Here is a 144179-nt window from a genome sequence, read left to right as displayed (position 1 = left end):
GGTGTTGGGCCAACTACTAACCTTTGGAGCAGCCCAAAATGTCCCTCTCACTTTCATGGGGCTCAGCCTCCATACCTACAGATTTCTGCTGCTTTTATTTTGCTACTTTCTTTCACATTTGAAAGTTATCAAAAGCACCCGTGTGGCAAATGCTGCAGGCATTTCTGTACTGCTAACACAGCTCCCTGAAGGCACCAGCACTGGCCTGATGCTGCACTTCTGCTCATGTGCTCAGGTGTTGTTGCCTTCCCTGGCAACTGTGCAGGACCCATGCCAGAGCAAAAAATTAAACGCTGTGTTTGGGTGCATTTTGTTTTTGCCAGGTTATGATGCTTTGAATGTGGATAGTATCACATTACAGAATAGTGTCTGATCTAGATAATCTGAAGCAGAGCAGTGCCAATCTTGCAGCGATCCATGTCAACATGCTTATTCATGTCTGCTGGGTTAGGGAATGAGGCACTTTCCCTTCAGCCTGAGGCTGGACCAAAAATACCAAAGGGGTGCAGGCAGAAACTGCAGTTATAAATGAAGACATCACAAAACCAGCCCTGCATAAAACCAAGATCATGCTCCAGGCTCGAGCTGGCTGCTGCATTTAGAATTACTGAAGTACAAAATTTACCAATTTATCACTGGGAGATATTAGCCCTGCCACAAGTCATTATACAAAGCTATCAAGTGTTACAGTATGTGGAGGACCATGACACAGTTAAAAAAAAAAAAAAAAAAAAAAAAAAAAAAACACCAAGCCAAAACACAGAAAACCTCAACAACTCATACACACCCAGGATTTTTTACTGAAAGGAATTTAAAACTTGGTTTTATCAATTGTCTGGAACAGGATAGGAAGTTTTCAGCCCACATGAAAATTCACTTTTTTTAATTTTAGCTATGAACTACATAACATTTAAACACTGATATAAAAAGTGAATCATCTCAGATATTTTTCTTCCTTCAGACTAAGTATATATTTTGGAGAAGGGCCACTGGCTATCCAGTAAACAGTGTACTTCACTAAATGGCCCATTTCCTCAGCTAGACCATTTAGAGGAGATATTCATTTGCTTCCTGTAAGGAACACTTGTGGAAGAATTTTCCACTGTGAAGCAGGTCAAGAGCCAGCAAACAGCCCTGAAGCTCTGGGTAAAAACCCACAGGGCAGAGCAAGTTAGAGAATGCTGACACTGAAGCAGCAGAAGTGGGAAAGGCTGGAATGGCAGAGCCTGCCCAGCACTGGCTGGATACGTTTTCCTTGACAGGAGGCAGTAGGAGAAGTGTAACAGAAAGGTGTTGGGAGAATCCTGTTTTTTTCCCCAAAGCTCAGAGGCAGCAGCCTGTACCACTGCAGAGGTCCTGCTTTGTGGCCTGGCTCAGAGACAGGCAGTGTCTGCTCTTACACCAGGACAGTCCTGTCCCTGCTGTGGTCTGCTCCCAGCAGCAGCCCACGTCTGCTCACTCCCTGGGGCCCTTTGCACCCTTCAGTTCCTGCAAGGGTAGGTTCACCTTGAACTGAAAAACAACAAAAAGCCAACCTCAAATCCTCCCAGCTCTCAGGTGTTGCAATGCTAACGAGCAAGGAGTCCCAGCACAAGAGCAAAAGCCACAATCTTCACAAAACTCTAAGAACCACCACTGTGGATCAGCAGCTAAAGTACCCCAGCCCTGCTCCTGACACGGGCCAGTACAGGAGAGCAAGGACAGGGCAGGAGGAGAGGGTGAAGTCAGGGGGGATTCAGCAGCACGTTTCTTCATTGCCTTGGAGATGCTGGAGAAGACCAGGACTGCACAGATGAAGGTGCCCAGCAGACTCTCTCTGCTGACACGTCAAATCCTCCATCTCCCCTTTGCCTATATCCAATGTTCTCTTTGCCACAGACAGCAAGGCACCTGCAGCTCCCTGTCCTTGTCCCCCGAAACACTGAGACCCTGGTGAGCCCTCACACATCCTGGATTTCCAGACTTCCCAGATTCTCAACAAAGGTGCAAAATGTGCAGCTTCCCCCTGGATAAGACCTGCAGGTGGAAGAAAGGACACATTCAGAAGGAGGTCTCCTACCTAGAGCGGGATGGAATCTTGCTGTTAGACCTGACTGAAAAATGCCCAGCAGACACTGAACAGTATCACCTCAGAGCACATTTATGGAAAAGTTTTCACAAAATGATGATATAACACAAGACTTCAAGCCAATCTGAGGTATAGGGAAAAGTGACAAGTGGGTGCTATTGTGAGAAGGCTTAGGAACACCGTGAAATTCAATAGTACTCATAAATTGCAGATGAAATTGGACAATTACAGCTTTCTGCTTTCAACCAAGGACCCCATAGACTCTTCAGAGTGCTTTCTTCTGTCCCCAAAAATGCTCTTTGACTGCCTTGGGCTCTGGTTTTTCTCCATAAGCTGATCTCACACAAGCTGTAACCTCACAGGGGTGGTGATGTGGTTAAACATAACGAAAAACAGCCACAGAAGTCTCTCACTGTGATTCTACTGGCATTTGGGTGAAGATGTCCATGCCAGTTCAGCTAGTGACTGCTGGGGATGCTAAAAAGTAATAGCTTCTAGAGTCTTTGGTATGAGAAAGAGCTGGTAGGTACCTTTACAATATTTTGAAGGGATATATATATTAAATTCAAACTTTTAAAAAGAGCAATAACATAAAAAAATAGATAAGCAGTCATTAATGGCAACCCCCACAGCAAGGAGTTGGAACTAGATGATCACTAAGGTGCCTTTACAACCCAAACCCTTTTATGATCTTATGAAAATAAACTAGAAGGAAAAACTACTTGTTTTAAATACTACTTGTTTTTAAAAACTACTTGTATTCCACTGTAGTTATTGTTGACCACCAGAATCCTTTCACAGCTTTGTTGTCTCAGACCCAGTGAAGTAAATGTTATGCTGTGCTACGTTTGTTCTTTGGGACATTATACTTTCTTTTAAAGATACAATCTTGAATCCTTATGAGGTGCTACTTACTTAAGAGGAGAAAGCACACATAGTAGAGGCAGTCATGTGTTACAAATAATAAATAAAGGAAATAGAGCTGAAGTGTTAGCAAAGACTTTCAGTACTACAAGAAAAAGAGCTTAAATATTGAAGTAATTTTTGAAAGTCTTCTAGAAGTGTGCATATGGACAGATCATTCAGGAATCTTCTTCTCTGACTAGAATAAGATTTGGCTTCTTCAGATTTGGCTCCTAATCTCCTCTTTACTGCCTTTTCCAGGTATATTTCCTACATAAGGGTCTTTCTGAGCAGCCTCCTTCTCTATTTCTTTAAAAATGAACTTCAGGTAACCATTCAAAGCCTCTGAAAGATCTATGATTTGGAGATAATCCAGCTTTTTTGATCATCACAGGAGCAGTAACAGTGAAAAGAAAACAAAAACAGAGCCTACCAATGTCTGGTTGAAGTAAGATCCAGGCTCACATTCACTGCACAGATGAGTTTTATCACTCTTTTATGTAGACCATTGTTGCTTAGTTTATTCACTCCTATGGCCTTCTGGAAGAAGACTAATGTGGAATATTTTTACAAAAATGCAGTGTTTACATAAAGCTTCCTGCCACGGTCTTTGAAGGCAGAGGGTTCAGCTGGGAGTGTGCTGTGTGTGACATTTGCCATCCGTGGTTTGAGAGCCCCACATCAGTAACAGGAACCTGCAGCTCCCAGCATCTCGCGTGGCCTTGGCTGAGCTGGAGGGCTCTGTCAGCTGGCAGGGCTTCAAAGCACTGCTCGAGCAACTTTATAGCAAAACTAGCTAATTACCACGGTCTGCAGCCAAGATGGCCTCTCATATATTATTATACTGTCAAGTAAGGAACTGTGGCATCCCTAAAGATCTGAAGAAATCCCCAAACTAATCACTGTTGTATATACCCAGTTACATAGCAGAACATTAAAACACTATGATATTTCAAAGCTGGGGAAAAAAAAAAAAAGAATTTAAAAAAAGAAAGCCACTAAATACCTGCTATCACAAAAATTCATTATAATGGATCAAAAGCAGCTTTCAATTTGACACCACTTCACTGTCCTTCACACACCCACCAAGCAGGAGCAGCCCCTCCACTGCCAGCCATTGCTCCAGACCCCATCCACCATTTCCAAGTGCCTTTGTCCCGTGGCCAAGGCTTTGCTGAGGGAACACACTGCTATGGGGAATAGCATTTACCCCAAGGTAATTCCCTTTAGGGCAGTTATTCACTGCAGCATGTGAGAACAGCTCTGGGGGAAGGCATTCTCATTTCAGCCCTGACCATCCACAAGCCAGACCCAAACTTGAGCTGGCAGTTTGGGTGATGACACAGCTCTGTGAAAGCACAGAGCACACACAACACACACATCAACAGGACCCAACAAATCCTTCCCACCAACGTGCCCCGGTTTTATGTGGTGATGTCTGTTAGGGTACTACCAGTTCTGACAACCTTCTCACTGGGCAGTGCCATCCAGCCCACCAGGGATTCTCAGGAACCACAGCAAAAACAGTCCCAGCATTAACAGAAGGAAGCAGCGATAACAGAAACTCAATTTAGATAAAGTGATGCAACAATTGACACCAAACAGGGCCAACACCTTTGTGTCTTGGTTCCTTGGTAAATACTTTTAAGCCAACATGTTCCTTCCTAATTTCCATCCCTCTGAAAATATTATTGTTGCTTTCAAATCAACTTTCATGTGAGATTTTGAAGCTCTTGGCAATAATTCCTGATGAAATTAACTTAATATGGTGCAAATCCTGAAGTATGCACCAGGATACAGAATGATATATCTGCCAGTATCTGAAAGCACGTAGCTCAGCACAACTTAAAATTGGGCACGTGCAGCTGGGCAGACAGCACACAGCTGAGTGAGAACTGCTGTACAGCCAGCCTTAGAGGAGTGCAGAGCTGAAGGCATGTAGCCAGCTCCTCCTGGAGAGGATGGAGAGGAAAACACTGCCCAGACCTGATGACCCAGGACTGCCTGGGAGAAGGCTGGTGGTGCTACAGACACACGGGTTTCTTCTTGCTTTTTCAAATTTCATTCCCAAGGCAAAGGACGCTTGGTACTCCTATTTATTCGGAATGTTGTCCAATTGCTCCCTACTGAAGTGGTGAAACATTATTCTGTGAACCCAAATTAATCATTCTTAGGGAGAAGCTGGAACAAGTTTCTTACGTAAGGCACTTGCATTGCTACTCTCATTTGATGTAAAATGGGGCAAATTTATTTCTGCTTTTACAAAGAAACAGGAAATGCCCCACAGCCCCAGGCTAAAAGCAAAGCAATACCAAATTGAAAAATTTGCAGATCAGGGAGTCCCCATAAATTATTCTTCTGGTGAACAGAATCATGGATTTGCATAGAGATACAGGAAAGTCACAGAGCTAGGAAGAAATACTCCCTCTTTCACTGGAACAAATACCAGCTACTGGTGCATATCTGTGAGTATATCTGAGATTAAATGAGTCCTGAAGGACTGTGGGTCCATATTCAAGGTACCCTGTGGAGGAAGTGACTTGCAGCAGCATTTGCTCCTCTGGGGAGAAGAACAACTGACAGTACAACCATGTAATAACAGTTATTTCTTCAAGTTTCCTTCAAAAGAAATCCAATCCCCCACCAGGCTCAGACCTGCAGTGAAGAGGCTCTGATCTCACCTGTGCATGCCAGAGCAGGCTGGGACACAGACAGGGCACCAACTGGTTACAGCACAGTACCTTGGTGGGGTAAAGCTTCTGCTGGGAGGAACTCTGAATGCTCCAGCTGCTTTCACATGGCAGATACAACACCAAGCCCAAGGACAATGGGATATTAATTTACATCCTGACATGTAAGCAGCCAAGCAAGAAGGGCACTGAAAGCAGGCAGAAGGAAGAGTTGCTCAAAGGTGACTTGGAGATGACTTGAAAGTCCAGAGAGAGCCTCACCACTGAGTGGCCATTCCCATCGACAGGGAACCAGAGGAGAGACAAACCCTGGGAGTTAACAGGGTACTGGGGTAAGGCAGAGAGCTGAAACAAGCTGCCTGCAGCAGAAACCAGTCCACCCAATTAAAGCCCAGATGAAGCTAAGTCTTGGTTTTAAAATAAGACTTACACTGCTTTTTCTCCCGTGCTTCTCAGCCTACAGAAATCTTACCCTATTTCGTGTTATTTCTTTACAAAGTGATTAATACAGCTCAGCTTGCCTGAAAGTAGGGAGGAGGACCAATCTAGTCAGTTCAGAAAATGATAAAGTCTTGTATGAGCCCACATCACATCAGCATTTCTCCCTTCAATTCTCTCCTGAAACACTGGAAAGCTGCATTGACTTTAACAGCCCTGGACATTTATCTTGGCCACAGCTGTATCAGGTTGCTAAGGCCACAGGAGAGTGAGGGGGAAGGCAACGTGATGCCTGGTGTCACATTGTGCTGCAGTTCAAAGGAAATCAACTTCTGTGCAGGAGAAAGCAATTAGCTGGGAACAATGTGGATATCTGTAATGGCAGTGTGGAGTAGGAGCCTTGGGCTGCATCCAGTTGTGGCTGGGAGGGCTGACTGAGCAGGCTCTTGCTTGGCTAGCTAGGACAGGGAAAACAAACTGCCTCATTTTGTACTTTTACCTCTCACAGAGTCTAAATGACATGTCTGCTCATCTAAGTTTTCCACTTAAACACAGTTAAAATAAGAAGAAAAAAAAAAAAGTAAAACAGCTACCAGAAAAAAAAACCCCACAGTGAATGAATCAGAGTTGTTATAGAATATTTTCAGGCACCAATTTAACTGGATGCAAAGACAAGTGCAAAAGCAGCAATCTCAAAATAGCAGTGTTTTACAGGTCATGATGCAGTCGAGCTCACTTACACGGCTGTCACCTCTCAGTGAAGCACAGCTGCTGGGGTTCCAGCAGAAATTCACCTGCAGCAACACGAGGTCTTACCATGGGCTGTGTGTGTTCATTTATCCAGCTCCTGTGGGCTGTGTTGCCCTGATGAACTGGCTGCTGTCCTACCTGCACTAACCAGCACAGAGCTGGCTGAGGTATGCCCAACATACCTACCTGCCAGGCTCTACATCTGCTGGCTTCCAGAATACCAGTCCTTTTATTTCTTTTGCCTGCTCAGACATGTTTTAAGCAACCTGCTGCATTTTGTACCACTTCAGATGGGTCTATAACAGCAGAAGGAGGAACTTGAGTAATACCTAGGAGCAAAGACTACTCTGTAATCTCAGTGCAAAACTCCTTGCCTCATGTATTATCTAAAAAGATGGTTCACAATGGAGGAGTCAGAGATGAAGTGATTTTCTGTTTCTTTCAATTTTTCTGAAGAGCTTCATGTGACTCCAGCCCACAATGACAGTCTGTGCTCGCTGCTGCCTCGGAGCACGTCATTCTCCTCAGACAGATCCAGTGTGACAGCGAGGGAGGCATCACAAACCATATTTTAGAGAAAGGGAAACCAGAACGTGGAGTCATAAGGTCTCTTCCCCAAGGCCATCTACTGAAAGCAGTGACTGCTCTCCTGGCAGGAGTGGGGCTCCCAGCACACGCTGAGTCCCAAAGACAACACAGGAAAAGCCATGCTGACAGTCCTCCTCTCTGCCTGGACAACTCCCTCAAGCAGTGTTTTGTCAGAAAGCCTCACCCCTCTGCATTGTCCCTGAGGATGCTCCCCTGCAGATGCTGCAGCAGGGAGCTGGGTGCCAGTGACTCCTGAGCAGCACCAGCAGGGCTCAGGGCACAAGGCTGGCTTTGAACAGCGGGTCAAACACAAGCTCCGATTGTTCCTGCGGCACTGAACAGGAAACCTCACTCCAGCAGCCAGAAACAAGGCATTAAAGCACAGATTACAAAACCTGTTGCCACAGGAGAGGTCTCCAACATGTGGCCCTCGAAGCTGTGATATGATTAGGGGGCTGTGAAACACTTGTCAAGGGCTGGTCTTTGTTCGAAAAGCTTGCAAGCAACATTTATAGCAAAACAGCTGCTTTGAGCTTTGTGAGTCCAGCTGCACACAGAAGTTATAGGTATAAAGATATAAACAGTAGCTCCAAAACCGATTCATTTTGGCTGGAGGAGGTTGTGCAGCTGCAGTAGCGCATCTGAGGGAGCCTCTGGAAAAGCAGATTGTTCTGCTATGAAGGCAGGAGCTGGAAGAAGGCATTTGCCCAAGCCCCTCCCAGGACTAGCCAAACACAAGTATACCAGTTCTCAATAGATGAGCAGTAGAGAGGATTGGTGCTCTATTTATTGGTTTACAACCACTTCTTCGGCTACACTGGTGCAAAGCTGTTTGCAGCTCAAGCCTCAGATTCAATATTCCTAAAGTGCAATTTCACCAGGAGAGCCAGAAAACTGGCATTAACGCACTGCTCTCACTTGGAAGGTGGTACTCCTAATCTCTAAATCTCTGCTGCTTTATTTCTGTTATCAAGAGGTGCCAAGCAGCCCTTGGGGTACAGCCTGCAACTCCTCCACAGCAGCTCCCCCAAAGGCAGCCAGGGCTGTGGGACACCTGTGCATGGCTCCTGCCCTGCAGCTCAGGTGCACCCCAGAGGGTGAAGAGGTCTCTGCAGGTGTGCCCTGCTCTCCCAGGCAGCTCCCTGGGGAGGGTGAGCTCATCCAGACTCTGTCTGCCTCCACTGCCGGCATTTCTTCTCGTCTCAAACATCTGTGTCAAGCACATATGTGCAAGACAATCAACAACACAAGCAGTTGTTGCCATGCCAAGGTCATCCGAAGCCACTCGATTTACATCTGTTAGCCAGAAAGCCTGCAGGTCATGTTTGCCTGGGGGGAAAAAAGAGGCAAGAATGAGGATGCACTGTGGGAAGGATTGCTGACCTGGCAGAGAAGAAAGGGCAGTTCAGCACTAAAAATAATGGTAACACAAGGAGATCTTTGGAAAGGTTCTCTTGTTATTCCAGTGGGCACTGGAGGGGTGTCAAGAGAAGGATACCTACAGGAGCAAAGCATGCCAGCACATCATAGAAATTGATCCTATGGGCACAAACACATCTACTAAATGCAAAACGTTTGCAAAACTACAAGCTGTGGCCCACAGGCTGACCTACCCAGGGTGTCACACAGTCACCGGGCTCACAGAGTGGCTTTGTGCTGACAGCCTCAGCAGGGAGGTGACAGGTTAAGGACACCACCCCACCTGATGTGCTTTTGGAGAGCATTTCCCTGAAGTATCTCCTCAAACACTGAGAAATCTACAGCTGCAACACACACCTCTGTGGGCTTCTGCTGAGTGTGGAGGAGGCTGAGGAGAGGAACTTCAGTGGAAAGATGTAACTTTCTGTGATTTATAGCACTCTTAGTCCAAAAGCAAGAATAAACCTGGACTGGAATATCCTCTTGGACTACCATCTATCACAGCAGCTCTCTGCACTATTCTGTTCTCCAGGTCCCAATTGATCACCTGAATTTACACCTTTAATTTTCTGAGTCATTTTTTACCCTATACATAACTCAGCACCAACTCCAGTGGCTCCTTGCTCTGAGGGAGAAGGCCTTTCCTTTTGTAAGACTCTGCACAACGTTTTCAAGGGCTCAAATAGGTCAGTGTTTTTCCTAAGCTCTAAACAGAAATGAAAACATAGACAAACTGCTATTTGACCAGCTATGCAAAACAAAACCTCCTTCAGCAGGGTACCATTTGTGGATTAAAGGTTTTTCCCTTGAGCTCAATGCAACCCAAAAATCTCTTCCGGCAGCTTATCACAATTTAGCTAATTCCAATCCTTAAAAGACTCCTCTATCTCCGCACACCAAGGAAGGTCTTTGTCAGGGACTTTCCAAGAGCCCTTGGCAAACCTGCTGCACACAGGGCACAGTGCAGGCTACTGAGCTTCACAGAACGCCTGAGATGCCAGAGTGAGAACTCAGGGGGTTGATGTCAGGAACAGAACAAGCCTGGGCATTATTTCACTTTGAAACCTTTTGACTGTCATCTGGAAACTCAGTGTGTTGTTCCAGAGGCATGGAAAACAGGGAGCTTCAGCTGGCGCATGCTGCTCCTCACATCCAGGCTTTGGAGAGGTGGCAGCAGCCCCTTGGGTAGACTGGAACTGGTCAGTGAAACAAAATGACAGGAAACAACTTATAAGCATGATTTCCATCTGCTTCTTCACAGGCTACACTTCTTTTACTCTCCAAGACATGCATAGACACGAGACTAAAATGTGTGCTGTGAATTTGTTGGGAGAAAACAGACTGAGCCTGCAGTAATAAAAGACAGACATTGCTATTAAACACTGTCACAGGCTTTTTTGGTAATTTTTGTCCATTCATAATAGTTCCATTTCATAGCCCTCTTAAAACCCAGAAAATATTATCCTGGTGTAATCTTGCCAGTTTCACAAACAGGAATGAAAATGCCTGCAAGTCTGAATAGGCAAACAAAGTATTGTCATTATAATTAATCTAAAGAACAAGATAAACTCCACAACCAGCAGAAAACACATTCACATTAACTTATTTGCAGTGGAGCTACATATTGTTGAACAACCCAGAATTAGGAGCTCAAGTTCTATGAAAACATGCCTATGGCTCCTTGAAAAAGAAGAATATCACATAAAAGCACACATAGCGCACACAGAGTTAACCTTTGTGTGCTGCCCTCTCAAACAGAACTGGTTTTGAGATGTATTTGTTTAAACAAGTTAAGAGAAATGTCAGAGGCCATTTCACCAACAGCACATGACGACAGCCTCCTTCCTCCTCTATCAGCAGAGAACAATCACACACTGGACACCGAGGGCTTACTAATGTTGAGTCAGAGCAGGAAAATCCATCCAGAAAATACATGCAAATCAAGGAAAAAAAAGTCAGGCTTTGTATTCTGTTTTCCCCCTCTTCCTCCTCTCTTCCCTCAAACAGTGTGAGCCAAGCAGAGACTGCCTGTCCTACTCCTGTTGGAAGAGGCCCATGGAAGAATTTGGCACATCAACAGCCTCCTCAGTTCCCACAGCTCCCATGTGGGTACTACTGGTAAATCGGATGTGTGGACAAATCCTAGTGAAAGTTAACGGCTTCTGGTTATCTCAGGGCAGAAAACTGTTTTCCAGGAGTGGCAGGAAATTGTGTTCCAGGAGCATCAGGAAACAGCACACCATTCCAAGGACGGGCTTGTGCATAAAGCACAAGGGCTCTTACATCTACTCCAACACGAGGTTTCCTATGACCACATGGACAAAGAATTCTGGTGTTTCCCTCCAGCCACAGGGGACATGGGAGGCTGCCTTCCTTCAGCTCACAAGGCTTCTTAGGTATGGAGCCTGATAAGGGCCTGCAGAGAATTCCATTTTTTTTTTCCCCACTACTGAAACTTATGCTGCCAGTGGCTTTGCTGTGCCATCCTTTTACAGATGGATCTATTGCCTGTCACAGGGGCTCTGCAGCACCTCTCCAGACTGCAAATGGACAAACCACTCTAAGAACACCACCAGCCTCCTAACTCTCTCTAGTTTTTAAGAGCAACGCTTGCTCAAAACAAACGAACAAAAGAAACACTACTTTTGAAATTTCTGATTACACGGTTAACTTTTTATTTTCAGGACAGGATAAATACCAGGTGAGATGCAATGAGTTATTCTGATGCAGTACCATTTAATTTCTTACAAAAGACTTAGCCATAAATAACTGAATCCTCCCACCTCTTCCAGGAACACCAGCATGGCTCCAGACTCAAGAAAAGATGTCATGGGCAGGTCACTGCTAGAGTCAGGAGAGCTCACTTGTTCTCATTAGGGAGAGTAAAGGCTTCTATTGAGTCAGTAGTGGTAATCAGAGAAGCCTATTAAAACATCTTTTTTCTCCCTGCTGCTGCTGCACTATTATCTCCTGTTAGTGTTTTCAAAAAGTCTACCTCTCTTTCACATGTATTTTTTTTAAAACTTGCTCTCCTAAAATTATCACAGTCGCTGTTCTTTATGTACAGCTTGTACTCCAGAAGGAAACCAGAGGCTGAGCAAGCTGTACCCCATCTGTACCACGAAATGAGCCAGGACACTTTTCTCAGAACTGTGACCCCACCAAGATCCCTGGAATCCTGAGCTGCTTTTCCCTGGTGTGAGCACCAACCACCTTGCAGCTGAAGCCCACTGAATTAGTGTCAGGGCAAGCAAGGGGAAATTTATTAACAAATGAATTCCTGCTATTACAAACCACTTCCAGCGCACTACCAGGGCTTTTAAGGGCTCATGGCAGGATAAGCCATCTCCATTCCCAAGAGTGCAGTTGAAGGCTGGATTTTCACGATTGCTGAGTTGTAACTGCAGCTCCCATTAGCTGCAGCAGAAGCTGTGAGTGTTCAGCTCCCCCAGCACAGCAGTTCGATGAAGGGAAGCAGGGTCCACACCCTGGCTCTGGCAGGAGGCTCCAGATGAGCTTCAAACTCCCCATGTGAGGGACAAGTGCAAGTAAATGCTCAGGGAAACCTGTCCCAGAGTGTGGCCATGGGCCCTGAGCAGGGGCAGGAACAGGCTGCAGCTGCCAAGAAGGGTTTCATCCCAGTTCTTGCCCTGGTCCCTGCAGCTCAGGGCAGCCAGGAGTGGGCAGAACATGCCAGGCTGGGTGATGGGGGACATGTCTGATCAGAGCCTGAGCCTGCACCACAACACAACTGCAGCAACAAGCTGATGTGCTTGTGAGGGCTGGACCTCCTCAAACTCTACAGAAGCAGAAATTTCTGACCTAAATTTAATTGGCAAGAGGAAGATTTGATAGACATCTGCTTTCAGTTAGAAAGTGCTTTAGAGAGAGAGAACAAATACTTCAAAGTAACTCTTCTGCATCACCTACAGTTCCTCCTCTTATCTAAATGCAATATCAGCAACCTGATATTGATGCTCCACAGGGGTTTAATTATTTGCAAGAAATAACTGTTTGCTGCAGCCAGCAGCCAGAGCTTGGTAAGGTCCTCTGGGATCAGACTCCAGGCTGCTTTATGGCTTGACATCAGAAGGAAATCACCTGAAAATAAGTCTTCTTGTACATGATCAGATAAATGCATTTGTCAAGCACAAAGCTGAAAGCTCTTCAGTGAAGAAGAAGCGGTGTTATGTTTTTTTTTTTTCAAATGCTGATACAAATTATGAAGTCGAACTCATGAAACACTTTTCGAGCTCTAGTGTCTGCCAGACTCATACAGACTTCTGTGGGAGGTCTGTTTTGAACAAAGCTATTTTCAGCTATCCACCTGGGGAAAGAAACCTCAACCAACCAACCAATCAAAAAAAAAAAAAAAAAAAAAAAAAAAAAAAAAAAAAAAAAAAAAAAGGATTTTGTCTCAGTATAATCTAGTTCTACCATGTGATGCTGACTGATGTGTGATAAAATTTCCAGAGCTCAGCAGGTGTTTGGGGAGTGACTGCAGCCACCCATTCCATGTAACAATACACTACCACAAGAGAAAGATCTGAAACAGCAGTCAAGGGAACAAGCGTGTGGGAAGGTAGGTGTGAAGATGAATGATGACAATAGATGAAACTTGTGCCAAACATGATTTACAGTAGAGAAACTGAATTCTCTTCCAGGGTGAGACCTGTTAGAAGTTCTCCTCCATCACGCTGACAGTGACACACACTGAGATACCCTGGGACAAGTGGCTGACCCCAGGGACCCCCGGCCAGAACACGCCTTACAGCACTTTGTCCACTTACTTCTTGCACATCGTTGCTACCACATTTGGCAAAGGAAAGGGATTTTACTCCTTCTCTTTCAGAGTTCCTACTGTCACAGAGAAGCTGAAAATCAGCATCGAAGTGATGACATAAATTCAAGCAGAACCAAATCTTTGCTGGTTGCATAGCCCAAACACTGATGACACAGGAGAAAGTTCCAGCTCACTCTTGGTACTCAAACACCCAAGCACTCACAGCCCAGACCTTCTGACTGTTAGATGTTTCAGAACCATGTGTTAAATATAGTCATGACCCTAAATATACCCCATGCACTGTCTGCAGAGAGTGGAGCACTCTGTGTGCATCAGCCAGACACATCTATGATAGTAATGGTGTCATGTGCAGGATAACTTAGAACTTTGCCTATCCCAAACTGCTGCAATCCTGCCCAGGCTGCTGTGCTGCACAAACCCCATTTCAGAGCTAACTACAGAGCAACAGGACTTAGAGCAGCACGGCTGCTTAGAGCTAACAAATACAAAGGAAATGACATTAAGGAGATATCCTGGGATCGAGTTACCGGCAGAAAAAAGGATGGATACAGAGTCCCTGCACGTAGGCTGGCTTCCCCCTCGGAAAAGAAGGCAAGCACCATTTCACACAGCTCCCTGCTGGATCTCCTGGAGCCACTTCCCAACACACAAGCAAAAAGGCTGCTGCAGCCCTGGGCAGGAGGCACAGCCCCACATTCCCAGCACAGGGAGCCAGCCTCTCCTCCTCTGTGGGGGGATCTCAGACCAAATAAAACACTAAACATTTCCCAGCAAGTCTTGCATGTACCAGGAACTTTATGGTCCAAGGAGCAGCACACCAACCTCAAAGTCTCTCCCACAAAAGCCGGGTTTATGGAAGCTTGGTCCTTTCACTTTCTGTGCAAGCTGGTTTTACTTCTTGCAAACTCTACCCACTGTATTACTGAAATTGGAGCAGCCTGGTCCAGGAGAAGCACAAGCTCAGCAGCACCAAGTCTTGCTCCTATAAAGGGAATGAGCAAAACCAAACCGAACTCCTCTACTACAGAAAGTCGCACTTTATATAGTTGCACTTTTATATCTGTCTATAGATATTAAATATTTTGGAGTACGTCTCTTGGTATGGTGTGGGAAACTGGCAGTTGAAAAATACAATCATAATTTTATTTTTCTGAATCCTCAAATCTTGTGCTCTGCTCTATTTTCTAATACAAGGCAATAAGAAACTAGAAAGACTCCACCACAAGTAACCCAAAAGATCTGATGGGCGAGGCTCCTCCAAAGAAATCTGCAGCAAAATGGTCTGACCAGCCTGTGCAGGGGCTGCCCTAGTTGCTGCCATGACTTGCACATGCAAGGACTTTAGACCTGATTGCTACTGTAATGACAGATCATTGCCTAACTGAGGAGGCCTTGCAAACCAAGTATCGTTGGCAAAGGGATCACCCTCTACTGGTTTTTCAGTTCCCGGCTAATTTTTTCACTGATGCAACTCCAGTCCCCAGAGAAGGACCAGAAACACCCCAAGGTAATGACCCAGCTAAACACCACTGTATTTATAGCACTATTATTTCCCCTTTAGTACATTTCAGAGTACAGAGAGAGCAATCAGACCCCTCGAGGATTATATTCCAACATTCGTACTATAAATATTTATCTGACTGACTTAATTTTAGCTTTACCTAGGTCTTTCAGGGACACAGAGTGGGCCTTAGCTTGGGAAAGCAGAGAGGCAGCAAACATGACCTTCTCATGTTGCAGGCAGTTTCCCCTGGCTCCAGCTGGGTCCTGTTACCTGTGCACGGCCCCGCAGCGTCACCGCTTTTCCCAGAACCGATCCCAGGGCTCCCAGTCCCTGGGGAATGCTGCATTTACTGCTCAGCTCCATGACAAGAGAAGGTGGCATATTCCATCTTACTTCAGACCCTTTGCCATGACATTGGGAACCTGGCACTGCCCAGGCTGGTAGCCCTCCAAAGAGGTAACTCCTTTCTGCCTAGTGCAGAATATTCTCGGGAGGGAAAAATGTTCCTTCAGCTACTAAAATAATAGAAAAGATAAAATCCTGGTCCCAGTCACATCTTGGTAGCAAATTGCAAGTCAGAATAACACCATACCTTCTGGAGCATGACTTGAATGTCCGCAGTGGTGCCTGCCTGGGTGCCTCACACCTTGTGCTGTAACCCACAGACTCACAAGCAGCTCCCTTCTCCAGAGTGGTTTCTCACCAGGTGCCAGATCCCCCTCAGGAGCCCCCAGCCCAGCTTACCTGGCACACCTGTGCAGCAGGAAGGCTCGTGGGAAGGTGGCCCAGGTTTCTAGAACCATCTTTCTGCCAACAGGGTCAGCAGCTGCCCTACCCAAATATGGCACACTGAGCGTTGGCAGTGTGTGCTTCTGCACTCCGTGCCTCCTGCTCTGTCCCCAGCCTTTGCCTTCAGGCAGCCCTTAGGGCTGGCAGAGACACCCTGATTAAAGGCTGTTGTGAGCAGCCAGTGCAACCAGAGAATCCCTGCAGTGCCCACTGCCCTTGCTCCACACACACTGCCAGCTGCAGAGAGGGAGCCCCGGCACTGCAGGCTGGGACAAGGGATCACTGCACAGGGGAAAGTCAGCAGCAGGTCCAAAACAGCCCCTGAGGAAGCAAGGCATCAGCTCCAGCCCTGGTGAGCCACCATGGGGCTCAGCTAAGCCCACCTGCCTCAGTCGTCACTCCCAAGGGTGGCCCAGTATCACAGCTGGCTTTTGGATGGGTTTTCCCTACTGCAGTGTCCCAGCTCAGTTAGGACCACTGCCCTGAGGATGCTGGGGCAGTTCAGCATGGTCTCCTCGGCTGCTAACAACAACTTTACCCTGACAATGAACTCGTGACATGTATTTACACACAGCTTCGCTGCCAGGAGGAGAGATCAAAGAGAGTGTGATAAACTGAAAAAGTAAGACATATTTAAACAGCATCAGATCTGCATCCCCATGCAGTACTGCAAATCTGCCATGAGGCTGGATGAGGAAAAGAGCACCAAATTAACTGAATCATTCATATTTGGTCATTACAAGCAATTCATCTCAGCAGAAAATGTAAATACACAAAGTAACCTGTGCCAAAAATACAGTTACTCCTCTCCTCCCCCTGGTTTCAGGGTGGAGACAGATTCCTCAGGCACACTTGCAAGGCCAGTGCTTCCTCTACTGCTTTACAATGTTATGAGGGACTGTGCAGCTCTTGAATGAAGGAGCTTAGTTCAGGAACGAATTTTCCTTTGTTGAAAGAGTTTTTGTTTTTTTAACTTGACTCTGACTATTTCAATACTCCCACTTACACTGTGGACCCACAGGTAGGTCAGTGACAAGAGGAAAAACCCAGGCTGCTGGAGCAGGAACAGTTTTGTCTTTTGTCAAGTGTCTTTGGCTTGTTTTGTCAGAAGGTTTTATTGCTAAAGAAAACATGGCACTGAGCTGCACCTTGAGTCACGTTTTGGTACACGAAATACTCCCACAGGCTGCAGTTCCCACTTGCTCTCCCTGCACAGGCCAATGATGAAGAGCTGGCTGACTCCCACTGCCCCAGAGCACGTGAGGGGTGGTGACTGCAGGCTCTGAGGTAAGGTCAGGAGACATTTGGCTCTTGACTTGTGACTTTAAAATCCTCCCTTCTCCAGAGGATTTGCTGAATTCTCGGAGCTCAAGGTGGCGTGAGCCACACAAATTGCCACAGAAGCACTTACTGTGAGTTCCCCTACCCTAGGGATGCTCATTCTCCAAGAAGGTAAAGTCCTTCCTGGTTCTGCAGCCAGGTGTGGTGAACCCCACCTGGGCAGGAGAAGTGGCTGGCACCTTCTCACCTCACAACTGGCTGCTCCTTGAGCTTTCACTGACTTTTTGTGGGGCTTCACTAACTCAGGAACAGATCTATGCCTTAAAATTAGTTAACATTAAAAGCAAGTAACATAGAATCATCTTTGTGTTTCCTTTAAACACAGAGCTGCAGAATCCCAACGTGCAGTTGTGTCACCACAAGGGGATGTTCACTCAGTTCCAGAGCCCAGGATGAGAAGCCAGGGGTGGAGGGGAGGATATTGTCTCCACAGCACCCACACCATGGGACTACAGCCACACCAACCCACTGCCAGAACAATCTGTCCCACTCCCACAGGCTCTGAGGAACTCTGTGGCAGCAGCACTGAGCTTCTTCACACCTCAGCCCGGCCCCCAGAGCCCTCCCAGGCAGGGCGGTGAAGCAGAGCCTTCAGCACATCCCAGACCCCTTCCAGGGAAGGCTCCTCTCTCTTCCCTGCTCCTCCATGTGGCACAGGGGGCCATGGCAATGAGCAGCATCACGGGAGGAGATGCTGTTGATGGTGGCCCTGATCTCCCTACACTGACACTGTCCTGCAGCACAGCCAGGATCACAGCTCCACAGGCTGCTGGCCACAGCCTGCATGGAGCTGAGGAGACAAACATATCCTTAAGGGCTGTTTCAAATGGGACGCAAGAGTGGATTGATCTAAAATACCAGAGAAAACAACATTTCCACCAGGCACTGTGTGAGGCATCTCAGCACTGAGGGAAGGCACTGGGCTGGCAGGGCAGGGGTTAATTGGCTGCTTTGGCCACTCACCCCAACAAACCCTGGGTTGAAATACTGCAGAGCTGCTGGGGAGACAAGGTAGAGGCCAACAGACAAGGATTGGGTGTGGGATGCCTGGGCAGAGCAGCCTGCCTTCCAGCCCATCGCTTGTGTGGAAACCACATCTGCAATGCAAACTGACCGTGCACGGGCAAGTTACAGTCCCAGACAGGCTGGCAGGCCTGATCTTCTCTCACTTCTGAAAGGGAAACCCGGGTTCTCACCACTGATGTTCATACTGTAAATGCACTGCCAGCAGCCCACTGGTAGAGGAGGGATCAGCCAACTATTTTAAATGCAATTAAAACAGTAAAATAAAAATTTAAAAAAAATCCATAGTCTTGGGTGTGCCTCTGTCACTCTCAGCCTGTCAACAACATAAGAAGATGTTTTGACATTGCATATCCACAGTAAGTAGATTCTAGCCCTGTGGATGGGAAAAGTCTGCTCCTGTGGAGAGACCCAGTCAAATCAGGCAGGTGACAGGGACAACCACAGGTGGAAGATAACAAAGGAACTTTCTTAGATGCAGTTTTCGACAGTGCCCTCAGGTTTTGATGCCTAAACCACTTATGTGTGTCTTGGAAGGTTTATACTTGTGCAATGAACCTAAGCATTAAGTGACAGATACACCTGGTCCAGAAAACAAAAAAAAAAAAAAAAAAAAATAACCAAACCCCACAAGGCCTGATACAAATATAGACATGTCACATCAGACAGCAACCAAACTTTCTGTAGAAAAACATGCGACACACAATCTCTCCAACCAAACAAAAAGACATAAAGGCTGTTTGCTGCTGGCAGCCCTGTGCAGAGCCCACTCACTGAGTGACCTGCTGGCTTCTGCTGCAGGTTACCTGCCACTGCCCTGGCCCCATCAGCCCCAGAGGTTGTGCAAGCCCAGCTTTGGGCACACACAGCTGGCCTGCCTGAGGTCACCACCCAAGGCATGTCCAATTAATTATCTGTTTTACTGAAATAACTGTGGCAGCGTCGAACTCTGGGGCAAAAATGAAGGGTAACATCCTTAATACACAGAGTTAGAAGCCCTCAGAGGCTGTATCTGGCCTCGCTCCAACTGGGAATTGTTTAAAGATTTCAAGCCCTTACCAGACCTTCCAGGCTCTCACCTCCCCTCTTGTATCACCCACAAAGAGCACGGCAAACCTTTGTACCTGCACCAGAGGTGAGCGAAGCAGAAAAGCCCCCTCGGCAGGCTTGTGCTGAGCACACCAACCTCCGAGTGGTCAAACACATTATGCGATAAGAAACACCAACAGCCCCTGAATAATTTATGTGATAAACTATTTTTGGAGCATTTGATCAGCTCTATTGGCTACCATTACTTTTGCTGAATCAACAGCCCCCATCAGAGCATATGCTGCAGTGAAAACAAGCGCTGTGACAGGTTAGGAGAGACATTTACTAAATGAAAGGCTCGCTCCACTGAGCCATAACGCGGCGCATCCATGGAAATGCAGGCAGCCCAACGCTTCCTCAGGCACTGTCTGAGCACACACCGTCTGTCCCTGCAAGCCTTGCCATTAGCATAACCACGTGTGCAGCCATAAATCAAAATGAGGGAGAGCAGAGCAGGCTGGCAGAAGAGCAGCAGAGAGAAAATACATTGCGGGCCATTTTGCAAAAGGTGGTGATTAACCACTGTGAGCTAAAAGCAGCCGCAGAGGGAAGAGCTCTGCTCCTCGGCGGCCTGGGGCAGTGGGAGGAGGCTGGGGGGAAACAAGGGGTTCAGCTGCTCTTGAAAATGGAAACAAACATGACAACACGATTTTTTTAAATTACTAAAACCTTTGGTTTTTTGCTAAATACATGCTTCATGTCAGAATTCACAAGCAGCATGAAGCTACCAGTGCTGAGTCCTGTAGAGGAGTCAGAGGCCCCAAAGCAATGGGGGAAATGCAGTCGGGAAGCACAGGAAGGGCCCTGGGGAGAGGCCACTGCACACCTGCCCTGGAACCTCCCCGAGGCCACTCAAAGAGCTGCTGTGGCTCAAGGACTGCCCACATCCACACAGGGTGGAATTTCCATGAGCCACCCCTCCACTTCAGACAGCAGTGCCTGGGATGTGCTAAGGGAAAAATGATCAGGTTTTACTACAAACATTCCCCAAGGACACCCCCTACTCCTCCAAAACCTGAAATCCTTTCCTGCCACCACCTTTCTGTAAATGGGCAGCTGGGAACCACACTCCTGGTTGTACAGATTTGTCAGATTTTTAGAAAAAGAAAGAAAACCAGCCATGAAGTGCTGCTGTTGGACAGGTGACAACCTGATCAGCACTGGGATTGGAAACTCCTCTTGCAAGTGAAAGGGCACGGAGGGCACATGAGTCCCTGTGCTTGTACCCAACTCCATGGAAGCACCTGTGGGATCGCCTTGGTAGATCTGGGAAGAAAACAGCCACCGCTTGTTTCCCCAAAGGCGCGTGGCTTTGGAGAAGAGTAATCCTAGCGTGTGCTGGGACCTACGGCTCAGAATGTGAATCCCCTTCATATTTGGTGTTAACAAAGACCAGCACTGCAGGAGGGAGTCTCAGAGTCTCCCCTGGATCACGCTGAGGCTCACGGGGCTCACAGGAACACCCTGGCCCAGCAGGTTATTTTGGGGCGGTGAATCAGCCCCGAGCCTGCCAGCGCGCATGACGAGGCAGGAGAGCTGCCAGCTGCCCTTCAGCTGCTGGAGCAGCTCCTCTCTGCACAAACACACTGCCACAACACCCACTCTCTATCTGGCATCAGTAGATTTGACACTGCTGTTAAGTACAGGAATCGTTCTAGAGCACAACAACAAAGTCACACGCAACAGGTTTAACCAAAGCTGCGTATTTCCCTGCTATGGAAACTAGTCACAAGGACCAAAAAGCTGCCCAGTGACAAGAATTTTGTGTGCTGCTTTCTCCTAATCTGTCCTGTTCCCTTCTGAAACCCTAAAACTGATGAACAGCAACATGAACTAGTTACAGCTGGCCCACGGCAGCAATCTCAGCTTTTCACATCTAAGCTCTGCCAATACGTTTTCAAGGTCACGCTAAAGCAAAAGGATATTTCATCTCCCACCTCCAAACGACCTCATGCAATGTGCAGCCTTGCTTCATCTTCACAAAACAGACTCCCCACATACAGACAGACAATAGACCTTTCAGTTGTAAGGCCTAAAGGCAACTTTTTTCCCCCAGAAGCAGGAATAATCCAGGGGTCTGAGCAAATGGGAGCTGACAAGTGCTTGGTGGTCCAGAGCTGAATGAGAGAGACACCACAGTTTAGGAAAATGCTCAAAAAGCGGCTATGTAAATTGCAGCCCTTCCTTGTTTACAAAACGTAGAAAATGTAGGGACTGAAGCTATAGCAAAAGGTGAGCTGAGACGCAGAGAACCTCTGGGAAATTGGAGCCAAGCAGCACAATCAGCACTGTGAAATCACAGGTTAAAATCTGCCAGAAAAGCTTACATCAAGTTTATCCTGTCTCAGAGGACAGAGATCCATTTCAAACCTATTTTTCTATGGACTTAAATCCACTGGTGTTTCATGCCAAGCAGTTCGATGACCAAGGCAATCAGAACTCTGTACTGCAGAGTTGTGGCTTTAGAGATTTGCTACTCTCCACATCTCAGCAAGCAGTTTCCTGCTTTCTAAACCTTTAAAGGGTTTGTAAGGCCAGCTGCCATGTAACACCAGTCCTGCCATGCCACACCAGGGCCCCAAACTCACTGCCTGAGCCCCTGAGAGCCTTCACACACAGCTGCTGCGGGTTGAGCGTCCACTAGAAATATATACCAGCAAATGTGTGCAAAACCAGCACAACAGGCTAAACCCCAGCACTGTCCACAGCTCACAGGACCCTTCCCACAAACTGTCTAGGAGCAGAATAAAATGACACCTTGCCTGAGAAGCACTGTAACTCAGGCCACAGCCAAACACTTCAGACCAGAGATGCAGCCCAGGCTGGCAGGAGCAGCAGCACAGGCGAGCACACAGCCTCGGGTGGAAGGATGGAGCAGTGAGTAATGGGAGGCAGGCACGTGTTGGAGCGGCACGGGCCGGGCCCAGGAGATGCTGACCCACGCCGGGCTCCAGCAGCAGCAGCCCCGGGCTGCACCGCTCCCTCCCGAGCTGCCAGGGCACGGCACCGGGGCTGTGCAGGCAGGCAGCTACCTCCTGCCTTCCTTGCTGAGTACAGATAAATTTTTTTTCATCCTAAATTGCATTAGTATGTATTCTTTCTTTTATTTTCTTTCTTTTTTAATTTTTTTTTAAAAATTATATATATATATATATATATATAAAATAATTTATTTTTTTTAATGCAAGTTTCCAGTTTATTTTACAGTCTCCTTTGTCACCAGTTTTAAAACACATATATTTAATATGGCTTGGAAAGAACCATCTGGAATAACGATTTGAAAAACACATCTTTCTGGCAGACAGCTTGTGTACTTCTGAATAATTAGGGTGTTTATTAAAAGCTGGGGCATTCCTGTTTGTTTGTGGCTTTTTTTTTTTAATATAATTTGTGAGCCCACTCTTCATTAATTGCCACATTTCCCGAAGAGCAAGAAATAACGTTCTGCCCCTCTGAGCCTTGGCTGCAGCAGCCCGCGGTGTGAGAGGCCAGGATCTGACACACACACTCCAAAGGCAGGTTCTCCCAGCCCTCCTGCACCTCTCAGGCTCTGCCCCAGGGCAGGTGGCTCCTGCAGGAGGCACATTCAGACAGACCCAGCTTCACCCAACAGAGCCCCTCTGTGAGGTTAAACTCCTGCTGGGAGTTCTGCCCCTTCCCTGCTTCCAAAACAACACTTTCTCCCCTCTATTTAACTTCAGATTTCCTAAATCTTAAAGCTTTTCAGGTTTTGGAAACAACATGGTGTAAGAAAAACCTAAAAACTGGATGTGTTCAAGATCAAAGCCCTTCGAAAAGCCAATCTACCTAAAATCTCTAATAACTTTGGAAAGGCTATGTACTCTTTTAAAATTTTACAGTCACAGTCTGCTGGGGGAAAATAAAAAGCTTGCCCAGAGTTCAGCCCCACAGCATGCACACCAGTCCTAAACCTTCATACAGCTCAAATGTGACACCTTAACTGTGTCAAAGCTGGAGATCTCATTTCTGGATCCCTGGCAATAGAGCTGATCTACCAGCACGCCTTGGATAATGTTGTGTAACAACAGAAACCTGTTTGGCCCAGGAAAGTCTGAAGAGATTTAATAAATTGTGAAAGGAAGGCAAGAAGAAAAACAAAACCAGGGGTAAAGAGAGGCTCAAAAGGAGTCCACGACACTCAAAATAATTTCTTCCTCTAAACAACCTTCCTTCAGCTTATCTGAGAGTTGTATTTCTGTGCAGGAAAGTGAGTGTCAGATGAAAACTACTGTCATATACAATGCTATATCCAAACTGTAAACTGTCCCAAGCATCCAGGTCAGCATTCTCAACCTTTTCCAACTCACAGCCTCAATTCTTAACAGTAGCATGAGCTCATCTGCATTTCCAGCAGAAGCCTCTTCCGAGCCATCCAGCTCCTCTTAGTTACATGGTGTGGATCTCTGGCAAGTAACTTCAGAGACAGAAATCAGACTTAAAAATGCTGCTCCACACAGTGTGATTTATGCAGAGGTGTAAGTATTTGTAAGGAGCACACTGCAATCACAATGCTTTGCACATTTATGTAATTCCCATCATGTAAATCCAGAATGCCCTTAATAAATGTCATTGCGCATGTATTAAGGACATTTAAATGGCTTGAAAAATCTCAGATAATCCAGTTTACTCAAAAATTTTGCTGGCTAGCTGAAGTGAAAGTTGTCCCAAGAAAAACCAGGAGCAGAGGTAAATAGCTGAGGAACACAGTGGCCCTGAAGTCCAGCAAAGTGCCAAATTACAAAGTGACTCAAGCCTTCAAACTGGCAGTGCAGCTTTCAGAAATTTATTTTCCCCAGTATCTAGCAATGTTGTGCTGTGGCAGGACTAAATCTTAGACAGACAACCACATAGATGGTGCTGCCTGCTACATGCCAGCAGCTACTCAAGTTTAGTGTTTGAGAAAGTCTGAGAGCCAGAATAATCCTATTTATTTCTGAGAGATCAAACAGGATTTGCAAAAGGGTAACATATCCACAGATTAGTGAAATGTTTTAAGTTTAAATGTGGTCACTTTGCAATCATGTCCATAAGTATTTTCATCTGTAGATTTAAAGGACATTTTTGACCATGAGAGACATGAGAAGTGGAAAATACACATTCATATATATGGATATATGTGAGAAAAACCTGGGAGTGGTATTCATAAAGCATCAATCCCTCCTTATCTACCCCTCATGCATTTTGTTTCACTCGTACAGGAAGGTTCTTCTGCTATGAGCAGATGGAACACACCAACAGCTCACCAGCATCTCCTTAGCACAGAAAGAATCAACATTCTCTGGTAATTGACCTTTCTAAACAAGGTTTTCTTTGGGAGAAGGAACTTCAGGACACTGTCAAAGCAGCAGTTGTTTAGAAAGATAGAGTCCAAGTTGGTATTATCTACAATTCATTCATAATGAATCTAAAATGATGCCCAGATGCAAGTGCCCCAGAGCCAGCAGAGCCGTGGAGGGGAGCACCTCTCCATCTGCCTCCAGGGGCAGAGGGGCTGATCTCTGGGGAGAGCCACACACACGAGGAAATGGAGGAACCTGTGTCAGGGAAGCTCAGCTTGGACTTCAGGAAAAGGTTCTTCACCCAGAGGATGGCTGGGCACTGGAACAGGCTCCCCAGGGAAGTGGTCAGGGCACCAGGCCTGACAGAGCTCAAAGTGTTTGAATGCTCCTAGTCCTATGGTTTAGTTTTAAGCAGCCCTGTGAGGAGCAGCGAGCTGGGCTCACCAATCCTTTTGGTCCCTTCCAGGCTGAGATACCCTGACTCCATGTACCGAACCACACCTGCAGCTACAGCAGCTCCCTGTTCTGAAGAGCTTCCCAGGGCTCACTGTCCACAAGGGTCTTAACAAGGGCTTAGGTGTGAAACTTCCCTGCCTTTGCTGTTAATTCTTTGTGCACTGACACTTCTGTGAGAACAGCAGTATCAATCACTCAGCTCACAACAGAAGAGCCTTCACCCAACTCTGAACCCACTGCTCCCAAAAGAAAATGCAGCTCCCTTAGATGATGAGAAAACACAGCTCAGTTTACAGCATCAAACCCCTGGTGAGCTGAAAGGCAGCAAGGAACCCTTCTGAAGGAGCTCTGTAGAGCACTCTTCTAAAAACAAAAACCAGCCATTTGCAAGTGGAGATCCTGGGGAAACATTACCTAACCAGTCACAGCAGACACAACCTTAATTATCAACCAGACAAGCACCATAAATAACCTAAATAGATGCACAGATGTTACCTCTGTGATAAGAACAGGGGCAGTTCTGCAGTTCATTCAGTCACTACAGGACAGCTCCTGAATATTCATTCCCCTGCCCCATATTTTTTTCATCCTACTGGAATTAAGGATATTTAAAATCAGATGTGGCTATTTCAATAGCCATCAAACATGGGTATTAAAATTTTATTCACAGCAACATCCTATCCAGCATGTCTACAGTAAGGGCAGCCAGATCAAATTAGCTGGCTGTCAAGATAAAAGTCAATATATTCCCTGTGTATTTCCAGTATCCATGACTGCAAGAGAAGGAAGTGCCCTTGGGTTTATCTGAAGATGTAATTCCATAATGGAATACTTTGGCTCAGTGAGTAGCGATGCCTTCAGGGTGCTGTGCTCAGCTGGGCTGCTCTGCCCTGACCTGAAGGCCACACAAACTTCCAGAACATCCCGGTGCCAGGGCTCGCTCCCTGTGGCATTCCCTGGGCTCTGACAGCCCCTACTCAGACCTGCCCTGAGGCAGCTGTCTTGCTGCTTCCTGGCTTGTTTGGGAAACTTTTGGAAAGGTTTCAGTCCAGACCTGAAACGAACACGGACAGTGACAAGGCACAGCCTGTAACTGCACGCTGCACTGAGTGCTGAAATAAAGACCATTTTGTCCTGATAACTTCAGAGTACATCTAGTAATAAATCCCTGTACTTTCCGCTGGAGATACTTGCCTTTCTTCTCAAGAAAGCTTCATTTGCACATCCTACTTCGGAAGGAGAAAACTTATTTCCTCAGGGAATCTGCCCCTCCTCCTACCTGAGTAGGAGTATTTTGCTTTCACAGCAGTGCCCACAGGCAGTGAGAGGTCAGGGCTGAGCTCTCTTGACACCGTGCAAACACACCTGAATCTTTTACCAACCTGCCATAAGTACTCAGCAGGCACTAGAACAGGCTTCCTGCACCCTCATTCCATCAGCAGACACACACTGGAAGGCTGGGAACAGGGAGAGCAAAAATTGTCTTCGAGTTAAATAATACCATACATTAGACACACAGCTAAAAAAATACTGGGGATAAGGCTAAGTTCATTCAAGTGACTTTAATTACAAGATGACTGTTAAACCAATTTAAACTGAGAAAACACTTTCTAAAAGTCCACATTTAAATAAGACTTTAAAAGAGCAATTTACAAAAGACGACAGTGTAAAAATTACTTCTTTTCATCTTCGTAATCCACAGAAAGCCTCTCATTTTTGGAAGCTAAAGTGGACCACTTACTTAGTAAAGGCTTAGTCAGCATCAAACTTGCGAAAGTGATTAAAACATTTTCACTCTTAGGAGTGTAGTAAAAATAAAAATAGCCAATTTTCCATTAAACTGATATAAAAGTAAACACATTACCAGTGAAATGGTGCTGTGTTTCCATATGCCAAATCTGTTGTTTTAAGAGGTATCTGGGAGGCTTTTATGTGAAAGTACAGCATGTTACATCCATATAAAATGAGTCCCTTCCTAAACAGCTGGCTTCTTCCTGAGAAAGTTACCAATGGAGAGCAGGTAAGCTCATGTAAGGAACCAGTCTCTCAGCAGAGGTCTAAACTAAGAGGATTACAGGGTCAAAATTCCAGCAGCTGGAGGACTTTATCTGCACATTAAAGAGGCACAAAACCTCTCAGATAACTATTTAAGTATAAGAAAAAAGAGTTTCTCAGGCACTCAGATGTCCAAGCTGAAATTTTTCACTTATCCTTACTGCAGTCAGCTGCTCAGCAGAATATATTAGCACATGCAGAGCTCTTTGCTCTGCAGCCAGAACGCTCCTGTGCCTTCCAGACAAGAGGAGGTAGAGCATTGTGGCAAACAACTATCCTAACTAAAGATGACAAAAGCAAGATGTCCAGGTTGAAAGCTCTAACTCAAAGAGTCAGGGAATGTCACAAGCAAAATGCTCACTATGAGGCACTTTCTCACTTCTGTTATAGGAAAAAGCCAAATTCAGTTTGGCAGGAAGGAGATGGGGACCAGTCCCTCTTCAGTAACTACCAGCTACTTTATTTCAGCTTATGTAACACAAATCCACATCATAAACTTTGCACAGCATCACTCAGTGGCTTTGTTTATAGGGAGTTCAGGTACTTCTGCTTTCTCAAGTCACATTCAAGGCTGTGCAGGACTGTGTGAGAAGAAAAGACTGTGTCAGCTAAAAAAGCAGCACAGATAACATATGAATGCTCTCTCACCAGTGAGAAAAACTGCACATGGGTATTTCATCTCTGAAAGAAAGAGTGGAAAAGTTCAGTTATTTCTTTTACTGCTTTACAGCTGGTATTGCATCATCAACAAAGGTTTTACAAGAAGTGTAAATGCAGTGATGGTTCTGTCCAGAATATTCTCCTCCAGCGATGTCCCAGCTGAACAAAAGCATTTTTAAAACCTACCAGAAACAAGGGGAAATGGCACCATAAGAATTACATGAGATTGAGACACTACTGTCATGTTGCATTTTTTGATTTGTGATTCATTTCACCTTTTAAAGGAGACTTTCAGCTCTGAAATAGCAGCTTTGTTGAAGGAACTGCTTTTACTCTGACATTTACATCACTAGCACATGACTATTATTTTTATTGTTATTGTTATTATTATTATTATTATTACTACTGCTGAGGCAAGATGCAGATACTCATTCTGATCTTCAATGCATGAAAAATAAATGTCTTCTGTGATCAGTTAACTGTGAAGTTCATGCAGTTAAAATGACTTACTCCAACATGGCAAGAAATGTTTTTAGTCAGCAAATTATACCAGCACAGCAATGTACTGTCCAGTAAACAGGAAATAAGGAATATCTAGGGAAGAAACAGAATTGTACTGTACCACTGTATGTTCTTAGCAAGCTCTATCATCATACCCTTGTCAGGGTAACTTCTCATTTAAGCATTCCACAGATATTAGCACAGCTTCTCCTAATGAACTCACCAAATTACTGACCAATTCACTTGGTAACCAGCTACTACAGTTCTCAAAACTGAAATACACTGTGCAAGGTAAAAACAGCACTATGATGATCCCTGGTGCAATATTTGCTGCAATGAGACAAAACTCTTAGAGTCAAAGGAAGTCAAAAAAACTTTATTCACACCAGAAACGCAGACTTAGGAATTTTCCTTTATCAAAATAAGCCCCTTATGGTTACTTACATCTGTGCTCTAACAGAACTGTACAATATATATAAACATATATATAGAAAAAAAAACCAACAAAAAAAATCAACTGCTGCGCTTCCTTAATCATCATCTTCTTCCTCTTCATCACTGATCACGTATTTCTTAGGCTTCTTACTTGCTTTGTCATCATCATCTGCTTTTCTCTTTCCAGAAGGTTCACCTTCCTAAAGGCAAAAAACGGACAAAAATAAACCACCATATTTCCAGCTAAAATAGAAAAAACAGAGAACAACAAAAGGACCTCAAAGTCTTTCTTGTCAGAAAAGCAAAATTACTAGTTCTAGTTTTTCCATTCTATGCTACTGTGGGGCAGGGCTGGTCCTACACGGCTGGTTCTGTGCCAGTCCTTACCCTCAGCACTGAGTGGCTGCTCCCAGTGTCACACCCCAGCCCAGGAGGGTCCAGGAAGCTGCAGCTCTGTCCCCTTGCTGGCCCAGCATGCACACCTGCTCTGCCTGAGCATGGCAGGCACAGAATCTCTGCATTATCTGCATTACAGCATGTGCAGGGGCACTCTCAGCAGGGCTCATCAGCACGGACACCTCCTCGAATTTGCAGTGAATTTCCCAGCATACAGATACATTCCCTTCAGGCAGCCCCTGCAGCTTTGCTAAGTTCTGCAACAATTTATACCTGTATGGCCTGAATCAGAGCTGCTGAAGCAAAGAAGAAATTCAGGAAGTGGGCAGGCATTTTGTCCATTAGGAAGACAAAACTAAACTAACTACTCTCTGGCATAAAGAAAAAAAAATTAGGAGGAATCACTGGCACTCAGGATCAACACCAGTTTACAGTCCAAGAAACATAACAGTTTATGAGGCTTCAAAGTGCTGGTTAAAGGAACTCTAATCACTGAGTTTACCACCTGCTTACGAGCAGTACCATAAAGAGTTTTATAAGACTGATGTTCAGTTTTTAGTTCATGGAGTCAACAGGTTGATTTTTGCTCCATGTACAGCCTCATCAGTTCAGTTTGTCCAAACAACATTTTAAATCACGAGTTGTTCATGCAAAACTCATCAATTGTGACATGAGGAACAACTGGTAACTCAAATGTTGTGGAAAATGAAGAGTATCTTTTAAAATACTTTCAGGTCTAAGTAGCCTCATCCCTTTTTCCATTTGTTGGATTTGGAAGTGTGGGTTTGGTTTTTTAATTTTATTTTTTTTTAAAGTAACTTGCTTGGATTTTAAGGCGGAAAGATTGAGTTCTAGAACTTTAGAGTTTCAGAACTCTAAGGAATAATTATTTATCCAAAAGCATTTGATTCTATATTAAGTAAGTACCAAGAGAATTGCAGTTACAAAGGAATTTTAAGCATGGAAGACAGAAATTAACAGGGGTGGGAATCTCAATGACAGCTTCTTCCTCACAACAAACATTTTCTTGTAATCTAGCTGGGCTATTGTTCAGTGAGTCATCTTCCTGTTCAGCAGATTATCCCCATTAACTGCAGCAACAGTGAAACTACTTGCTGTGTGGTGATAAAGTGTATTATTAATACCAGACTGACACTTGCAGTAACGGCAACAAACTGTTATCAGCACAAAGATTTGTGCTGTGCTGTTGACTAACAGCAGGTGAAAGTGAGTGTACAAGGAAGGCAGAGTTCCACATGTGAGTATGCACTGAACACTCCCCCTGTGGGGACTGAGCACAACAACTCGAGCGCCACTGGGGTTTTCTGTGACACTGCAGCACCACTCCCAGGCCCCAGAGGAGCATTACCTTCCACTCTTTAAAATGGAGGCTGCTGCTCCTCAAGCAGCAGGGAAATGCTGCTGATTAGACCTCTCCTACTGAGAGAATGGAACTGCCAAGTCCTTACATTGCTGTATCATGAACTAACACATTAACTCAGAGTCTTAAAAATAAACAATTCAATTTCTACTAACAAACGCTCACAAAAATTACAGTTTTGTCTACGTGAGTCACTGTGGCTGTTACATTTTCTGAAATACTAAATTTTCCTGATGTATAATAGAAAGCCAGAATGTATGTTTTTAGAAGACAAAATTAATTTTTACTTCCACTTCACATTACAATGCCTGTTAGTGCAAATAACTCAGCTCACTCTGTAGGAGCACTAAGAACCTGCATTCAGCACACAGAAAACACCCAAGGGGCTGGGGAGTGAGGCCTCCCAGGGACTTTACAGGAAACACAGTACAGAAATGAAAATGAGAGCAGCTTACTCCTTGTGTAACACTGCAGTGCTATATCAGCAGTGACAGGACTTGAGCTAAACCTCAAATGCAATGCTCACAAAGACTCATTTAATAATACTCAACAGATATAAATTACAAGTCAATAAAACACCATTTTAGATTAGGAAACAGCACTGCTGTAGCAAACATTTAATTTGATCAGGACCCAATGGTTCACATGATACTGGGGTGATGGAAAATGTATGTTTAGCAATGGACAGCAAACCTTTTTACATCTTTTATTAGAGGGTTTTTTACCTCTTTTATTTAAAAAGAGCAGAAATACCATGTGAAAATGCTTCCATTATTTCCATAATAAACAGGAGAGGACCATGTAACTTAGGTAACACCGCACTAGGATTTCAGTATTAAGTCTTCTTACTTCTTGCATAATTTTGGTAAAGTCATTTTACATAACTCTGCATAAATTTTTCCATCTTTAAATCAGCAATAACAATAGTGTCCTCCTTTGGGAATCACTCAGGTCTGTGAACTAATGCAGTGCATAAGAAATTGGTGATTAATTACCATGGAAAGCATGCCAAGTCAAATAACACATTCATCAGGGCGTAAATGAAACCACAGAAGTCCCAAGTTTAAACAGTAGATTTAGCGAAGGAAATGTTCCTCATTAAAAATGAGCAGCTTAGGAATAAATAAACTCCTTCTCTTACCTCATCACTATTAAGTTTCTTTGCCTTGAGTAGTCTTTGGGTTTTATCTTCATCTGAGCCTTCGTCACTGTCAGAAGAGTAGATTCTAGCACGTTCCTCTGCACGTTCCAGGAAAAAATAAAAGGACAAATATATTAATCTGAAACTGGTGAGGAAGAAAGAATATTAAAAATGTCTTACATTTAATGCCACAAAATGTTTGCAGAAGCTAAATCCAGAGTGAACGAAATAACCTTAAACAAACTGAATTAACGTCTCTTCACATATCAAATGAACTGGCAAAATCCTGTCTAACCAGGGCTCCCCAGTGTAGTTAGGCTATGTGAATCACACAGGCCATGGTGCCACGCTGTTAAGGTTGCTGATTACCTCTGATGCCCCCCTTGTATCTGTTTTTGATGGCTGCCAGGCTGATGGCATCGTCGCCCTCGTCCTCCTCGTCGTAGCGGTCGGGCTCCAGGTAACTGGCGCTCAGCCCCCGCTGGTGCTGCTTCTCCCGCATCCGCCGCTGCTGCGACTCCCTGCGGATGGACGCCCTCAGCCTCTCCTCCTCTTTCTGCCCAAACAAACAACGCACTGAGCCATGAAAAACATCTCTCAGGAGCACCTCGTGCTCTACTGCAGCTTCTGAAATTATCTCACAGCAGTGTCAAGGCTGAAAATGTTCTCCTTGTTTTGTCGTCTGCAAGGTTAATCAAGCCACGCCCATGGCTTGTAGCTCTTGCTTAAAACTCAAAAACATTATTGTTTTTCATTAATCACACCATATTAAAAAATGTCCAGCTGTATTACAGTTGTGATAATTTAGATTAAACCAGCAGACCAGAGAGTTCCATGCCACAATACCTTGATCATTTCTGTGCGCTGAGACTCTGGATCACGGCCTGCCATTGGCAAAATACGAATTTTCTGGGTCTTTGAACATCTGTCTGCCAGAGACAGAGTCATCTTCCTGTGAGTGGCACTGTCTGTAGAGTGTGGCCTGGTAAAAAATTGCTACGGGTTAAAAAGTTCTTTAAGGAACATACCCATTTTCAAAAGACAATTGTAGGGCCAGCATACTTGAGAATTCAGAGATTCATCTGCACAAAAGTAAAAGCACCAACCCTTTTATAAAAGTATTTATGTGCACTGTAACAGCTACTGCAGACAGCAAGTCTTCTCTCATAAAATCACCAGTCCAGCCATTAACAGTTGGACTCAAAGACCTCTAAGGCCTTTTTTTACCCTTAATGATGCTACAATCCTACAACCTTTGACCCTTATCAGCCTAGACATCTGTCCTCGCAGTTCACATCAATATCTCAAGAGGCAGTTGCCATCTTGATAGCAACTGTACCTCAGCAAAAAGAATAATTTCAGGAAGTAGTAATATTTTTTCTGACTCAAAGGAGGACTTGCATGTAAAAATGCAAATTAAAACATTTTAAAAAAAACCCTATATGTAGCTTAAATAATGCAGGAAATGGCACATTAACATTCCTAACTTAGACACCTAATGTAGGACAAATCTTACTGAAAAACTGAGTTTGGAAAATAGCACATCGTTACTAACCCGTGAAGCTCTGAAGCTTTACAATCTGGTATATCTAATCTTCATATACGAGTTACAACACTTATTTGCAGAAACAGTATCAACATTTGATATAGAACAGCAATTTACCTGAAGGTTAACTTGGTCTTGAACACGGCCTGTCCTTGCAGGCCTGTCCCTTGTCTGATGAACAAGTGATTGTGATCTCCTTGTAGCGGCGCCTTGTAGACGTCAAAGACCTCATTGCCCAAGTGGAGGGACATGCTTAAAAGAGATTCCCACATCAGTTACTTGATACAGCCACTGCAGTCTATTTTTTTGCCTCATTTATAAATGCAGAAAGCCTTCATGGTTCCTTTTTATATCTAGCCAATAATTATATTTCAATCTAAACTGAGCAGAACATTAACCTTCCAAAGCACTGAGACTAAAACAATTTGTATCGTGCAGAACTGATGTCAAAGTTTGCTGACCTTCCAATTTTGAATGCCACTGCAAGAACTGCATTACTTCAGTAACAAAGAGTGCAAACTAACCTTCCATCGGACCATTTAACTATCCGTGCATTACTTTCTCTGATCTCATTCCCTTCCTCGTCTCGTCGCATCCGCCATCGTATCGTGTTTTCTACCTGTAGGGGAAAAAAACAAAACAGTTTTTCTAGCTTGTAAGGAATACTGCAGTAAAATACACTCTGAATAGGTCAAGAATTGCAGTTAGAAAGACTTGATAGTTTGTGGTATAATGCAAAGAAATAAAGGTGGAAAGTATTGCTTTTATAGGCGAAATGCAGCTGTCAAGCTTTTAAAAAAATTCTGACTAAAACAGATCAACTTTTCTCAGTGCCCAAACTTTCATAATCTGAAAACACGAAACACCATTCCAAAAGATCTGAAATAGACTTTGAAGGAAAGTTCCTAGGTGAGTGTAAAAGACAAAAGGAAAATCAATATTATACCTTGAGTTTTAACCTAGTTCTACCCTCTTCATCAAGCATCTCCTCATCTTCAAATTCATCTTCATAATACTGAGGATCAAAAGGTCTGCAACAAATTTTACAACACATTCTTTATTCTTCTAAGGAAATTAATCCAGATTATTGCAGAGTTGTGCAAGTTAACAGTGCTTGAGATGTTTATTCCCTGCCAACAACAGCAGGCCCTGCAGTGTGGAACAGCCCTTTCTGCAGCCAGGAAATTCACTGTGCTAATTCCCAGCCTGGGGGCCCGACCCAAGTGTCCTCTCTACCATCAGCTACAGGGTAACATTCACACCCTTGGAATAGTTCCAGCTGAAGAAGACTAGTCTGCCTCAGAAAATTTTGTTTCCTTATATCACCATAATAAGGTCAGGGTTAAGCATAGAACAACAAATATATGAGATCGTAGAGAGAAAATAAAATGAAAGAAATATCTCATAAATGAGGTGAATTGGGGATTTTCTAAGAGCACAGTCTGTTGGTTTTTTCTTTTTGTTTATTTCGATCTCAAAACCAACCAAAGAGAAAGGAAGATGAAGTTTTTCCTTCCTTCCATCAAAAAATCTGATGACTGTGCTGGGAGTGAGTGGGAGGAACCCTTTCCCTAACCTCCTTCCTAATAGTTATCAGGCAAGGGGAAAGCGATAAAAGGACTCTGCTACTGTACAATTCTATGTTCAGTCCTGTCCGACCTCCAGAGATCACAGGACTTCTCACACTGGTAGCAGTCACTACCCAGGTTTTGAGAAGTTCTCCCCTGAAAGAGCTTGGAGCCCCAGGCCAGAATAACCGAGCTGAGGTGTGACACCAACAGTGCTGAGCTGTGCAGCTAAAACTGCACCTGGGGAACAGGCCAAGAAAGCTGCCCAACAAAAGACTCAGATTCAACAGCATTGTGCTGCAAGTGCTGAAGGAGGCCTTTAGGGAAAACCTAATGTCACAAACAACTCTAATAATGGATTTTGCTGCTCCTTATGCATTTCAGTAAATGTCTTCAGTTGTGGTTAGGTGAATAGGAAAACACGTAACCAGCCTTTCCATAAACAGTACATGTAACATACACAAATAAAAAAGGCCTTATTCTAAAATTAAAAATTATGTTTTTAATCACTGCAAAGTGCATAAAGATCGTGTGCATTTGCCTCTCACATCTCTGAGCACCTAAACTTACGCTTTCAATTCAGCTGATAGCACGTGCTTTCAATTAAACCACATTTTTGTCGGGTTTTTACAGACAATAAGTTACTCAATCAAGCTGAAACGCAACTTAATAATAAAATTACCTGATTAGAAAACAACAGTCATTACTATTGACTAATCACAACCCAAAACATGCATCTTAATGTCAACAACTTTAAATAGGGCAAACTCATTTAACTAAATTATTAAACAGAAGCAATTTAAGGAAACACAAGAAGACTTTATCAATCCTGTATTTAACGTATGATTACCTGGGCTCCACGCTGAGAAAGTTGGGCAGCTTCACAAAATACAAATCATTACCCAAGTCTGTGTTTACTTTTGGTATTTCTACCTCTATTCTGGTCTCTGGAATAGGCTCTTCTTCCTGCTGTTCTTGACTCAGTCCATTCTCATCCTCATGAAAAAAAAGAACAGGAGCATAAGTGAGAAAAATCTATCTGGCTCCTGCTGCTCTAATAATTACATTTTACTTAAAGAAAAGTCATTCATAAGCACAGAGAGATCAGGAAGATTTGGATAAAAGAATTCAGGCATTTTCACTGAAAGGAATTCAATTCAGCATTGTCATGTGGCACTTTATGTGACTTCAAGCACCAGTGTAAACTCAAGAGACCAAAGACAACACAGAACAGCAAAGAAGCCAACAGAGTTTCCACCTGAGCACAGGGGGCCACCTACATGACTGAAGAAGATATTTTTATCTATTATCAACAAAAGATGAAAAATTATCATAAAAATAATTTTTTTTTCTCAAATAGCTGCAATAAGGTACCAAATACAGCCATGGCTTTGTATTTAACTTGGTAGCAATCAAACTATTCTTTATATTTTTTATGTACAAAAAGTGGAGCAGGGATGGGGGAAGGCAGATAAATCTGATATTTTTATATATATAAAATTGTAATAATTCTTTCAACGGGGACAAAATTAACTGTAATGCTACTTAATGTCACTGTTCTTTTTTTTCCCTAGAATATTACCCAACTCAACTTGTGTTCTGCATTTCAAAGTGGAACGGTATGTTAATTATCTCAAAAGTCAAGTCCACTCACAATAGGCTGTCCTGGGGTTGGTGGTTTATCTTCTCCATCACTTCCTGAGGAAATGTCATCAGCACCTCCAAACAGATCCATGACATCTGCGTGCTCTTTAGCAGAAAAATTAAAATTTTAAATCACACACATATATATCTACACACATAGCCCTAATGCAAGATTTATCAAATAAGGAAATCAAGTTGAAAAATGGCAACAGAAGAGTGTAAGATAATACTTATGCAAGTAAACGAAGAGAAGTAAAGAAATTTCATTACTCATTTTGGAGGTTTTACATCTCAGAAAATAAACGCCTCTTCCTCAGCCAGCTAAACCATGACAAAACACATAACAAGTTCCCTGGGCTGCTCTGATTAAATAAACCCTTTTTCAGCATCTTATTTCAGTAAAAAAGCATGAAAGAACATTTGCAGAAAAGAAGACTTGACAGAGCTAACTGGAGAGGATCAGCGTGTGCCTCCCACAGAGAATTCCTGATGTCTGTTTTGTTATTTCCATGGCACCATGCAGCAAGCGCTACCAATTCTATCTGTGGCTGATGAATCCTCCACTCTCAAGAGGAAGATTAAAGGACCCCAAACCCCACAAACCCCTCCACCATTTACCTTTCTGCCCTTCTGTGTCACTCTCTGCTTCTGAATCTGATGCAATTGGTTTCTTCCGCTTCATTCGCAGAACTTCGTCCTCGCTGTCGCTGCCCCTTGCAGACTCTCCTAAGGAGTATAATTATTCTCAGCAAATTAAAACTTTTGGTCCACAGATTTTAAAATTCCTCGCTATTAATAAGAGGCATAAAAATAAAACGAAACATTATTTATTAAAAAATGATAATCATAAAAAAGGGGCATAATAATAAGGGCATAAAAATTTGCAAAGATGACTACAGTTACAAGCTAATTAATTAGTGTAATTAATGCCTTTACACTGATGTTTCAATCTTTTCAGGGCACTGTAAGCAAAACAATAAAGAGAGACCAAACCAGCAGCAAAACATATATGTATTCGGTCCTACCAGATTTGTGCTCTTGCTCCTCCTCATCAGAGTGCTGGGCCCTTTCCTCATCATCGGAGTTCTGCATCTTCTCCTCATCAGACCGCTGGGCCCTTTCATCATCGTCAGAGTTCTGCATCTTCTCCTCATCCGAGGCCTGTGGCCTTTCCTCATCATCAGAGTTCTGCATTTTCTCTTCATCTGAGTTCTGGAGTCTTTCCTCATCATCAGACACCTGTGGCCTTTCATCTTCATCTGAGTTCTGCGCTTTCTCCTCATCATCAGAGTTCTGCTGTCTCTCCTCGTCGTCAGAGTTCTGCTGCCTCTCCTCATCATCTGACTGATCACTCTTGTCCTCCTTGCCCCATTTCTCATCCTCTGAGTGGGCTTTCTCAGAGCCATCTCCCTCTGAGTGATGGCTGCCCTCCTCTGAGCCGTGCTCGCGCTCATCCTCATCGTCGTCGTGCGCAGCCTCGGACGCGCTGTGCTGGTCCCCATCCGACTGCTCGTTGTCCTCGTGCTCAGAGTGCCCCGAGGCCTCAGAGCGGTTGTAGGACCTCTCAGAGTGGTTGTCACTCCCTGAGTGATGGGATGCCCCTTCATCCTCGCTGTCATCTCCAAATAACTCCTTGTTACTGGGTTTTATTGCCTCCCTGTCGTCGTCCTGGTCGCTGTCGCTGCCAGAGGCATTGCTCCCAGAGCCAGCATTCTCCTGGTCAGAATCTGAGTCAGAGCCAGAATCCGAATCTGCAGAACAAACATCGCCCTTTCAAGAGTCAGGATGCCCCTCTGAGGATGCACGAGATGATGCGCATTGCTTTAACAAAAACCCTGAAAACACAACCCAACCGCCAGAGAGAACCTACAGAGAACTATAAGCAAGACCAACAAAGTTACCAAGAACAGTAAAATAAAATGTCTGCTAATAAAGGCACAGCCAAAGAAAGGCAAAATGAAAAATTAGGGATATCCTAATAAGGCTCGAATCACAAGCTGTGATCTAAGATTCTAAAACCGTAGAAGGAATAAAGAATTACACAAACGAAGATAACAACTGGAATAGCGAGGGCTTGAACAAATAACTGTATAGACGCGGCTTATAAAATCCTACAAATCCAAAACTATCACTCTGTATTTAACCCAAGTCATCTACCCAGGGAGGATTACGACAATGGGGCTACTCCTCAGAGCCGAGGCTGGTAAATGCGCTTTCCTACAGGAAAATAAAAGAACACCTGCCTTGAAAAGTAATTTACAGGAACGAGCACAAAAATTTTCAAAACGTCAGGGACTTAAACCAGGTGTTCCATGGTTTCCAGAACTCGGCGGCGGGCGAACAACCTCCCCTGCAGGAACCGAACCCCCGGCCCACGGCTCCGCGCCGCTCGCCCCGATTCCTCCCTCCCTGCCGCCCTCACTCGGGGGCCGAGGCACGGGCGCGGCGGGGCGGGCGCACCCCGGGCGGAGGGACGGGGAGAGAGAGAGAAAGAAGCGCCCCAGACCTTTGTGCTCGGGCTCCGAGTCCGCGTCGCTGCCGAACAGATCCGCCATGTCGGCCATGGCAGCAGCGCGCCCCGCCGGCGCCGCGCAGTGACGTCACACGGAGCGCCCCTCGCGCGAGCCGCCCGCAGCTCGGCGGGGGCCGCTCCTAGAGGGGGCGCCTCCTCTTAAAGGGGCCGCGCCCGCGGCCGTGAGGCGGCATGGCCCGGCCGGGGAGAGGCACCGCGGGGACGGGGACGGGGCCGGGGCCAGGGCTGCGGGTCCCGGCTGCGCCTCCGCACCCTCCCGGCGTGGCTGCAGCGCTCCCGCCCCGGCGCCGCTCGGCCGGCCCCAGCAGGTGCCGCTGTGGCGGAGCCGCTCCCGCGCCGTGACGGCCCCGCCCCGTGCTGAGGGAAGCCCGGCCCCCGAGCGCCTCCCCTGCTGCAGACCGAAAGGTGCTGCGACAAACACAAAGGGTTTCAAGTCACTACAAACAAAATCCCGAAGCCACAATGAGAATACAGTACTTTAATCATCCAAAAATAAGTAACTGTTTTACAATCTGACAGCATATAGTGCTGATATGCTAAAATACTCAATACCTGCTTCCCCAATGGAAATTTAAATTGAACACTTGCTCGTTTGTAGCTAACAAACGCAGAATTACTCAAGCTGTGGAGAGAATGAGGCTATTTCTTTAAAATAAAAGTGTAAATAGGTAATTGCTCTGAAATATTGGTTATGTTTCCATGCTTAGCTTGGAACCAACAGAATCAACATACGCGGTCATTTGATTTCTGCATTAAGCCGGAAAAATCATCAGTAAGAAAACAGTATCTCTTTTGGAAGAAAGCCCTTGTGTTTTACGGTAACTGGTAATCAAAGTAATACCACTCCTGCACTCAAAATCAGTGAAGTCGTATGCAGGATCTCACCACACTCGATGGCATTACATCACTGTTTGTTGAGACTGCTGAAGATTCCTGGCTACAGATTGAATTTGTTCATTTATTCCAAAAAGGATACACACTGCAGGCACAAAAAGTGATTGCTGTTAGCTGTTCCATGCACCATGCCAAAGGTCTTCCAATTGCATGATTAAACTCTTTTGGTTGAAAAAAATTTGTTTTCCATGCCCAGCCTGCCAGGTATCTGTCCTGAAAGTCACAAGCAGTCAAATTTTTAGCTGCTGTCTACAGAGCTAAGCCATTTTTTAGGGTCCAATACTATAATTTGTGACAGGACACCTAAGAGCTGCAACTTAAATGGCCCTGCCTTTGATTGGATTATAAATAATTAAACAGCCAAACTTGATTTAGTAAAAACAAGAAAGGGATTTGGGCTATTATTTCCATAATACAGCCTTTCAGTTTTCTCCTTCATTTTCAAGTAGGAGATAATTGCCTAATCTTTTTAGGTAGTGATAAAATAACTCATGATAGAATCCCAATACAACAACAGATTCTGAGAACATGCAGCCCTTCAACAAATGAAGGAAAACATTACAGTCTGTTTTTTGACACAAAATTATTATGGTGCCTAGCAAATAAAAAAAGTACAGCTTTAGGCAACTCAGCACATAACATGCTTTGGCCATGTTTATACAGCAGTGTCTGTCTGTAAAAAGACACTTAACTTGTGACTGTAGGCATATTGTATTACAACTATTCCAAAATTTATTTCAAAATCTAAAAAGTTCTTGAGAATTTACAAAAGTCCAAACCAAAAGAAGCCCTTTTTGTTACTCATCAGAACACTTCTGATGTTGTTGTGAGGTTACAGTAAGTGTAGTCTTTGGTTTTAACTGAATTAATCCTAATTTGGTTTTCAGAGCACTTATTTATTTGTAATTCTAATAAAAGGCTGATTTAGAAATCGGGGAAAAAAGGTTCTTCCACAAGTATACACCAGTTATATACATCCTCACTGAAGGCACTAGAGTTCAAAATTCTCTGTACAGTTGCAGTAAAATTTGAAGCCACCTCCAGAATAAAGTCTGTCTTTAAAGATACAAACCAGTATTTGCAGCAAATTACAACGTGGGTAGAGTGTCAGAGACTTGCTCTGTTTTTATAGTATACACAACCTGATGCAAAAAATCTCAGTCCAGTATGTTTCCTACACAAAAATTCATCTTTGGATGAAAACAGTTGTCAGTTGAATTCTCTGTTGCTGTTAATACAGCTAAGCTGTCCTGTAGAACATTTCTGTGATCTCAAGGCAAACTAATACAAGACAGTCCAAACAGACCTACACCAGAAAGCTTCTAGATTTTCACATTTCAAAGTGTACTGTGATTATGTACAGAAGTTGAAGTGATTCTTGTTGCCTTATTAGTTTGCTCATAGAACTTTAAACACTTTAATAATGACTATGCCCTAGAGATTTGACACTACATATTGGTTAGTTTTTGCATGTCTTAGGTAGTGTTTCAACATCAAGACAGATATAGAATAGAAAAACCCTTTCTTAAAAGCGTTACTTCCTTATAAAAAACTGTTAGATCTGTATGAAATACAAATAGCTTAACGTAATACAACTTAGGTCAGTGGTCTTACAGTTAAGGCTGCTTTTCCTGTACAGTTATGCAGTATTTTAATGATGAATGTCCACTACTTCTAGAGAAATTGATACTTATGAATGTAGATAACAATTTTTAAACAAAGAATATAAACTAAATAACAGCGATGAACACATGAAATCAGTCTAAAAACATATCCAATGTAGATACAGAGAAAGACACAGTTACAGGGTCTTTTACAAAAGACTTTAAAGATTTAGGTGTAACAGAAAAACCCTCATTTTGCAAGGCTATTTTTCCTATTTTTTTCTTTTTCTGCAAGGTTTCCACTTTGGTATTAGTCCCTCTAATCTCTTGGGAGGAGTCCTTAGCCAATTTATTTTTGTTTGGCTTAAAAGGATCTCTTTGAACTGGATCACAGTATCAAGAACTGGTAAAAAACAAAACAGTAGAATTACAAATAACATTGCTATGAAAGATTTCTCTTCAGTGCATATGAACAAAGCTGAACAGCTCTACAGGAGTCCAGCTGCTGGGTGAAGAATTCCTTCTCACTAATGCATTGTTGTCAGGAATAAACACACCCCTCCACGGAAATACACACCCCCAGATTTTCTTACAAACACTTCAGCTGGGTCAGTACCTGCCCAATGATCTTAAAGGTCCCATCCTTTGACTACAGACAATTATACCATTGATTTGCAATTACATTTTTGAATTTTTATGTTTAGAAAGCACAGCCAAAGTCTTGAAATACAACAACAACAAAAAGTTCTTAAAAAAACCCCAATTAAAACCTATGGTACAGAGACTGGCATAGTTACTGTGTCTCCATCCATCCCCAAACCATGCTGCATACCAGCAGATGATTCTATTGCTTTGCTTTAAAAGGAATGGGGTTTCCAGTCTTTTCCCTTCTAACCCAGGTCAATGTAGTCCAAGATTGCCAAAGCCCACGGTGCTGCCCGTGCTGACTCCACAGTTCTGGCATCAGCTTTGCTAATTGTCTCCTTCAACCCTTCTCTTCCGAACTGCAACAAGAGAGAGAAAAAAGAGAAGCTTTGCTATGTTAGCATTTTAACTACTTTTTGTGTTTCTATAACATGAACAGTTACTTTGTCACATGAAGTACCACAAATTAAGGTAGCTACCACATAGCATTAGACAGCATTTTAAACAAATAAACCCAGCTTATCACCTTATTCACAAACAGTTGCAAATACTTCCAAGGAAGTACTTGTGGGAAACATTAATCATCTTATGTCTGATAAGTAGATTTAGCCAGAATTCTTTTTTTACAGTTTTTGCAGTTTTTTAGAGGTGAATTTAATTTACATGGCTTCAAAAGAAACACTGCAAGAGTTTCACAGTATATCTAAGACAATTTATGCACACATAGAGGTTACAATCAACACCCTGAAATCTTCCATTTATTAATAAAAACATTCAGTTGTCAAAAAATGCAAAAGCAATAAAAAGTTGTGAATAAAATAACTAAAAGCTCACATGCCATTAAGATTTGAGAATATGCAATGTGGACTGAATGACTAGAGTTTTCCTCAACATTTGTATTACTTTTGATGTTTTCTTTTCACACTATCAAATTATGTTTTCCTTTTCTGTGCAGACAAAGCAAATGGCACTAAAGGTCTGATAGTACACATAAAGGGCAAAATATAAAGGATTTTGTTTAGAAAAGTTAAGCAAGCACACCTATATAAGAAAGTGAATCTGTTCTCAAATCCACTCAATGGAAGGTAGGTGGCAGAAGTTATTCATATCTGCTTCCATCAAACTGCAAGAACAGATGAAAAGAATTTCCAGCCCTAGACTTCTCCAATCATGCAGTTAAAAGTCACAAACAAAGAACAGGGAAGTCGTACAACACAGTGTGAGCAAGGAAGAAGAAGAAGGTGCAGATTTTTTTTTTGGAAGTAACGTACAAAGATGGAAATGAGAGACTTCGACCATCTCAGTTAGAGTGCTCAATACCCAAGTGGGTATTCAGAGTAACCTTCTCTGTAGCTTCAGGGCTGGAGAGATGAAAAGGTATTTGCAGAAACTTTAACCCGCATACTCCAGACTAAGAAAGCAAAGGAAAATAGGCAAGATGTCAATAGAAGCATAGATTTTGACCAGTCAAGCACTAATAACAGAACTAGTGAGAGGGGAAACCTTAGAAAGCTGTGAGACACCTGAAGCATTATGATAAAAAACCCAACTGGTTTAGAATCTATTTTGAGAAACAGATATGCAGTGTCTGAGTGCCTTTCTTATCTCTCTATGCTCTATTCTAGTTATTCATCCATGTCTTTCAGAGCTGTTCTCCTCTACTTAACCTTTATTCAGAAGGGAAACAGATCTTTAAACTAAATTCCAATTTCCTGTGTCATTCCCTCTAATATATTCCTTAACTACTGCTACTACTGAAATGCCTGGCACCCTTTCACACTGATGGGAGGTCACCATAAAGCACCTAAAACCAAAAAATTTAATTAAATAGAGTTTTAAAATGTAGTTCTATTTGCATAGATGGACATTATTTTGTAGTTGAGTGCTTCAAGTATTTGACATTATTATACAAATGATTTCCGTTCATGTGCTATGTTATTAACCAATTTTCTGTTGATCCATTTAATTAGGATTCTAGATCATGTGCTCCAACAAACCTGACAGCAGCAAATAAAGATGCCACTGCTATCAGCTACTTGTGCATGAACAGAAGCACCAAAGGAGACACTACCCAGTCACAGCCTCTGTACATGACAGTGTGCTCAGTTTCCTTGCTCAAGCAATCCCAGTGACATTGGGATACTGGCACTGAACAGGGCCTCCTACGCTGTTAATTTCAAGTACTGCTTTTAAAGAAGAAATGAATCTTATCTGAATACAACTGAGTGATAAAAACTATTGTTTTCACTCTCTTTGCCATAACTCACATGAAATTTGAATGCTCTTGTTCTAGACTATGTTAAAAATCCTTCGCTCATGTACCTGAACACCCTGCAACAAAACAGAAAATGCCAAGCAACAACAAAAACGTAGGAGTAAAGCACAGGAGAAACCTGAAACTGATCTACTAATCTTGTGCTATCCTGGTTTTGTCAACGGAGAAGGAGAATAACCAGACACTTTAAAGCCTGTGCCACACATCCATTTAGTCAATAATGACAGGTCTTACCCAAATCATTGTTTTTTGTGATAGCTGCAGCTGCCCTGGCTCGAGGTCCCTGTTGTGTGAAATGGTATCCAAATTTGAGGATCTTGTTGTTTTCTTCAAGCATCTTGGCAATTTCTACTTCTGCAGCTGTGCCCAGCTGCTGCCTCTGTTAAAATAAAAGGTACACAAAGACAACAGAGCTTACGTGTGTTCATCCTGAAAGAGATCAAAATACTTTCCCCGTATCAGTCAATAAACACTCAGCTTCATTCTAGTAAATCAAATAGGCAGAAGGTTCTAAAATATGTTTGCACACGTTAAAGCACAAGGAAGCACAGAAATGACCAGGAATAACCTCAGCTGGATGCTTCTCACAATCTTAAGGGCAATTGTTGATGGTGTTAAGATAATTAAACATAAAATATTTGAAGAGTTTATCACAAGCTGTCTTCTAAAAGTATTCAGTCAATTAGGGTTGGCTAGGTTTAGCTATGGTATCACCACTACGACCAGTTGATAATCACTTACCTGATTATCAATTTTGATCTCTGTCAACGTTTCATTGTCTTTCAGTGCATCAACCAACGCCAGAATTCCAACTCCAGTGATGAAGTTTGATTCTATGTTCAAACTTCTTAATTTTGTGTTTACTCTCAGCATATCTGCAAGAGCCTTTGAATATAAGAAAGCATCATTTAACTTCTGAATTTTGCTGCAATGCCTCATGGGACACAGCAATATCCACTTCCATTAATTAGTTCCATGGAAGCAGCAAGTTCTGAGATGCAAGGTGTAACTTTGCAAGCTTTCACTTACTGAGACTGAGATGAGTCTTCAGCCAGGCATTATCTACACTCCCTTTTTAAACAGCATTCAGTCAAGAGAAGGCCTGTCTTTCTCTTGTTACAAACTAAAGAGCTACACAGAATATAAATGGTCTCAAATTAGCATATTGGACCAATTCCATTTTGTAAGCCTTCACAGCACACAATGAGCAATGCAGGCTGCTAAGCAAAGGCCAAAGAAAGGGCATTAGTCAACTGAGAGGAGAATTAGATATGGTTAATTTGTAAACAAGCACCTGACTTTCAAAATGCTTTTGTCTACAGATTTGGTAGGAAGAGGTAAAATTCAAAGCTCTAAGCACAGTACCAGCCTGTAGCTAAAGGCACTTTTATACCTGATGTTACTTCTTAGAAAGAAAGGAAGAAAACTGGGATGGCTAACTGCTGAGTTTACTGTCAGAAAATCTGTACGCTTTGTATTTTTTTTCTACCAAGTCCCTATACCAAAAAAACCCAACAAAACCACACCTGAGAAAAGAAGCCATTATAAATTTTTATTACATGTTTTAGTCCTGCTGAGAAGAAATTTTTTAATTGACCAAAATCCAAAGCTTTCAAATGTTCATTTTTTTCATTTAATGAAGTCTTTCAAACTAGTTTCTTCTTTTCTAATTTGAATTTAAAACAAATGCAAAGGATTGTCCTGGCAAAACAATTAGTTTTGTTTTCTTATCTCTTTATTTGTAATTAAACAAAGTACTGCTTTAATTCAGCATAGAAAAAAAAACAATCTGGCAATAAATTATATTTAAGTTTCAACTGTATCAAGCTAGATACTTCAACTAATATTATGCTTTATATACCATATTTTAAGCCACTCTTTGGTAGCAGGGAGATAGAGAAACAGGTATTTTATAAAACCCTAGTTAATTAAAAAATATTATGGGTGTTTTAAAGTCCTCAAATGTGCTTCTTGTAAACTAATTGTTACTAAACTATTGGCTACTGGAATGAACAGAAGGAACTAAACAAGTAGGAAAGAAAGAAAGAAAGAAAAAAGTGAAGGAGGTTAGCAAAATGAAAAATCAGGGAAAGGGACTGGGAAAAAGAATTCTCCCTCACACATCTGAGGCATTGCTGCATATTAAGTTACTAGTAATCATTTACCAACTTAGATACAAAAAAGGTTTGTTAAGAAAACATACTTTACAGTGCAGCAGAATGGACACATTTTCATACCCGAATATTTAAACTGGATTAAATTCAATCCCTTGCCACTTCCTTTCCATCCTACCTTCCCTTGCACCCCACTTAAAGCTGTTCTCATGAGTACTTACAACAGCAACAGGGTCATTGCTTCGGGTGGCTGCCAGGCTGAAATTCTTCACATGTGTGTTGGTTTCTAAGGCTTTTGCAAATTCTTTCAGCGTTGGAATTGGTATGTTCTTAAATTAAAAATAGCATTTCAGTCTCTTGGGATAGACAAGCTTATCCCCTCACCCCAACTTCTCCCGCTATCTTATTCTCTTTACAGAAAAATGCCCAACAATATTAACAGCCACTGGCCTCCAGCAGTCTCACAGTGAAGACTTACCCTAAGATGCAATGGCTGTAAGAGTCACCAACTCTATAAAGCAATCATTTTTACAGTATAGTAGCAACCAAGCTTAAAAGGAATAATTTTAAGAAATTAATTAGGGTAGCAAATGTCTCAGATTATTGTGTCAGAAACTTTGATCTGTTGCCTTTTTAGGCAGTTATTTTGGCTAGCATTTACCTGTCACACAGTATTCTTAAACCATGGATTTTATTTCCCCCTTTAGTAAGGGGAACAAGCAGCCCTGGCTGCTGGCAAGACTGTCCCTGATTCCTACACTGCAAGTCAGGGGTGCTGCAGTTCTGGTTTCTTTCAAGCAAATATACAAAAGCTTGTCACGTGTAAAAACACAACTGTTACACCTAGGAGCAGAAGGTGCTCTAACTTCCACCAGCCCTTTTGTACAAGAATCAGAAGGATGTCAGGCACAAATATCCCTTTGCTTGCAATACAAACTGAGAGCACATTGCTTCATCAAGGACAAAGGATTCAACAAAGCAGTTAACTCCATGATAATGAACTGCTGGAACTGCTGCCAGCTTGGCAGCAACAGAAATCTGAGCTGGCAGTGAGAAAGTCTAAGACTTTTTAAATACACATTTGGCAAAAGAAACCATGATGGCTTATTGGTTTAGCTGCAGGTTCTGAGCTTATACACACTACAACATTCAGCAGAAAGATTACTGTGCTTAGAATAAGCCTATCATGCTCTCTTAGAGAGTTTTGCGGGTTCAAGTGTCTTCTACTGAGAAAAAGCAGCATATTTACTGCAGCCTTCAGGTAATTACCTTAATGTTATTTAGATTAACTTCAACAAGACGAGAATCATTATCTTTAATCCTCTGCAGTGTCTCCTCCACGTTTGTGGGGTTTGGTGGTTCATCAAAAACAGGCAACATTTTTTCACCTTTTACTATATCTGAAAAGTAAGCCATTTAAATGCAATCAAACGGGTTGCACACATGCATTGTGAATAAATGATACACATACTAAATATTTACTGTACTTAAAGATCATTTCATCAGTCTACATCTCTTCCCCATCAAAGTTAAGTTAAATAAAGTTAAATTCTTTTTCAGAAGTCCTCACAGCCTTTCTGTGTTTTTTCAGAAAGCACATAGGAGTTGAATTACAAACACAAATATAAAACCTAAGAACCAACACACACAATGCATACTTATGCCTGCTTCTTTCACCAAAAAGTGACTTAAATGCAGAGGATACTTTAGTGTACATATATTTTAATTCCACTCTTGCCAGAACTCGATTAGCAACATTATAAGCATACACATTTCCAGACTAAGACTTCTGAGTCTAAAAGGATGTTGGTGCAACAGCAAAACAAGTGAATGCTATAGTAACTGTGTGCAGTACAGAGAATTGATTTTTCTAGCACTTGCGTACACACTTACTTGAGAAGCTGTCTTTGTCAATCCCATTACTGCTTCCTACTACATCACAGAACTGATTGTTTGTTATCAAGTTGGACATTCCCAATATTGCTGAAAAAGAAAAAAATAGTTTTTACCCTTCCTGATGAATTCAGCTCAGATGTAGAGTTCCTTTAAATAACAAAACCTGATATTTGTACAATAGTACAAAAAGCCATTCAATATCTTAATATTTTGAAAAATGTAGGGAAAAAAATTATTTATAGACATTTTAGTTGACTTTCACATCTTAGAAAGTTCTGACCTCACCAGGTTCAAGCACCAACTTTAAAAAGTGCAACTCAATCACAGAATGAAGATTTAGGAATACAGGCACATTCAAACATATTGATATGCATAAGAAAAAGCAGTCACATACACATCAAAAGCCAGCCAGTCAGAGGAATGGATTAAAGGTTTTGAGTTTGAAAATCAGGTATCTTTTGCCAGCCAAAATAATTAACTTCTTCACAAATCATCACAAATCAACAAAGGTGAAATGCTTCAAGCAAACTGGCAAACAACATTATCTAGTTTCTATCACAACTACAACATCCTGTAGTCAAATCAATACACCACCACATTAATTATACATCTTTCTAGCCTAAATATGTACCAGCCCATTCATCCTTCAAAAAAGCCTCACCTGCAAGGTCACCTAATTCTGTGTCTGTGGCACTGGTCAAGGCTTCCTCCAGTTCTGGATCAAGAGAGAATTTTTCTTCTGTGAAAGACTGTACAGGCTTTTGCTTGGGGATAAATATTTTCCCTGGAGTAAACAAAATGGAAAGTTGTTACTTTGTATTATATGTTACTTTGTATTATATAGCTACTTATCTTTCAAATACTATGTACTTAAAGAATACATATTACATTTAATGAATACAAAGAGAACCACAGACAACATAAAAGGTTCTTCTGTTGTTGCAAGCCAGAGATGAGAAAAGAGCATAAACAGGAATAAATTTTCAAGAGTCCAGATCATTATTCCAACTTATTTGTTTCTCCTAAGGATTAGAAAGTAAAATATAAACCTCCATTATACGTTTTGAACAGTGTAGAAAGACTGTGAGAAAGATTTAGTATCACTAAAGAATGCTGAGTTTCCTCTCAGGGGAAAAAGGGAGCCAGGCAGAACTGTAACGTGAATGTGCCAGAGAAAGAATATCACAAAGTTATCTGAAATCACACACCTGACTATTCACTGGAATTTTTACACCATACATGATATTTCTGATTTCAGATGTTAATCTCAGTTCTGAAGCAAGAAACCAAAGGTGCTTGGGGAAACCATGGTTTGTGAACAGCACAAAACATGGTAATGGATTTCTCGGCCAGTGACACTGTTTTCTAAAATGATACTTAGAAAGGTCATCGAAGATTCAATGGCAAAAGAACCAAGAGTAATATTACATTAGGCACCAACTTTTTAGTTATTACAGGCAGGTAATGGGAAAACTTATTTTAGAAGACATGAATTAGGTAGAGGTCTGTGTAAATACCATAACTCCTTGCATACACCTTTACCTGGAAAGTTAGGGTAGGAAATCGGAATATGAGACAGCCTTTCTAACAGTTCAGCTGTGAATGGTTTAGAACTGGTCCTTCAAACAAAGAAGTCTTCCACTGGGTAAGAGCCAGGACAGGTAAGGAGTGCTTAGGTTCAGGACAAATTAACATGGCAAACAAAAGCTCTCATACTGATGCAATTGAGAGAAACCGCTTGCAATGACACAACTGTGAATCAAATCTTAGCAGCTATTTAAAGTTCAAGTTTTTCAAACTTTCCAAGCTGCCTGAGCTATCAGTAGAAAGAGCAATGGGAAAGGAGTTCCAACTTCCTTTTGTTATTTCCTGGTGTAGGAAGTGGTGTTGATAATCATCCTATGAAATGTCAGTCCTAATTCTGGAGCCCACTCTCTGCCATATCCATAGCTATAAAAAGTATTTTCACAGAGGAATCATTTTCACCCCAAAGTCCCAGTTACTGTGATAGTAGGTGGAGTTTAGCATCACTAAACACAAACTCATGTATTCCAGATCTTCTCTAGATTACAGTAGTTTGTGTCATTTTCCTTTAAAAGGAAGTTAGTGCATTCCCACTAGTACAGAGAAGCACATCAGGTTTTTCTCTGACAACACAGTCTGATGACCAAGAGCTGTTGCTAGCAACATGGTATTTTTGTTCCTGGGTTGCTATCTCTTTGGAAACTTGTATAAATGGTCATTATCCATATTTAGAAGCAGAAAATAATCCTCCTTACATAACTGTATTGATTCCAAACAGTAATTAAGTGCAGCTGACATGCATTACCACCCATACCTCAGCTTTGATGGACAGCGCAAAACAAACTGCAGGTGATTCAGGATTAAAAGAAAACCTTCAGAAACTGAAGGCTTATGTAGCAATTGTTTCAAGTTGTTTTGATATAAATGATGGAATACATTTCTATCATTTTATTCTACCAGCATCACCTACTGGGGAAAGATTAACTTTTAACTTAAACTGTAATTTATAGAAGAGACCCAAGAATGTTTGATAAGCTTTTCATTAATCCGTGAAACACTCTGAGCAGCCCACACATGATGTGAAACCTTTCAGCAGCTAGGTTTGTGTTACTTTCCCTCAGTAATACGGGCTGGTAAAAAGGTGAGAATTTTGGAGTACAAGGAAGGAGGACAGTGGGATTCAAGCAACCAAGCCTTTGTTCAGCCATCCTATTTGAAGCATCAGTGGGGCAGGAATAGACCAAGAAAAAGTAATTGATTGCAATTAAAAGCAATTTGGCAAAAAATTAACCTAGTTCAGCCTTCGGTCTAGTTCATCCCACAGTGCTCACAAAAAAGAACTACTTTTCCTGATGCTGCTTTTCAGGAATTCTTAAATTTATTGGTTAGAGATGTCTGGTTCAAATATCTGCTTCCTAAGAGTAATACTAAACTTATCCATACAAGCCTGACTCTTCAGAAAAGCTAGAGAGAGTGAGAAGTATAATCAGTTTTTAATACAGCAAAAATGTTAAAAGCCACTGCCCTCCAGAAATGTTTGCTGTAGCCAACTCTGGTCACGTGAGCTGGGTCAGGAGCAGTATTTGTTACAGAACAAGTCACACCCTTGTGTACATAATTTCTCATTCACTGGCTTCATCTCACCCGAGACTAGAAATCAGAGGTCTACAATGCACATACAAAAGTAGGTCCTTCCCCACTCCTAGCAAGGAATTTACTTCCAGAAGGGTAAGACCCCTATGTCTCTGGGGACAGTGATCTCACTCAAGGCCTGCTGCCAATACAGTTCAGCAAGTCCCTTCCCCTTTCCTAATGCAAGCTTTAAATAAAACCAAAAACCACTACACATCTGCACGGTTTGCCTGGCCCCCAAGTGGAACATTTCCAAATAGCAGGGATTTGATTACATGAAGGAACATGACAGCTCCTATTCAGCCAGCCAAGATACTGCAAAGATTCGGCAATATAACATGAAGAGGCAAATTTCAGGGATATTCACATCATTTTTGTAATAATTATATAGGCAGGTGTTCCATGCCTTTAAGCTAACATGTTAGATGATGCACATCCAGGATTAAGTCACAGGCCTCTGCCACAGAATGAACTTTCAGTTCCAAGTTCCACACAATGGTATTGCTCTATAGGCAGTTACATTGGATGGTGTTTATTGAAGTGTCCTGGGCATTTCCCACACAGATTCACAGTACTTTAGGTGGGACTCAGCAGCTTGCAGAAATCAGGTCTGTTCAGTGGGGCCATGCCCTGGACATTGCTCGTACTATTCTCACACACCCCACACTAACAGGCAGCAGGCAGCCACACCTTGCACACCAGAAGAAAGTCTAAAATCCACTTTGGGGTAGTCCATTTGGGGAAACAAATCAAGTGCTACCTGAGAACAACTGAATACAAGCTTTTCTCATCACTGACTACATGAAGAAAAGCAAGAAACATCTGATGTACTCCTCACATCTTATGTTCCCTAACCTTTCCTTAGTTCAGAAATTTATATAATCCACACTTCATCAATCACCAGTTCTTACCATGTAACAGACTTAGGTTTATCAATTCACTTGTAAGCACAATTTTATTCTAATGTTTTTAATTCAACTTACAAGCAAGTTCCTCAATGTCTTAGTGCAGAAGCAGAGCTGTTATCTGCTATCTGATTACAGGCCACATAGCAGTGAATCAGAAAACTGTTTTACATTAAGGCTGGAGTATCACATGTTATTTTGTTCTAGTACTCTTGTATGGAGAATATCAATTTGACAAGCTGTTTCTGCAAAGCTCCTACAGGATATTAGCTTCACTTCACAACATGTAACACACTTCCTTTAAAGACTTTAAAGGGATTCAATGGCAAACAGAGAACACAGCATCCCAAATCCTGCTGCAACAGAAGGCAATGGTGATCCTGAGCAACAACTGAGCAGGGTGCCAACAAAAGAGCTTTAGCCAGGTGGCTACAGTTTCAGTCTGTTTTCTGGGTGACAGAGAAGGGGAGAGACCAAATGAAGCCTAAAGCAGAAGTTACATGAAAATCTACTCAGAACAAACACACCCCAGCAGAAAGGCAAAGGGAAGAGAAAGCCACAGTTCAGTTAGGAGAGTGCAAAGGCTAGAAATGCAAAGCTTAGTTTACATAATACTTTGCTTGCACTATACAGCACAAAGTACGTTACTATCTCAGATACGTTTTTATCTCAGCTGCAATAATTCTCTTCTTCTGCTGTTCCAAGAGAAGGGAGAAGGAGGAGGAGCACTGGTCAGATTTGGCCAGATGAGTGAACACACTTGAGGGCAACAGCCTTTAGTGCTGAAGCCTTGCTTTACTGTTTGGATGAGAGCTCCTTTCCCTTGCAGTACACCCTGTAAAATCTTTATGACACACTTACGTACACACATGGAGACAAAGCTGGTTTTGTTGCAATTATTACCACACTGGTCTCATGAATCTCTTGAACAATGGTTTACTGTATGGTTCAACACTTAATTGGAACAGAATGTGACTTAAATCACATTTTAAAACTAAGTTAAGTTTTTAAGGATGCTTTTAGAAACAATATCAAGGCACTGGGAAAATGGAATAGAGTATAATTTAGGGATTAAACTTCAAAATTCTTTAACACTGTTCATTTCACCAGAGCAGGACACTTTACATTATTTGAGATCTTCCACATGCCATAGCACAAAACAAAAGAGGTTGCAAAGACCTGGAGAAATCACACCATCTATCACTGAAAGAGAAGCAGCATTATTTTAATAACATGTTACCCCCAAGTCAGGTATTTGTGCCATCTGGAAGACAATATTTTCCTTCACACTCTAGCAGGAAAACAAGGTTACCAGAATCAGTAGCAAGACAGGATATTTAAAATTAACCTAGGGTAAGCTTCTTTGATAAATCGGCAGACCAAATCACCATGCAGGACATCAGTTCTACTAAAATAGAAAAAGGAGAGAGAAAGGTAGATTTTACTCTTCTTGCTCCATGAAATTAATAATTGGAACAAGTTAGAGCAACAAGACCAGCCAGGGACACAAATATTTTAGCAAATTCTGACCCAAAACCACCAACTGCAGCTCCGATCCATCTCTCTCCTCTTAAAAAACCTCTAGAACTGAAGGTTATATTTGTCACCTTTCTCCTAAATTAACAGGAGAATTAAGGAAGATTTTCACCTACCCTTATGCCACAACTTGCTAGAATTTCTCCATAACATGTATTTCTAGATGAAGTGAAAAATTATAACCCAGCTTAGTTGTCTGTTGGTCTATTTTAATATTAACAAAAATCATCTTAGGATACAAGCCCCCTATAGAAAAATAACAGCCTACAAGTATTAAGTTGTGCCCTATGCCCTTTCCAAGTTCTCCATCTGGATAAATACAATGATTTCTTGATTTAAAAGATGAGGCTATTTACATTTGCCATTTTTGTACAGAATGGCAACAAATGTGGCAGCAAGTCAAAGTTGAACCATAATACTTTCATGAGGGGAAAGAAAAGGTTATCCCTCACCTACTACAACATGAGCTTGAACTTCTTGCCTCCTGCCCACTCAACAGTGCATCAATTTGGATACTAAACAATTATTTACACATTTTTAATTTTAATGAAAGTAATATAAATTTCATTTTTCATATTATTTTCTCTTCTCCTACAGCACTAAAAAAATGACAGAAGTTACTAAATGTCAACTTATTTTACGAGATACAGGAAATTTTACAAACTACACTGGTATGACTCATTGCAACATGCAGACAGACGCTTTAGTAATACTTTACTACATAAAGGAAATGACATTTGATCTTTCTTAACCAAGCTCTGCGTTACAGCTGGACCCTTCTGTTTCTCTACAAGATTCTCACAGATTTTATCTACCCAAGCAAATATTTTATGTGAGCATTAGAGTAAGCTGACTTTAGAGAGCCATCTATGTGAAAGAAGCACATAGCAGATGATGTGGTATTAGAGGACATCCTCCTTGCCCAGCTCACTCCCTGAGGGAGCAGTGCACAGGATACAAGGGATTCCCTGTCACCAGTGAGCCCCAAATATACCAAACTCAATCACACTTAACCATCAGTCTGTCTCCAAAACAGACTGGTAAATGGGCCAGGAGAGCAGCAGAAGCCAAGTGCAGCCAAACACAACATGAACAGGTACTTGGCAGCAGCAGATGTATCCATGAAGGCACTGCTGCTATGGGTGCCTCTGCCTTCTACAGTCAATACATTGCGTTGTCCTGACCTGGAACTCCTACAGGTTCAGCCACCAAACCCTGTTCTCCTGCCAGCAAAGGAGTGTCACAGTTACCTCTCAACACAAAGGGAGTTAACTACAAAACATAGCACGAGGCACTCCACGAAGGAAGTCCATCATACACAGTGCAGCACTCTGTAAAGTCACAATCTCTCTTTTACTTTATGAAAGGAAAAGGAGGCACCAGCATTGCCTGGTAAAGCCATCTGGCACAGGCAGAGAAAATGCAAATACCCCCATCAAAATTTTCACCAAACGTACTTCACAATTATACACACAAACTCAGCGGACTCAATTCTGAAACAGCAGTGATTCACACCAGATAGTTAGATAGAATTAAAGGGTTTCAAACCCATAAGAAAAGAAAGGCCTGGTCATCCTGAGCAGCTGGAATACAACTGAGGAAACAATTTACTGAAGTATTAGTGCAGCAGATCTGTCCTGCTGCAGGGGAAGGTTGACATGAGCCAGGACTCACGAACAGAGCTCAAACACTGTGGTGACAGCTAAAAGCCTGCTCCTACACATATGTGCCCTCCACAGGTGTAGGAGTGTCTGTGCCTACCAACAGTGCTTTGTGAGACACAATGAATTTGGCAACTTCTGTTCTGGGTGGGAAAAAGAAAACATAAGCTGTTCTTACAATATTTAAGAAGCACACTCTTTTTCAATTTTCTTCTGAAAACGAAAATGCTTCCCATCAAGTCAATGAAAATACCAGACCCCCCAAAAAATTTAAAATCCCAGGCTCTAATAACATGTCCATGGTTTTCAGACCACAAACCACTGCCAGGTTGCAAAACTTGTGATGATAACTATATAATTAGTTAGGAGTAACTGCAATCTTATTAAATCTTTCAGTAAGGATGCTAGAAAAACACCATGACTGCATACACCACTTGTCTGGCCTTGTCAGCCTACATCATCTTGGAACATTACTGTCTACCACAACATCATTCAGCTGCTATTTCTCTAACCCAACACAGTGTTACAAAGGTTGCTGTCTGCATTCAGCACACGGCATAAGCCACAGGCACAATGACAGCATTTGTTATTATTTACATAAATCAGAGTTAGCTCTTACTTTGAGGATACCATGCCCATCAGAACTTCGTAATCTATGATAAAATCTCTTGAGTCTTATTTCCTTCCTGTGCTACACACAGAAAGCACACCAGTGGCACAAACGTCTGAACAGGAAGCCTCCTGGCCCTGCACAGCAGCAGCCATTTGGAAATGCTGCGAGTTAAAAGCATTACAGCTGCCAGTGCTTCAATCAAGTTTGGTTCACGGTAGTTCTGGCTCATCCACTTCAGAGGTTTCACAAGCACTTACACGGGAGAGGGTGGTGTTACCTTTCTTTTCCCTGGTAAAAGGCACATAGTCCTCCCTGTCCTTGTACTCCAGCGCCTGCTTCTCCAGGTAGGCCAGGAGCCGTTCCCTGTCGAAGGGGCCCGAGGCCTTCTTGGCAGTCTGGTCCTTCTGCCGGAAGCCTGCAGGCAGCAGCGCGTTCTGCAAAGCAAATGGAGCACAGAACAGCTCAGAAAAGCCGGAGGAGCACCTGCTTAGCTTCGTTTTCCTCTTCCTTCTCCCCCTCTGCAAGGTTCAGCCTTGATACATGATCTTCTGTAGACAATCTTTGATCCCCTGCCAACTTCCTTTTTTTGGGGCAGAGAAGGACACGAGGTAATAATGAAAACACAGCACACTGCACTTTCAGAACCAATTCCTTAACTACAATAACTCCCAGCACTCAACTTGCCAGTTACTTTGCATTTCTTTGCTAGAATCAGCACTGTTTAAATGAGCAGCGCTAAATGAAACTCATCTCTTTGCAGTTTAGACATTTAGCAAGAGACTATTTCCTCTGTCACTTACATCCATGTTAAATAAGACAACTGACTCTAATATTATTTTAACACAGAGTATTTCTGGTTTTGACCTAACTCAAGGTGGGATGTTTGTTTAACAACATCAACATATTTCAACTAAAGAGAGAAAAATAAGGACATCAGTACAGAATGACCAGAGTTTTGCCTGCCATAAAAGACAACCAGTCCCTTTTGCCAGTTCTCCTCTGTTAAAATATCCATAAAGTCAAAGGCATTTAAAATATCAGTAATATCTTGCAGTGCAACTAAACAGGTAATCATAATATTCTGAACCAATCCCTGAACATCAAGATTAAACTAATCCTGGTTTTACTAAAGAACCTGAGGTGAAAACACAAGCCTTGGAGTCTAACATTAGCTCCAATATCTGTAGAGGACAACGCAGCTCTTTGTAGCAGAAAGCTGTAATATTCTTTATTCAATACCCCATGCTGACATAATCATTCAGGAGCTTAGCAATCATTTGCCTTCTCTTCACAAAGTCATCATAAGGACAGGAACAGATATAAGCTACCAGATACAGGACCAGGAGTCATTAGGAGAGGTTGGCACCCTCCCACTCCTGTCAAACTCCACAGCAGAAATAATAAAACAAACATGCATGCAAAAGGGTTGTTTACCAGACAGCACTGGAAACAGAAAGTTAAACAGGCCTTTCTAAATAAACTTTCTTTTCAAGAACATGAACAACAGCAATTCTTATTTATAAATAAATGCCAGAAAGCTCCTCCCAATATCCTTTCTTATGTTCTCCTTTACTGCAGTTGTGTCCACCTTGCAAACAAGAAATAAGCATTATATACACATATGTATCTGTGAGATCTTCAGCAGGCTACAAAAAAAATCTCTGCCCAAAAGTATATTGTGCAAAGCCTCAATTTATTTTAGACCAGAAATGGAACAAATGAAAAAAAGAAAACTTCTCTTGACCAATACCTACCTCGGGGTCAAGATCATCCAAAACAGTTTCCAGTTGTTTCAGTTCTTCTTCCGAAAGTTTGCCAAGAATTTCATCCTCATCGAGATCTTTGTACTTGTCCAAATCCTTTCGAAATGGGAGCGTCATGACTTGGGCAGTAGCAAGTTGCTCAAACACTCCAAAACCCAAGTCTTAACTCTTATCCAAATCTATGAAAAACTTTCAAAAAGAAATAAGCAGAGTTAAGGCAAATATCCCAATCACAAAGCATCCTTAGCCTCTGTGTACATCTGTGAAAGGAAAGCTTTGTCACCCAGTATTGATATCTGTTATTCTACAGCTGACAAGGAGCACCTGGAAGCTGTTTCTTCACTGTCCCATCATGCCCTTGTCCATCAGTAATTAAGCTATATGTAATTAAGCTATATCTATTTTCATACCAAAGTCAGTACCCAGTCCTCTTGACAAGAACTCCAAAGCCATATTTCCCACAAAGCAGGGCAGGTTCTAGGGCAGGACGGAAGAGATCCTACTATTGATGAGTTCAGTTAAATGCCTTAGTTTTTTACACATAATGAAGCCAAAAGAAGAGTTAAGATTCTCCACATTTATTGTTGCTACAGCAGTTCAAGGCCACTTAAGGATAACTTCACTATAAACAAGGTAATTGGTTATTACTGACTCATATCCCTGCATATTACCTACAGAGGAAACAAAGGAAGTTTGCCTCCGAGTTAATTATAGCACTACCATCGAAGCAACATTCTGTTCTGTCCAAGGAAAATTACAATAGCTTGATGAAAAGCATAGGAAATACAGCTCCTAAATGACAGCAATCCAGTCAATCCTACTATCATAAAAATTTAAAATTAAAAATAAAGAATAAACTGTGTGACTGATCATTAAATATTATATTTAGAGGAAACCATGGTCTTTCAAAGTATACAGTCTATATAGCACTTCTCACAGAAAAGGAGAGTACAGGGAATGTTTTTTCTAACACCCACAATTTTTGAGCATTTGTCTTGGAAAAAACCAGTTAATCACAGCAGTGTTCAAGCAGACAAGTTGTTTCCTCTCATTTTTCTGAAAGAAGTTCTAGGACTCTTATTCAGCCAAATTCTTGCTTTACCACACAGACAAAAAATAGGTAATTGTGATGACTTTGTAAGTAAGTAAAAGTCCATAACCTGTTTGGGAATCAAAAGCTAAATATATACATTCCTTTTCATTAGTCTCCTTAAACCCTTTTCTTGGCTCTATAGAAATACTCAACACAGACCAGACACACAGTGTGTGTCTTTTTCTCCAGTAGCCCCTATTCAATGACAGATGCTCACACCATAAATACAACTGCATTACTTCAAATTCACACTTACACTGTCCTTCAAAACCAGATCAATTTAGTCACTACCTCTTAAGCAGCAGGAAAAGGCAGGCTGTATATACATACATGCTATACCATGCACACAGGATTCCTCCACCTCAGTTGTTTACATGCAGAAAGGTCTCCCTGGCTGCCAGAGTTATATATGGTGACATTTTAATTCAGAGACACTGAACAGACATGAGCACACAGAGGTCCACACCATTCAGCCAAGTGTACCTATAAAATTATTCCAGTTTTAACAATTGCCTTTGCAAGAACGGTGAATTTCCAGGTCCCATCAACATCTACACCTGAATAAGGAATATATTCCACTATTTTCAGGATGTCTGCTTTTAAAAAAGTATTGCTGATATAAATACCAGAGCTTTACTGTGAACTACAGTTGATGCTGATGGGACTGAAGCTGACCCTTGCAAAGTTCTCTCAAACAAGGAGGAATTCTCATTTTTGTGGTAAATTACATTGAAAGAACTCTGCCTTCCTCTGAACTAAACCAAATCATGCTGGAAGAGGCCCAGCCTTTTGCAAGAGGCTACAGAGCTAAGGACATCCAAGTTATTGGCTGCAGAAAATGCAGAGGGTAGCACACCTATGTTTTCCTAAGTTCCAAAAGTAATTAAAGGAGTGCCTCTGCAGCCTAGAGAGCCGACTCCTACAGTTTTCATAGTCTGGTAGTATTTGTTTCTCCAGGTGCAAGCAGCTGATGGACAATTAGCTGATGCCACACAATCTGCATGTGAACTTCTCATTACTGGAGCCTTAATGCTCTGCCCTTCCTTACAGTTCAAGCCATTACACAGGATCACAGGAGAAAAACATTTCCTGCAGCTGATTACACATTGCTCTTTGTGACCAGGCCGCGCCATCCGAGCCCTACATCAAGACACTGGTATTTACCACATTTCTGCATGTCCATTTGCATTCAAATATTAAAAGGTGTCGTTTTAACAGATAATTATAAGGAGCAGAATGGTTAGCAAGCTGCAAAATAATGCTGCCCTTACTCTGAAAGAGAGCAGTACTGCATAACCATACATTATCTTCACGTAGGCTATATTTCCTCTCCATTAATTGTCACATAAAGCTGTCATCCAGAATTAATTACTTTTTATTTACTGCATTGGGATGTTTCATATTGGAAAACTACTCATCCTTTGTAATACATTAATTAATTTTCAGGTCACAGCCCTTAGTTTTACTTATTTGTATATGACCAAAGAAGTCATGTCAAATCCTCAGGTATAGTGTTTACACACACACACACACACACACACACAAAAGTGAAAAATAAAGCAGCGGAATAAAAAAAGCCTCAGTTTCTACAACTGAGGCTTCACTTCAGCAAGAACAGAATCACAGGTGGCCTGCCAAATACAAATTTAAAGAGTTTTGGACATACTTTCTAATTCCTATCAGGGCCTTTTTTTTAAATCTAATATGAAAGCATCCTTAATGTGAGACACCTTTAAAATGCATGATGGTAGCACTGGCTGGCACATCACACCGAGATTGCCTGGCAACGACTCTCAGAAACATTCCCTACAAAACAAAACACAGCATATACTACACTTGCATACAACATGCTAAAAATCAGGTTTTAAAACATAGTGTCAGGAATTCTCATTGCCTAAAAAGGGCATAAAGGCCAGCTGAAGGCCTAATCTAATCAAACAAGCCTTTCACCTCCCATTAAACACACTGACTGCTCTATTTGCTTTCCATCACTCGCTGCAGCAGTTCAGCATAGAGACACATGCATAACAAACTACAAGCTTTTAGAAGGAGCAGTTATTTGGCCTGTGAATATTTGTGGTATATTTTATGTATATATATATGTGTGTGTATGCGTGTATATGTGTGATCTTACTGCAAAGTCATGAGCTAAACTGTAACCATCAATTTTGGCTTTGCAAATACTTTGCTCTTTTTTCATGAGCAGAGCTAGTTTACTTCCAAGTATCCTTCTTAGCTTTATCATGAAAACACTGCATAAAAGTCCAAAGAGCTAATCTTCTTTTTCACATATATAACTGTAACATAAAGTTCTTCACTCCAGCAACTTTCAGTCACATAAGAAACCTTTAGAGAAATGGAAAGAAAGCCATCACTTCCAGTCCATCCAATGTCAATTCTCTGTTAAGCAGAAGAGAAGCTGAAAAATCAGAAATGAAGAAATTCTGCTGGACATCACAGAGAAAAAAAAGTCCTATCATTATTCCCTCTATCTGGGAAATCAATGAAGAACTAAAATGAGAAAACAGCAGTAACTTTACTTTATGCCATTTTATAATTACCTGAATAATCACTTGAAAGACTGTCAAGCAGCTTTCACACACCTCTTATCCACAAGTCAAAATATTTTTCTCCCCTTCTCTCTGAAAGTATATTTTTAAATATCAAAAGATTCTAAAAATAGCAAGCTACCAATTATCTTTCAAAAACTCCACCCCTTACCCCCCCTGAAATTGTTATATTCAAGAACACAATTTCTTGGGACCCAAACAGGAGAAACTCTTTAGATATAACTGCCCACAGGAAACGACAGTGCTGTTAAAGTCCACTGTAAATGGCTTCCGTGACTCGGATTTTAAAATAGCAGCAACATCATGAAAAACAAACTCAGCTGGCTTTGGCCAGCACATTCAGAGAGTTCACTTTAATCTCGTTTGCTCCTTGCCAGCCTCCTTCCCCCCAGCCTCTGGGTGAACCCTGTGGAGCAGGGGGGTCTGCAGGGCTGTCAGCATTCCTGCTCCACTCAGGGCCCAGACCCTCCCAGCTGCTTGGAGGAGCCTAAAATGAGCATTTCCCCAGGGAACCCCTAGGATGGCAACAATTCTATTTTCCAGTGTGCGAGATCATACAGAACTGTTTATGAAGAATGTGCTGCACTTGAAAGAGCTATCTTTACTTACCAAAGCAAGGAGAAAAATGAGTAAATATAAATATTACCATAATCCCAGCAGGTTCCTAAGGATATTTTTGTAATGCCTTATAAGTCTGCTGAACAGCCCGATGCTGCCTTTCTTAGCAGAAAGCTTTTAGAAACCTACCTGAGGCTTCCAAACCCCCAACCTGGGGTAGGGCACAGGATCCGGGCTGTCCTGCCCCGAGAACGAGCAGACATCCCCCAGCCCAGAGGCTCATGGAGCCAGCAGGTGGCAGCTCGTCTTTGCCTACACTTCTCATCAGGGTAAACTGTGTTTTCCAGGCAGGAAGACACAACTATTCTGGGCGGTTTTCCTAGAAAAGCAAGCCCAAGGCTTCATTCTGTTCAAAGAGACAGACACTAAGCTTTATACATAGCAAACTGAGCTTCTCTAACTTCACATTTGTCCACACAGTGACCCAGGGAGTGGAGGGGGACAGGTGATTACTGCAGAGTAACTACGCAGACCATGAAGATGCTCCCATAATGAAGGAAATGTGAACACATCTGTGTTTCCAGTTCCTGCAAGTTCCTCCTCTGCAATCAGAGGGCACCTGCAACCAAAGCCCACTTTGCTCTTCCATATATCCTGTGTACAATGACACAGAACTGGGACACAGCTTTCTTGGAGACAGGGTGCTCCCAATGATGGCTAAGCTGCCAAGTTAGCATTGTCCCATAAAAACTTAGTCCTGTGTGTTTGTCCCTGAAAACTGGTCACTCACATGGCAGTGCTAGATGGACACACCCAGTCAGGCATTGGCAGGGGTGACAGGCCAGGAACCCCAAAGCCAGGGCTTGGCAAGCTGCACAGGGAATGCCAGTGGCAGCAGCTCAGCACACCCATGACACTTCCAGGCATGCTCACCAAACTTGCTGCAGGGCACGTGTTACGATCTCAAATAAATACAAGGCTGGGATAAGATAAAAATCCCAGGTGCCCTGAGAAGTTCTTCTGTCAGGAGTCTGCAGTCCAGCTGTCCGTTCTCTCTCCCAACCTGCATGAAGTTACAGACTGGCCAGGATGAGGGATGTTTAGGCATAATTTTTTTCAGACAATACCTGGATGTTTTTCGCTAAAAACCTGTTGCCAATTAATATACAGTATCTGCTCCTGGAGGAACTGCCTGCTGGTGTTTTAGTCAAAAAGAAACATCGGATGTAAGCTACCTGAACGTTTATTGAAACATTCAGTTATCTTTTATCCATTGCAGAAAAGTGGCAAAATTTACAAGCCTGGAACGGAACAGCAGAAGAAATTTAATTCATTCCATTATTTCAGGAAAACTTCTGAGTACAAGTCCGTTTCAAGTCCACCCCTACATCACTGGCTGCCTTTCAAGCTCTCTACACCTGACACCGCAGCCAAGCTTTAGTTATGAGGATTGATCCAATACATTACAGCAAATTTACAGCACACGGCAACCTCCCTAAAACGCCACTTATTTCAACACACCTTGCGCCTACCCGCAGAGCGCCAGGCTCTCGGAACGGGCCCCCGGAAGCTCCGTGCGCAGCTCCCGGGACAAGCCCCGTGCAGGGGCGAACGGGAGGCTCCGGGAGCTGCCGGGCCCGCTGTCGGTGCACGGAGCGCACCCCGCCCCGGAAAGGCATCCCTCCGTCACCGACTGCGGGGACCCGAGCGCTCCGTGAGCCGCGGAAAACACATGCAGGAAACTGAAAGAATTGCGGGCACCGACTTGGCTCTACAGGCGAAGTTTCCGAAGTCTCCGTTCCGGGGATTCGCAGCAGAGCGGGGCGCGAACACCCAACCCTGCCCCGCCGCTGGGCGCGCTCCGCAGCCCGCGGCCCCTCAGCCCCTCAGCCCCTCAGCCCCGCCGCACGGCAGGCTGCCCAGGCAGGGGCCCGCTGTCGGGCCCACCGCCGCCCCGGCCCGACCTCCCCGCCGCCCAGCACCAGCGGGGCTCCGGGCCCCCCGTGAGCCGCCGGGGTCCGGCCGGGTGGGCGTCAACCCAGCCCCGTCCTCCTCCTCCCGCCGGGCTCCCGCCGAGCCATGGCGGGGGGTGGGAGGCTGTGCCCGCCCGGGCCCGGCCCGGCTCCGCCCGGCCCCCCACTCCCGTCCCGGCGCGCCGCAGCCGCTCCCCTCACCCGGGCGACCGCCGGTCCCCGCTCGCCCAGCCCGACCAGCAGCGCCGCGCCTGCGCATGCGCCCCGCGCACGCCGGGAGCCACGGACCCGCCCGGGCGCAGGCGCCGACGAGGGCGGGGCCCGGGGAGCGGCGGGGCCTGGGGCGGGCTGGTTCCGCTCCCTGTGCTGATCCCTGTCCTGGTCTCTGTCCTGGTCTCTGTCCTGGTCCCTGTCCCTGCCCCCGTCCCGGTCCGAGTCCCGGCCCAGGTCCTGGCCATGGAGGTGCTGAAGGCCAGGTTGGATGGGGCTATGAGCAGCCTGGGCTGTGCAAGGTGCCCCTGTCCGGCAGGGCGTTGATGGAGGTGATCTGCAGGGTCCCTTCTGCGCCAAGCCGTGCCTGTGGTGTGTGTGGCAGCCGCTCCCCAGGGCACACCGCCTGTGTGCTGCCAGCGGGGGAAAGCCCCGCGGCCGCCCAGCTCAGGGCTGTTTTCGGCGCTCCACGGCCTTCTAGATCTCTTGTAGATTCTTTCTTCCTTTGGCCCATTCAGGCTCCTCGTCTTCACCTCTGCCCACATTCCGTTTCTTCTCTGTTCCAAACGTGCAGCTTCCCCCTCTGGGCTGTCAGACGGGTCACCGCGCTGAGGAGTGCAGTGCCCTGTCACTCCCTGGCACACAAAGGGAGCAATTACGGGGACACAGCGGCTGCTCCTGGGAAGCTCCGGGCCACAGCTCCTTCAGCGCTTCTGCTAACACACAGCAGGTGGAATCCAAGCTCCAACGTGCCCTATGTGCTGGTGTGTGCTTAATCAACAGGATTTTGTGGACCTTTCAGCTACCTACTAAACACCGCGTGTTAGTAAACAATATTCTGTATACTATTTTTTTAAGGTTTATAATGTAACTAGAAGACCTGGACAACAGTGGAAGTTCCGCTGGTGCTGAAACAATGTGTATGCACAGCAAGAGCAGATGCAGCACGGAGCTCCTCACTGCTGGTCACTGAGCTGAGCACAGCAGGGAAAAAAGCCTCTGACATAATCCTAAACTGATTAAAACATAATATATTGACTCTCCACAATGCTGATGTAGTAAAAATGAAGAATATGGGTTCAAAGTATATGGCTTGAGACAGAAATAACTTCCTGCCTAGGGAATTCACATGGGATGTAGACAGGAAGGATATTGTCAATAAAGTAGATGATAACAAAAAGTGATGCCTGAACTTCTGTCCTATATATCTTTTCTTAAAATGAGTGGCCAAACTCAGATTGAAACAAATTATGAGTGAGGAAATCATATTTCTTCCAGTAGCAGCAAAGCAGCGTCGTTCAGTCCTGGTTCTCTTCATACACAACTCTAACACTTTGAGAACTTTATGTTCTGATGCAAAGGGTTAAGCACATTCCCCTGAGCTGACATAGCATTTGGTAGGAGGCCACTAACTACATGTGTGTGGAAATTTTTCCCTTTTCTTGTGGATGTTGCCTTGTGGCCAGCCGGGGCCCACCTGCTGAGGCACATCTGGGGACAAGCTCAAGCACCAACCATCAGACTCACAGCACCATCAGGCCCATCTGCAGGAGCACACACTGTGTGACACGTTCTGCCCAGCATCTGGGACCACCCCTCACAGGGCTTTGTCCCTCAAGTACACTATTAAGACAGTTTAGACATATCACAAATGATGCAATTCCCTGGGGACTGACTGTACAAAAGAGAAAAGTGGTACAAGAAACATGCCCAGTGTATACTGGTCAGCTCCAGAAGGCCTTTGCCTGACCTTGGACCTCTGATTCTTTAGATAAAAAGAGAAATTCAGTGCTGAAGAAGTTGTCCTGCAGATCCATTCATCGAGAAGGAAGAGGAACCTAAAGGTCTTCACCATTTGCAGACCCTGTAAAGAGGGGAGCCCACTATCTATCTCTTGGTTACTGCTCCTATCTGAGGTGCAAACTACTTTCAATGAGGCTATGTAAAAAAGGTGGGGATTTGGCCAAAATCTCCTCGTTCTCATCCCAGAACAGACAGCAGAGTTGGGGTGGGTGGAGGAGAACCAGATCTCTGTGTATGGAGCAGAGTCATATTGCCTTCACTCCAGGGCAGTGTGAACCAACCTAAGGCACTTCTGAGCAGGCTGCCTGGAGCAGAGCGGGGATGCAGAGCTCTGTAAGGGGGAACAGAAGATGGGGAGGTGCTGGGGTCTGGCCCCAGGCTCAGTGCTGGTCATTTTGTGTCCTGTGGGCAATCATTTCCACCTTTCAGCCTGTTCCTGTTCCCAGTGGCATGCCCGCCAGGTGGGCCCCAGATTCAGATAACTATCTGTTCTGTGTCTCACTTTCCACACCTGCAAAATGAAAATTGTGGTTCAACTGGATATCTACTGCAAATTAACTGGCACAGATAAGATATTTATTATTAGTGTTACTACCATGGCAAATGTAGTGTCTAAATCAAAATGCATTTATTTGGGATTTATAGTGCTAAGGATGTAGAAGGGTTCACAGGAAGGAAGTTTGAGTGAAATAACAAAGACTTGATGTTAGTGTTATTTAATGTATTATTGTACCTTGCCTTATAAAACAGTCCAAGAAAATCCTATTATCTGTCAAAGCAATGCAACTAAAAAATTCCAATCTAAAGCTGGGGATTGACCAGCTGAAATGCTACTGGCTAACATTTTAAGGCCTGAACCATCAAGGTATTGATGAACTGAGGTTTCTTACATAGACTGGTTTTCTTTCAGGGCCATTTCAGAAGTATCTCCACAATTCAGTAATTCTACATGTGAGCAAGAGTAAATTTTTTTCTCTACCTTAAGTCTGAAATTTGCTGATCAGGAATTGAATCCGGGGGGTTTTATTTATAGGTCACTGAATTTGATCAACAGCTGGTCTTTAAGGGAAGAGATCAAAACATGCACAATGCAGTAATCAAGTCCAGATGTTGTCTAGAAGACAAGCTCCAGTTCTAGCAGGAATTAATTAAGCAAAATCTTACAGGCCATGTCATAAGGAAACCAGATGAAAATAACTGCCCCTGGGAGTTTTTTTATTTAAAAAATGCAACAAACATTTTGAAACAACTGACCACATTTTGGCTACAAATTGTTCAGTGAAATAAAACTTGCTTTTGGGTGCCCCAGTTAATGATTTACTGGTACAACCTGCTGGCAGTAAGCCCAGTTTAGACAGTGTTGGAAAAATGCCAAAGCTCTACACTGAATTCACCATAGAGCCTGTGAAACAAACTGTCACTGGGTGTAGGGAAATCTGAGCCAGGAAATGCATTGTTTTGGGATCCACAGGATCCCAGCTCTCAAAGGCATCCCCCAGAGTGGAGTACATTTTTTTCTAGGGTAGTTGTCCCCTTATATGTTACATCCTTAGGGTCTTTACTCTGCCACTGCACTTCTTTCAACAGGTCAAATACATAAATTAAAAGGCTAGGTAGGCAAATGTTTTGCAAAGGTTCTGCCAGGGAAGGAAGGACTGCTTGAGAGCCTTACCCTGCCCTCTCAGATGTGCCAGCCTCAAAATCCCACACATGGGAAATATGGTCAATGTAGGTGGCCACAGTAATTTGATGTAAATGTATCACAGGAGGCACAGCCCATAAATGGGATTTCCTGTAGCCCAGACATGGGATAGAGCTCAGATTCGTGCATTGTATTGAATACATTTGTCTTTTAATGTTGCAGTTTGGGAAGAATGAAAGATTATCTAGTACATCTGCATTTAATCATACTGCGTATGTCTTTGTTGGTATGCCTCATGAATAAAGGTGACCTGAACCTTTTCTTAAACAGAAACTGATCATATTTCTAATTTTTTGATTGCAAATTCCATGCATGACGTATAAGGAAGAAAGAAACATGAAGCCACAGCCAAAGAAGAGGAGAATTTTGACTTCAGCCAAACTCTATACTCCTTGCAGAGGATTGTTACTTTTTTAACAGAAAGTACTATATAGTAAATTTATCATCAGATATATGGCATGCAGATGGGAAAGTCAACATGGGAGGATTTATTTTCCTTCATATCAACTGAGGAAGAGTTTCAACTTAATAAATACATTTTAAGGCGTGATGGGAAAATCTGAGTGAAAGAACTTGTAGGAGTTTATCAAAAAACAAACACCCCAATGTTAACTTTCGCTCTGTGTAGATAGCATACATTTCCCTTTCCCAGTATTTGTATGATTATGAGTGACTCATTCAAGTCCTGATCCTACAGACCAAGATTAAATCCCAAAAGAGGTTTTAATCCATGTCAATAATTAAATCCACATTTCTGTCTCATGGCTGAATGAGACCCGTTTGCAGGGAAGCTTCAACCCCACCACCAAACCAAGATATTGCTCTTCAGCCTGAGCCATAAAGCCACCAGAACAAATTTCAAAGCAATTTGGTTCAGCTTCCTTGATGCTTCTGGGGCTGAACAAACAAAACCACAGATGCAAACTCTGTTTTCTTTGAATGCTTCAAGGCAGGGAAGGAGAGAGAAAGACTGTGGAATAAATGGATCTGATTATTTTCCATTTCTGTTGATCTGATAACATTTTAGATGTTTGGCAAAAAAGTTGTTAACTAATGGCTGGATATCTCATTTCATGAGAAGTTTGAGGCAAGGACATTCCAAGCCGGTAACTGCAGCTTTAGAGGATTTTTCTACACTCTACACATTATTGTGGATACAGGTGCTTTCCTTAGCAGCAATGGCAAAGCACCCATGGTAACCCTTCAGCCCCTTGTATTAGCCTGAATTTCCTGCTCTAAGTCTTGCTACAGATGCCTGAGGTATTTGGCAGGGTTTGGAGTTTCCTAGTTGTACTTTTTTTTCCATAGGAAAATTCAACTCTAGTGCAACATCTGCTTCTTAACAAGGCAATGTCTTCTTTTCCTGCCAATGTGAAAAGAAACTTAAAGATATCCCAATCACTGGAACAGCTTTTCTGTTGCTTGTGACTCATCATTTAGTGCTCAGAACCAAGGGCCTCTATTCAACTGAATCACAACACCCAGTGAAAGCATTCCGATAAATGAAATTATGGATATGCCTAATTAAAAGGAGTTCACCCGAATAGTACTACATACAGTTTCAGCCAATGGTTAACCTTACTATGGAATAATAGAATAAATATAAATTGAATTGGCAACACTAGCTAACAGAAGAAAGGAAAAACATCAAAATGGTCTCAGAGGCCAGCACCCTCTGCTCCAAAATTGGCTCCCTGGGGTGACACATCTTGGTTCAGGGTGAGGGCCAGCAGGTTGCTGCTGCAGGACCTGTTTGGCTGGCTCAGTTTGCAGCGGGCGTTGAGAGGAGCAAGCCATGTTCTTTGGGACCAGCTGCCGACACGTGTGCCCAGAGCTGACCAACACGGCTGCGGAGGAGCCCGGGCACCAGACACGAGGAGTGCGGGCAGAGCTGCGCTTGGGGCAGGGGCGGCGGCCGCGGCCGGCAGAGCAGCCAAACCACAGCGCGGTCTGTTTTCATGCACAGGTGAGGGGGAAGGCTCAGGCTGCATCACCCCGAGCCAAAGGCGACGGGGAATACGTGCTTAGGTGGGACCTCACCTGCAGGCTTGGGGCAGGCAGAAGCAGAGGGCTGAGGGGGGCAGGGGGACCAGGAGGGTGGCCTGGCCGGGGGCGGGAGGGCCGCTGCCGCTGCAGCCGCCGCTGTCGGGCCGGTGCCGGTGCCGGTGGCCGCTGGCGGCTGCCGGACTACGAGTCCCAGCGTGCCCGGCAGGGCCGGGGCCGCGCTGCGCAGCCGCCGCGCCGGGCACCCACCTGCAGCCGCCGGCGCTGGGCTCGGGGCGCGGAGGGGCGCGCAGGCGGCGCCGGGCTCGGGCGCGGAGCGGCGCGCAGGCGGCGGCGGCCAGGCCCGGCCCCGCGGCGGGGTAAGGCGGCGGCCGGGCCGGGCGGGACGCGGGGCGGCATCGCCCGCGGGGGCTCCGCGGGGCTCCGCGCGCTGCGGGGCGGGCGGTGCGGGGCTGCGGCGGCCGCGGCGGAGCATCCCCGTGCGGGGCGCGGATGCGGGCCGGCCCCGAGCCCAGCCCGGCCGCGCCCCGGGGTCGCCGCGGGAGCCGTGCGGGGCTCGGCGGGCTCGGCCGGGCGGCCCCGCCACGCCCGGGCTCGGCGGAGAACGCAGCCACTGCCCCGGCCGCCTCCGGCGCCGCCGCGGCTTTGACAGGCGAGTGCGCGCCTGTTTATTGCGGAGCGCTCGCATCCTCCGGGCCACGCGTGGGAGGGCAGAAATTAGATGGGGCAGTTTAATAAAATACGTAAAGAAGGTGTTTGTGTCGGTGATGATGAGCTGCCCCTCCCTGGAGATCTGCCTTTTGTATGTCACAGATGCAGCAGGAGCGGCGGAGGGTGGTTCCGCTCCGCCGCCGGGCCGCGGGTCAGAACGAACGAACCAATGACAGGTTCAGGAGTAGAACGCTGATTTAGGAAGTTTGGGAACGTTTCCAAGGTCCTGAGTAGCAAAGTGTACCCTCAAAACCTGCACATTGGCATATCACATACTGTCTGTCCTATCATCTTCTAATTAAAAATTATCAAGGTGCCCTAATTCAAGGGGATTTGCTGTAATGGAAACTTCGAGGGAAATTCTTCTGCCAGTGTGAAAATCCTCAGCTGATCAATAAGAAACAAGGAAAGATAACTGAGGACTATAAACACCAAAAATTAAATGACAACTGGTTAGATTAACATAACCATCCTGAGCTTAGCATTGACATAAACTTCTGAAAGTAATTCTAACGTTATTACAAATGAGACAAATTCAGAAATTTATCAATATCAAATATAAATTTAAAAATAATTGGAAGAAATAATTATATTTTTATATTGTGTGTAGATCTATGCTTTTGAAAATGTTTAGTAGAGGAAATCTTCATCAAGTTACTGAGTTGCTTATTTATAGAAAGTAGGTACAATCTTTCAATTTCTTATCATTTGAAAGCTTTTCTTTACCTGATTATTCTCAGAAATGGTCCTTGAACTTCCTCTGTTCTGCCCTTCAGTCTTGGAGAGAGGAACATGTAATGGGAAAGAAACACTTGGGATCAGCTGGCCTAGTACTGTAGGCATCACATCCTCTAATTCTTTGCATGGGACACAGTTAGTAGGAAACTGAACTCAAGCTCAGGGATGCACGGTGATGTCCCACTGAATTATACTGACAATATCACAGTCCTTTCCATGTCACTCTGCATTCATTTGCCTTTCCACTGGTGCTCTACACTGTGCACATCTTAACTGGTTTCCACTACTGAAACTTTTACCACTGGGTAAGACAAATGAAGACTTATGTGACTCATGTTAGTAACTTCACCAACCCAAATTCCTAATGTGTCTTTTTTCCCATTTATCCAGCTTGGTTGTATGTCTGAACTTAGCCCGTACCCTCTCTCATCTTGATAATCTAAATAATTTTGTTCAAAGGGGTGTGTTTTGCTTTCTGATTGCATACCTTTTCTTCCTTCCCTCCCCAAATTAATATTGTTTCCAGTATTTTACAACTTCTGGCAAGCAATGTTTATGCATTTCTGCTGTTAGTAATCTGTTCTAGGGGTTTTTTGGTAGCATCCCTATATTATTGAACCTCCTAGTTTGATGGCTTCCTGTAATTGAGTGTCCTTTTGGCTGAGGCTGAGGTGGCTGTGCAGGGTTTTGCACTGAGAGGCCCCAGGTAGCATCCTGTAGCCACAGGTATTTGCACAGGGGGTTAATTGTGGGGTGAATGACTATGCTCTGCTTACTGACCACAGCAGACAAGTGTAGTGGTGGCTTCTGTTCAACAGAGGGGTTTGATCATCATTATTTGGTGCCCCAGAAATCTGTAAATTTAGTTTTTAAATCCTTCTTTGAAAGAGCAGCTGGGACTGAGTGTCCAGCTGCTATGCTAAAATAGGGAAATCTGAGAACAGTGGTGACAAAAAGGTAGCACTTGGTTTGTTATCTGTTGGCAGCACAGGTGGAACAATGCTGGAGTTTATGTTACTCAGTGTCCTTTTTTCCTATTGATGTTTCCAACATGTGGGAAACAAACACTGGTGTTGTGGTTTCCAGGGCTGGTCTGATCTATTTCGTTGTAAAAATAAAAAGTTAATTTCCAGGTAATTCCTTCTCCTGTTTGTTGTTTCAGCTGTTGGGATGTGCACATCCTGTGTGGTTTCTGGCTTTGGTTTACAGATAAAATGCAAAAAATGTTGGTAGTTATGCTGTCTCTGTACATTGTAAGGAGAAAAAAGCAGCTTAGGCAAGATGCAAAAAGAGGTTTATTTAGGAGGTACCTAGCAGGGGTCACTATTCAGGATCTCAGTTCTTCTTACAGTCGTTAGTACATTAGTACATTACTTTTGTACACACAGTACGAGTACATTAGTACTCTCACCCAGCCTTTGGGTCTATCTGCTGTGTTTTCACTTGGCATATGCTGTTCATTTAAATGTACAAGGCGTCCATGGAAGAAGAGACCCACAGCCAAAGAAAAAGCTGTCCAGTGCTTGACACTTGGAAGATGATTCAATTCCTTATCTTGCCACAGACTTCCCATTTGACCTCCTTCAATGAGGATACCGGAACCTGGCCTTTGGTTTGCCTTTCCAAGTTTGCCTCTGTGAAAAGCTGCAGGTGCTTCCTACCCCAGTGTGTGGGGGATTGCATTCATGGTAGATGTGCTGATTATTACAAGGACTACAGTTCTTTACCCAGCACAAAAGCTGGGGCTCTGAACTGGATGAAGACACTGCTTTGTAAACATCACAGCTGTTCCTGTAATGTGTATGATCCATGTTTCCCTGGGGACCACAGAGCCATGGGCTGCTGTGTCACAGGACTGGGAGATGTCAGCTCTGGGGTAGTGCTGACCAGGGGGTACAGATATTTACCTGGTCCAAGTAAATCAGCACCTGTCTGCTGAAAACGTGCAGAGTCTGGTAGTTGTTGAAGGAAGTTAAAACATCATTGGTGCCTCACAGAAGATAATGAGGCCATTTTCTTCTCCTTGCTGTCAAATGGGCACTTATCCATCAGTCAGGCACTGCTGGTACAGCTCAGCAGTAGGGTGTTTCTGGTCACGTCAGAGTGAAGCATACAGATGACAAATTGTGGGTGGAGCTGCCACTTCATCGTCTATTTTGCCTGTATAAAAAGACTGTCTTCAACGATTCTCAGCCATGCACTTCACACCACCCTCAGCTTCAGACAGTGACTCTTAGGTTTTTATCTTAGAAGAGCTAATTAACATTGCACAGATTTTCAAACCATCACTCAAGTTCTATAAAGGGAAGAACCCTACCTTCCAGTTCTACAAAGTTACCAGCTGCAATAAGCAGAAAGATTGTTTCATTAGTTTATAACTAAACTTTACCCCTGTAGAAACAAAGGGGAGTGTTCATCTGCAAGAGACAGGACAGACAAACAGGTGTAGGTTTTTTTCCTGTACTTGGTGCATCACTGAAATGTCAGACCATACACAATCCCACCGATGTCTGCAAGGCTTACATTTGTTCTGTCATCCCCTTCTTGGAGGTAGGAATTGAGTGATTTAAAGGTTGGATTTCTTTAAGTAAGACTTAAATCATCCTTTGGTCACTGTATAATTAGTCATCATATGTTTGTCTGGAAACAATTCTAGTGCTTATGATCTAAAAATATCATGATACCCAGAAACAAGCTATAAATTCATCAGGCATTGTAAAGAAATACTTCCTTTCCAGGACTCAATTTCATGTTTTGAATGGTTATGAGTAATACCACTAATGTTATTTAAGAAACAATCGGAAATTGGTCATTATGTAACATTCTGTATCAGTGGGAGAAGCAACGTTTCATCTTTAATTTTAATCACCAGGGAAAAACCTTTCATGTTATCTGAATCAGAGGGAGTACATCCCTTTATGTCTTCTATAAATAATGGTGCTTTCATATGGATAATTTTGCAATATTTGTGGTGGTTATTTTTTATAAAGGGCATGACTGAAGTCCCATTACAGTGAATTAATGTCTCACATTTTATTTGCATGGAAGTTATCAATCCCCATTTGAGCAGCCAACTGTGATGTAAACTATAGAGCAGTATAAACATTACCAAGGTTCAGAATGCCACATCCAATTACCAAGTGGAGTTTTTCATCACTGAACGATTATCCTAAAATTTCAGGCCTAGTCTAATATTAGGACAACATAATTGTTAATTATCTACTGCTTTATGTACAGGACTAAACCAGTTGCTGGGACCAGACCATGAAGTAACCCTACATTAGCTCTGGAGAAAAACAGCATTTTAAATATACAGGAAGGGATTTTGAGGGATTCCTTGCTGCAGTGTGACCAAGGATGGCAGCTAGGCTGGGAACAGAAGAGGTTTGGCCACACTGTGACTGTCCCAGAGCCAGCCCTGGGGCAGTGCCAAGGGCAGCTGAGCTCTCCCCCCTGCCAGCCCCAGAGACAGCCTCTGAAGGACCCAGTTCTACAGTCTTCAAACAGGGGATTTGCTCTGATCCACAAAGTGACCATGCTATGTCATGAATGTGAAAGGGTTGGAAAAGGTGACTAAACTGGAGCAGTTCAGTACTCCTTATGTTCTGAAGTTCTTCTGAAGTTCTTTTTGGGAAACAGACAGAAAGTCAGGAGATTCTAGAAGAGGCAATACTTTTCTACAGATCTCTCTTCCATTTTCTACCTCTGTGGATTTCTTTGACATATCTACTGTATCTACATCAGGACCTGTAGCTAATACTATTCTCATCATGCACACACAAAGCCCAGTTTTGTAATGCTGTGTTCCTACCGCACTTGTGTTCTGTGCTGGCCCTAATGCATTCCTTCTAACTTTTCTTAGATTTATGAACCTCCTACTGCAAAATGTGATCTCTCAGTATACATCCCCCATATGTTCATGGTTAGAAAGTACATTGGTATGTTTATCTTGCCTTTTGAGTATAAAAATTTAAAAGGAATCTTATTTATATGTCAGATAATGGAGTATTTCTATTTTTTTAAGAGTTTTAGCTTTTAGCAGCTCAGCCTTATTTTTCATAGACATTCCCAGACAGCAGTGATGTTCCCTGTCTGGCACTGGTTTCAGGGTGTTGGTGAGGGCACTCCCTTGCCTGGACAGCATGGGACAATCATCTTCCTTCTACTGAGCATCTGCTTGTGTTGCACAAATGCGGCTCCTAATCATAATGGCCCCAATCCTATTTATTTGGTCCAGTATCAATTTAACTTGGGATTAATTCCACCTGGTTTTTATTTTCATGTTTAACTACAGGATTCTATTTAAAGAAAGGGGAAACTTTTCCCCACATTTACAGATCAGTATCACAATCATTTTTCAAAACACAAATATCCACCACTGTGGATACAGAGATAGTTTAAATAGGTCATACATCAGGATTTGCTTTTTAAAGTTGCCATGTTTCCTTTCATCGGTTGCCATGGTTTGTAACAATGAGAACAATTTCTCAAACCTGATTATAATGAATATTTTTTTTCCAATCAGAATGCAAAAAACTCTATTAATAGATTATTTCACGTTCATCTCTCTACACTTCACAATGCACATTGTCATGCAGCTTTGTTCTTAGCTTGTACACACTATCAAACCTGGAAATTCACATCCTCTGTGTCACAGTATTCTCCTCTCTGCAGGACCCCAGAGACAGATGTTTCTCTAAGTGTGTAGTCTGTGTTTTAGATAGCAGGAGTGACCTGAAGTGCATTTGTAGCTGCTGCTCCATAGGAGATTCTACAGTTCTTGTTCCAACACTTCCTAAGGGATCCCAGCAAATGCAAGTGGGAACCCTGTGACATTCAACATTTATTCAGCAGAAGAGTGATTCACTCTCAGAAAGAAACATCTGTATCAGCAGTAGAAGATTACAACAGTGTTATGGTATCAGCAGAAACCACAGCTTGGCTCCTCTAGAAAGCCCTTTCAGAAGTGTATAAGCATAACAAAAAAGTACTTATGGAACATGGCAAGGTGCAGAGGGGTTATAGCACAGCAGGTGTTAACTACACTGAGCAATAATGATTTTATGTAGGCTGACTAATGACACCCTTTTTCTCTTTGAAAACGTGGTTTGAATCCTGATGTTGACAGGAGTAGGTGAAAAGCTGCCCCAAATAAAACTGTATGTATTTCTTTCTTTAGAAGGAATCAGAAATACAACTATAGCAAGGAGTTCTTTGAAACTCACTGTGAAACCTCTGTGCTCCACAAAGATTTAAAAGTAGCTCGTGGGTAGCAGAAATGCCTCTTTACAGTTCTGCCCCATCCAGAACCAGCACAGATCTCACCTGTTGGGCTTTGCTGTTTAACAGTGGGGCTTAGGCCTGTGAGAAACTGAGATGCTCCATACTGAAACTCAGTGGAGAAAAATATATGGGATATGTGCCCCCCTGTTCCTTCATCTCTTTCACTCTTGCCAGTAAGTTTAAAGGGAAACTGCTCAGTGTTATCCGTGGTCCCTCATCCTGCTTCCCTCAGTGCCCCTAATGCAGTGTGACATTCAAGAGTGTGTTGCCTCTGTGGTTAGTCTGAACATCTCCCTTCTGCTGTGTGACACCTGATCTGCTTTTATATGCTCAAAATAACAGCATCAGGGAGCTCTGGGTTAGAACTGCTTTTTTAATGAAAGTTTTCATACAGTAATCATAGCAAAGCAAATCCAGTGGATGTAGTGTGCAAGAAGTAAATAGTTGTGCACACTCAGGCCACAGTAAGGAGCTGCACAGACAGCATATGGGTGTTTACATACACAAAATTAACAGTATCAAATCCAATTAGGAAGGTGGAGATCGTTATCATCACATTAGACAGCAGTTTCCAGAGTGTGTGAATCAAGAGCTCAGCATTTCCTTCCCAGTCTGACTGATGCTGAATTGTTGGACTTGTTCCCTTGATTTCTGATACTGTGCCTCTGGTGAAAGGTCAGTAGCATAAACCCAGGACGTGAGCCATGGGTGTTCCAGCCCAGCCTGCAGCAGCCTGTGCAGCAGAGTGAAAGCTCCAGCAAAGCTTTACTGCTGTCAGGGATTGTGGACAAAGGAATTCCCTAAGCACTGTCTTCTGGTTTTGTTCAGTCACAAAAGAGTAGGATTCTGTTGTGAAAGGGAAAGTATCAAGGGAATTTCTGATGCAAATGTGTACAGGCAAGAAAAGCATGATTCCAGGCTCTTCCATGCACTACCAATCTAATAAGGGTTATTCAACACAGTACTTTGTGCCATGAGAGAAGTTAGGCTGATACAACTGTAATACCTGGGTTTAAATTTCCCTTTGGGGTATCCCTGCTGGACATGGTCAAACACCTTCTCTTCTTAATAATTAGAAGTCACAATATTGAGAGCTGTCACCTGTTCAAAGTGTCTCCTGGCACATCTTCTCTTTATGGCTGAGCACTTGGGCAATTCATTTGGGAGTGTCTGATGCACACAATCATATCCTACCCTGCAGTGTCTCCCCCGAGTACCTGGGCTCAGCTTTGCAGACCTCACAGAACCTCTCAGATCCATGGCCTTGCTGATCCCAGTGACACAATTCCTTGTTGTAATCCTGCAGTGCTGCACACCCGAGGGAGAGGTCCTGGTACCAGGTGTCCTGCACAATTGGACTGCTGACCCTCAGCCAGGGAAACTCTCTTGGACTCTTACAAATTGCTTTTTCCTACAATATTTAATTACCCTAACCTTGGGATTACATTTCTGTCTTTTCCAGGAATGTGATTAAACTCTAATAAAATAACCATTTAAACTTAAAGGGTTTTAAAAAGCTGTAATCCCCTCAAAGAAATTTTTTAGCTCAGTTAATGACTGCTAGCTGAAATGCTATGTTTGTAATGAGTTTATCCAAAGGAACTTAGAGAAGGCACCTGATGCCTTAGTGCAGAATGTTGTACTGCAGCTCAATTTGATTTTACATTTTAGACAAATAAATTTACCATTTTTAAATAAAATGCTTTCATTATTTAAGAACTAATTCTGATAAAAAATTGCATTGATCAAGCACATATCAAACTAGTGTTCTTCTTAATCACAAAGTACACAAAGACATTAGCTCTTTTGTACTGTTTTTGGCCAAAATATTCCCCACACTCATCACATATGATAGAATTTCAGTATTATAAGAAAATTTCACAACAGTTGTAACTTTGTGAAACATCAGATGTTGACTACCTCCCTAAAACAAACTTTCAATTTAAAGAATGGTTGAATTCTATCATGACATTTGGAATAGCTTGATGATGATGCGTCAGGAAAACAGCAGCCACAAACAGAGCAGGAATAAGGAAAAAAAGGAAGTGTAGGTAAAATAATGATTTTTCTTGGAATAGGATATTTAAGTGTTTCATGTCAAGGCTTAATGTGCCTTGCAGTAGTCATAGAATTCCAGATATTTCAAAATTTTAAATCCACTGATTTTCCCCTTCCCTTTCAATAGGTTGCTGATTTCTAGTCTTTTTGACAAATACAAAATTGAGATGTGTTTTAATATTTAGTATTGAAATAATGAAACTCTTAAGTGAATGAAATCTTTTCATTTGGATTTGGAATAAAAGAAAAACAAAAATTAGGCTTCCAGCTCATATGACAAGCAACAGAACCCACATGGATTTTATCAGCTTATGACAACTAAAAACCTGGCCAAAGGAAATTAGGTTTGGGGTTGATACATAAGTCAGTGGTAGATGCCAGTTGGCTGGTTTCCCTATCAACCATAACTCTGAAATTTGTGAATGCAAAAACTCAGCTGTGAAACTGCACAGCTAACATTTAGACAGTGCTGGGGCTGCTGTGGGAACCTGGGCACACTTGGGAGGGCCTGGAGCACACTGAAAGTCCCCAGTTAAGGCTGTTTCTGATCAGAAGTTAATTCTCTTTCACTCGATCCCTTTACAGGCTGATTCTGGTTCTAGAATTCGCTCTGGACAAGAAAAAAAAGAGCAAGACAAAGAGTCCTTTGTCATATTGTCATATGACAGATAATATGACAATGACTGTTGTGGTCATGCAAATGAGATCTTCTTGTTCCTGGTCAGTTGGGATCATCTGACAAGGAATCATATTCATATTTTAGAACTAAAAGAGCTTGTGAAATACTAAGTCCATATTCTTTTCATGACTGTACTGAGCTTCTGCAGGTCCCCCATGTATCAGACAATTATACATAATATTTTGAATTATAACTAGCATCTCCTCACTCCAAGAATTTTGATAAGTACTATCACTTGTATCCAAACATGTTGTAGTAAGACTAACTACCAGTGTAACTGAAAGATGCTTAGGTAACCAGAATGTGCCAAAAAAGTCAGCCAAGATGATGTGGGTTAGCTCTTAGCCCCCAGCAAAGCTGGGATAAGATGGAATACCTCAAGGCATAACATTCTGGTTTTTGTTTGTCAGTGTTGGACTGGCGTCTGTGACTCTAGCACTTTCTTTTGCTTCTGGCCAAAAGAGCAAACAGATGAAACAAAATGAAACCAAACAAATGACACAAACCAGCTGTATTTCTATGAAAAAGGAAAAGTTGCTAACATTTTCCTTATCTATGTCTCGAAGCTGCTTTTTGCTGCTGCCCCCAAGTATTCTGCACCCGTCCTTGCCATCCTTGGCTACTGCCCCCCGGGACGTCCCACACCCCCTGTGCTGTGCCAGGACATCTTGCTGCTTTGTTTTCATTAATAAGTGTCAGTGTGACCCTCAGCACGTGGGCTTTCCAGGACTCTCAGCTAAATGGAGATCCTCACAACGCTTTATTGTTGGCAGAGAGCGAGGCAGAGGAGCTCAGTGCCCCTGGATGGTTGAGATCCTGAGCAGCAGCAGCAGCAGTGGAGCAGTGCAGCAGGAGCCATGTCTCTGCCCTTCAGGAAGGAGCTGGAGAAGTACAAGAATATCAACGAAGATGAAATACTCAGCAAGCTCTCAGAGGATGAACTGAAGCAGCTAGAGCATGTTCTGGATGACCTTGATCCTGAGGTTAGTGATGGTAATTGCAATGCTGCCTGTTAGAAATGCACCATTTTTAATTTGTCTTCTGTTACCGTAGGGACAGTGTACCCTAAGGTATGAGCAGCTCAGCTACAGATATTTCAGTTGTATTCCTGCTGTGATGTGCTACTTTTCTAAAAGTCACTGTGCTCTTGGTCTGTCCCATGTCTATTTAGACAGTCTAAATCTTTAATCATGTTGGCACACTGCAACACAACGAGAAGCTTTTTATGGCTGCTATTTCTGAGCCCAGCAATAAACAAACATAACCTGTGTTTATGGAGATCAGGTCTTTTGAACTTCTGAAATCTGTTGACCATGTAGTTCAGCACGTATATTTTTAGCTGAAGAGTACATATTTGGGCATGATCAAGAAGAATAGGATTCAGCTACACAACTGTCATTTCCCAGAGAGTAGGAATTGTTGGGATATTTGAAGACATTCTCACAAAGAATTTAAAGATCTCTGGTCTGAGAACCACTTGATCCTACAATAATGATGTTATAGCCACAAGTGTGCAGGGAATTGTGACTGGACCTACCCAAAACTATTCAGACTGATGTAGGAGTTTGAAAACAGGCAGGTAAAATGTTCTGCCTGGAGGCAAAATGAATCTGGAGAAACACAATAGATTTATAGCTTCTACTTCTTTAGCACCAATTTGCCTGGAAATTAAGGCAAAATTACTGTTCTCTCCCTCCATGTTGCCACTTCCACACTACTACCACTTCTACATTTTCTGGTATTTTCAAGCAACTGGGATCTCAAATGTAGACACAGAAAACCATTAAAAAAGTAACACTGACCAACCAAATAAATCAGGCCATGGTGCATTTGTAGTTAATTCTGCATATGTGCAGTGAATTTGGAGCACTCTGGGCACATTTGTGCATGCACAGATAAAATGACTGGTGACTTTAGTTCAGTGGATGTGTTCAGAATTTCCAGGGTATTTGCCATGGATCAGATTTACTTACATGCTCTGGCCAGTGAGGAAATGTTTCTGAAGTACTCTGAGACATGTCAGTTTTGCTGCATGTGCACTGCAAGGTCCACCTACCTGTATTTTTCTCTGGGATTTCCTGGTTTGAAACATGGGGGCCTTATGCATGTTCCTGTGTTACGGGATGCAGATGAAATCACAGGATTCCACAGCTACATGTTGAAAGTGGGAATTACCTTGCTGACTTCCTCATACTCTGAATAGCTGAAGTCTATCTTATTCACCAGTCTCTTTAGTGCATGCCATTCATTTCTGAAGTCTGAGAGACATCTGCTTTAGAATGAAAGGAATTTTTTTTTTTTTAGCGAGAGAAAAATGGCGAGGAAAAAGAGGAAAGGAAATGTTCAGAAAATGTATCCTGGTCTATATACCTCGACTGCAAACTCTGGTTATAATATGTGAAACAAAGGATTCTGACCTTACTTAGTTCTTTGGTGCTCTGAGTGTGAGCATGGTTAATACAAATATTAATGGGTAGTAAATCAAGAAGACTGAATGATATACTGGGTTTTGTGGTTACATTTAGGTAATGTGTGTTACTGTTGTCACCCAAGAGCATTTATGCAAAGAATGATTTCACTTAAAAAGCAACAACACTGAGATGAGATTTGGAGCACATGCCTCCTCTCCTTTGCATGCCTCTCTCTCACAGAATGCCCTGTCCCTCTCTCACAGAATTCCCTGTCTCTCTCTCACAGAATTCCCTGTCTCTCTCTCACAGAATGCCCTGTCCCTCTCTCACAGAATGCCCTGTCCCTCTCTCACAGAATTCCCTGTCTCTCTCTCACAGAATGCTCTGCTTCCAGCGGGATTTCGGCAGAAGGACCAGACCACTAAACCTGCCACGGGCCCCTTCGACAGAGAGCGCCTGCTCTCCTACCTGGAGAAGCAAGCCCTGGAGCACAAGGATAGAGAGGACTTTGTGCCCTTTACAGGGGAAAAGAAAGGTACTGTCCACCCTGGTGCTGGCACTGGTACCAGGCTGCCTGGCTGCTCTGTGGGATGTGCTGGGACACAACAACGAGGGCTGGTACAGGGCAGGGCGAGGGGCAGGGCTCAGATCTACAGCTGCTGGAGCAGAAGGTGAAGGGGGGTTTATCTGCTGCTGGTGTCTGTCTCTGCTCTGGAGTGCCAGTGGCAGCTCCAGGGCCTGTCCCAGTGGCAGCTCCATGGCCTGTGGCAGGTTAATGGCCTCTGGAGGGGACAGGAGCACAGCAGCACCAGTCCAGCAAAGGGCTCAGCAGCAGCTCCCTGGTCAGCCAGTGCCTCTGGGTGCACTCAAGCACAAAGGTGCCCTCACCAACCCCACAGGGACTGTCCCCTGTTAGCCATTAGGCCCAGGCAGGGGGATTGCAGTGGGGGAGGTGTTCAGGAGGAAACAATTAAATGCCTTTCTGAGTGATTCTTGCCTACAGCTGCTCTAAGTAACAGCTCAGGGAGTACAGTTACAAAAAAATAAGTATTTTTCCATTTGTTTACTAGCACATCTGTTCATGTGCTGTTCATGCAGACACTTTCCCTGCTACCCTTGTCCTACAGCTACAGATAAAAAAGGGGGAAACAGGAAAACCTAATTCAAGTAACTTAAACACTGGTAGGATAACCTCAGGGCAGGAACAGTCATAATTTAAACAAACAATATTCCTTTAGCACCAATAGCTCCTTTTCCTTGTTTATAAAAAGTGGACAAAAATGCTGGCCTCAGGCAACCCCTTCATTCAAGAAGAAACTTCCTATGTCTGGGTCCATTTCTGGCTATGGAATGGATTTGCCATTATTTCAATGGGATCTGCTTAAGGGAAAGCAGATACATGAAGAAAGTCAAGGGCAGCATTTTCAGCATTATGAACCATTACCAAAGATGTAAAATGTTATTTATATAACATTTTATAGGCCAGGAGTTGTTACTATCACTACACTGTGTTCTCAGTCTTTGAAACAGTGATTTCAGAAAAATGAGATATTTTTCAGCTAGATCTGATCAATGCATTTTACCATGCAGCACATTCTTTACCCTACTTTTTCCCCCATCAAAACACCTACAATACTGCTCTTCACAGGGCTGATTGTGAGCCCACTGACACGCAGGGCAGGGCAGTGGTCAAGCACACACTGTGCAGGAAGGAAAGCACTTTACTCTAGTATGGATTTATTACCTATTGTTTCCAGTCTCCTGCACTCTGCTGTGTCAGAGCAGTACAAGTCTCTGCTTGCAGGCCCCTGGATATTTATACCAACACCTTCAGTCACGTCTCACCTTACTGATATTTACAGACTTAAGATTAAGATTTTGCATTTTTCACTGTAATTATACCTGAGATCTCTAAATCAGCCTGAAACATCAGTGCACAAAACCCAGCAGTGTGTGGAATTGTGTATAGACATAGGACTGGCCCTTGGTCTGGACAAAATGAGGCCCTGTATTGTCCCTGACAGTGGTACTGTATGGGCTGGGCTGTTTAACGCATTTCAGTTTTCTTTTGATGAAGCTAAAGCAATATTATTCCTACATTTGCTTCCACATGCCCTTAAAGTGCTTATTAGTGCTGCTTATTAGTTCCTGGTGTCTCTGGTGTAGAAATACCACTGCTTTGCAAACACAACCAACCACACATTTCACTTCCCCCTGAGCACAGGGTGAATGCAGCCCTCCTAGCATTTAAAGCTGTTCTTAATTTGGCTTTTGATTCACTGTGTTCATTTACTTCAAAATTACAATTTTGAGAATTATTACAATTATGAGGTAATGACAGCATTTTAGGCTAAAAGAATTATTCCCTTAATTTCCTCTCTTCTTTGTACAATACAAATTCATGACAAAATCCTCAGTATCAGCTTTAGCAGATTAAGGCAAATGAAAACAACCACGTGTTCTGTGATTTCTGCTGTCATTTTTCAGTTATAGTCTAAACACACAGAATTGTACTACATTTTCTTTGAAGTCAGAGGCCAAATGCTATGAAAATACCCTTTGTTTCTTTGTCGGTTAGAAATAACTGAATTAATCCCAGATCTGATGAGGTCCAGTACCTTGACTATTGAGAACTGATGGGCTGCACAGTGTCATTTTTGTGCTTTGAGAACAAAGTTGTTTATTTTGAGCTTGGCATATCCTGAATTGGTACTGGAGTGTGAGTCCTGCTGCCCCTCTGTGGCTTGGCAGGAGATGTCCTACAGAAACACCACCAGACTCCCAGCAGTGCAGAAGCTGAGCCTTATAAAACATATAACTGAAATCTCCTTCTGCCAAAGGCACTGAAATCCTCCCATGGATTGTATTTTAATCCTGCTAATTGGTTGAATCTGGTGAAATGTGATGAAAGTTGTACAAAGTCCATGTGTGGCTATTCCTGGATCTTAGAATCCATGCTTGTAACTGCAATGTTACTTATTTTAACACTCTCAATTGAAAAAACATAACAACAGGATAGCTGTATTAAAATATAAATTACTTGATTAACATTTGTAAGAAGCTATTTCCCATGCAAGGAAACAAAGCAATCCTGAATGACATTTTCAAGATCTGATACTACATGCTAGATTTAAAGTCACTTTAATTAGAGAATAATTAGTATTCTTCTAAAGCTCACTAATTAGTTCAGGAAAAAGAATTGAAATTCTGGAATGTGTCCTCAGAAGAGTTTTAAAGAAGGATATCTCTTGAGGAAACTCATTTCCCCCCTTCTGCATGTTGATGGTCTCTAAGGTATATTTACAGATTGGTAAATATTTAAATGATTATATTATATAGGTTTCTGTTAAATTATTTCATTACACACTAGAAGCATTGTAATTCAGCCGTTCTGTAAATAACCCCAAATTAATTTGATACTATTTCTGCTAGTTAAAAACTAAATTTCTGAGCAGCTCTAAAACGCATCCACTTGTGTATATTTGGGAGATATTGATGCCAATTTGCCATTTGGTATTTATGACCAAAGAATATTTGTGTGTCAGTAGGATTAGAGTATGTCAAGTGTTGTTTAAACATTTGTCAGTGTTTCATCCTATGATATTTGTCTGCCACTGGGAAAGCATTTATTTTTTCAAGTTTAGGAAGTGGGTGCTTCTGCTAAGTGTAAAGTGACATTTCTACCAGTTCCTACAGTTATCATACAAAGCTAAAACTTGGAAATTCATAAGCTGAAAAGATGGTGGCATTTAACATATCTTCCTTCCAGACTAGTCTGTGATACATTGTGATTTTTCATCTACTGTGACGGCCTCTCTTTTTTGTTGTTGTTGATATTTTATTAGAGAGTTCTTGACCAAGAAGCAATACCAAGCAGCTGCTGAAGGACAAAACTCAGTTGCCTATGTTGGTCTCTATATGCTGAGCAACCATAAGGTTTTGATTGTCCTAGAAAACAAGCCAAAACAAATTCCAGAGCTGACAGGGATATCCAGAATGGTTGGAAGACAGGAAGTGTTAAATATGAGCCCAAGACAGGGGAGCTGATTATGCAGAGAATTGCCTTGTTTTTGATTGTAATTGTGGTTTCAAGAGGTTGGAGATGTTTGGCAAAAACAATCAAACGTATGGAATGCATTAGGGTTTTGGCCCTCTGCCACATTGCAGCTTGGTAATGTTCTTCATTAATTGCTGTACAAAAAGGATTTAAGCCTGTATGGGACAGAGCTCAGATTTCAATGGACACCCGAGGTTTGCCCGAACTGGGGCTGAAATGATCACAGGCACACACCCAAAGCTGGCCGCTGAGAATGCTTTCAGACTGCTTTAGTCACATCCTCCCTAATGCAAGCCAGGGCTGGGTACTTCATTTGAATGCCCCATTGTGTGGTTTGAAATGATCTGGTGGCTTTCAGGAACTCTTGTGCAACACAGATATCTGTTAGTAATGAGCAGTGGAGGTGAAGGGAAAGGGCTGGTAACTGGGGCCATGGTGATGGGCAGTTTTTAAGTGTTTATTTTGTGTATTTTGGATTTGTTCCTGCTTAGGATAGATGTTCTAGAAATCCTTACATAGAACCTGATGGTCTGTGGAATTACTTAAACTGACCCACTGCACTTAACACGTACAGCTTGGGACAGGTGGTTATCAGACTTTCATCACTCCCACGTGAAGTATCATTTGCAAGTTCATGAATGACCCAGGAATAAAAAGACAAGGTGGCAGTGCAGGCACAAAGTATTGCAGAACTCTGTCAGTGCTGTGTTTTCTCTGCAGTCTGTATGTCTGACCTCAGTTAAGAGCTGAGTCCTGCTGTGATACAGACATAAATTGGTAACAGCATTTCTGCTTCTGCTTTGTTGCAGGAGTTCTCTGAACTGTATGGTACTAAGGAAACATAATTTTTAAAAGTTCTTCTGTAGTGAAATGTCATTAGCTGTGAAAGGTTGCTTTAAGGATTGCTGTTTCATTCCTTCACCACTGTCCCTGTTTTCTACAAGGTCTTCTTCTCCTTGCCAAACCATTTCATTTTGGATCCAATCCAGTTCTCATCAAAGTCATGGAAAAACTCCAGTGGATTGGGCTATTATTATTTGTGGCTGGAAGGGGAACATGATTGTATGCGATTAAATACTAACATTTTCAGCTGATTGATAAAAGGAAAAGGGAAGAAAGTACCGGAGAACTTTTGGCCAAACCTGTGTTTTCAGTTGCTCTGGCAGAGACTTCGTTGGATGTGGTGCTGGGCCAAGCAGAGTATCAATGCACAGCACCAGTAATAAGGACAGTCATTTTCAGAAGGTCAGAGAATTGGAGTAGATGCTAATGAGTTCCAATTCCACTGTGTCTAACAGGCTGCTTTGGAAAGTTAGTATAGAGACACAGTATCTGTCTTGGATTGACATGGCAGTCATTTCACCCATAATGCTTAAATGGTTTGTTTAAATTTTTGCCACCTTTTTCCTATTCTTTAGGGCTTGTATTTAGAACTGATGTTTGTCTCTTAAGACATTGAAAGTGTTTCAGTTGCTGACAGTAATGCCTCTAGCTAGTGCCTCTCACTGCTTGCTTTTCTAGGACTCTCTTTTAGTTGCTCATGACTTTGCCAAACTTGCACAGTTCACAGTGAAATTTCCCATGCTGAGAGGCTGCCTCGAGTTGAATTTTTGGAAAGTGTCAGCAAAAAGGACTTAGCTGCTTCCAAGAACAAGATTAGGAGAAAACACATTGTTTTAACCATCTAGAGTAAATTTTTCCAGCTGTTTTTTTATGACCTGCAGTGCCTCCATGCTTTGAAGGGAGGACTTGAAATGCATGCCCTTTGGAATCCCCAGGGAAATATACTCAAGTCTGGCATCCTCAAAATATTGTGCTTTCTTGTACATCCAGTTTGTTCTAGCGTTCTCCACATATTCCCCCTGCTGTGAGTGCTGGTCAGAGCTCCTGCCTGCCTGTGCAGGGAGCACAGCAGTGCCCAGAGGGACCTGGCATGGCTGGGCTCTCGGGATATTCTGCAAATTCCTCCTCTGAGAGGCCCCTGTCACACCAGGACCAAGGGCAGGGAGACTCCCTCCTGCTCTGACAGAGCTCCCATCCCTTTGTAAGGGCACTGCAAAGGAGAAAAAAGAGTTAAGAGCCAGCAGAGAGGCTGGGGCAGAGAGGGGAGAGGGGGTTTGAGGAGTTGTGGGAATATTCCAGGATGAAGGACTAGATGTGGCAGCTCTGGGGAAAAGAGCTGCAGAGAAAAGGAGTGGTAAGGAAGGGAGGGCAGAAGAAAGGGAGGTGATGGAAGGGTCAGGACTCAAAGATTTTCAAAAGCAGGAGGCACAGGGGATGGGGAAGGCACAGGGGGCAATGAGGGAGGGAAAAGACAAGAAGAATGTGTTGGGTGGAAGAAAAGAGGCCAGAAAGGAACATAACCAGTGTGGTATTCAGCCCTGCCCACATTTCAAGGGTCTTAGATGTCCAGGTGGACCTGAAGTGCAGTGGCACTGTTTGAGTTTCTTGCTCCTCTACCACCCTTCCACATCAGACATAAGAGTTTCTGCTGTCTTGGTGGAGTGGGTAATCCAGGAGGTAACCCAGGAGGTAATCCAGAGGACTGCCCTAACTGTGGGCAGCTAGGATCCAGAGGCTGCATCCTAACTTGTGATAATCCATGCAAGGGTCTGAAGAAATTCTGGGCTTCCTTTTGATTAAAAAAAATACAAGTTGGCTTTTGTTTATTTTTGTTTGAGCAAGCATAATTTCCAGGAGGGTTCTTTGAAGGGTATTGCTGCAGTGGCAGAATCACAGCATGCTGATCAAAGTCAAGGATACTGGTGCAACTTAGGCTCACTTTTTGTGTTTATGCACAATAGATTTAATAACTTTGGAACGCTTATCTTTGCAGTCTTCCTATTCCATTGTCATAATTTTTAAGGCGTAGAATATGCTGACACTAATCCAAGAGCAACAGAACAGCAACAATTACGATTCTGCATTTTTATTACTCCTGGCGTTGAGCTTCACGCTTACTTGAACTTGGCCTGTTTTCTCCTTCATAAGACAAATTTATTCTCGGTAAGAACTAATTTAGCTCCATTTTTATAGAATATTTGCAGGGAGGGGTTTAAGAAAGCCTCAACAGAAAAGAATAGTGTAAAATGGAAAAAGTGAATCAGGTGCCTGTGATTTATGCAAGGCAGATTTCCAGGATTATTGAATTTCACTCCCAAGGTCAGTGTAGCATTCTGTAATTGAGAACAAACAGGCACTCACTGTAGTCAGTGGTTCATTGAGAAGTCAGAAGTAGTAAGTGTAACCGGTACTTTCTTGAAAGTACAATAATCTGAGCTACATACACTTTGTAGGAAAAGAAAGTACATTATTGTTTCACAATTATGGCAAAAAATGCATTTGTATTAAAAATTAAGTAAATGTCCTTAAAAAATTATATGTTAAATAAAAGGAGATTTTTTACAGCTAATATGAATGGGCTTATTTCCCATTGCTCTATGTTTTATTGAGTTTTAGCTTGTATGGTTTTGACTTGTACGAGATGGGAACAAATACCAAATATATACTAAATATAAATAAATACTAAAATAAAAAATGCGGCAATTTATATTTATTCATAAAAGTCAAATGGTATGAGAAGGAAGGAATAGAGGAGACCTACCAGAAATGCTGCTCCAAATGCTGCAAACCATAAACAAGGGTAAAATCCTCAAAATGTTTTTAGATTGGACTTGCTACTAGAATCCTACCTACCTGCTAAAATCCAAATTCCTTTTTCTCCTCCTCCTTATATAAGAATAAATAAAGAACTCACTTCAGGAAAATACACTTGAAGCAGTTGCCTGCTCAGTTAATAAATCCTCCTATAGATGTGAATATTGCAGTTAATTATTACTGTATAAGAAGGTGGGGATCTCATTTTCTTGCTTTACTCTGACACTTCTTAAATGGGGGCATTTGCACAATGCAGGATAAGAGACCTGGCTGATCCAAGTGGCAAAATGACATCTATGGTTTCATGACTGTTCCCAGTGAATTTCTTTTTTCATAGAGAATTTGCTTTCCTTTTATCTTGGTCTACGTTTCTGTGTCTCTCTGTAGTGCCTTCCTCTGAGTCCTTCTTCCCTCTGGTTGTCAATGGATTTTGTTTCCCCTAGCCTCTTTTGAGGAAAACATGAACCGTATCTTATTTCAGCTTCAATAGAAGTCTTGTTTTCCCAGTGAGTGGAAAGGAGTAGGTCTGCTGTTAAACTGAGCCAAGTCAAAAATCTGCTCACTGCACTCACACTCACAAAGTCCCTGTTTGTAACAAGCTGCCTCAGTCATCAGCCAGGTCACCCCAGACACTCTGCCCAGCTTGGCCAAAAGAAGGTCAGAATTGCAGTGGTGCACACTTAAAATTTCACACAGAAAGAAAGCACTTGGGATTCCATCCACACACTCTGGGTTTCTATGCTGGTGTAAAAATAAAATTATATTATACTGCAATTGAATTTTGGTTTGCAGTTAAACAAAAAGTATATTATTTTTATACAGAAGTGAGATTGTTTTTGTTTTGTTAACCACAAAGCAGCCCAAGTTATGTATAAACTTTTGTCACCATGTTTTCATTGGTAGAAAGTTAAGCTATTACTATTAAGACTTAGCACAGAACATTAGCATATTCTGGAGACAAAAGATAACACAGCCAACATTAATTGTACCACACAGAATAAAGTAATAATAAAGTACCTTCTAAAACACAGTGTGAATATAAAGAACACCAAGAGCAGCAGCCTTTCTTCATAAATCTCACTTTATAATAATAAAATGTCACTATTCCTCCAAGGCTTCTTCCAAATAATAAATTTTAAGTTGGACCATTGAATCAAGGAAGCCACAATCCATATTTTATTTTGACAGTGACTTCATGATGCACTGGATAATGAATTTACAACGTACAGATGTGGGACTAGGAGACACCTCCTGAATCTTTAAACTCTGTTCTTCATTAAAGGAGGAAAACTGGTTGACAGCTGTCTATAAACAGACACATGGTTTTGCAGTTGGTGGACAGGTAATAAATGTTTAATAACATGCTAAATAAAGAAGTGTTTCTTACCTCCATCTGCTGTGCTACAGCATCTCTTCACAGTGGAATGTTCTTATCTAGATAGCAGTAACAAGAATATTTTTAAAACACCACTGGATGCCAGCAAGGCCCACATACATTAACGATATATATTACTATCTTTGACATGACCTTGCCCCTTTAAATATTTCATATAACCAATAATAGAATTTTTTTTTCTAAAACATTTGCCAAGAATGTGTTAAATGAAACTATCACTGGGAATTATATGCACATTTAACGAGATTCGGGCTGTTATCCAAGAATTACATATGCCTGAAACAAATGTTTAAAATTGTATTCCTATATATGTCAACTGGACAGAAAAGGTATGAGCCCCTACAGGTTTCCATTACCCCTTGATTTCTTGCTATGCAAGATACTTGACCTTCACATATCCAAAGTCCTTAGAGAAAGACCAACTACACCACATATCCAGTTTAGTCCAAACTCAAGGTCCTGTATCCCCTTACAATGTTATGTGTCAAAGTTCAGACTTGGGTCAGTGTTTGTTAAAAGTGTGACTCGGGTTTGGGCCTGTGAAGAATCACTTACTGCCTGATGGAGATGCTTTGTCTCCATGAGCTGTGGCCCTGTGGAGTTTGCTGCTACAGAGCAGTGTTATCAGTCAGGATAAAGATCTGCAAGATTCCCTCAATATCTCAAACAATCTACTGAATACTTGAAACTCATGTGGAACCACCAGTAATCTGAAAGGAAAACACTTTATGGACAGTATTCCCCACTATTGATTGTTTACTCGGATGTTCTGACTGATTTTGGTTTTCTAGCTTCCAGCACAGTAATGATTTTTTTTCCTTATGTCAAGCTGCCATCAAGTTAAGTCTTGGTCAGTGGTGTCTGGAAGCTGCCATCCCACACTTCAGATGAGGTGGTAGCACAGAGAGCGTCTGAAGTGTGACCACTTGTGCTGCTATTAAATCTGGAGAGCATGACCGACCTGTCCTTGCAGAGTGTTTCTTACCCCAGATTTCAACTTGCTTTTTGTTTGATGCTGCTGGGGTGGCTGTCCCCTTAGCTGCTGTGACCCAGTGCAGTCACAGTTAAAACAGTTCTTACTTTTCACCTACCAAAGGCTTTTATCTTCTTGAAGCCTTTTCTGAAAAGATTACTTACCTAAAGTATCACATGAAAGATAAGTCATAACATGATACTACTATGACTTTCTACATAACTTTCTGTCCAGTTGTGTACTCAGAAGTGGTTTAGCCTTGACAGGAATATCTTTAAGGTAAATAATTTAAATTGTTTATCAATAAACCTTGCCACTTTCAGAAATTTCCATTGAATTTTTTTTCTGAGCTTATTCAGTGACTTGAGTCATGGAAGCTGAGATCATAAAAATGGCTGTAGACAAACTTGTAAAAGAGATATAAATGAATTGGAAATTACTACATGAGGGAAAAATGAAGCCACAAAAGGATGACAGTATTGAAAAAACAGAGGCAAAACATTTGTAATTCAATACTAAATATCAGAATTACATTTATGAATGGTAACAATATGACTAATACAATTAAACTATTTTAGAGACATTTCAGAAAGCCACAGGACTAGATGTAATGCTTCAGGCATTACATCTAGAGTGTGAAAAGCTGCACAAAAAGCAAATTTAAAGCTGACAGTGGGTGAAAGCTGCCTGCACCAAAGATCATCACAGCTTCATTACAATGGGATTAATTAAAGCCTGCTTGAGAAGTAGTTGTTAGGGCCAAGGTATGGGGAACTATTTCACAGTGGACAGTAGACCATGGGAATTCACTCAATTATTGGAGGAATATTGATGCCTGTGCATCATCTAGTGTAGCACTGACTGTAGGGCTGGGTCAGGAAAGCCGAGTGGGAGAAAAGCCCAGCAGTGTGGTGACTTCAGTGCAGCTTGAGCTGTGATTTAAAGGGCCTCACTCCAAGCATTTGCAGTTACATCATCACAGTACTGAGGTTAACCATCATAGCAGCCTGAAGGAGTAGTGGAACTTGTTGTGTTGTTCCTGGATTTATCCTGCAGTTCCCTCATTTCAGCAGACAGGCCAATGACCTCAGTCTTGGGGGAATACTGCATGGAAACACACATCTGCTAACCCAAAGGTATCAGCAGGATACAGAGAGAGACAGATACGTCAGGAGTCTTTCTTGGGCAACATGTGGCTCAGTTCAGACTTTTCAGGCCTGCACAAATGAGCAGGACAAGGATATTTATGTAAGTGATCATTAGGAGACACAGAGGGAAAATACTTTGGAGGGGGTGGGAATTTAACTGAGATACTGGAAGAGTCCAAGTTTGCTGAGCTTTCAGGATCATGTATGGAAATTCATGAACTGAAAGATTCTTGCAGTTGAACAGTTTTAACTGCTCCTAGTGCCTCATTTAAATATAAGGATGAAATTTCTGCAAGCTTTTTGTGTAGACCCAATTCTGCCTATTTAAGGACACAGGACCTTAAAGAAAAATCCCAGCTGGGACTCCTCCTGAGCAAATTTCCTAAAATAACAATCACCAACACAGAGCAGTAATCTTCACCTTTTATTTTTAGACTTATTAAGATCCTGGTGTGTAGGATAACATCAAGTAAGAAAGAGAAAAACATGCATGTGATAATATTTCCAAGCAGTTCCACTGTCCCAGACCTATTCCTCTGATGCCAGGAGGCAAAGAAATTGTTGCAACAATTCATTACTCACTCTGGCTTCTTTTCTTATCTTAGGAAAAATATTTATCCCTAAAGAAAAGCCCGTAGAAACCCGCACAGAAGAGAAAGTGACCCTGGATCCAGAACTAGAAGAGGCCCTGGCCAGTGCTTCAGACACTGAGCTCTATGACCTTGCAGGTTAGAAAACAGATATGATCCTCTACATGTCCAGCTCTTCTCTGGCCAAACCTGCCACCAGGAATGTCTCATGGTGACCCCTCAAACACCTGGTGCTTGTCTGACAGGCGGCCAAGCCGTGGGCCACACGTTGCCCAGGATGATTGAAGCTGCTGCATTTCAGACTTCCCTATTAAAATTGATGTGTCAGGCCAGGGGGAAGGATGAACCAGCTCATGTGATTTGGGGAAGGGAAGGGTGGGCAGTGGGCTGCAGGCTGGGCTGCTGGCGCTGGAATGGAAGTGACTGATCCTAGTGTATCACATTGTAGCATCTGCTACCTCCTCTCAACTCTGACATCCCAAATAGCCAGATTGTCACAGCATGCAGTGGATAAAGATCCTGAATCCATGAGGAAATTTGGAATCTAACCCCTTGAATAAGAAAATTGGTTGCCAGGTGATTAAACCTAGGTGTCTTCACCACTTCTGATTATTTTCCAAGCATGTTAATATTGCTGTGCTTCCATAAGAAACCCTGGTGGGAATGCCAGTGCATTAAGCTCATCACATGCACAGTGAAATTCTCAGATACACCAAACAATATAACATAAGAGTAATAACAAGTTCAAGTTGTATATTAGGGAAGAAAAGGAATCGGGAGTGTAGCATTGAAACAATTTACCCAAAGAAGTCGTGGTATTTCCATCCCTGGGTGTTTTCAGACTCCAGTTAGACAAAGCCACGGCTGACCTCGTTAATGCTGGCAATGCTCCTGCCCGAGGGAGAGGCTGGACAAGATGACCCACAGTGGTTCCTTCCAGCTGGCCCTTCTGGCATATGCATTCTACATTGACTCAATTGTTCAAAAATCTATACTGAAAGTGTCTGTATCTCCGGAATTTGGGGCCCAAAAGACTTTCCCTACAAGCAGGCATGACGTACACAGTTAACATTTTATAAAGGGGGTTTTGTTTGGGGAACTAAACTACAGTTTGTAGCAGATACTTTCCTGCAGTCTGTGTTCCTGCCATTAACATTGTATCCTCTTGCTGGTGTTTACACATTTCAGCTGTTCTTGGAGTGCACAACATGGTCAACAACCCAAAATTTGATGAAGCGGGAGCCCGTGGTAAAGATGGAAAAGGAATTGTGAGAAGTAAGCAAGCAGATTTCTCTTGTGGGCTGCATGTCATCTTTAGGGGCTCCTACACTCTAGGTGGGGTTTGTTGGTCTAATTCAGTGTATTGTAACTGGACCTAACTTTGATTGATCTAATTAATCATGAAAGGTGAGTTTTTAAAAGTAAATATAATCTTAAAATTCATTAGAATAACAACAGTAGTATACAAACAGATCATTCCTAAGGAAATTTGTTTTCCTAGAGTGCAGATCTGGCTCTGCAGAGGTGTTTGAAAGAATAGGAGTATTTAAGAGGCCAAGACATAAATTCCCATTCCATTTCAGTTTAGGCAGCAGTCAGAAAACACAGTGAGCTGTAGCTAAGAGTTGGCCACAGTTGAGGCCAGGCCATCTTGCCCCAAGTACCTACATTTCCACACCTGAAAAATTACTTGTAACCACGGGGGTCAAATGTGGCAGAATCCCTGACCAGAGTCACTTCGAGCTGCATTCACAGGGAGGCAAAGACTGCATGGATGTGCTGCTGCCCCAGGGACTCCCTCTGATCTCCCACCTCCACCTGGCTCCTGTGGCAGTGTGTGCACACAGTGCTTGTTCTGGGGTTCTCTAGGGACACAGGAAATGGAATAATTCTGGAAATCCCCCAGGAGAAACAGCTGTAGTTATTAAAAACTAATCCAGAAATGTTTGCGCCAAATAAACAGACCTTTGGTGAATCAGATCTTAGCTCAGCTCCTCCCACAGGAGGCTAGATGGAGGGAGAAATGGGTGCATCTGAATTCCAAGCTTTTCTTGAGAGCTGCCAAGCCTTGGTCCACATCTTGTCACCTCCAGGCCCTGGAATATCAAGTGGGCTAAACTTGACTTTTTAAAACAAAACTGTTGAATGCTCTTTCCTAGGGAAACAGTACTAAAACAATGGGGTTTTTTCCTAAGGCCATGAGAACAGCAGCTACCTTTACCAAGGACTTTCCTTTCCACCTTCAATTACTAAAGGGGAGGTGGGAAAGTAGACAGGACACCGTGTCACTTCACTTTTCTCAGGATAAAGCTTCTCTGCAAGCCTCCCCAGTGGGGAGCTGCCATCTATCTCATAACAGGCAGCTGCATGCACTACTAATCCTCATAGATTTCAGAATATTTTTGTTGTACAGAGTCAAAAAGTCAGCTATGTGAGTCAGCTAAACTATGCTCCAATCACAGACCTACGGACCAGAAAATCGCCATCCCATCACTGTATTCTTTGGTCCAAAAGCAATACCTTTCCTCAGCCAAGTGAAATGCTTCAGTAAAAATTTTCTCCTCAATGTGGCAAAGCAGCATCATGATTAAAGAAACAAGAAAAGCTCATGGAAAGCAACAAGAAGTAGAAAATGAAATTTCCTCCTAACTCTAGACTGAGTACACTGTGATGTCTAACCTGAGGACAGGGTGCTTGTGTCTCCTCTGCTCCCAGTGTGACAGGGTGTTTCCACCCTGCAAAGAATGCTTTGCTTTTTTTGTTTACTTTCTATCCTTGCATCCAAGGTGAATTCTCTAAATGCAGTTTTCAATTCCCAGCTCCCTAGGAAGGCTGAAGTGTTATTCAGGGGTATGTGAGGTCTCTCAGGGAATTAGTAAAACAAATGGTTTGGCATCAAAGGGAACAGAGTGAAAACCAGCTCAAGATTTGTCTTGACCATCTCTACTATGAGTATGAGTTCTAAAAAAAGATGTGGCTTTCTTTTGGCCCATGATATGGCATGAACTTTTACCCATTGCAATGAACAGGAATGTGCAGTACACTGAGATTTTGAGCAGAAGTCTTCAAAATCTCTCCCTGTCTGCAGCACAAAATAAAAGGATTCAAACATACTTGTGGCCAGCAACATACTCCATTATTGCTTCTAGTGGCTTGGGTGGTCAGGGTTAATTAATTAATCTCCATGACTCTATGTGTGGGAATTAGAAGTACTAATTGTGTTCTAAGCTATGATTTTTGTGCATCTCTGAGAATATTTATAGCTCATAGCTTCCAGCACTAAATACCATAGTTCTTTGGAACATGACTACTCAAAGATCTCATAAATCTTGGTGCTGGCAGACAGACTTACTTTTCATGCTTTGATAGTTTTATTATTTAGAAAGTGCAGATGTTGCAATTTTATAAGAGCTAATTGAATTTATAGTAAGGCTGATAGTATCAGCTAGAGGAGGAAACTGAGGGGCCTCCTGCTCATGTTACTTTATGTGGCACAGTCTATTCACAGGTAGTGAGGCATTTTCTCACTAATATAATGGGCAAGTTCTGAGCACACCTTTCTTTACAGATATAAGACAAAGTGGAAAGCAGCCTTTGCAGTATATCACATTCCAAACAATAGCCTTCAAAGCTGCTTTGGCTCCAATTAATTGTACAGGGATTTTGTATATAAAGGAGGAATTTGCCCATGATGATGCAGCCTCCGTGATCACAGCCTCCAGTGACAGCTCTGGGTGCACAGGGGGTCCAAAAGGCATGGCAGGCATAACAGGGATAATACTCCTGCTTGCAGGTTTTGTGGTGTTCATAAACCCTTCCTGGATTGCTGCAGTGCAAAGCTAAATGGGAATGGAACAGCCAGAGTGATGATGCCTGTTCCTTGCTTGACATTTCATGAGATCTTGTGTTGCAGATGTGGTGAAAGGTGAAAAGGTCAAGCCCATCTTTGAGGAGCCACCTAATCCGACCAATGTGGAAGCAAGTTTACAAAGGATAAAAGCAAATGATCCTGGTCTCACAGAAATTAATCTCAACAACATAAAGGTAGATGCTGTGGTTTCATTTTTGTCATCATAGGAGGATTTATTCAAATATTTCCAGAGCCTGCACCTTTTATCTTCAAATTTTGTCTCTCTTTACTGTTCAGAAAAAGCAGGATACTCAGGGAAGGGGAGAGGACTTTTATAGAGGCTCCAAGGTCATCAATTCCTGATACTGAAATAAATGCCAAATAAAAGCCCAAGGGTTGACTCCCTTTGGCTGCCTTTCTCAGCAGATTGTAAAGGAAGGTATCTCATGGGTGCTATGTAATCATCACTGGCCAAATTCAATTAGCCCACACAGGCAACTGGAGGAGGAGCTGGCACGTGGAGGCTGCACAGCTGGCAGAGGAATAGGAAAGCAGCTCAGCCATGGTCACGTGCTGGCTTTGGCCTGACCCAGTTCCAGGCAGGGCTGACATCACAGCCCAGCACAGGCACCACGAGCCCCTGGGGCTACTGTGCCCAGAGCACTGGCCTTTGGGGCCTCTGTGCCCAGAGCACTGGCCTTTGGGGCCACTGTGCCCAGAGCATTGGCCACTGTGCCCAGAGCATGCTCTGGCCATGCTGACATGCTCCTAAAGCATCAGGGATGTTCCCCTTACATAGACTGTGGCTGTTTATCAATCAGCTTCATAATAATTAAAATCAGCAGTGTGACGGGCTTTCCTAATTACTGGATTTGTCTTCTTACCCTAGAATATTCCTATCCCAACACTGAAAGAATTTGCAAAAGCTCTGGAAACCAACACACATGTGAAGACATTCAGCCTTGCAGCTACTCGAAGCAATGACCCCGTAGCTATTGTAAGTTTTAACATTACTGGGAAGAAAAAAAATCAAAACACCACAACAAACTTTAAGTAGGTCCATGTCTGCTTTAGGATACATTCTTTATTTTCCCTTGCAGGAATTCCCTATGGCTATGCAAAGCAGAAATATAATCTCTTCTGATCTACCTCTATGTTCTTCTAAGCATATTTATGTTTTATTTCTTGTTGGTACTAAGCTGTGTTTTGCAGATTCCCTGTTATTCCCTGAAACTTTCAAGATGTTATCTCACGTTCCCTCTTTTTGGCCCTCCAGGCATTTGCAGATATGTTGAAAGTGAACAAAACACTGAAGAGTCTGAATGTAGAATCCAACTTCATCACTGGGACAGGGATTTTGGCACTGATTGATGCACTGAAAAAGAATGAATCCCTAACAGAGATTAAAATTGACAACCAGGTAAAGAGAGGCCACTGGGGAAGTTCACTTTTGTCTCTCTCTTGTATGGATTCCCAGAGGGTTCTACTCGGGGACTCTGGCAGAGTCAAGACAGCCCCTGTGGCTCAGTCATTCTGCAGCTCATGGCCCCAGTCATTGCAACCAAAGAGTGGAAAATTTTTCAATAAAACTACTCAAAGCCAAATACAAAACCCAGGGCAAAATCTCCAGGGATGGGATTCTCTTTGTAGTTTGCAGCCCAGTACTTAGACACAAGCACTTATTTCTCTCTCATATGAAAACATTTCCTTTTCTTTTGGGGACACTTCATCACCAACAGAGGCAGCAGCTTGGGACAGCTGTAGAGATGGAGATTGCCAAGATGCTGGAGGAGAACTCCAGGATTCTCAAGTTTGGATACCAGTTCACAAAACAAGGTCCAAGAACCAGGGTAGCAGCAGCTATCACTAAAAACAATGATCTGGGTAAGATGCCATTATATTTACTCATCATTTCTTTGTGTGAGCCAAGCCCTGTCTTCCCAGGCACAACTTTCCCTGTCTGTACATTCAGATGAAATTTTGTCTACAGCATTCAAGCTGCTGTGTGTGAGGGGAGATGCAAAGCTTCCTCAGGCTCTAGGGTAGACAACAGTAAAGATCTTACTCTGATTAGGAGCCACTATTTTTCTCCTGCTCCTTGTAGGGAGGGGAGTTATTTCAGCCTTTTCCATGGAGTGTCCTAAATTTCTCACTGCTCTATCAGCTGTTCTGGCCAGTAAATGAGGAGTCAAACCCATCCTGTTTTTTCAGAGGACACAGAAGTCTTGGCTTTGTTGTCCAACGCCTGATGGACCAGGCCTGCCCAGCCAAGGGAACAAACCAGTCCCTCCTGTCTGTGTGACCAAGTACAGGCAAGGACAATAAAACCCTGCAAGTGTCACCTGGGTGTGACATGCTCTGCCCTTTGTGCTCAGTACTCAGAATACAAAGGAGATGACTGGGCAGAAGTTGAGAGTGAGAAGGGAAAAAAAAGAAATTAAACTTTGTATTTTTAATCACTTCTGCTTCAGATTAGGGTATCAAATCATGATGTCTTCGTGGGTTTCAGCTTGGGTTTCTATCTGTGGGAACTAAGATAAAAGTTGAACTAAAACCTCTTTCTTTCATGCATACTTTTGGGGTTTTAAAATTTTAATTTTTAACAATACTTAAGCATTCCAACTATATATGATTTTTCCTAAAACTATCAGTGTCCCAGAAGGGTATTTAAAATATCCCATCTACAAAGAGAGAAAAACTTTTTTTCCATTATTTTACCACTTGCCATTAGACTTATGTCCTAATTTTCATTTTCCTGTGTTTGTGTTGTCTGGTTTTCTTCAAGATTTTGTAGGACAGACTTCCTAAAGGAATTCAATAAAATAAAATAAATGAAGGAACAAATGACTGATGCTACCCTGCAGGCTTTGGAATAATGGTCTGTTTGCCAAAAAGGCACAGTGATAAAAACTTCCTCTTAGTAGAGTAATGGGATGTTTAGCAATATAGTGTTGTTGTTGACTTTCTGTAGTGAAAAGCATTCATTCATCAAGTTCTACTGCTTTGTTCTGTGCTTCAGCTATTCAATATCAGAAACAGGACATGACATTTTGACATAACACTAAATTTTGTATCACACAAACAGGAAAACCTTATAAATCTTATCTGGCCAGGTCAGAAAAGCCTCAATGCATTTCACAGAACTAAACCTGCTCTATACCAGGTATAATGTACCTTAAGTGCAGCAAAAATTCACATGGCGCTGCTTGTCAAAATAATCGTGCCCATAACACAAGGTTTACCACTCTGCTTTGCTAAATGGCAGCTTCAACCCATGTGGTTTCCAGTGAAAAACCAGAGTTAATTAAGTGACTATCAGACAGTTGATGCAGTCAGAGCATGTGATGTTTAAACAGGTAATTGAAGGTCCAGTATGATATTATTTTGCCAATAGTAACTGATATAGGTATTTAAGAGTACTTCAAATGATTTTCTAAAAAAATATGATTATTGCTTACATACAGTATACACTGTGCAATTACAGAAGTTATTAATTTTTGATGCCTAAAGCTTAAATAATCCAGAGCCATGCAAACTAGAGCGGACCAGTATCAATTTGGCTGGAACACAGTGGCTTTTAAAAGAACAATAAAACTGTAATAAAAATCTAAATGGAATCACTGGAAGTGTTTGGATCCTACATGAAAGTGCAAGATTTCTTTATCATCTAAAACCTTTAGCTCAGAATGTGATTTTTGTGGAAAATGCATTGATATAACACTTGGTGAAATTCTACAGTCTGTGATACAAAAAAATGCAGTTTAGGTACAATTGTTGTGTTGAGCATTATGATTTATTAATTATGGCATTTGCGGGTATAATTGTTGTGGTTTCATGTTACTGGGAAGGGGGTGTGTCTGTGAGAGAAGCGCTGGTGTCTCAGGAGGGCAGTGATGACTCTGTCCTTGCTCTGCAGTTCGGAAGAAGCGGGTGGAAGGGGAGCGGCAGTAGCCACAGCACCGAGGACACCAGGCACCACTGGAGGCCACCACCAGCCGCAGCCTCAGAGTGCTCACTGCTCAGAAGGGAAGGCACTGGAAAACTATTACAATGGGAGTTGCTGATTTCTGTTCATGTCTCCTTCTCACTTTGAAAACAGAGCCTGTTCATTTTCACTTTTCGTGGTTAATTTCATTCTTATGAGAAAGGTTCATAGTTGGTTTGATTTCAATGAAGAAAATGGTTTGCGGTATCTGAAGCCAATATGCAGCATCTTAACTGTGTTACTGAGCATAACATATAGTGACTCTGACCCTTATTTTAGACACTTTTTGATATATAAAAATATGACCTTGTATATGGTTAAGGGGTTCTCTGCTGAAAATAGAAGTTTTAGGGCCAAGTTCTGCAATGCCTTATGTTTGTGAATAATCCTTACTTATGTGTAATGTCCTGCTGAACTGAATCCTGCAATGGGCTGCTCCCAGGAGTAGAACTAGTGATGCCAGTACAGGTTTGCAGGTTCACACCCTTGAGCCTCTCTCCTGCAGTGGGATGTGGGCAGCTGGAATCACCCTGGAATGGCACCTGCCATCCTTGTTGATTCTCCACCCGTCCAGCTCCCAGTGCAGGATCACGCCTAGACGTATGAACATTGTCAAAGCGTATTTGTTTACATAAGCTTAGGTTAGGTGGATCATTTTGCAATGTTACACTGATGTTTTTTATTCTTACTCCACATTGTAAAGTAATATTAGTGCTGCCAATCCTATAGACATTGAATGTTTTGGGTTTTTTTTTCTCTAGGCCAACAAGTTTTTGTTTGCTACTAGAATGCACAGTTTACAGCTAGTGATCTTAACCTAAACAAGTATTCTGAGCAATATTTGTTTTGCTTTGAGCCATGAGTTTGATTTTATTTTTAGTTCTGGTATTTATGTACATTTGTTAGCATTATAGGACTGTTCTCAGGACCTTTTAGATGAAGATTAATTAAATACTTAATCCAGGAGAGCCACTGTGCTACCAGGAAAAGACATTAAAGGGGTAGTTTTGACAGCTACACAACTGACATTTATATGCTGCAGTTGAGGTTTGTCCCTGTATCACAAGGCACGTGGGTATTCGTGCCAGTGTTTATCTGAATAAGGGCAGATTTAAGCACATGCACAAATGCTTTGCTAAATCATGGCCTTAACTTACGTGCTGGACATTATCCTAACCCAGTGGAAAACACTCACGAAGCCGCAGCTAACCCCAATGCTCAACAGTGTCGAAATTTCAGTAAGAATTCAGTCTGATGTTTCATTTTGTGTATTTTACCTTCCAAAACTTCTTTCTACCACAGTTGTACCACTGCCAACAGCTGACTAACAGCCAGAGGTTCATTTTGGTTGCACATGTGCATGCTGAGAGAGTGAAGGGACGCTCAGGTCAGGTGTGTCACACACCCCAAGCCTTCAGAAAGCCACAGAAATGCTCCCAGCCCTGTTCCCTGGGGCACACTGGCCTCTCTGAGAGCAGGGATGAAGCACTGCTTGCTTAGGGCAGAGCTGGACACCACAGTCACTGCAGGCTGCTCCTGAGCCAGTGGGGCACTGCAGCTGGGCATGCAGGGATCAGAGAGCTGGGGAGCCCCAAAGCATTGGTGGATGCTTGGCCCACTTCCCTGAGCAATGTTTTCACCTGGCTGGGGTGTGAGCTAACAGGATGAACCCTCCCTCTGTGCCTTTTATAACAGAAATGAGTAGGTCCAAGGCAAAGCTCTTCCTGTTGGATACTGGTCTTTGTAGTGGGGTCCAAAGTGAATAACACTCACTGAAATCCCACTTGAAATACTTGGCTAAAGTGGTCTGCTGAGCTGGGATATAAAGTGCAGTAGCCACAGTTTACTTCCCTGAGAGCTCCCAGTCTCTACAATTTCCACTTCTTCCCTTCCTCAGAATAAACTGAAACCTTTGCTTTGCAAGTAAAAAACTAGACACACAGGGGAATCATGCTAAGGTTTTCCCTGGATGCATGCAGGATTTGCTGTGAAAATCTTTGATATCTCATTTAAAAAAATATTACAAGTTCTGTAATACACTCATAACTCTGCATGGATTAAATAGAATCCTTAAGAAACATTTGGATTACAAGGGGAATACTGGGCTTTGCACCATGAAGTCTCATGAGTGGGAAGAATCCTCATCCACAAAGCCTAAAAATTATGTTACTGATAACCTTCAGTGATAGGAATCACACTGCCCCTAATTTCTTGTTCTTTTCCTTTGATCCAACCAAGGGACTTCCAATTACCTATCAATTCTTTGAAGACTTTTTAATTGTTATTTTTTGTTTAAGAGTGGTACGTATCTGTGTTTAAGGGAAACAAGTGCAATCCATTCCTAGTCTTAATTGCCATTGACAGTGTTGGTATTTGCATGCAGCAGTTTCACGAGGATGGGTTGGTCTGACTGCTCCATGGTGTCTGCAGCACGTCCTGTGTAGCTTTGCTCAGAGCCACACTGTGGTCACACAGTCAGGTGGCTCCATGCGTGTTTTGCAGCCCCAGTTTGCACCATGGACAGAGGTCCCTGGCTGGGGAAAGCCCCATGGGCTCTCCATCCCTCTGTCTGCCCTTTGCACAGCCACGGCTCTTCTGCAGGGAGGAGCCTGGCCCTGGAGGGACCATCTCAAACACCAGCCCCACCGTGAGCCAGCAGACAGGGCCAGAGCTGGGCACCCCATGGCCAGGACCTGGGAGTCTGGCACGTGTGAGGAGAAAAAAACCTGGTGGTTTTCTCCAGGCAGCTGCTGCCAGCCCCTGCCAGGGATGTCTTTGTCTGCCTCTTCTGTGTGTTTCACACAAGGCCTTGGTTGTCACCAGCCTTGAGTATCACAGGTCAGACATTGCAACAATATAAAGATCTGTTGGATGCAACAACAGCACACGATGCTGATGCTTGGAGGCAGATTTTCACACTAATACAGGATTATTTAGCTGGTTAAAAATCTCTGCAACTAAGACGAAGGGGGGCAGGATGTGACAAGTTATTTCATATCCTACTTTCAGACATCTGGCATTGTCAATGCTGAATGGGGAACAGGGACAGAAGAGTCCTTTTTTCTTAAGCAAACATTCAGGAGTAACTTTGTCTATTTTTGCACATTGCTTCTCGTGTTGACTGCTTCAGTTTGGTTTGTATTTTTTATACAGTTTTTTCATGGGAAAGCTCAACTTTGTGCGTGTCCTAACATCTGTGTGAAGTGTAGCGTGCACTGAGGACCATATGTGTACATGTATAAATGACGATGTTATCTCGGGAACAAAAGTAATTGCATGCGCACAGTGTGGTGCATATTACTCAAGAGGAAGAGAATTACCACGCTATGTAACAGTGACTCCCCAGCATTGTGGTTTTTTCTAAATAAACCTTCAAAAAGGATTTGGGGTTTGCAATTTTTCATGGGTTTGTGATTTGAATCAAGTCCCCCTTGGTGCTCTGACATCAGATTAAACGGCTTTCTCCACTGCGGCTCTTGGGGCTTTCACTCTCCTGGATTTCACCTTCTCAGGTGGAGAGACGTTTCCTGCCCTCTGTTCCTCACAGTGTCTCAGCGACTTCCATTTGGCACCTCATTAGAATCTGACACCAAGACACACCGATTTCTTTCACATTATCCGCAGCTCTAAGGTTCAAGGGGCTCAAGCTCATTGCAGAGTGCCTAAAGGCATGGACTGAGTTAATGACATGGTTAAGTTAGAATCCGTGGCCCTTAGAACCCGTGCTGCATGATAAAAGAACTGCCAAATACACGTAACTACTCAGTGCATAAGGACAATTGAAAAGGAAATGTCATCTCCCCATAGACAATTCGCTGTCCACAGTCCCAGAGAACTTCACAGTTAACCCACAGAGAAACAAAACATTTTCTCTACCTATTTTAAGGCTGCCTTTACTTATGTCAGTACTTTAACTGTGAAATCTTACAGTATCTCTATTCTTTTCATCTCAATGTAAATAAGTGGATTAGAATCTTCAAGAAAATGAGGAAATCTCATACTGAAAGAAGAGGAGGTATCTGTGTCCCAGTAAGTGATTCTGCTGGGATTTGCAGAGCCTAAATCAGAGGAGTGCTCATGGGAACTATGCAGCACAATTCCCAGATCCTCAGCCATAAGGGAATCAGAGAATACAGCTGCAGAGAAGATCATGAGATCATGCACTCCATTTCCTATCTCCCAGACAGAGTTTTATTTCTATGTAATTCATAGCTTTTACCAAAAGATCAGTTTTGGTCCTGCATCCCTTTCATTACAGGGGTTATGTTCAATTCTCTTGGGATTTTGAATATAAATGCAGTACATGGCAAAGAACACAGATACTGTATCCCACCTTATCACTCTGCACCTTTATTTTAGGAATCAGCTTCTTCCCTTGCACTCACTTTTTTCAGAATGGAAGTTTCATACACAGTTGAAAAATAATGACTTTACAAAGAGAACTAATAGTATTTTTAGTCTTTGAGCATGCATCTTTATATCTTTCCTATTCCAATTAGTTCAATCCTCTCCCAAGCCTGAGCAACAACAGTGCAAAGCCCAGTGCTTCATATTCTAGCAGGAATGCCAGGTCATTTCCCCCATGAATATGATATGGAGTGACAGCCTGAACTGCAGGAAGCTGCATTTCCCACTGCCCATCCCACTGCCCCCTGCTGCCACACCGAAGGGCCCTTGCTTGTGTTCTTTTGATGCATCTACCCAAAAGTAAAATCTTGATTTTGAATGAAGCAGAGACTTCAGGGACTTTTAATACAACATCAAAGAATGGAGTGCAAGCTGACTAGATCTTGTGCCCTACTGCAGGAGCTCTGAGCTGTTGGCTGGCGTGTTTCTCCTGCCACAGCCAGGAGCTCTGTGCTCTCTGCCCAGCACAAGCTGCTGCCAAACCTGCAGCAGGCTGGCACCCAAATGCAGCTCAAGCAGAGCACAGAGAGGAACCACAAGGCAAGTACTCTGCTGGAGATGAGACAGGAACCACGAACCAGTGCAGTTCTCAAATCAAGGTTTTGGATATTTTAATAGAGGACAGCATTTACACATTAAACCAAACAATCTGTTTCAACCATAGCAAATGTACTTCTGTCTGAATGGAGCAGAGTGGTGGTCAACAGCCTTTGAGGCTTCCTTTTGGAGGGGGTGGCAGAGGGGCAAAACAACAGCAAAATTGTGTTCAGCTAGTTCCCAGCCACAGCAAAGTGCTTTAAATATTCATGCTTTTCTCAGCCATTCCCATAAAGCAGATGAGCACAAACAAAAGCAGCACAAGGGGCCTCCCTTAATGAGGGTCTGTTTGTTTCTTATAGCCAGCTGCCTGACTTTATTGAGTCTGACATTAGGTAGACTCATTCAGTGAGCAAGGGAGGAGAAAACAAGGCAGTCAGATAAAGTGATTGCATGTATTGTTTCACAGTCAATTTCTCCGATAATAACTGCATTGATAATAAATTGAAGAGAATCTGGAAGCAACAAGGGAAATTTAGGTTTGATGTCAGGAAAAAGTTTTTTATGGAAAGAGTGATATAGTTCTGGAACTGTCTGCCCGGGGAGGTGGTGGAGTCACCATCCCTGGATGTGTTTAAAAGAAGATTGGATGTGGCACTCGGTTCCATGGTTTAACTGACGTGTTAGGACATGGGTTGGACTCAGTGATCTTTAAGATCTCTTCCAACCTAGTGATTCTGTGATTCTGAGATTCTGTAAGATTTCCTAGTTGCAGAGTTGTTTATCTCCCAGCTGTCACCACAGATGCAGGTCACCTAAAAGCTGCTTACACCTCAATCTGTGTTGGTGAGCACTAAAGAATTCCCCAGACCTTGAGTATCTTGCATTAATTCTGCCACCTGTCCGTGAAAAGGCTGTATACTCATCATTCATCCAAATCAGCTTTAAAAGCCTTCAGATGATGATGGTGGAGAAAGAGGTCACTGTGCCCAGTGTCTAATGAACCTTGACATTCATGGTTAGTTTGTAGTCAGCAATGTTGGCACTCACTGGTGTTCATCACCCACATGAACCAGATTGCTTAGAGATCTAATGTGGTTTTGTGTTATAACGTTTCACGGGAAGCTGCGCTCAGAAGTAGGAAAAACAGAGCCATTGGCAGGAGCTGCTACAGAGGCTGCCCCCACCCTCTGGCTGGTGGGCAATGGCAGGCAGCACAGTCACTCTGTTGTATCCCTGTATTTTTTTCCTGCATGCTTTTAGGCTGCTTGAGGGAAAAAAAATAGAAGAAAAAGAAAAAAAAAGGTGTCATTAATGTGTTAACTCACTTGAAAATAAGAATAAGCCCTCAAAAGAGTCTCCTTAAAATTTTGTTCTGCAGAACCAATTGCTCTGTGGCTGCTGCTGAAAGCTCCAGTTAAGCTCTCTCTGCCTTCACACTCCAAATGTACTGGTTGACCCAGGTGAACTACTGGGACATCTTAAATGCACCACAGGGAAGTTTATGGCATCTCTTCTGAGCCTGGAATAAAGTCAAGAGCACTTTTACTGAACCTGGGCCTGGTTACCTCACATTTAAGTTGACCTCCTTTTTTGCAAAGTACTGATCTCATATGCATTTGTGGAAAAAAACCTAAAGTGCCTGACAGAAGGGAAATGGAAGTTTGATTGTCATGAGTGGACAGAAGTGCTCAGCAGCTGTGACAAACCCAGCCAGCAGGAACATAAGTGATTCTGCCACCTGCCATGATCTGGGGCCCCTTCCAGCACTAGGCATTCATGGGGTTTGAAAGATCATTTCCATGATGAGAAAGACTAAAGGTTTAAACAAAAATATGTGATGACATTTAAATAAAAATGCATTTTCTTTAATTTTATATGCATTTTTCATTAAAATGAGACAGCTGTACTTAACATTTTCTAGATATTTCCTATACTATTTCTGTACCAGTGAGAAAATCCAATTAAAATATTATTTCCTTTTACTCTTCTGAAGCTTTCAAACTGACTCTATAATTAAATGAACAAGTCATAACAAGTTCCTTTTAATATTTGTACAATGGAAAACACTGTTTCCAAGGAGAAGCAGTATGATCCTGCCTGCTGAGTAGTCACCAGGGACTCCAACCTGCACACAGCCAGTGCTGGAAGAGCAGCAATCCCCAGAGACTCTGGCTGAGGCATCTCAGGCTGCTCCTGTGAAGGACTCACTGGGCTGTCTGGACAGCTTGGAGTCAGAATTAATCACTGCAAGAATGTCCAAGGAGATCTGGGTGTTCAGGAGGAGACTTGAACAAGGTTTTGCTTATTATTTGTCCACTGGTGTGCACACTCATTGCAGCATCCAGCTGTGCCACTCACAGCAGTGTCAGAGAAGTCAAGGGCCAGGTGGGTACTTAAACCACCTGTGGCACAGGTCATAGCTTTGCCTGTGAGTTGATGTCAGTGCCTGCAGCTTTGAAATTACTTGGTGCTTTGTAACAATTCCATTTGGTTGCATTTTTCCATGAGAGGGACGATTGGGGCCACCTAGTCTGGCCTCTTGTGTATCTGATATCCTTAAACTGTGTGCCAGTACCCAGCCTATGATTTAATCAGGTCAAATACTTGCATCATATAGAATAAAAGAAAAATGTTGACACAAGAACTGTGCTCCAGAAAGTAAATGATGCAATGGCAGGAATGAATTAGGTGTGACATATGCAGGTATTTTCATGTGCTGAAGGTAAAAGCCACCTGCTACAGAGGAAGTGAAAAGCCTGATGTCTCCATCAGTTCAGATGGGTGGAGAGAATCAGAGTTGGTGATTAAGTTTACCTCTGGACACATGAGCAGTTTGGCACACAAGATCTGCCAGAGATACTAAAAAAGCATTGGCACCAACATTCTGCATCCTTTTCCGGATGTTCACATTGAGCCCAATCAATTGCTCTGCTTGGAACCTGACAAAGAAATCTCAGCAGGGCAATTTACTTGAAAATATTTAAAGCCATGCCAAGCTAATCAGCCCTCTGGATGACCCTTTGAATCTCCTTCTCCTGAACAAAGCGGTCCTGAATTAAAGAAAAAATTGCCCCCAAAAGGTTTTAGATACCACAGGGGTACATTGAAGGGGTGGCTATCAATGGCACTTGCCCTGTAACTAGTACAGGTGACATTTCACTTTCTGGACCATCTTCAAATCATTAATACATCAGTTTTCTGTATTTGACAAGCACTTTTGGTGTAAACATTAAAAAGTACTCAAACAAAGACTACTGCACATATCTTTCCCACACTACAGAGGTGGAAACTGAGGTACAAATACATTCAATGCTTTTTTTCTCATTCACCCAACAAAATGTTAAAAAATAAATGTCCTCTTGATACTCGTTGTAGGAGTTCCTGCAGATCCTGATGCACTAGCCTGTCAATGAAGATTTATCTGCTAGCCATGCATTTGTTTTCCAGTGGAGCTCATTGGGGCTGCAGTAATGCCCTCTGACCTGTGAGTCACCAAGGCCATTGGGGAGCAGTGTCACTCTCTCTGCACAGGGACAGCCAGGCACCCCAGCACAGCAGAGGGGAGCATGACTCAGGCTGGAGCATCCGGGGGCAGTGATGCCATGGCAACTGTGCTTTAACCACTGGCTTACTCAGACTAGGCAGCCTTTAATTAATGGCTTGATTCTTGCTCCCTCCTTTCTCCCACACTTGTAATATTAACTGCACATCCCAGGCAAGCCACTGGAACACTCCAGACAGCAAAGAGAGGAGACTACAGCTGCTCCAAAGAGAAAGAAAGCCCTGATCTCCTTGATGAATCAGGGCTGACTACAGCTGCTGGCTGCCTCAAGGAAGGGCAGTACCAAGGCAAGGGACACCAGTTGGATCTGCCTGGAGCCTGTGTGCTCATCACTAGAAGAACTGAGATTCATTGCCAGTACCTGTCAGCCTTAACACTGAGAAAGCCCCTTCAGCATCACAGCACGGAAGCAAAACATGTACTTGGAATTAGAAGCTCCCAAGCATGTCCTCATGCTGGTCATGAGAGGAAGAGGCCAAGGTTTGTCCCCTCTCCTCACAATGGGATGACTTAGACCTACAACAAATAGGTTTATGTCTTCTGGTAGCTGGACAGTAGGCCAGTGACCTTTAGGAATCTGAAATCTATAGGCTAGGAATCAGTTCAAAACTCAAGACACAGTTGGAAATGTAGAGATTTCTCTACTCTTTCAGTATTAGTGAAAGTCTGTAGTAGCAATCATTCAGGAAAAAAGGTTCAAAATCAAAGAAAATAGGAAGGCTAACATGCATGCTGGTAATTTTTAGCATTGACACTTTTGAAATGTTTCCCACCCTAACCTACTCCTCAGATGCTATTAACTCTCTTTTCTCAGAAGACACCTAGGGTTCAGGGTTCCTGATGAACCCGCCTTACAAGGGAAAAATTACTGCACTACCCAGAAGAAATTCCTGAGGATAAGAGGTTTAAAGAGCTGAGGACATATTTTGGCTCAGGGAGAAGCAGAACACATGTTTTTGTTTTTTTTCTAGAACATCATTTTCTCTTTAATAAGCTTTAGACAAAAACCTGTTTAAGTACAGAGAAGAAACATGACTTACAAAGTGTTCTCTCCAATTAGAAGACAATTTTTTGTCCTACACTTCATAGTTGAGACACAGAGGGGTTTGATGCTAACAAGGCAGAACTAACCTATTTACAGGGATTGTTCCCAGGATGACACAGGGAAGAGCAAGCCTGCATTTCAAAATGACCAATCCAGTTGTAATAAAGAACATGGAGCTTTTGTTGTTTTGACCTAATCCCATTTACACATGCAAATTGGGAGGAGAATAATGGCTTTAATTTGAGCACACTTCAGACTGACTTGAAAGATTTATATGTCACACCACAGACTAATTAGGGTTCGTGCTCTTGTTAGGGGATGAAATAGTAAAACAGGCATACACTGATACTGTTTGTGGCCACAGACTGGCCTGAGTCTCCTGAAACTCAGCATGGAACTGAAATTGCCATCCAGGAGCATCTACACTGCTCTGTGTAATGGCACAGCTGAAATAACAGCAGCCTCGTCCTCAAACCAGATGTAATCCCCCAAAACAAACCCACATGCAGGGAAGACTGAAATCTCTCTAAGAAAATGCTGATACTTTGCCAGGATCTGGGTTTATGAGGACTAGAGAGCCTGAGAATACAGGCAACACAAAAGACCAACATGGATGTAATAGCTGATACCCTAAAATGGAACTTTACAGACTGTCCGTGAAGGTAGATGTTGTACACAGAGGATGTGCTGGCAAGAGGGATGATGAGGAAAAATGCTTGCAAGCAAAAACATTTGCTAAGAGAATTCCCAATTAGTGACTGCAGGTAGGAAAGGGACTAAATTACCAGGATGGCCCTGAATTACCATGATGTTGTCCACTGGAAGTAGATTTTGGTACAATCAGTTTTGGAAAAATAAATTCACTTTGGAGCTAATCCTCATAGGCTTGACCTTTGAAATGTTACCTCTGAGTACACATTCTACTTGACTTACTTGTGTATTAGATTTAACATTCAACAACAGAAGCCTGCCTGTTTACAGAACCAGGTCAGGAGCTGGTCACAGGACTACAGGATGTTACAAAAGGGACCCAGGGATGTAATCCAAGTGAGGATGAGTAATGTACCTGCTTCTTCAGATGTGCGTCAAAACCAGCCATCATTAAGAGGTTTGGACTGTTAATCTTAAGATTTGCAATGCTGTTAGATTTTAAGTTATTCAGGGACAGAGAGAGTTATGATTCATAAAAAGGCTTTTAAGAAGATGAGTCTAAGCCCTGCACTGGAACAGCTGATGTGGTGCTCTCACTCTGTAGCTTAGATAATCACTTGGGTCAATTAAAAGCTACAAAATTAGCACTAAAGATGCACGTACATTTGTAACAGCTATTTGTAATTTACAGAGCTTAGCAGCCTCAGCTGTGTGGGAGGCCCCAGTGTGCCATGCAGAGATCACATATCTAGCAAATGCATGGTTACTATTGCAAAAAGATTAGAAACTAAACCAGCAGGATTATTATTTCTATTTTAGAGTTCAAAATTACAAACACACATCTGGCTCCACCGCACCTGGAAGCCCAGCTGCATTTAACTTCATGTATTCTGGTCTCTCCAGTGACCTCAAGCCAAGGTCTCTCTGAAGGCCAGACTGGACCAGCCCAGGCATGACTGAGTGCCCAAGGACCCCACTCAGTCTCTGCAGCAGAGCAAGGACTCCTCACCTCCTGGGCCTCCACCCTCTGCTCTCCATAGAAACTCCTCTTTGATTGCCAGTGTTTCCCCCACAGAAATCCCTTCTGGTGGTACAGCCACTGAACTCGTAAGCAGCTGCAGTCCTACTGGGGAGAAAGATCTGCCCAAAAGAGCTTGAGTTTCTTGTCTCCACTTTCAGATTTAATGTAAATACCAAAGAAAAGCACCAAATCCTTTTAATCAAGAAGAAAGAAAAGGAAGTTTATCAGTTTTTAAACAAAAGCTGAAATCTGCTGTTTTTGCAGGACACCAAAGCAGTGGAGAACATCATATGTGTTCATGGTTTAGATTATACAATTAATTAAAAACCAGTAACTAGAAATTAGCTTTTTTGGGGGGAAAAGTAGTTATTTTTCAGACAGAAATGTTGCAACTATTTCCAAAAGGTCCCCAACTAAAAGTGTTCTCTGAGTCCTACTTTGAAACAAGTCTAATAGCTGCAAACAACCATAGATTTAAAAGGTCACTGCATAATTCAATCTCAGTGATTATTTTCCTTTTTAGTTATGACTACACTAAAATAATGATCTCAGTTCACAGGACAATTAAACACCTATTAATTTATTGCAGTAAAACAGGCTGAGGAATCTTTGTATAACCAAGCCAGCTGAAGTGTAGGTCACACAACCTTAGCATTAAAGGTGCCAACTAAAACAAAAAAGTTCTTTTTCAAACTCAGATTTTTTTCCTACTCAAAACTTTTAAATAAGATTCCAATTTTAGTATCTACTTCAGAGCCAGCATCTCAAAACTACTGCTGAACATTATCCTGCTAATTTTAAACATTCATTATGGCCCTAGGAGGCAGATAATTGTTTACTATGAGAGTTCTCCTGCTGAGAATGGTCGAGCCATTTGTACCAATATTTGCCATGATGAGTAATTGCACTAGATATATGAAAAGCCTGCAACTTCCTGAAAATTATGCCCTCAGAGCCACTTGATATCCATGTTTATATCTTTCTGTAGGAAACAAGGTTTTAGCAGACTTCTCTTGTTTTTTCTTAGATTTCATTTATTTCTCAGCACTAACTTGGACATGAATAGACATCTCCATCAAACAAAAGAGCAATCAATCTGTAATATTCTACTCCAAAGAAGGTCTTTCTTTTCTTGCATTTTGTACTTTACATTTCATACTAAGGCACTGCATGAGTGAGCAGAAATATACTGATAGTATGAAATGCTACTTTAATGATGGAAAATTAACCTCTTACCCTGAGAGACAATTAAACCAGGAAGTAATGAAAGCAGATGGCAACTATGTTACATTGCTTAAGAGAGTAATATATTCAGTACTTCTTGTTTCTCAGTTCATGCATTAAATACTGCTGGTCAGCTTGCCGAGTTTAATCTGTACCAAAAAATACATGGAAGTGGGGTGAGGAGGCAGGAAGTCCAGCCAGCTCTTTTTGCAGCTTCAGGTTATCTCACATTATGCTGAAAGGGACAGAGGCAAAAAAAGGGTCTGAATACCCATCCCACAGTGTCATCCTGATCCCATGCACAATGAGGCCCAAATCTTGATAATAACAATTATTTGTTTCTTTACAAAGTCATTGGAGAGGCACAGACACAGCTCTGCAGAGACCCTGGCTCCAGAGGGCTGCTCTGACTCTACTCCTGGCATGTGCTTGAAGTCCTTGAGCTTCTGTTCGAGCTATGGAGCTGTGCAGGTCAGCGCATTTCATGTTTTACACACACAAGGTCAAGACACAGCTCTTGATATATTTGCTCTTCTGATGGGATTCCTTTACCCCTTTTTTGTATCTTCACTTTTTCTTTCCTTTCTTTAATGTGCATGCTTCTCTAGAAGCAAGGTATTGAGCAGTATGTAATAAACAAAGCACTTAGTGGTGCCACATTAGTGATCACACTGTATTTTGTGATGGAGAAATGCATCTTGGCAGCTGTAAACAGTATAACAAACAAATATGCTGCAGGGTTTTGTATGATTTTAGAGCAAAGTCAACCTTGAAACTAAATGCTAATTAATTCCCTGATTGCTCCCTAATGAAAAACCTACTTGGGATTCTCACTAGGAAGCAGCAGAAGATTGATCCTGAGAAACTGAGCATACCTTTTCAGGCTTTTCACATACATGGAGTTAGGAAATTATTCAGAGCACCTTGAAAGAATTGCTTAACAGGAAAGAAGATGTGAGGCAAGTTCCAGCAAATTTGTGTGACTAAGAACAGAACAGGTATTTGCATAAACTCTTTGGGCTCTTTCAGGTAATTGGCTCATTTGCCACCTTGAAAATATTTGTTCAGCTGCTACAGCTGACAGGAGTCTCACAGGACAAGGTAGGTCTCACACACAGCTCTGTTCAGGTGAATTAGCTGATGGCAGCAGTTTGTTCTGCAATTCTTCCACTCCATCAGGTTGATGGCCAGCAGCAGAGTTCATCTCAGGAAAGTGAAAATCCTGGTGCCAAAGAATAAAGCGACAGATTGGAATGGTCTATTTTAAAAAAAGAGCTGCCATGTCTAGTTAGTATCATACAGAGATTCACTGCACAGTAACAAATGGATGTTGGACTGAGCTTGGAAACGCAAGCCAAAAGTATATGGAGTATTTCATCCAGAAAAAGGAAGGAAAAAAAAAGCTTTTCTGCACTGAATTGCAGGGAGCAAACATTCCTATTTTACTGTTGTTCTCTATTTTCCTCCCTTAAATTTATTTCATTTTGTTATTAAGGACACAAGACAAGATTTGAAATTCAAGGGAAGTAAAGAGGTTTTGATGTAAGCAGCAAGCAAATCAACGGGTCCCTATCCAATTCCGGTTTCACCCGAATGGATTAAATATATCAAAATGTATTCATGTTTATTATAAACAAATATGAGCTATAATGTCACCAGCACAGTCTAGATGAAAGAGAGAGTCTGCCTCCTTATGCTTCAGCTCTGGCCAGTTAACTACCTTCATTTACAAGTCCAGTGAAAAGTAACTACCATTGTCCAGACCTTTATATACATACAGCCTGGGCACTGACATTAGCATTTCACACATCTCTGGTTTAATACTAGACAAACCACTGCTCCACGCAGTCCAAGTGACTAACTTCCACTCTAGAATTAGCTGTCTGTAACATCGGCTTGAAAGTCTAGAACTCACGTTTGAAAATTCAGAGCATGAACTGATAAGTACCCAGTTTCCACTGGAATAGTCTGGGCATTTCCTTTCTATACTCTTCCCTGTGGTAGTAATGCCCCAAGCAGTCTTCCCATACTTCACTGCATTTTGATGGGATTTCAGAAGTGCTGGATAAAAAAGATGAGGTGCTAATATGATCATTTGAAAAAAACCCACATTTTATGCCTAGCATCAACATCTTCATTAAGGAGCTCTCAGCAACTAGAAAGAGAGGTTCGTAAATTGTTTCTGAGAGAGCTTTTCAGTACAAAACCTTTAGCTGAGCCAAATCACCAAGGAAATTATTTAACTGACAGTATTTGACAGAGATATTTCACACAGAGCCTCTCAGAGGCCTTCATATACTCATACATGCCATATATTCATACACACATAGGCAGAACTATTGCCAAGAACAACCACCTAAAGGGTGGTGAGCAAGGATTAGCTGGTCATTGCAGCAAGCACCTAAACAACCAGTCCTGAAGGACTCCCTAGAAGGGATGCTGCATCTGAAATTATCTGACTTTTTGTCTTCACTTTATCTGAGTTCAAACCATAGTGATGCTTGAACAAACAAGCCCATCCCTAATTAAGTGTGTTAATGCAGGAAGAAATGATGGTATTTGCATATTGTGCAGGATGATAGAAGTTTGCAGTACATAGGAAAAGCACTATCTTCTGTCTTTATGAAAAGATGAGAACATGAGAATATTCCCAATAGGACACAGGTACTTCCCAGAAGAGTTAATCACATACAGGTAGGATTATATATCCCTTTGGACAATTGGTCTTCAGTGAAGCATGGAAACATGGAGTGCTCTTCAAATACTCCGGGAATGCTAAGAACAAAGTCCTCCCAAAAGAGACCTCTCCCTTTACATAAAAACCTTTCCTCCTTTTTGTTTTTGCTTTTTACCTCGCAGGTAAAACAAGTCACATGCTGACACAGTTTTCAGTGGCCCAGAAAAACAACCATCTGAGGAAAACCAGTACACTAAGCCATGACTTACTGGGTGAGGAGCCAGCATCCTTATGCTTCCAGCAACACTGCTGCAAAGGCTGAAACCTCTGGCATAGAGACACAGAATAAAGCTTAAAGCAGTAATGCCTCAAGTTGCTTTACCACAGACTACCTTTATCCTTTTATTAACTCCTGATGTTATATTCCAACTTAATACGTTGTTGGGGTGCTCTGGAGGTCATTCAGGACCTTCATACAGGATCTTTGCCACTTTCCCTCCTAAGACCCAAAGACCACAGTGGAGGTACTGCTTGGACAAGCTCAGAGATCTTTACCCTGTCACAGAAGAACACTCTTCTACAAACAGTTTCTACGTCAAAACCTTGAACTCATGTAAAGGAACAGTACAACAGATCGGAAGAAACAATCATATAAATTAAATTTGGAGGGCTTGTGACAAGATAAACATATCAAAACATTACATTTCCCTCCGAATTAGAGTTCTCCATCTTCTTGTAAAAGCTGAGGACATTGTTGGTGTTAGGGAATTCCAGCTGCTGTGCCATAGCACTGTTTGGAAACTTCCAACAGGTTCCTGCACAGAAAGGCTGAGCAGCTGCTTCTGCTGGATGCTGACTCCGGAGCCCTGCTGTGCCTGGGGCTATCCGGCCACCAGGAACATTCACCTCCCAAAGGGGCATCAGGACACCGGCCAAGCAGGAGGAACAGCTCCATCTCCCGTTGGGATCAATCGGCTGGTCGCCACTCGAGGGCAGCATTTCAGTAAAATAAAAAAACCTAAGAACAAAAATGAAGGACACCAAACTGCCGGACTGTGTTAGCTCACCATGAGGATTTTGTTTGCAGGCTGATCTCCACGCTTTCTGTAGTTATTTAAACAGGGTGGCAATATGAGCAGAGTACTGAAGTGTAAGCAGTGAAGGAAATAGGAGGTCAATACTGGATAAATTTGAGCAGAGACTGTACAGACACTTTAGTTTACATATGGCTTAGCTACCTAAAGGAAAAGCGGATGCACCCACATCCGAGTCTCCCACCCTCCTCCAATGGGAACAATTTATCTGAGAAAAGGAAAAAGTTTTCACTCGGAGCAGCCATCTCTCTTCAACCAGATCTGAGAAAGTTCTTGTACAATAGTACTTTAAAAGCTAAGGAACAGCACCCAGTAACTCTCAGGATAAAAACAATGACCCATTTGGACGATCATCACCTCCTCACTTGCAATAATGCCGTAGCACTTTTAAGGCTCGCTGCCCAAAGTGAGAAGCCTGGAATAAAAGACATGAATGCTACTGGTTTAGTGCTCTACTTACACCAGTTTAAAATAGTCACAGGCCAAAAACACACTCCAGTTTTGAACACTGAATGACAACATGGGCTATGAGGCCAATTAGGTCAAATTAAAATATACCAACAGAAAGAAAATAAACACTGGTAAACTTTGTCTGGAAGGCAAAGAGAGCTCTTGGAATAGAAACTTACTACACAGCTTCAAATGCACCCATGTCACTGTTTTGCCTTCTTATACCAGAGACGCTTTCCTTCATACAAGGACAGGCTGCTCTCAGAGGAGTGTCACAAGGGCCACCACCTTCAGGCCTGGGGTGCTGTAGTTAAAGCAGGCTCTGCACTCTGTAAAGACAGGTGATTTCAGAAGTGACTCACAACACATCAATGAAGGTGCCATTAATATCCATACTACATCCAGATTTACTGCATTTGCTGTTATTTAATCAAAAGAGGCTAAGGTAGGGGTTAATAGCACTGAATTTGAATTCAGCAGGAAAAGGAAGACACTGTTGTTGACTTGGCACCAGCAGGCTCGGCAGTGATGGCAGAGCAGGATAATGGTGAGGATCCTGCATATCCAGCTGTAGCTGTGTGGTAGGTGCATGTGAACAGAGGAGGTTTATGAGAACCAGCTGTTAGCATGGACAACGCAGGCAATGTCAACAGAAACATAAAGAAGCTTCATTTAACTCCAGAAACTGAAATCAGACTTCCCACCATGAGGTCCAATGATAATGGAATGACTCAGAAGGTTCAATGTTCTTCACACACGCTTACCTCCATGTTTTCAGCACTATTTATGCCCTCCTCCCCTTCCAAAACGAGCATGATGTGCTGCTATCATCCTGCAGCAGGGTTTACATGGACAGCAACAGATTAGTAACATAAGGCAATTCCCCCAGCAAATCTCCAAGGCAGCTCGGGAGGTAAAAGGTGTGTTGCCAGTGTCTCATGTCACTAATGTGCTACACAGTGCAAAAGGAAATGTGCTACTGAGGCATTGTGAAGTTTGTCAACATTGAGCCATCTGCTAATCTCAGGTTGCATGTCATCAGCGAGGCATGAATCGAAAGAAGGCTCTAGCATGACATTTTATTTCTAAATTGAGTACATTTAATCCAGTAGTCACTGAAGGACAGCAGATACTGTCCCAGGGCACCTTCCTAGCAATTACTTCTTAACATAGAACAGTAATTGATGTAGTTTATGATGTTAAAGGATATAGATGATTATGATGATGATGCTCCAAATGTTTCCCCCTTCTGTACTGATGGCTTCACTATCTGATAACTTATTAACCAGAAAATGCTGTAAACAGTTTGATTGCAAGAATTTTATGATTTCAAGGAAAAGTTGATAACCCATAAAAAGGGTAAAAATAAAATACAAGCAAAAAGAAAGCCTGAAGTCCAGAGACTATCCCTGAAGAGCCAGTGGGGAGCTTGTCCCTCACTCCTCCAAACCACTGTCAGCAGAAACTCCATCCTGCCAAGTTCCTCACACTGTACTGGGTACTGCCTGCTGGCCCCATGTCCCAAGGGCTAGTACAGCCATGGATGGTGTCCTCTTAGACAGAGATGTGCAGAACACGGGGATTTCATTCTACATATTCAGCCCATCTATTTTCAGTGAAAACAACCATGAAATTTCCAAGAACTGCCTGTCCTTTTAACATGCACAGGTAAAAAGCAAAAGTCAGTCAAAAGATGTAGTTAAGAAGAAGAGGCGGAGTGGTATCATCACTCTTCAGGAGGTCACACCAAAAACCACACAGCTAGAGGAAACAGAACATATCTGTGATAGCAGAAGCCAGCCCTTACCATGGGACCCAAACTGGTTCCATTCTTTCCTGTGCAAAATTGCTTCTACCAGAATGGGACTTGCAATGCTCACATTGCCAAGCAGCAGGTGATGGACTAGTAAAGCTGGAGACACTGAAGAATGAATAATCATGCACCGCAGTCCAGCTTAGAAAAATATCCAGCCTCTGCAAATGGTAAGGAAGGGGAATTAATAAAACTTCACTAGAACTTTATACAGAGCCAACAAAGCTCAAAGAATGCATACTCACAGCATATGATATAGCAACATTGTCTTGTAACCTCAATATAGAAACCCACAGTAACCCCTGCTAAGAGTGTTAAATATTAATAATGGCTCCCAGCTGCTACTGCTACATAATGGGCTTATTTTGATGAGGAAGATGTGCACAGCTTAAGTAATGTGCACCAGTTCAGATGATCCTACTTTCCTTTTGAAATTCATGCAAGACCCTCTCTCTTGCTGCAATTAATTGAAGAACCCAAGGCTATTATTCTTAAAAGGTAGGATTTGTCTCTGATCTTTGTCCTACATTACATCTTTTTTTTTTTTGTCAGAGGTTGCAACACGAGCAGAGGTGGATGGTTTAGCTTGATACACGACTCATTACCAGAGGGCAGCCTTCTTTTCCTCCATACTGTCCTAATTAGTGCGAATCTGCCCACACAAGTAGCCCACAAGGATAGGGTTTTTCATTGTTCTCTGTCCTACATCAGTGCAACTATTATAAATGGTGATGTTCCTGGCTTGCATCATCATAACATCAAAGGTAGGAAATGCTCAGTTTCCTTTTATCCTTTACCAAGTAAGCTTGAGCTTCTTTTACTGGCAAAGTAGGTGATGAATAGCTGACCACTAACGGAGTGATTAATTAGCCAGAAGGCATTCTCTTCTCTACTTGCTTTGCCATTAAATTATATGGCCACCTTAATTAGACTGAATTGATACTGGTTTCTGTTTTAGAAGATTGCTGACTGTAGTCTGCTGACACATATAATATTTAAAATAAATCATGATCACTGGGCACTTACTGATCTAGATATGAATGGCTTTCAATGATAAAGTGGCAGCTAGATATCCAATACTAACTGGAAGTAACACAGACTTAAATAGAGTTGGTTATTTAGACGATTCATCAGCATTACTAAAAAGAAAACCTTCATCCTCAGAAATTCAGAACAACAGAAGAGGCAGTAAGTTCCCTGATTTAATGATTCACTAGAACTACCATTAACTACTGCTGCATGAGTAAATATTGAAATATATGTTTTCTGGTCTTAACCAATTCCTATCCAAAGATTCTATGTAAGAATGCAAAACTAATATTATCCAGGTCTGAACATGTCCCTGAGCAAAAAAAAAAAATGGAGAAAGGGACTTCATCTTTTTCAGACTCAGCTCTAAGTAAGCTTTAAGTCAGAAGACACTCCACTTATCTTGGCTGAGCTTTATGAAATGAATCCTCTTATTTCTAAAAGTGTGTTTCTAGCTGCTATAGTTGTAGCAATAACCTCCCAAAGGTGAAATGAGTAATAGATGTAGCACTGTCTGCGGCCACCCTTGGGACAATGACTCTGAAGAGTGAACTCCTCTGTCCCACATTAGTCCGATGAGTGTCGAGTCCAGCCCTCAGATATGTGACTTCAGTGAGCAAGAAACAGGTTTGGACAAGTACAGCTCCTTGAAACTGGGAGCTGCTGTGGGGAAAGAGATCACAGATGCAGGAATAAGGAAACGGCAAAGACAGAAGAGAACAAAGGGAAAGGAAGTGGAGTCAGTAGTGCCCTGAGGCTCCCTGAACAGAGAAGGTCATGACTAGACAGTAAACTCAAACTAATTGCCCCTGCCCATCAGCAAATACCAGTGGACATCAATAAGCTGCTGATTCAGAGATCAGGAGGGGGAACTGGGGAGCTGAGAATCCCAAGGCTATATAGCAGGGACTCCTTCTAATGTGGCAAGTTTGGTGTCCTGACACTGAATTGTCACAGCTTGAGGGGTAGGTAACCCTTCCCTCTTTCTGCCTGCTAGAGGACCTCCACTTGTCTGGGGTCAGATACAATTTTTAAAATTGAAGTGTCATTAGCAAGACACTTCTAGTTTCTTCTGTAACTTTGGATGCAAATTAGAAGATACAGGTAAAAAAGGGTTGCCTTACTGAAGCTCTTGCTCAAATTTCTAACACTATTTTTGGTTTAGAGTGTATTCACTTCATGTAGAAAAAAAGGCAGTCAGCTGATCAGATCAAGTATCTTGGCAGCATCCAAAATTCAAATGTTCCTCTGGCCATAATATGGATTTTGAGATAAGAAACAAACATTTCCACAAATTGCTGACACAAAGAAAGGACAATCCAACAAGTCCAGAAGAAAAAAAACTTCATCTACCCTTGAAAAGGTTTATAACTAAAATAAAGCTTTCAATATTAAAATATCTGTGGTTTCTTTATACTATTTCAAGGGTTAGCTCTGCTGTTCTCAGTCATGATAGCTGATTTAAAGTGTATTGCACACACTTTCCATACAATTAGAGTTTAAGATAACATTAGAGGGAATAGTACTGTCTAATATTAGTGTACTTGTCAAGCACATTTCCAAACGAATTGATACTGCATGTTCAGCTCATTGTATCACTAATGTTAGACAACTTTTGATTTTCTTGAATTGCAGCTCCCCTTTACTAAAAGCCATTTTAGCTGAAGTAACTGGTCTGAGTAATTTCAGCTTAGGCAGGCATCCAGATGTTTGTAACTTCCATTCCTCAGCCTGAAAAGGCTGAAGCTGATCTATGGCTCCACACTGCACACACAGTAGACATTTTTAATAAATGCTGACCTGTAGTTCAGCTCCTTGCCAGGTGGGTCATGGTTGAAGTGCTGATGCAGTTCTGCAGATCAAGTTCTTTCACAAGGACTTGAAAGCACTGAGATGTCACAATCTAGTGCTCACTTTCTCTAGTTGATATAAACTCAACTGGACATCCCTAGGAGAGCCTCCAACTTCCCAAATATATTGTAGACTGCAAAAAAATTAAACAATTAAACTGAATCTTTTTATGCCATGAGTTTATAGTCTCTTGCACTGCTCTGGTCTGTCTATGCATTGCCTACAGTCCATCTGTTCAGGATTGTCACACTGGCCTCTCATGTGATGGTGAGGGGCTGATACAACAATCCTTATCAGCAACTTGTGAGTCCTGCAGGGCAACTTTTGTATTTTTCTAACTTACATCTGGAAACTCATGGCTAGATTAACAATGTTTGTGAGATCTGTCTTGATTTTTGCACTGTATTACTTAAAGAGACTCCATGACCACCACTGGACATAATCTGAAAACTACAACTATACTTCTGTGAATACAAACTGGGCCAAGGCATGCTGAGGCTATGACATGCATGACTTTTTTTCTTAGGTTTAAGATAGACATCTGTCATTCTAGGACTTCTCAGAAAAAAAAAAAATTACACCATGCTGGTGTTACACACACACACTTCCCAGAATCCCAGCCTGGTTGAGGTTGGAAGGGGCCTTTGAGAGGCATCTTCTCCAAAAGCCCTGCTCCAGCACAGGCACCTCGGGCAGGCCACTCTGGACAGGTCTTGGTATTTTGGTACAGATTATGTCTGTACAGGATGCACCCATGTGCACCATCTATATGTGACATACAGGTTTTGTTAGAAAGCTCCAGTTCAGCAATAATGGATCAGCTTTCCAAGCCCACTGTCAGGTTTCTCAGTGAGAAGCACTCAATTGTGACTACAATTAATTTTAATATACCATCGCGTTCCAATACCTGAAGGGAACTTTCAATGAAGATGGGGCAAGACTATCTGCCAAGAGCATGTAGTGACGTGACAGTGGGGAATGGGTTCAAATTGTAAGAGGGTAGTTGTCGATTAGACTCAAGAAAAATTTTTTTTTACTGTGAGGGTAGTGAGGCAGTGGAACAGATTCCCAGGTAAGTAGTGGATGCTCCATCCGTGCAGGCGTTCAAGGCTGGGGCTTTGATCAACGTGATCTAGTGGAATGTATGACTACTCAAGGCCGGGGCTTGGAACTACATGGTCTTTAAGGCCCCTTCCAACCCAAATCATTCAAAGGGTTCTGTGATTCTAAGTCACAAGTTATTTTCCTTGAATGAATTTTCCCACGTCTTACTGTTGCAATGAATCTGGCGTAATGAGACTTCCATATTTGTGCGCATACGCCCGAAGTCACTTCATTTTACACTCCCTCTGACGGACCGCACTGCTGAGCCAGCAGCTGGCAAAGGCGCTGGAGTCTCCCCAGTCAGGGACACTCAGTGCCGGCTCCCTCAGCGGTGTGTACACGGCAGTGAGGGTCGCACTCCCGGCCCCGTGCAGGGACACTCAGTGCCGGCTCCCTCAGCGGTGTGTACACAGCAATGAGGGCCGCACACCCGGCTCTGTGCAGGGACACTCAGTGCCGGCTCCCTCAGCGGTGTGTACCCGGCAGCGAGGGCCGCACTCCCGGCTCTGTGCAGGGACACTCAGTGCCGGCTCCTGTAGCAGTGAGTACACAGCAATGAGGGCCGCACACCCGGCTCTGTGCAGGGACACTCAGTGCCGGCTCCCTCAGCGGTGTGTACACGGCAGTGAGGGCCGCACTCCCGGCCCCGTGCAGGGACACTCAGTGCCGGCTCCTATAGCGGTGGTTACACAGCAGTGAGGGCCGCACACCCGGCTCCGTGCAGGGACACTCAGTGCCGGCTCCTGTAGCAGTGAGTACACAGCAATGAGGGCCGCACTCCCGGCCCCGTGCAGGGACACTCAGTGCCGGCTCCTGTAGCAGTGAGTACACAGCAATGAGGGCCGCACTCCCGGCTCTGTGCAGGGACACTCAGTGCCGGCTCCTGTAGCAGTGAGTACACAGCAATGAGGGCCGCACTCCCGGCTCTGTGCAGGGACACTCAGTGCCGGCTCCTGTAGCAGTGAGTACACAGCAATGAGGGCCGCACACCCGGCTCCGTGCAGGGACACTCAGTGCCGGCTCCCTCAGCGGTGTGTACCCGGCAGTGAGGGCCGCACACCCGGCCCCGTGCAGGGACACTCAGTGCCGGCTCCCTCAGCGGTGTGTACCCGGCAGTGAGGGCCGCACACCCGGCTCCGTGCAGGGACACTCAGTGCCGGCTCCCTCAGCGGTGTGTACCCGGCAGTGAGGGCCGCACACCCGGCCCCGTGCAGGGACACTCAGTGCCGGCTCCCTTTGCGGTGGATACAGGCCAGTCAGGGCCGCACTCCCGGCCCCGTGCAGTCCCGGCCGGGCTCCGCGGCGCGGCCGGGCGGCGGGGCGGGCGCTCCCCGCGCATGCGGGCTCTCCGCGCCGGGCGGGGCTGCGGGGCCGAGCCGGGGCTTCCGCCGGGGCCGGGCCCGTGTCCGGCGCCGGTGGCGGGGCGATGCCCGGAGCGGGGCCCGGGGCGGCGGCGCGGGGCCGCGGGCGCTGAGCGGGCGGGAGCATGGCCGAGGCGCTGCGCCCGGAGCCGCCGGGCGGGCCCGAGTCGGAGGCCGAGCTGTCGCAGCGGCTCGCCCGCACCAAGGCCCGCTCGTACGGCAGCACGGCGAGCGTGGCCGCGCCGCTGGCCGAGCGCTACGTGGAGCACCGGCTGAGCGCCGGGGACACGCTGCAGGGCATCGCCCTCAAGTACGGCGTTACGGTAAGGGAGCACCGCCCGCGGGGCCGGGAGCGGCGCTTAGAGCTGGAGGCTGGCCTGGGCTGGAAGAGACCTTAAAGATCATCCAGTTCCACGTGCCCTGCCGTGGGCAGGGACACCTTCCACTATCCCAGGTTTCTCAGAGCTCCATCCCGTCCTTGAACACCTCCAGGGATGGGGCAGGCACCGCCTCCACAGCCTGGCGCAGTACCCCGGACAGCGGGGACAGTTCTTGGGCCCAGAGCCGCGAGGTGACAGCAAGAAGTTGTCCCATAGGGATTCCCTACACACAGCGGGCAAGAAGCGGTGTGGGCACGGTGTTAGTTTTAGTTTCAGTATTTAAAATGCCGGCATCAGAAGTTACGGGCTGGCCGGGGCTCAGCGCGCAGGCTGGTGGCAAAGGGCCGGAGCTGGCGCTGCCCGGGGCTGACACGGGCTGGGCGCCTGGGGAAGGGACATACCTGCTCCCACCCAGAAAACCTGTGCTCACACAGCTGCTCACCACTACACTCACTTCAGGTTAAAAAGGAAAATCAGTGCAATTAAACTTATCTTGAAGCATTATTTTGTGCTCGACGCACAGGCTGTGACAACAAGAAATAATTTTTTTCAGTAGCTTCAGGGTTAAGCATTCTTTTGTTGTGATCTACCTACCAGCCCAGAGGGGAGGCACACATACCACTGATTTAAAAGTGTTGCTTCTTTTCTGCCCGCTTTCTAGGGAGAAAGAAAGTTTACTTCTGTAAAATAAGCTGAAAGGTTTATGCCAGCCTAGGACATTCAGAGTCCAATAAAGTCTACCAATAAGCCCTTCTACCACCATTCCAAATGGAATGCCCTGCTTCATTCCCACTTGTGTGGGGTCCATATTCCCATGTGCAGCTTCATTATTCCCAACACAGGAAATGGCTCAAGGCTGAGCAGCTGATGAACATGGCACTGGTAGAGTCAGTGCCACTTTGACATCAGCTGCAAAGGACGTCTTCCAGTTGGGCTCTTTCTAGAAGAGCTACAGTGTAGTCCCAAATGATTAGGTTCTGACTGCAGTGGCTTCTTTTCCTTCTCTTGGTCTGCAAGATCTACTAAAGCCTTCTATCACCTTCAGTAGCATTCAGCCTTCATTGTGAAAAGGGTTGAAAGTATTTACCTTCTCTTTTGAAGGATTATGCCACTTCTGACTGATTCTTGTTGGCAGTGTCTATGACATTGATCCACATTAAACTTTGGCTCAGTAAGAGGGCAAAGCAGCTCCCTGGATGTTAGATTTTTTTTGCTTGTTTTTTGCAGGACTTTCCATACAAAGTCTCTGGCCTAAATGTTTTAGCCATGTTACTCTTCTTCAGAAGTCTGTTTGCCCACTGCAATAAGTGAAAAATACAAACAAATCACTAAAATTGTAGTTTTCTAGAAAAAAGGCAGTTCTAAACAATTTACAATTCCCTTTCAGCTGAAGTGAAGTTGTGAATCGAACCTGTACAAACAGCTCTAAGTTGTGAACTATAAACTTTGTTTATAAGATGAGTTTGATAAGCTTTTGCGGTGTGAATGATGTAAAGTATATATTTTGGGCCTTTTCCCAAACATCGCATTGGTTATTTCATTTAATAAGTGTTCTGCTTAAGAAGCCAGAGCTGCATTATTATAGACTGCAGTTGAGGGAGGTTAGACTGACATGAAATACCCCTCAGAGCAATGGCAAATTCAGCGAAATCAGCCTTCGTGTTTCTGTTTTAATGGGTTTCAGCCCAGGGTAGGAATGTATGCAAACACATTTGCTTTTAGCAAAACGCCGACTGTTATGTGTTCACACAATGACAAGGACTGACTTCCCCATAAGAGTCCTCTGTTTGTTTCCTGCATTGTGTATTCTTGGCTGGAAGTGAGAGTTGTAATGGAAACATCAGAATTATCTTTGGCTGCCATTGCCTCCAGTATTACTGGTTTTAGAAGTTTCCCCTGTGGTTTTCCTCACTGGGAGTTGCTTTGTAGCCAGAGGCATCCTGTCCAGTGCCTGCCTTTGCATGACTTGGCATAGGGAGTTCAAGACAGATGAAAATACCATGCTGGGGGAGAGAGGGATCATTGTGTTTGGCCTCATCCTCTGCCCTTCACCCCTGCCCCTGGATACTGTCTGTTAATCTTTACAACTTGCATTTTGTTGTATTTTCCTTTTGTGTAAATTAACACTGGAAATTCACATTTATGGTTCAGCCAATTTATGGTTCAATCCAAGTGCTGTATCCCTCATGAGGGGAGAAGGATGAGGACTATATTTCACTGACAGTAGAAGTAGTTTTGATTAATTAGTTCAGCACCAGTTTACGGCTTCAGTTAAAATATTAAGCATGTGCTGAAGCTTTTGCTCTTTCACTGTGATAGATTTGTAGCTAATGGGCATTACTTCAGTCTTTTTAGCACTAAAAGAAGAAAACTCTTGTTAAATCCTGCTCTTCATACACCTCTGAATGTACAGAGTTACACTGAGTTGTAGGAGTTGCACCTACAAAGTAACCTGCTGAGGGATATTCTTTTTAGAATCAAGTACTTTCCTTTTCATTATTGCTCAGTGCAGAGGTACAGACTTCCAAATGTTATGAACTGGTATTTTAGGAAGAAATAACCAGAGGTAGAGTTACAGTGAAATAGGAGAGAGAATAGCAGTGCAGTGCATTATTTATCAGCTATTGAAGCATCACCTTCCAACTCCCCTGCAGCAGGATCTCAGTTTTCAGCTTCTGTATTGTATTTTTACAGAAAAGCTCCAGCTAGTATTTTAAACTTTTTTATACTCATCAAGATAGACAACCTATAGAGATTTTAACAATTGACATTTCTACTTTGGCCATTAGAAGTCTCATGACTTGTAATGAGTCAGGTAAAGCTTCCTTTATGCCCTTTAGATGGTGCTCAGCTTGGGAGAGAACTTGCACCCTTATACTCTTTGAGCCTTACTAAAAATTGTTTCCAAGCTTTAGGAGCTGGAAGAGTAGTGATCTTCTCTTACTTGAGACACTGGATACTAGCTCTTCAGTTTTTAAATGGGATTATTAAATCTAAGCATTTCACTAATTTAGCCATCTGCATCAACAAGTTGAATCCTCACGGTGGCTTTATCCTCCTTGTTTGGATTCTGCATCATTTTTACCAGAGAGTTCACCTCCAGGAGCTGCTAGCAGTTCTGAGCCTTATTCTAATATAAATCCAAATCAACAGTACTTTTGTGATAGAATTTTTGTTCTTTGGTAGGCTGTTCCTGTGAGCCTGCATAGAGGCTGCAAGACTGTTCAAGGGAAGTATCTTTTACGTAGTGCAAGACTTTGGAATAAGCAGTATTGTGCTCATAAAGCTAGGATGTTAGCAAGACTGAAACAGAACGTGCACTCTGAAATCCCTTTGAATGCAAACAAATTCTTTCCTGAAATAATTGCTGCTGCAAAGAAAGTATAGCGTTCTTTTAACTGAAGGTTGTATAATGCTTCAGAAAGTTAGTGCTTTATACTTTTTCCAAACTTAATAATTTATATTTTTTCTGTCTTTTTCAGATGGAACAAATAAAGAGGGCAAATAAACTGTTCACTAATGACTGTATATTTCTGAGGAAAACCCTGAATATTCCGGTTATATCAGAGAAACCATTACTGTTTAATGGACTTAATTCACTGGAGTCTCCTGAGAATGAAACTTTTGACAGCTCCCCTTCTTGTGATGAAGGACTAGTGGCAGTTCAGGAAGAAAGTAGTTCTTCTCCCAGTCCTCAAGAGCCTGACAATCAGCCCACTGCACCAGAAGAATTATCTGCCAAAGATTTCCTACAGCGATTGGACTTGCAGATTAAGTTATCCAAACAAGCAGCCAGAAAACTAAAAGATGACAGTGTCAGGTAAATGTCACTTTTGGTGTTAAGCAACTTAATCTCACCCTAGGGTCACCTAAGATGACCCCTCTTTGTGGGGTCTCAGACAGCATCTGTGGCTTTTATTTGTCAACAGCAAGTGCCTGCTATCCTCATGTATCAGATATATTGAGAGCACAGCATTATTAGCAGGTGCTCTGCTATAGCAGTTAGAAAGGCTGCCTCACAACAGATTGTTTAGAGAGTACAAATACTATTCCATAGAAGCCACAAGGCCAGGATTCTCCAAGATGTCTTGCTGTGTAAGTAGGCAAGTATTTAAGCAAAAACAGTTTTTGGTAGAGTACTGAGCAAAGGCCTATGAGGAAGCTGACTGTGTACAGCAGGGCATTATTCTGTTTTTCTTCTGTCCCAAATTGCGTCATTGTGTAAATATTCTCCATGATGCAGTTTCAGTTAAGCTTTCCTATCTCCTTTCCCTGTGCAGTCTCCCACTTTGTGGGTCTGCCTAGGCAGACTTCATATTTTCTTCAGTATTTCCACAGCCAGGAGCTCTCACATATTTACTCATAGGAAAAGCAGTTCTTTCTGGCCTCTGCCACAGTAGTGGCACATATGCCCTCACATATGTAGGTATCCTATGGAGAGTACAGAAAGACTCAGAACAAGGGAGGGCTTCAGTAGTGTTTGTTTTCCATGTCCTTGGGACAAGCTTCCTCAGCTTGTTCACAGTCAAGTCTCTAGGGCTGGCTGGCTGCCTGTTCATTCCCTGCAGAAATCCCCTCATGAGGGATTCTGAGATGGTCCTTCTCACAGTAAAAGATATGACTGCAGGGGGCTGGTACTGCTTCTCTTACCAGCGAGCTGGAGAGAAGTTATGCCTGCAGATATATGCTTTGTTTTGCAAATTTGTTCAATGCAAAACTTCATCCACCATCTTGGTTCACTTCACACACGCTGATTTTGAGGGGAAGCAGAAGGTAACCTTTCACGACCAAATTTATTGAGTATGAAATTGCATAATTTCTTTAAGAAATTATTTCAGCAACTTTAAAACTTTGTTCAGCAGACAAAAGTTTGAAGGAGAACAGTATATTGTATTTAGCTATTGAACAAACCTCCCTTGGAGAAATATCCCCACATACAACTCTCCATTGCCAGCACACTGGTTTAGAATCTCAGGGAAGGTTGAAATGCTTTCACATCTTGTTATCACACTTGCATTTACTTTCTTTTGAATTGGTTGCATGAAAGGAAGATAGCTTTTGGAACTCAGAACCTTCTCTGTGCAAACTCATCCATTCCCACTGTTACATTTGATGCAATGTAGAGCATCTATCAAAATGTGCTGCTGCAGGTTTTTATGTCATTAGATGTATGTACCTACCACAGATTAGAGTAGGTGTTGACCCAGCAGTTAAACTGCATAACAGGAAACCACACTCCCTGCCAGAGGAAGGTAATTATTTTAACATCCCTTCAACAAAATGACAGACCAATTTAAAGAAGAAAATTCATTTAGACCTTGCTGCACCATGAGCAGAGCCAATAACAGTGAAAATGACACTAGACAAATAGTACACTGCTGCCACTAATATCCATTTCCTATACTGCTTTAGTTATAAATTGGGAAATGCAGACCTGGTACCAAGTCATCTCCCAAGAAATAATGTATACAGGAGGATGAGGTATTTTCCCACCTCCTGTTCAGATTTAGCAAGTAATTCTGTTAATTATACATACAGCAGATTTTTATTGGTCAGGATATTACAGGAGGCATAAAGTACAGAGTTGTAGGCAATCTGCTGAGCAGGATGTTGCCCAAAGCTTCTGAAGAGAAATAGCTTCCTGTGCATCTTCATAATGTTCCCTTCCACATCACTGCTCCTGGCTTTCAGTTATGGCTCACAAAAGCCATCCTTGCCTTATGCTCTCCAACACAGCTGGAAAGGACAGACCCCTTTACAGTCTGGCAGGAAGGGGCAAAGGACCAAAGCCAGTGTTTACTCTGCAGAGAACAGGAGTAGAGAGACCATTGCCAAAAACCTAGGAGATACCATTGATGGTACACAGCTGAAAAGTATATCTGGGTCCACACTGGAAGGCAACATTCCTTACTGTGCTCCAGCAGCTCCCCAGAAGGCACCTGTTCTCCTTCCTGCCCAGTCCTTTGTGTCCCTTGCTTGGAGCAGGAAGCCTTTGGAAATTGGACAGCCATGTTCATAAACCGGCCTCATGAATATGGAAGTTTTCTATTCGTAGAGTGAAAACCATTTATGAAGTTAGAGTGCTGTTTCCAGCTGCTCTGGCCTGTATTCAGATTGCCTTGTCAAGGCCCCTTCAGAGTTTGATGTGCCAACAGTGCTGAGTACTTCTGTGCCTCCTTGAGGGTAACAAAGGAGCACCTGGAGTTAATCCACTACCACCAAAAGGGACATTGGAACTCACAAAACTGCAAGCAGAAGCAGACTATCAGTTCTTGAACTTAAAGAGCCATAACTTCTCCCCATACCATAAGTCTGATTTGACAGATGGTGAGAGCCACATCTACTAAATTGCTCTTTACTTTAGCTGCCTTTAAGTTGCCAAGAATGCATGTGCATACATGCACTGATTTGGATTAAACCACACATGGAAGTTTCATGGTCAGAAACTGCCCTGTGCTACAAAGGCAGCTTAGAGGGAGTTGCACTTTTTAATCAGAACTCTTGGAGTCACTCCCTTTAGTGCTCTTAAAGGAATAAAGTTTAGGTAGAAAAATTGGGGAGCACATAGTTGCAGATTTAGACTAGATATTAAACTATAATAGCTATGCAATCAGGTGAGCATAAAAGGTCATAGAATGTTTGTGCCAGCTGCATTTCACTATTAGAGTTTATATAAGCACATGGTTACCTCTGCATGCAATAGTACTTTTACTAGAGTTTCATTGAGCAAGAAATCATGAGGTAATGAATCATTAATCATGCATATTCACCCAAGATGCAGCTCAAGGCAATAAAGCCTTTCTGTTTTGAGCAATGTTTTTATAGTAGGGCAAAAGAAATGTAAAAGGATTAATACAGTTGTCTGTAGAAATGTTATTAACTCATGTATTTGTATATTAGGGAAGAATACTCATTATTAGTTGTATCAACACATGGAATAAAAGCAATTGTGATAGTTTGAGAAAATATAGTGCTTCACAGGTGCTTCACCTGGCCCAAAATGCTGTTACACTGAAACTGAAAATTATTTTAGTGATGCTTTTTGTATCACATAGTTAACTGTGAGATAGTTGAACACCAGATGTGTAATGCAAGCTCTTTATAGAGCCCTTAAGACAGACTTAAACCATATACTGTGCTTCTGGAACAGGCCACATCTTTCTGCATTTGCCTTGGAGTGTCTAATTTTGAAAACCTTGTAACTGAACAGAGCCTCTCTAATCAGTGATGGTGATTCAAGCCAATATAAACTGGTGTCAGCACAGGAACAGCACCTTGTACTGTCATCTGCTCGCTTGCCAAGGCAAAGCAGATGACATGAACCTGGGAAAAATTATGGTCTTGAAGCCTTCAAAACTTGTAACTAATTGAGATAATTTGCCCAGTAATTTTTGACTCTCATTGGCTATCAGCTGAGAAAAGTGATGCCTCAATAAAGGAGGCTGTGTGTGGAGAATCCTTTCCGACATCCCAAAACTAACAACTCAGATTGCTGCCTTGTTTAATTGTGCATTCTAGAAGCATCCAAGCATTTGAGTGTACTTGCAGTCAGGTGTCCTTGCTTTTACAGAAGTGGTTATGTGTGGCTGATGCACAGCACAGCTTGCAGGAGACTTCTTTCAGTTCCTGTAACCCACTGGGCAAAGTGGCGACAGCAAACGGGAAGAGACAGCCCTGCAGGGTGTTGTAATGCTGTGCTGTTCCTTTTCCAGCCCCTGAACGAGAATGTTCCTGTGACTTACCACTTTGCTATTTTAAGCTTCTTAAAAGTGAGGTAAATTGTTTGGTCATTAAACATACACACACTGCCATGGTGGTGCTTGTGGGTCACAGACCAGAGCTAAAACTATATATTTTTATTTCATATAAAGCTCAGCTTGTTTTTAAACCATCAGAACACACTTATACTTGCTATGTATGGTTTAAGATCTACATGAGTATTATTCCCTGGGTGTTACCCTGGTTTGGGGTAGTGTTGCAGACCTCCCAGAGCCTGGCACTGCAGCCTGGGACAGAAGAGCAGAAGCTGTTCTTGCTGAGCAGTTCCAAGCCTTGGTCAGGAATGTGCTTTGCACATTGCACCAGTCACTGCCCTGCATCAGTTCCAGCATAACAAACTGCTTTCTAGTTCTCCTGTCCCTGGCCTGTGGAGAAGCCCCTCAGAGCTGGCCATAACCCCAGTGCTGGCCTTCTGCTGCCAGCTGCCACCCGTGTCCCAGTGCACCTTGCACAAGGGAGGTGGGGACAAACAGCCTAGACAGTGGGTTTGGTACTTGGATGTCTGAAGACCTGCTAATATAACATCATTCTTCAGCTCTCTATATTCACCCATAATTAACTCATTTCATTCCAGTGTTTGGCTGTTGCCATGTCAGGATGGATGGTATTCTTATAAGGCTTTCAAGAAGAATGACTGAAAATCTGATTCTGGCAGCCTTTGATTAGAAGGAAGGTCTTTTTGTGTAGCTCTGCAACATTTTATTATCCTAAAACAAGAAACATAACAAAACTAAGTAGTACAAAGTAATTTCCAGTGTAGAGCATAAAAAGTAAGTTTCTCCTCCACTGGAGTCTAAGGTCTGAAAATAAAAAAGTTCTTCATCCTCACACAAGCTAGCAGGATATTGCTGTTTGCAGCTAAGTCCTGCACGTGTGGCTACACCCATTGCTCCAGAAGGGCACATGTTGGAGCTCCAGAATGAACAACTTGAAATATTTCACTTTGGCTAAGTTGTTATGGTTGAATTTTACAATCCTGCAGTTCAGTCTTACAAGCTTGGTATGTTGATAGATTTCAATTCTGAAAAAAGCTTGAAAATGTCTTGAGAGAATTTATAAGTAAAAGTGGTTTAGTGCTTTTTTGACTAAACGTGAGTTATTTGCTTTCTTATTTTAATGTCATGCCATGTATCAGGCAAAGCTTCTGCAAAAGATATGCTCTTAAAATTATAGTGTCCCATGGCAGTTTTGGGTGCAGAACTGGATATAATGAAGGACACTGTTTAAATGTATACAGATCATCTGCGTCCTTGGTACTGGGTTGGTAGCATCACTAATGTAAAGGCTAAATCTCTGTTCCCAGTACTACTGTAACCACACATCCCTGCAATAACAACCAGTTTCATCCCAAAGTTGTTTTTCTTGAAGTTTCTTTTTTTGGCAAGATTATTTTAAGCAAAAGACATATTGTGCCTTTGGATTAAGATGATAATTTTGCTGGGGAAGACAAGTGCAAGTTACTCTGCTGTTTGGTTAGTTTGTAGGGTTCTTCAATTCTGTTTTGGGGGGTTATATGAAATTTGAATTGTAGATAAATAATCATGTTTATTAGGGAAAAGTCTTCATGGTTTTGATATTGAAATATTTGCTTTTTACCGTATAACATTCCTAGATTATTTGGATAACTGTACCTTTGTATGAGGTACTCACAATATTAAAAGTAATCCTTTCACAGTGTAGCAGCTGTAAAGTCCTTCTGTTCTTACCAAAACACTGAACTTGGCAGCAGCTTTAAGGCTGGACTCTGAGGAACAAAACTTCGAAGCTGCAGTAGTACAAAGCAATGACCTCTGGGGAATTTGGCATCCTTGATTTAGTACTGGATGCTGGACTGCAATAGGTTTACATAACTCCTTCTCTTAAAGGCAATTTGTCAGGTAGACAAGGCAGACTGATTTTCCTGAGGATGTTTTAAAAGCAACATTACTTTGCTTTATCCAGTTATTGTATTAACAATAGCACTTGGGAGCAATTCCTTTTTCCTAAGAAAATCCAAGTGATCAGTCTCAATGGGGGTTGATGCAAGGGAAGTATACATCAGGAATAGCCTTGCAGCATCAGGACCCAGACCCACCTACAGCTATGGGGTGATGAGCTGCTCCTGTTCTTGCTTCCTTTGGTCTCCCTGTCCCTCCTGCCATTCCAAATGTTGAAACAAACCTCTAACTGACCTTTACTTTTTAAAAAGAAGAAATTAAAAGCAACAGTGCAAGAACTCCAGCATGCCCTCAGCCTTGTTTTCATTTAAGTTTTTCTTACTGATTTGATCAAGAATACTTTTTAAAATATGTTCTGATGTTGAACTTACACAGCTTTACTTGATTTCAGCATTATGTTCTTGACATCTCAGGGACTCCAGAGGTGCGTAATTACAGTATTATTCTGCAGATATTCCTGTTAGGCAAGGCTAGCCTTGCCTGTTTTTAGATCCACTAGGAAAACTGGTCACCTGCAGTTTCGTTACACTTTTACTTTCGAGACATAGTATGCTCCTGACCTGATGATTATGATCATTTTCTTTTTAGAGATGAGGAGAATGAGGAAGGTCCCTATGCAACTTCTTCGTATCACCAGTAGAAGACAGATATGATGGCCTGAAAACTTTCCATGAAATCAGTTCTTACAGAACTAAACAGTCAATAATTCAAAACCCAAGTCTTTTGGACTCGTCCTCTTGATGTACTTAAAAGAAGTCATGAATGGGTAATTGCACTGAAATTATGACCTCTTCTGCCTTCCATAGGTTAATGTCCTTATGCTATATCAATAAAAGGTATAAGCCTTCCAAAACTAGCAATGGCCTTTTTACCCCTTCTGTGCAAACTGTAGCATGGTAGCAACTATGAATCCCTGAGGTCACCTTTATGCAGGATGTTGATCTTTAGTAAAGATTTTGTAAATACTTGTTAAAGTGAAATTTGTTTTAAGTATTTAAAAATATTAAATAAGTTTGCTTGTAAATGACAAACGATGAAATAGAAATTTACTTACTCTGCAAACATAGGCAAGTTTGCTGTGAAAGTTTTATCTACTTCAGGGCTGCAGAACTTGCCTATGAACCTTGTGTGTGTCTGTGTGTGGTTATGATGTATTCCTAGAAAGGGGAATTCAGCTTGTTTTGATTAGTTAAGGCCTTTTCGGTTAAAGAACTGTTTGCATATTGGATTTCTACTCATAAAAGGGACGAGTTTTGCAAGAGGTTTTTTTGTGAGATATGACACTGGAATATCAGATGTGTGTTCTTGTGTGCAGTTAAATTTTGTGTGGTTTTAATTTAATAAAATACAAAAAATACTGATGTGTGTGTTCATAATGAAGTCACCTTGGTTCTAGCCTGTTTTTTGGGAAGAATGGTTTGTCTAATTTCACGAAGTATTAAATAGTAATCTCAGAGTAAATAATGTCTTTATCTTTTCCATATAACTCACCCTCCTAAGTGAGGCCGGCAAGAGCTATCTGCCCTAGTTGTGCAGTCTGTTAAGATGAATAAGAGGCACATTGGCAAGCCTTCCCTGTTCTGAAAAGAGGTGCCAGTATTCAGGTCTGCAAGTGGACCCCATCTGAAGCTCAGGGAGGCAGAGTGCAGCCTGCAATCACTGTTGCCCTGAAGTTAGGGTATTAGCAACTTCTTGTTAAATATCCTGTATTTTTTCCTCAAGTATTCCATAAACTTCACAAAAGTCTTGTCATTAAAGATTTGCTGAATCCCTACTGCAACAGATGCAGTTTCCTATCTTTTAGCTTGTCAGTATCACTCCCTTGAAGCAAAACCTTTCTGCAGTATGTTAAGAGGGAAACAATATGGAAAGTTTCATTAATTTACTAAAACCAGAAATAAAAATTCAAAGCTCAGCAGGAATCGGTATTTCCCTAGAGCTGGCAGGAACTCAGAGCCAGCAGGCTCATTCAAATCAACTCTAGCTTGTCCTAAAGAGAAAGTCTGCAGTGACACACAAATTAACAAGAACAGAAAAAGCTTAGAGTTGAGAAAAGGAAGTTTGGATTTTTCTTGAAGGGACCAGTGAATTAGGTTTAGGTCCTGTATCTTTCTTAAATTGGGATTGTATCTATTCTGTACACAATTATAACTTCTCTTGTTTTCATTTAATTTCAGTAGAACATTACAAAGCCAGAATGAACTACTTTCCCAAAGGCAACCCTAGCTTCAAGCCCAGTTATATTTTATTATTCCACAGAAAAATGTAATCCTGTTGTACCAAAGACCTGTATTTGTACCTGGTTGTGATTCCCGCAGTACTCAGCACAGCCAGGCCCGGGGTTCTTTGCTGAGCAGGTCAGAAGAGCTCCCTGGCACAGGAGCACTGCAGCTCCTGCCTCCCAGACTGGGCTGCCCCGCCTCTGGCAAGCCACAATTCTGTGCCTCTGGGCTGCAGGACCTGCAGGACAAACAGCATCTGCACCTTCTTCCCTGACAGAAAGCTGCCATACAGAAACACAGGGGAAGAAGCAGCTCTGGCAGCCTGCACACACCAGAGCCCGTGGCTGCACACCCATCCCCTCAGACAGCAGCCACACTGCAGATAATGTATGATAATGTGCTGGTAGCAGCCCCTGATAACCCAGAGAACCTCTCCTCACTGGACACCACAGCCACACACAGTGTGACATTCTGTGAAACCTGACAACCACAGAACCTCTCCTCACTGGACACCACAGCCACACACAGTGTGACATTCTATGAAACCTGACAACCACAGAACCTCTCCTCACTGGACACCACAGCCACACACAGTGTGACATTCTATGAAACCTGACAACCACAGAACCTCTCCTCACTGGACACCACAGCCACACACAACTGGCACTCAGTGTAAAACCCACAGACACAGCCAAGCCACCCGTGCCACACAAGGATGCTCCTGCAGGGAGGAGCTCAGGGCCACCACTGCCCAACACAAAGGCCACCTGCAAGAGCCCTTCCTTGCCACCGTTGTCCCAGAGCTCCTCTCCTGCCGCACAGACCTTCCTCATGGTGCCCCAAGGGCTCAGGGCCAGGCAGAGAGGCCTCACCTCTTCCACTCCCATCTTCTTTGGCTCTTCCCACGTGTCAGCAGTCTGGCACGGCCGCTGTGCCCTGCCCTGGGGCCGGGTGCTGTCCGTGCCCTGTGCTGCGGCTCTCAGGAGCCCGGGCTGGCCGGGGCTCCTCACCTCTGGGCACCGTGGCCAGAGCACCAGGTAACAGGTTCTCTGTCCTGGCAGCCCCCAGGGGCGAAGAGCTGCATTTCCTGTGTTTAATTAATGCCTGCTCCTGGTTTTCAGGTAGATCAGATAGGTAGCTGTAGTGCATCACAGTCCCTGGGGCAAATCCAGAGCCCGACTGCCTGGGTTCCCTGTACAGGTAAAACGCTTCTGGGAACCGCTTTGCTGTGCCTCTGCCAGCTCCTTCCATCCCTTCTCTGCCAAGAGGCCCCATCACCTCAGTGGGTGTCACACACAGGGCCCTGGGGCACCCTGGGCACCCTCTGCCCCAGGACAACTGAGCAGGTGAGAGGAAACAATGCCTGGAAATTGTAATACACACAGGGTGAGTCAAGGTGGGGCTTTTACTACTCATGAAAGTGTTCCTAAGGCTCTGAAATAACTGATGTTTTAATGTCTTGATTCCCATTTTCACATTATTACTTAGTAAAGTGACATATTTTCCAGTCTATTTTATGTATTTTTATTCATTACCATGTATATTTTGCTTCCCACGCTGCTTTTATTCTTCATACTACACTTGTAGTTTCATTCTTTCTTTGCATATTTTTACCAATCCTGCAAGGTGTGGCTTAGGGCGGAACAGGGCAGTGTCAGGCTGAAACAAAGCAGATAAAATTCCATGTTTTGCAGCTATTTTGTGCTTAGGAACCTGCATGTTTGAAGTTTTCTTTTTACAGATTTCTTCAGTCAAAGTTTGAAAAGTCAAAACCTGGGCAGGCTCAGACAAGGATCTCTTTAAGTGAAATATGTGGGATATAAGTAGTAAAAAAATTGGTAATTGGCACTCGGTTGCAATGTGGCTGGAGGCTGCTAAACCCCTGTGAATGCAGCTAACTCAGCCAGCAGGTGCTGTAGCTGCATGTAACCTTCTGAGAAGGACATCCCTGTGGCACCCCAGCCCCTCCTGCATGGCGGTGAGCTGCTGTGCTCCGTGGTGCAGGACGGCCTCAAACAGCTGGGCAGCACACGGCAAAGGTGCATTCTCTCTGGCACACAACAGCAGCCTTGAACTGCTTCTTGTGCTTTAACCCCAGCTGGCAACCCAGCCCCTCCCAGGCACTCACTATCCCCACAGGGATGGGGCAGAGCACCACAAGGGTGAAAGGCAGAAGACTCACAAGTCGAGATGAAGCCAGTTTCATAGGTAATGTAAAAGCTGTGCATGAAAGCAAAGGAAAGGAATCCATTCACCGCTTCCCATGGGCAGGCAGGTGTTCAGCCATCTCCAGGAAAGCAGGGCTCCACCTTAAGGAAGGGTTTTTAGGGAAAACAAAACAAATGTCGCTCCAAACAGCCTGCCCCCTTCCCCCTCCTTCCCCAGCTTTACACACCAAGCACGGCACCACACGGGCCCCTGGGTCTGTTGGGATCAGCTGTCCTGCCTGGGCCCCCTCCCAGCTTCTAGTGCACCCCCTCAAGGGTGGGGTGAGGAGCAGGAAAGGCCTTGGCTCTGTGCAAGCTTTGCTCAGACTAAACCAGAGCTAAAACGTCTCTATGTTATCAACACGTTTGTGTTTCCAGCACAGATCCAAAACAAAAGCCCTGTATTGGCTACTGTGGAGAAAACAAAGTCTACCCCAGCCAAAAGCAGCACACTAATGTAGCTTGTAGTAAAGTGTTTAATAAAGTACAGTATCAGAAACAATAGTCTATTAGAAAAGCTCAAAAGGTGAATAGCATATATATTGTATTTATTACATTTTCAGTGATAATTTAGAAGTGAAGGACTTCTGAAGGATCCAGCAGAGATAGAAACAACACAAACCGATTTCTGTCAGTTTTAAAACAGAGATGTGCAGTTGAAGAAAATACCTTTCTCACCAGGAAGAAAGCAAGCACTATGATTTACTAATTATGGCTAAACACACAGCAGTGCATGTCAAATCCTAATGTGCTCGAAGTGTTCCCTGCAAAATAAGGACTGATGTGTGGCGCAGGTTGAAACTTGCGTCACTCGGTTTGATTTTATTTCGAGTAAGTCACAGCCCTTTAGGAATGCAGGGTGATTCATCAGGCTGGCTGTGTTTCACTGCCTGGCTCTGAAAGGTGTGATGTACTGATAGATGTTCATTCCATGTACCAGCAATGGAACCAGTATTTGAAGCATTCAAGCAACAAGTTTAGTGGGCTTGGGCAGGATGGAAAGTGAATTTAGTTTGAAGAACCATAGCTGTGATTTCTGGTCTATCTGTCAGAGGCTTGCTCTGTTCTCAGCTACTCATCAGGCTGCTTCAGTTATCTCAATGTGCACCCCAGGGATGTAGAGCAGCAGGGTAAGCACAGAGCAAGTCCAAGAACGTGCATACTCTGAAATACAATCAGGTCATATCCATTGCTGGGTTTGTGTCTTCCTAAGTTATGTCACTTTGTTCAAGCGATAAATTTGCAAAATGGAGAGGTTAACAAGTATCACCACACACTGTTCATACTGACTGGTCACTAGCTGATGGCATCTGCCCTTTAGTACAAGACTCATGAGAGGATGAAGAAACTAACTTCCAGTGAAAACTGAAATTATTCTTATACTACTCATCATATTGACAGGAGAAGAAATTTTGGGGTCTTTTTTAAAGTAGTCATTGGGGAAGGACAGTTTGCCCTTTTTTGTTTCTTCAAGTGCAGATCCTAGGTCATTACCACTCCCCCAGCTGTAAAGGTCTATGGTTAGTTACCATCCTCCTGATTTCTGTCATAAATCCAGATCTGGGAAACAGTTTGCTTTTCCCATGTGATGGTCACATAAGAAAGGAAGTCAGAAGCTGTTGCACAATGCAACTTGGATCTATAGGGACATAAAGAAACTCAGATCTTTGGGAGCAATAGCAAATAATAAATAAATGAAGGGTTTAGATGAGAACAAATGCACTGATTTAAAATAACATTAATTCTTTTTCCTAATTATTTTTTCTATAGAGTTTCTAAGGGACTATTTGTCAGAGGAAGCTTACATTGATTACTTTTTTAAATATAGTTTTTACCTAAAAAGAAAATCACCATTAGTGACTGATACTGCAATTCAATGATTCACACCAGGATGTGTATGAGCAGGCAGTGATGATGCATTTCGTGGATGCTAGAAAACATTCACTGGCTTATGTTTCATCAGTTTGCAAGGAGTTATTCTGTTACACCTCAGTGCTATCACATTCACTTAATACTGATTATCAATAGTGCTCAGTTGACAGTTTATGTTTTGCAGGGATTCTAGACTTTACTTCAGCTGTCTGAGAAACATTGCTCAAATCTCCTCCTCTATGATCTCCAGCTGTGAGGGAGGAAATGACCCAAGGAGTGACTTGACACTTACAGAACTTCGTGCTGTGCAGGCAGTGCTCTAAGTCAGTATCTCCATTCACTGGCAGGCAAATTCCAACTTCTGCATCAGATACCATTTCTTAACTGTATCAATCTTAGAGATATCATAAGTTTAAAAAAAAAATCAGAGAAGGGATAACCTCAATTTTGAATGAAGAATCTGTAAGGAAAGAGTACAGGGCTTTCCTGGAGTTCCTGCAGGGGATAGGTCTAAGGCCTTACAATTTCTGGGACTATGTTTGAAATTTACCTTTCTAAATGCTTCTTTACCTTTGATCTTGCTTCATCAGTTCTTCATACATAAAGTTATCAATTTACTTAAAGATAAAACACCACATAAACCATTCTTCCAAAACTCTGTTAGTTGAGGAAGAAGAATGAGGATGACATTTTTGTTGGTTTTTTTTGATCCTTTGGGAAGTACCAAATTCTTGGCTAATGCTAACATATACAGGCCAAAATAAAAAAGGAGTTCTCCAAGATAATACTGCTCAGCACAGAACAGGGGTGAGCAATCAGACCACAGCCTTGATATTCAGAGACACTGAGATACAATAGATTATTTAAGTATTTCTGAAAAACAGGGCCCATTTTCCTAAAAACATCTCTTGTTGCAAACTTCCCTTTCCATACAAAATGACTTGAATTGCTTTCTTTATTTTTTTCTTTAGAGAAAGCAATGGCTATTTACACTTGCTATCAGGATATTCACATCAGGAATTCAACTAATTATGCATGCACAATCATCAAATGGTGCAAAGAGAATGTTCACACATGCTGAAGAGGAGACTACAGCTCTGTAATATGGAAGGCAATTGTAATGTCTAAGATTTATCAGTTAGCTAAGGACACTACAGTCCAAGGTACAGAATACTACATAAAGAAATAAAGGATCAAAAAAAAAAAAGATGTTAGTATTTAAAACCAAAATAAATGAATATAAAATAATATGAAGATTAATGAAAACTTTAATAGGTCAATTATTTTCAAATATTTTATTTAGAGAACTATGAACTATTTTCTCATAATGCCCTTTACATAGTTGCATCTATAGAAAGCTTGTTGAGTGAAAGCAAAAAAATGTAGCATTAAAAGAAGTTTCCATCAGGAATTATTGTTTTAGCTACAAAAGTAAACAAAACACAAACAATAAATCAGAGAGCATTACAGAAATATTTACCTTATCAAATAGAAATCAGTGTCAGAATTTGGTGTTTAGGGTTGATTTGTGGAAAATACAGTATGCAGAAAGTGAATGGAGCACTACAGCTCTTCATTTCTGTCTAGAGTTGTCAGTACAATGTAAACAGAGCATTTCTAATGATATCCTCAAATCAACAGATCATAAGTCATTGAGCCAGGAGTGGGGGAAACTAGACTACATTTCTACAGGTTTGGCAGTCACTAACTTTTTACAGGCTGCCATAGATGCGTTTAATTACATCAGCCTCTTCCTTGTCCAGGATGCCCTTGTCCACATAAGCATCAGCTTGCTGATCAATGAAATCTCTCAGCTTTGAAAGATCATAGTCTGAAAAACAAGAATTCATTTGCACAATGAGTCATTGCCATCATAGTGCTTCACCTAAGAACCAATGTCATTGTAAAGTTTATCCAACCAATGTGCTTTATCAAACATGGAGAGAATTCTCTCTAAGTGCAACTTGTGAAACCATTAAAAAACCCAAACCAGCTGCACAAAGTCTTTTTACACACCACGGTGCTTTTACTATCCAAGAGGAATAATAATCTCTTGCTCTTGATTGATTGCTGTCAAATGCTGAAGCAAGAATATTTTCTGATCCATGGATCTGATGTTCTATTTTGCACAGCAAAAGCTGTTGTGCTCTATTATTTTCACAACTGTCATGGAATCAAAATAAAGTATTAAATGGACTATTTCTAGTTGAAATCTCAATAAAATTCCCACTTACTACCACTGTAGTGGAAATTCATGAAACCAACTCCCTGAAAATAGATAAAAAAGTAATACAATTATTTACCTTGATACAGAACATAATATTCTGGTTTGAAAACTACTGCAGTGAGCAGCCAATGTTAGTGTCAGTTTTTGACAATCCTCCTCTGTCAATCTGCAACAGAGTGCTGAAAGATCCTTC

General features: G+C 42.9%; 5 protein-coding genes across 8 annotated transcripts in view; 2 read left to right on the top strand and 3 right to left on the bottom strand.

The window, feature by feature from the left end:
• Nucleotides 1-28735: 28735 nt before the first annotated feature.
• LEO1 (LEO1 homolog, Paf1/RNA polymerase II complex component) lies at nt 28736-39253 on the bottom strand. 3 transcript variants are annotated; one of them, XM_066328444.1, is made up of 12 exons: nt 38996-39253; nt 37515-38240; nt 37108-37212; nt 36500-36594; nt 35696-35841; nt 34224-34308; nt 33802-33896; nt 33395-33529; nt 32578-32713; nt 32101-32287; nt 31732-31829; nt 28736-29009 (listed from the first exon to the last, which is right to left on the bottom strand). In XM_066328444.1, the coding sequence occupies exons 1-12, from the start codon at nt 39051-39053 to the stop codon at nt 28941-28943; spliced, it is 1935 nt and encodes a 644-aa protein (XP_066184541.1). In that variant the 5' UTR covers nt 39054-39253; the 3' UTR covers nt 28736-28940. The 3 variants fall into 3 exon arrangements, with proteins under 3 accessions (XP_066184541.1, XP_066184540.1, XP_066184539.1); XM_066328443.1 differs by having other exon boundaries at nt 28736-29013; nt 38996-39246; XM_066328442.1 differs by having other exon boundaries at nt 28736-29013; nt 37108-37215; nt 38996-39245.
• Nucleotides 39254-39478: 225 nt separating this feature from the next.
• Nucleotides 39479-64530, bottom strand: LOC136367073 (tropomodulin-3-like). The gene is made up of 10 exons (XM_066328450.1): nt 64480-64530; nt 58076-58273; nt 56599-56755; nt 49112-49234; nt 48448-48537; nt 47824-47954; nt 46776-46883; nt 45182-45325; nt 44675-44819; nt 39479-42524 (listed from the first exon to the last, which is right to left on the bottom strand). The coding sequence occupies exons 2-10, from the start codon at nt 58199-58201 to the stop codon at nt 42493-42495; spliced, it is 1056 nt and encodes a 351-aa protein (XP_066184547.1). The 5' UTR covers nt 58202-58273; nt 64480-64530; the 3' UTR covers nt 39479-42492.
• Nucleotides 64531-70274: 5744 nt separating this feature from the next.
• On the top strand, nt 70275-101865 carry LOC136367068 (tropomodulin-2). Its single transcript, XM_066328441.1, has 10 exons — nt 70275-70356; nt 80240-80449; nt 82256-82412; nt 93714-93836; nt 94887-94973; nt 97612-97742; nt 98438-98545; nt 98825-98968; nt 99288-99432; nt 101465-101865. The coding sequence occupies exons 2-10, from the start codon at nt 80324-80326 to the stop codon at nt 101497-101499; spliced, it is 1056 nt and encodes a 351-aa protein (XP_066184538.1). The 5' UTR covers nt 70275-70356; nt 80240-80323; the 3' UTR covers nt 101500-101865.
• A 23518-nt stretch (nt 101866-125383) lies between these two features.
• Nucleotides 125384-136819, top strand: LYSMD2 (LysM domain containing 2). Its single transcript, XM_066328440.1, has 3 exons — nt 125384-125685; nt 129225-129562; nt 136047-136819. Exons 1-3 carry the CDS (start codon nt 125488-125490, stop codon nt 136096-136098), a joined length of 588 nt encoding a protein of 195 aa, XP_066184537.1. The 5' UTR covers nt 125384-125487; the 3' UTR covers nt 136099-136819.
• Nucleotides 136820-143039: 6220 nt separating this feature from the next.
• The window catches only part of SCG3 (secretogranin III), a 25451-nt gene continuing 24311 nt past the window's right edge, over nt 143040-144179 (bottom strand). For both annotated transcript variants that reach the window (XM_066328438.1, XM_066328439.1), the window contains exon 12: nt 143040-143590. In XM_066328438.1, the coding sequence (XP_066184535.1) occupies nt 143472-143590 (119 nt within the window). In that variant the 3' untranslated portion in view covers nt 143040-143471. The remainder of the gene's footprint in view (nt 143591-144179) is intronic.

This window comes from Sylvia atricapilla, chromosome 13 (genome assembly GCF_009819655.1).
Source record: "Sylvia atricapilla isolate bSylAtr1 chromosome 13, bSylAtr1.pri, whole genome shotgun sequence".
Classification (NCBI taxonomy): Eukaryota; Metazoa; Chordata; class Aves; order Passeriformes; family Sylviidae; genus Sylvia; species Sylvia atricapilla.
This window is presented reverse-complemented; position numbering and strand designations above follow the sequence as displayed.

Bases quoted from the DNA above. Each gene is read 5' to 3' on its own strand.
- LEO1 (XM_066328442.1), bottom strand. From the start codon at position 39,053: ATGGCCGACATGGCGGATCTGTTCGGCAGCGACGCGGACTCGGAGCCC. The intron at 37,216-37,514 runs GTAGGACCGAAT...TATACTCCTTAG, and splicing joins GGAGCAAGAGCACAAATCTG to GAGAGTCTGCAAGGGGCAGC. The intron at 36,595-37,107 runs GTAAATGGTGGA...TTTCTGCTAAAG, and splicing joins TGACACAGAAGGGCAGAAAG to AGCACGCAGATGTCATGGAT.
- LOC136367073 (XM_066328450.1), bottom strand. From the start codon at position 58,201: ATGACGCTCCCATTTCGAAAGGATTTGGACAAGTACAAAGATCTCGAT. The intron at 47,955-48,447 runs GTAAGTGTGTAC...CTTACTTTTCAG, and splicing joins TGACAAAGACAGCTTCTCAA to ATATAGTAAAAGGTGAAAAA. The intron at 44,820-45,181 runs GTAAGTGATTAT...TTATTTTAACAG, and splicing joins AGATCAAAATTGATAATCAG to AGGCAGCAGCTGGGCACAGC.
- LOC136367068 (XM_066328441.1), top strand. From the start codon at position 80,324: ATGTCTCTGCCCTTCAGGAAGGAGCTGGAGAAGTACAAGAATATCAAC. The intron at 98,546-98,824 runs GTAAGTTTTAAC...TTGGCCCTCCAG, and splicing joins GCAATGACCCCGTAGCTATT to GCATTTGCAGATATGTTGAA. The intron at 99,433-101,464 runs GTAAGATGCCAT...CTTGCTCTGCAG, and splicing joins CACTAAAAACAATGATCTGG to TTCGGAAGAAGCGGGTGGAA.
- LYSMD2 (XM_066328440.1), top strand. From the start codon at position 125,488: ATGGCCGAGGCGCTGCGCCCGGAGCCGCCGGGCGGGCCCGAGTCGGAG. The intron at 125,686-129,224 runs GTAAGGGAGCAC...TGTCTTTTTCAG, and splicing joins CCCTCAAGTACGGCGTTACG to ATGGAACAAATAAAGAGGGC. The intron at 129,563-136,046 runs GTAAATGTCACT...TTTTCTTTTTAG, and splicing joins CTAAAAGATGACAGTGTCAG to AGATGAGGAGAATGAGGAAG.